Source organism: Rhinolophus hipposideros (assembly GCF_964194185.1).
Source record: "Rhinolophus hipposideros genome assembly, chromosome: 16".
Classification (NCBI taxonomy): domain Eukaryota; kingdom Metazoa; phylum Chordata; class Mammalia; order Chiroptera; family Rhinolophidae; genus Rhinolophus; species Rhinolophus hipposideros.
The window spans coordinates 56,952,990-57,095,034 of NC_138062.1; the positions used below are offsets into that span (position 1 = coordinate 56,952,990).

Below are 142,045 nucleotides of genomic sequence, written 5' to 3' on the forward strand. Positions count from 1 at the left end.
ATGGGAGGCCCCCTATGGACCCACTCCCTCCCTGTGCCAGCCCCTCCACTTATGCCCAGGGCGGCTGCCACCACACTGCCAGGCGGCCCTGGTGCAACTGGGGAGCCGCTCAGCAGGTTTTTCCTCTCAGCGCGCCATGGGGCACTAAGCTGTCCTCTCCCCGCCTCACCTAAGCCCAGCCCTACTAGGCTCGCAAGTTGCTCTCTGCCAGATACAGCCAGCGGGCAGCGGGCACTGCGTCACCATGCCCAGCATCTTCGCCTATCAGAGCTCCGAGGTGGACTGGTGCGAGAGCAACTTCCAGCACTCGGAGCAGGTGGCCGAGTTCTACAACACGGTGAGGGCCGGTGAGGGCCGGCCGGGCAGGAGGGCTGGGTGGTGATGGAGTCTCGCTACACTTGGGTTCAAAGCCAGGCTCTGCCACGTCCTTGCTGGGGAATCCTGTCCGAGTGGTTCGCCTCTCTGAGCCCCAGTTGGCTCATCTGCAGGCAAGGAGTGCTGGCTTTCATTCATTATTTGTCTTTATTTGGCATCAAACTCTGCAGTAGGTTTTGGAAAGGCAGCAGTGACCAGGAAAAGAGTGACTCCAGGCATTCACAACCCAGGGTAATGGTGCTGTAATGGGGGACACACAGGCAGCTTTGGGGGGCCCAGAGGTGGCCCCTGAGCCAGCAGGGACGGATGGGTCAGGGAGGGCTTCCTGGAGGAGATGACTATGTCTGCTTTGTTCTCAGCTGTACCCCCAGCCCAGGGTGACCAACTCATCTCAGTTTGCTGGGGACTGTTCTGGTGTCAGCATTGTAAGTCCCATGTCCCATGTCCCAAGAGACCCCCTCAGTTCTGGCCACACTAGGGCAGTTGGTCATCCTTGCCCCAGCCCCTGCTATGGTGGTGGCCACACTAGCAGGGTCCCCAAATCTTGGACGCCTACATGGCAATGGCATTTAACCAAAGCCTGAAAGATGCAAGCAGCCAAAGATACGGGTGGCTATGGTCCTTGTGCGGGGCTCTGCGGACACCGCGGGGACCAAGGCAGGGTTCTTGCCTTCCTGGAGCTCCTGGGATGGTGGGCAACGCAGGCAGCATGCTTTGCTCTGTGCCCTGCACATAGCAGGTAATCAGTAAATGGTGAGCAATGGAATTTTGCAAAGGATGGCCTTTATTGAGTGCCTACTGTGTGCCGGGCAATGTACTAAACATCTGCTAGGGAAAATCTCATTTAATCTTCGCAATGACATCGGGGATTCGGCACCCTGTGTTGTAGAGTTAATCCCATTTTCCAGGTGAGGAAACAGGCCTTCAGGGAGTTTGAGGAAATGTCAAGGGCCACACCGGCACTTAGACCCGGGGTGTGGAGTTGGAGGGTCCAGGAAAGGCTTTTGGCGAGGGGGGGAGGGGAAGCTCCAAGCCAGGCAGATCAGGTTGCTCTGACCCTGTGAGCTTTGACCTCACTGTTCCCCAGACCGGGAGGCAGGAGTTTGAGATTCTAGGGTAATCTGTGGGCTTCTCCGTTCTTGTTCCTCCTGACCAGACCCTGACCCTTTCTGGCCCTCAGCACCCTCACTTCAAAAGTGGGAGGGGCTGAACCTGCTGATCCTTGGGGGTTGAGAAGAGGGTTTCAAGTTTTGGAACCTTCCTCTCTGGATTCCCTGGCAGCCCCTGTGCTCCAGAACGTTCTCTGTTCATCCCACCTCATAGAAGGCACGGAGAGAGGGCTGGCTCGGGTGTGGGCTCTGCCCAGGTCTAGCCGCACACTCTCCTGCGAAATTCTCCCCGTGCCGTCCTTCAGCCCGTCTCTAAATGCAGTGCACCGAACAACCCGCAGACAGTCTCCGAGGCTGCGGGTCTCAAATGTGTTCTGCTCATGACACATCCGCGATTTCTACACCATCATCACCTAGTACCTGCATTTCCAGATATTTATCAAACAGAAACAAACGTGTCACAAAGCAATACTTACCTTTCTCTGGTGGGACCACACTTGGGTATTTTCCCTTCTCTCAAAAAGGCTCTGGCAGGCAGGTTAGGGCACAAGGAACTGAGTTGTATTATAAAGCCTTTCCCCACGATGTCCTCCTCCCAAACACTTCTAAGTATCCCAAACCCATCACCACAGGGCTTGGCCAGGTGGCTTTTGGACTGTATGATCTCTGTAGAAATGCCTCAGCTCTGCCACTACAGCTGGGAAGCAGCCACAGGTGACATGTAAACAAGTGAGTGTGGCCATGTGCCAATAAAACTTTATTTGTGGACACCAAAATATAAATTTCATGTAATTTTCATGTGTCACAAGATATTTATTGCTGTTTTCATTTTTACTTCCCCCTCCCCGCCCCCCACTGTCTCTCAGTCTAGTTGTGTAGGACACAGCTCCCTGGCCCACGCTGGTGTTATGAGCCTTGCGCTCCCTCAGCTGAGGCAGTCGGTCACCGGTCGTTGGTCGGCCGCTCACGGCAGCTCTCGCTGGGGGCCGGCCGCTCACGCTGGCTGCAGTCTTTTCATTTTTTCAATCTCTTACACATGTCAACATCATTTTTAGTTCATTGGCCACACGAAACAAAACAGTGGGTTGGACTTGACACAGGGCCCATGGTGTCCCAGCCTGTGACACGGCTATGTATCACACACACATGTATATATACATAAATAACTAGTCAAATAGGAAAAAGAAGAAATGTTCTTTCTGGTTTCTCAAATCAGGAATTAAAAATGAGTTTATTTCGTAGTGAATGTGGGCACACTCACATTTTGCAGCTGCCTGTGGGTGATTTGACAACCTTTATTGAGACATGGATTTACAAATAACCCCCCCTCCCTTTTGCTCATTGTGCCTGTAGGAACTCTCACCAAAGAGGTGATCCCAATAGATGGCAAGATTTATACACAAAGTCATTTATGTACTGAGTCATTTGTAACTGCAAGAAAAACAGATAAATAAAAAAGAAGCCATAACATTTTCACCACTTTGTGTAGGGTTGAATATATTCTGCTGAAACACTATGCAGTATTTAAAAGCATGCTTTTGGTCAACTATGTAAATGAAAGGCAAAATATATAGCAGAAATTTAAAATAACCTATTCATGTGGATTTCATCATGGTCCACTTAGGAGTCACAACTCGTAGTTGGAAAGCACTATTCTCTGGAGAATCTTTGGTTTTCTCGCTGCTCAGCTTGCAAGAAACTCTGAGCCTGGGGTGGGGGAGAGCCCATCCCCACAGGGTCAGGGTAAGGAGGAAGAAAGCATGAGAGGACTCAGCACAGGTGATAGGAGACTTCAGAGGAGGGCACCTAAGAGTTGGGTTTTGAAAGATGAATAGGAGCTCGCCAAGTGGGATAGGAGCCAGGAAAAGAGCAGGAGCAGAGAAAAAGAATGTACTAAGTCGTGGAAGTAAAAGAGGGGCTGGCCAGTTTGGGAAAGAGGAAATAATATGTTTGTGGCTAGACTCTGGGTAGAGATGAAGATGAGAAGTTTTGAGTGCTTGGTTGGAGTGTTTGAAATGTATCCCGTAATCATTGATGGACTCATTCATTCAACAAAAATGCTGGGAACCAAGCTGTGCTAGGAGATCCTGGGATCCCAGAGAGGCTCAGCCTCCCAGGATGTGGAAGGTGCTTTAGAATTAGAACTAGGTCCCCCAGTCCCATGATTACTTTGTGGCAAAGGGAGACACAGGAGCCAGAAGTGAGGCAGTGGGGAGCCATGAGGATGGGGCTTGAGGTCTCCGCTTGCTGGAAGAACGAGTACATGTTCTCTAAGGCATATGGGCAATGAGGACGGCGTCTGCAGAGGTGAGGGAGAATGAGCTGGTGGCTTGAGCCCGGGCCCAGGCTGCCTTCGGGGCAGGGACTGAGGGCGACAGAAAAGGCTGACTAGGTTGCCAGGGGCCAAATCAGGTATGCCAAGCAGAGGAGTTTGTGTTCCCTTGTGAGGGCACTGGGGAGCCAGGGGAGAGTCAGTGATGTGGGGGCAGCTGGGGTACCTGGTTGACTTCAGAGACAGTCAGGAGAGCCAAGAAAGGATATCTGACAGGAACAGAGGTCAGGCTGTGGGAGCAGCTGGATCGGGAGGGGCAGGGGGAGAAGGCAAGGTGTGGGCTGTTCCACTTTGCACCTGCTTGCTTTGGCCTGGACTGCTGACATCTTAGGAGAGTTCCAAGCGGTGTGGGAAGGAGTTTCAAGCCTCCTGCCCCCGGCTCCCAGAGGCAGCTGTGCTGCTGAATTTTCCCCTAGGATCCTGCTAAAGCTTCAGAAGGTCCACATCTCATCCTCTCCAGAAAGCCCCCTCTCAGATGTTTGGGCACAGAACACAAGGATGGCGTGCCTAGTGTGGTAACTGCACAGGAAAGGTGGGGAGGAGGGAATGAGTAGGAGGAGTATGTGTGTATGTTCAGCGAGTAGGCAGGGCAGGCTGCAGTGCCCGCCCCTCCAGCGGCCTGCCCACGTCCTCTTCCAAGGGAGCCTTCTCTGCAGCTGGCCGCTGCAGCGTGATGCCTCCTACCCGTCTCCCCTGAACGCTGTGTGACTCAGGTGGGAGACCTGCCCCTCTCTGTGCCCCTGGCTGTGACTGGGAGGCCCAGGGAGCTCTAAGCCACACCTCCGTCCTCTGTCTCTCTCCTCGTCAACATTCACATAAAAGCAATTAATTTCCGGCACTTCCGGTCTGCCAGGCCCAGCAGAAGCAAGGAGGGCATGGTGCCTGCCCTCAGGGAGGACAGATGCCATTAATTGAATAATTATACACACGAAACTGGTGATAATGCCCAAGACACAACCCAGGGCCAGACTCCATAGGTCCCTCTGGACCTCTTTTTTCCTTTGGAAAAACAGGCATTTGGTGATTCCCACTCTGCTGGTCTCCTGGGGTTGACAGAGGGGTCTGATTGGAGGCGAAAATGACCCTCTATTTGGCTTGTCATTCAACAAGAATTGATTGAGCCAGGCAGTGTTTCAGGCTCAGGGAACACCGCGGTGATGGAAGCAGACAATAATGCCTGCCCTTGCAAGGCTGGTGTCCTGGGCAGGGAGGAGACAGACAATAAACAGAAGTGAGGGGTACAGGATGGTGGGAGGTGATAGGGAAGAAACACTAATTCATTCAGCAAATATTTATGGAGCACACATTCAAAAAGGGGGCAACTATGGGGGGCTAATAGTAAGTGATGAAGTAATTCATAGGACCATGGAGAGGATGAAACAGCTATCGGACAACCCAAATGTCCATTGACAAATGAATGGGTAACACAATGTGCCCATCCACATACTGGAATATTACTCGGCCATGAGAAGGAGGGCGGTGCTGATGCTCGTTTCAGTGTGGATGGACCTTGAACACACGGTGCTCGTGACAAAAGCCAGAAACACAAGGCCACACAGTGTGCGATTCCATGTATGTGAAATGTCCAGAACAGGCACATCCACAGAGACAGAGAGTGGATCAGTGGTTGCCAGGGGCTGGGGGTTATACAGTTCCTTTTGGGGGTAATGGAAATGTTCTGGAATTATATAGTGGTGATGTTTGCACAACCTTGTGAATGAATGGAGACCCACTGACTTGTACACTTTAAAAGAGTGATTTGGATAGTATGTGAATTCTATCTCAATTAAAAAAAATAGAGGTATTAAAAAGACTCACAGTTCCTGGCACATCCTAAGCAATGAATAAATCAAAGCTATTATCATTATTAAGTAAACAGCACAGAGAGATGCAAAAGTGTTAATTTGTTTGACATTTATTAATTTTATTTAATCCTCATAACAATTCTATGAAGTAGGTACTCTTATTTTCCCCATTTTGCAGATGGGTAGACGAAGGCTCAGAGAGGTTATGCTTCCTTCCCAGAGTTGCACAGCATGTAAATTGCAAGTGCACAAAAGCTGTACGCGCTGGGAGTTCCAGACTGAGACCCAGGCCACCTGGTCCCAGAGTCTCTCAGTCACCACAGCGTGTGAGACCACTCAGTTACTGAGTGATTAACAATGAGTTGTGTGCCTCTTCGTCCATGCAAGTAGGGCCCCTGCAGGGAGGGGCTGTGGCTGGTGCTGTTGCTCCAGGCCCCCCTCCCGCCCCCCTCGCCCAGTGCAGACTGGGGCCCTGGACGGGTGACAGGGCCAGATGTGGGTGGTGGAGTTCGAGCATCGGCAGTGGGGAGACAGAGCCAGGGGGCTCGGCCATGTTCACTGATTTCTTTGACTCAGCAAAGTCTTCTTGAGTGCCCACTGGCTACCCAGCACCGTAGGTGTTGGGGACACAGCTCAGGATAAAACAAGTTGTTTCTGGTGCTCAGGGAAGTCACAGCCCAGTGGGGAGGGCACAGGCATCGAGAATGAGGCAGTGGGATCCTCCAGGGAACCAGTGGGTCAGCAGGGAGACAGTGGGGGGTGTTGAGGGGTGCAGTTTCAGCCCCGGTGGTTGGAGTACATGAGAAAGGGGTGCCCCCTCTGCCTCTTCCCATTGCTGACGTGGGGTCAGTCAGGTCAATCTCTCTCCCTCTTTCTTTTTCTTCCCTTCTTCTCCAACATCTTTTCCCCCTCCTTCTTCCCTTTCTCTTTCCCTCCTTCTCTCCTTCCATCCTTCCCTCCACCTTTCCTTCCTTTCTTCCAGCCCTAAGGTATTCAGCTACGTCTATTTATCAGATGCCTGCTTGTGATAAAAAAGCAGACATTTTACAGTAACAGCAACGCCATTGTAAACAGATGGTTCAGCACCTGTGCCAGGCACATGCGGGCATTATTCACACGTATCTTGGCATGTGTTATTCTCTACAAAAGCTTGCTGAGCACCTACTGTGTGCCAGGCACCATTCTAGACACTGCAGTGTTCGCAGCAGTAAAACAAAACAGCCAAACTCCTGGCCCCACAGCACTTGGTTCTCTAATCCTCACTGTGGTGCTCAGAGGTAGAGGAGGAACTTGGGGCACAGATTGTCCCACAAACCCTGACTGGACACCCCTTATGAAAGCAGGGACTTTGCTTTCAGGCACTTCTAAGGTCCTTGAGCACATAGCGGGCATTGAAGGATTAGTTGTTGAACAAATGAATGAACACATGAATGAATGGATGAATGAGAAGGGACCCCATGAGTCCAGAGATTGAGGGCCGGGCTGGCTCTGGACATGATCTCAAATGGTGCCTTTCCTGCCTTGCTGAGTCTGGGTGGGGCCAGTGGTTGGGAAACGTGGGGACCCAGCCCTGGAGGCAGGGAGGAGACCCTGGCATCCTTTCTGATGCTATCAGAGGCTCTGGAGCCAGTACAGCCCATTAGTCACAGGCTCCGCCTGTTGCTCTGCCCTCGTTTTGCACATTTGGGCATCATCGAAAATTCCTGTCTCGGTTCTGGCCCCTGAGCTTGGAGCAACTACACACTAATAAGCCTGTTATTATTACTGCTCTCAATAACAACAGCAGCAGCTCTTACTATTTATTGAAGCAGGGGGTCCCCTCTTTATCATCACCGCCTATCGAGTCCTCCTGTCTTTCAAAACAGAAGTAAACCAATCTGAGGAGCTTTGCAACCTCAGAGAAGTTACTCCACCTCTCCGAGATTCAGTTTTCTCATTGACAAACAAGAACTAGAAAGCTGGGGGTTGTGCAGAATTAAAAACAATCTCTGCAAGGGAGTGTGGGCAAAAGTTGAAAGAGGAACACTCATAGCTCCTTCTACCCAGAACTTTCTAGATGTAAGATTCTCTGTCAAATGTTTTCACGCATGTGACGGGTGATCCACCTGAATCTGTTTTGAAGTCTGGTCCACAAGAAACATTGATTGAGCAGCTACTGTATTCTGGTTCCTGAGGTTACAATGGAGAATGGAGAAGACACAGCCCGTGTTCTCAAAGCCAGGTTTAGTGGGAGAGCCAGATAGTTCCAGAGCAGCTGGACAAGTACTGGGAAAATGGGATGGTATTGGGCTCAAAGGAAGGCCACCTGACCCTGCCTTTGGGGATTTGGAAGTCTTTAGGAGAAGGTGATACCCACGTGAGAGATGGAGTCGTAGTTGGCCTGGCAAAGAAGAGTAGTGGAGAGAGAGCGTGTTCCAGGCAGTGGGAACAGCATGTGCAAACTCCTGGAGGTAAGAGGTAAGAGTAAGTATGGCTCATTCAGAAAACCGAGTTATTCTTTCCACCTGGATTATAAAGTCGAGTTGAGAGAGGCGTGTAATGGAAGGAGTTTATAAGCCAAGTTTAAGAGTTTGGATTTTACTTATGGGAGTCATGGGTGTGTGTTTTAAATGGAAACTTTAGAGTTTGGGAGACTGGTTGGTTCAGCATCTTCGGGTGTGTGTTGATATGCCCAAGGGCTGGTGTTTGGTTGAAGGCAGAGGAGATTTTGCCCATTCAGTATCCATGGCTCCATTTTCCCTTAGACAATTGACTGCTCCTCCCCTACTGGCTATGGTCTCGATGGGATGCTCACTCAACGTGTTACCCCACCTCTGGCCAGGGGTGGGATGTGGTCCAGGCTACACTGTCCAGAATTTGAATCTTGGGCTTGAACATGAAGATGGAACATAATTGTTTTCATTTACGTCCAAAGTTTCCCCCTAAAGAGATTGTCCATTTGAGGGCCAGAGCTGTTCTGGTTTCTGGTTTTCCTCGTCTCTGCAGTTCCTTTGATTAATGAACTTCCCTCAATAAATTAACTAATGAATAAATTAATTAACTATACACACATACATACTCACATATATTTATATTTACAGTGTAAGTTTGCCAGAATCATTTTCTGTTGCGTGCTACCAAAGAGCTCTAGCTAATATATGAATAGTGATGGATTTAAGCAGTAGAAAGCCAGCTTAAGCAAAAAACAAAACCAACCTCACAAACCCCCAAAAATGCATTATAAAAATACTGGAATATTTTAGAAAATGGAAAGATGAATTGCTTGGGAAGGTTGGGGCCTCGTGCGGGTCTGGAGGATTCAGTGGAAGGGGAAATACTGCCCTTGTGTGTTGGCTTTTATTCTCAGCTTCATCTCCTTGTGGTGGCAAGATAGCTGCCATATCGTAAACATCACGACAATATCCCAGGTCATCTCTAGAGAGTGGTCCACAATGAGACTCAATTTTGGTGAATCCCAGGCTGCGTCTTCTTCAAGTTTCAAATTCCCAAAAGAGAAAACCTGATTGGTCCTGTTTGGGATAGGTGTGTACTCCTCTGGGTTGGGGGTGGGTCGCGCGACACAGACAGGGCGAGTGTGGGGGGTACATGTCTCTTCTGGGATAGCTATTATGAACTGGTGGCTGTCCAAGAGATGTGTTTGACCTTGTCCATTGGTAGAAACCAGAGACCTTGGCATGGAAAAGAAGGACGTGGGTGAGACCATGGGCTGGGAAACCAGTTTGCCAAGGCTGGGTCCTCCAATTGTTACTTTTGAGCTGTTTCCACCATGAGCCAAGGAGAGCCATGGGCTTCCCTAGAATCAGGAGGACACCTGCCTGGGGAACTTGCACAGGTCCCCAGACTCAGAGATGATGACATTGTATCAGGTGAATGATTTCCCCACACCCACTACTGTGCTCTATATCTTTGAGTCCGTATCCTTAAGACCCAGGTTCCAAGAAATAATAGAGCGACCTAGTTAAGAGAGCCTGGTTCCTTCACCAAGATGGCACACAGGTAGTTGAGGAGACCTTTACAAGGGGAAGATTTTATTGGGGAAGGAAAGGGGTAATTGAGTGAACTAGCTGGCTGACCTCAAGTTGGCAGGTCAACAAGGCCACGAGGACACTTGACAATGAACACATGAGATACTGTGGCCCCGACATACGTGGGGGAACGTGGGAGGGGCCTTGCAGTGCCGCATCAGCAATTAAGGACTCTGAGCCATAGAAATTCTGGTGCAAACGTTCTTGTGACTTTAATTGTACCCATGAGGGCTGGAGACCTTTGAATCAACAGCACGAAGAGGCAGGTGACGTTATGCATATGTCACAAATGCATTAAAAGGGTTAGGACATTGAAATTACCTTCTCAAGGCCCCACAGCCATTAAGGGCGCATGGATCCAATCCCACATTACTCGGATCCCAAAGCCCATTCCTTGGAAAGGTTTGGTTTCAAAGGAAACACCCAACTAAAACCACATTAAATAGGAAGGACAAAATCTTATTTTAAAAAATAGAAATATGGACCTAAGTGGTTTTGGAATAGGTTAACTGAGCAGCTCAACATCCTCAAAATACTTGGCTCTTTCTGTCTTTCTGCTGTGCTATCCCTGGAGAAGTGGCTTGCACAATATTGTCCAGGGACCTCCTGGGGTCCCTGAGGCCTTGTCAGAGGTTCCTCGAGGCCTAACTTATTTTCATAATAATATGAAGATATTATTTGCCTTTTTTCAATCTGATTATCTCATGAGGATACAATGGCATCTTCCAGTGGTTACGTGACATGTGATGAATCCGTCTCTCTGGTGGCCAAGGGAATGTGTGCTGGTGTAGTCATGTGTTCTGAAAATTTCTTGGATACAATTTCTAATACAGCTGATCTTGGTGGATGTAACTCACATAAGCAAAAGGTCTTTGAGGTCCTCGGCAATGTTTAAGAATATAAGAGGGTCTTGAGACCAAAACGTTTGAGAACCACTGTTCTCAAATATTTGTTTTTGCCCTCAGCCTAGTTTCCTCCTGGATGCAAAATGGCTGCCTCATCTTAAACATCACAATACTGTCCAAAGTCCTTTTCACTGGGCCTGATTTCAGAAAAGGGAAAATTTCCCAGAAGTGCCTCATCAGCTCTCCCATCATGTTTCATGACCAGAATTCTACCACACATTTATTCCTCAACCAGTCGTTCGCCATGGCAATGATTCACGCCCTGGGCCTACATCTTGCTTCCCTGAAGGCCGTGTCCTACCGATGCTTGAACACAGTTCAGATTCATTTAGCAAGGAAGACAGGGGGTATATATAATTTAAGATGTAGCTTCAGCTGCATTTTGGTTCACAGGAAGTGAAAGGCAAGCCTTAAGCTGCTTATTAAGAACAGACCTAGAAGTAATAGGTTCATTGACATTCCCATCCCATCGCCCAGACCAGGGCACAGTACATTGCAAGGACGGCTGGGAAATGTAGTCTTTAGCTGAGTAACTGTGTGCCCAGCTAAAACATGGAGGATACTATTTCTCTAAGGGAAAGGGAGAGAATGTATTTCGAAGGCGAGTAGCTAGTCTTTGCCACACTCAGTGAGTGAATGAAACCCTCGGCTAATGGAGTCAGAGGTTGATGACTGCTGATGACTCGTCGACTGTCAAGATCAGCTGAAAGAGGGACAGACTCTGGGGTGATTCATTGCCTGAAAGAGGGCAGGTGACCGATGGGCGAATGACGGGGAGTTCAGACTTAGGGACAGCTCCCCTTTGCCTCCCCTGTCTGACACCCTGTCTCTGTGTCCTCCTCTTCTCCAGTTCAGCAATGTCACCTTCTTCATCTTCGGGCCTCTCATGATGTTCCTGATGCATCCTTATGCCCAGAAACGCTCCCGCTACATTTATGGCGTCTCTGTCCTCTTCATGGTCGTCGGTAGGTGGGCGTCTGCGACCGCGGGGCGGCGGTGGTGGGCAGGGCCGCCCCTTGACCCCCTCCCTTTGTCTCCTGCTGCAGGCCTGTTCTCCATGTACTTCCACATGACACTCAGCTTCCTGGGCCAGCTTCTGGATGAGATCTCCATTCTGTGGCTGCTGGCCAGTGGTTACAGCATATGGATGCCGCGCTGCTACTTTCCCGCCTTCCTAGGGGAGAACAGGTGGGGCGGGGGCGGGGCTGGCCACCTGGTCATCCTCTCGGAGCCCAGCTAAGTTCCTGGGTTGCCTCCCTGAGCACCCTTGGGGTCTTTGGAATCCCTCCCCTGACTAGCCCAGGACTTTCTTCTGACCCTGCCTAACCTAACGGGGCTCCTAGGGACCCCGCCACTGAATGTACTTGGAACTTCTGGAATTCCTCCCCTGCTGCCAGCTGGATAGCCTAGGACCTTCTCCAGACCTTGTCTGAGCCCACCTGGGGGTTCTGGGACCCCATGCCTAAGCTTACCTGGACCCCCAGACCTCTCCCCTGAACCTCTCAACTGAGCTTCTTGGAATCTTTTTATCTGATCCTCCTGGGCCCATCTCGTGCTCAAGACCCATCTGTAACTCTCTCCTGACCCTGCTCAACCCACCCCAGCCTTCAAAAACCCCTCTCCTGACAGCCCCTGGGACTACTGTATTTCCTCTCTTAATCTCACCTGGGCTCCCCCGAATCCCTTGTCTGGCCGCACCTGGGCCCTTGACAACCGTCACTGACTCCTGGGCCTTGAGACTCTGCTGAGCCCACCTGGGAGAATCAAGACCTTTTTCTGAGTCCCTTGGGGTTCCTTGGAACCCCTTCCCTTTTCTCCTCCACCTCTGCCACAAGGTCTCCATGTGACTCTGCCTGGCCCCCCAGAACCCTCTCCACCCCGACCCCCAACCCCCACAGCTGAGCCCTTCTCCTTCCAGGCCCCAGTTCATCTGCCTGGTCGTCGTCACCACCCTGGTCAGTACCTTCCTGTCCTTCCTGAAGCCCACGGTCAACGCGTATGCCCTCAACAGTATCGCCGTGCACATTCTCTACATCGTGTTCCAGGAGTACAAGAAGTGGGTGGTGACTGCAGGCGCTGGGAAGGGGGCTCCCATATCCCCTGTCCCTTCCCCCATGCTGGCCTGCAGGTGGTCAAGATCATCCATGAACGAAGGGCGGGGCCAGGGTCTGAACCTAAGGCTGTCTGACTGCAGAGCTTGTCCTTCTTTGTTATGAACCCTCCACATGTATATTGAGAGTGTTGTACCCCAAACCTCCACGTACCCACTAACCAGTCCCAACAGCCATCCACATTTTACCAACCTGCATTATATATTCCAGATTTCATATCATGACACCCATTAATTTTTCAGGTTATTAGTCTCCCAATAAAGAATTATTTTTTTAACCCATACTAGATCTTAGCAGGAAAAAGAGGAACTCTCAAATGAGGCCATTTGAGGAGAGTTGAATAAAAGGGTTATTTACAAAGGAGAGGGCAGGGTGTAGGAAAATTATTAGGAATCATTTAGAATCTCTGCTAATAAGAATGGGCTTCTGTGACATCAGAGACCTGGGGTGAGGGATGATGGGGGGGAGTGATTACAAGAATGTGGAAGGAGCGAGCCTGCGTAGAGGGAGGGTCTCCTTGCAAGAGCTGTGACCTCCAGTTGTACTGGTTGCAGTCCACCTGAGCCAACTCCACGGAAAGGAAGCACTGGAAATAAATCTAACATCACCTGCTCCCACCCTTTGGTTTCCTGCTGGTGCCCACATTGGGCAACCCAACAGGAAAGCATTGGCCAACCCAACAGGAAAGCATTGGCCAACCCAACTGGAAGCCCAAGATCAAGGGAGCCCTTGGATTTGCTCCCCACAGCTCAGTCCACCTTCCCCCAGAGCAGAGAGCAGAGTGAAGAAGGGTAGGGAAGAATCAAGAGGCACAAATGAAATCTATGGCACACATACTTCTAACGAAGTTAACATACTTCCTTAAAATGGTACCTACTACCCAGGCCTTATGGATGTTTGCTCAGTTTCTCAAAGATGCCTTCTTACACCTGGTCTTATTTGAATCAGGATGCAAACACAGTCTCTTAGGTCTTTATTTCATGACAGTCCCTTCCTCCCCCTTTGCTCATGCCTCTGATTTGGTAACAGACACTCGGTCATTTGTCCTGTAGAACAGCCTGCCTTCTGGATTTGACTTACTGCTTCCTGTGGTGTGTTTCCTTATTTTTGTATTTTCTGCGCATGAATAGTTAGAGCTAGATTTAAGTTTTGATTTCTTTTAGGCCAGAATATTTCATGTGTGGTGCTGGGTGCTTCTTGTTTTATCCCATTAGGACCCCAGAATGAATGGCTGTCCCACGTTTAGTGCTGTTCAGGTGGATCAGGGGATTTGGAAGGTGTCACCCCATACCTTCACTATCAAGTTTTCCACTGACCTTTCACCTAATGACTTCAGCAGCCATGCATGCCCTGCCTCCATCCACGAGCGCATTAGGGATTGCGAGAGGGTGATTTGCAGATTCTGTTATTCCTTCTGCATCGATTAGCTGGAGTTCTTCCATCAAGAAGGACTTTCACTCACCAACCTTGAAACACAGTTTGAACAGGAAAAACAGGTGACATCATTGATTCTTTCTCCTTATTCATCAATTTCCAGAGTAACGAGTTAGTGCCTCAGTCGTCTCTTGTAGGGACCGCTGAAGTTGGTTTTGTTTTTAAGTATTATTATGAACTCGAGAATCTTTACATCTCTAAAGTGTTTTAATCCATTTCAGTCACTGGGCTATATTTTTAACTTTTCGTTTTGAACTAATTACAGACTCATAGCAAGTTGCAAAAACGGGACAGCTTCCTGTGTGCCCTTTCCCCTGGCTCCCCAGTGGCAGTCTCTTTGTTTTTTTTTCCTCTCCAAAATCCAGTTTTTATTTCCTTTGGATATATACCCAGAAGTGGAACTACTAGATCATATAGATCTATTTTAAATTTTTTTTAAAGATTTTATTGGGGAGGAGGAACAGGACTTTATTGGGGAACAGTGTGTACTTCCAGGCCTTTTTTTCCAAGTCAAGTTGTTGTACTTTCAGTCTTAGTTGTGGAGGGCGCAGCTCAGCTCCAGGTCCAGTTGCCGTTTTCTAGTTGCAGGGGGCGCAGCCCACCATCCCTTGCGGGAGTCTAACCGGCAACCTTGTGGTTGAGAGGACGCGCTCCAACCAACTGAGCCATCCGGGAGCTCAGCGGCAGCTCAGCTCAAGGTGCCAGTGTTCAATCTTAGTTGCAGGGGGCGGAGCCCACCATTCCTTGGGGGACTCGAGGAATTGAACTGGCAACCTTGTGGTTAAGAGCCCCCTAGTGGCAGCATCTTATGTGACAATAACACAGCCTCAAAAGGAAGAAATTGACAATGGGACACTATTGTTAACTAGAATGCAGACTTTATTCAGATTTCACCGGTTCTTACTCACTACTCTTAATTTTGGATGTGGAGACTGTCTCATTTTAGGTTAGCGGGCAGGGCCTGTGCTTTTAACCAGAAAGGAGGTAGTGCCTTGTTAATCCCGCATATGCTCTTTTCTAAGGGACACTGGGTAAGCTCTGCTGTCGGGGAAACAGAGTCTGATCCCGAGTCGTCCCAAGACATGGCCATCCGAGAATCACCCTGCCACACACAGAGATGCACATTCTCATAGCACACAGACAGGGATTTTCACACACTGACTCACAGGCACCCTCCCTCCCGCACCACACACACACACACACACAGAAGGACTTGTTGGTTAAAAATTCTGCAACCTGACAACCCTGGTTCAGACCCCAGCTGTGCCCCTTACTAGCTCTGTAAACTTGGGGTAGGGTTGGGGCATGACAATGTCATGGGCCTCAGTTTTCTCATTTACAAAATGGGAATATTAGCGTAGTTGTGAGGACTGAGTTTCTATCTGAAGCACCTTTAGAACTGCACTGGGCAACCTGTACGTGCTCAGTAAATGTTAGCGATTAGCACAGATGAGGCCCCATATCCCTGGCACCCTGGTCCTTCCCTCCTCCCAGCCTCATCTCCATGATGGAGGAATTTCCCATCAGCCCCTGCAGGCTCTACTCTTGGAGTCAGGTTCTCATCTCCCTTCTTCCCTCTGTAGGACCAGCAATAAGGAGCTTCGGCATCTCATTGAGGTCTCTGTGGTTTTGTGGGCTTTCGCATTGACGAGCTGGATCAGCGACCGCTTCCTTTGCAGTTTCTGGCAGCAGATTAATTTCTTCTACCTACACAGCATCTGGTAAGCACCTACCCTATAGTCTGGGGCCCCAGACCAGAATGCCAGAGCTTGGAGCAGCAGCCTGGGGACAGAGAGTGTAGGCACAGATACTGGGTTGTGTGCGTGTGTGTGTGGGGGTGACTGACTGTAATCATGGGGGCAGTTCCAGAAAGTTCCTTCGGATGGTCAGGATCCATGAGAAGTAAGCAGAGGACCCAGGCGGAGCTGGGGCCTCCCGCTGGCTGTAGGGGCCTGCTGGGCCCTCAGCACCCTCTCCTTGAATCCACAGGCATGTGCTTATCAGTATCACGTTCCCTTATGGCATGGTCACCATGGCCTTGGTGGACGCGAGGTATGAGATGCCAGACCAAACCCTCAAAGTCCGCTACTGGCCTCGGGACACTTGGCCTGTGGGGCTGCCCTACGTGGAAATCATTGGTGACCACAAGAACTGTTGAAGTCTGCCTATTTCTTGACTACCCAACCACCTGCCAACTCACCTGTGTCTTGAGGAGAGAGGCCTGGATGAGGAATCTGAAAGATGCTCATAGTTCCTTCCTCCAGCTGCCTTTTCCCATCGTCCATGGACTGCATGGCCTCTCCCCAAGGCAGGGCATAGACCACAGCCTCTCTGTGCAGCAGTCTGATGGCCCTGGGGGGCTGCGAGCATAGCTCCCCTTCATGGCCTGCCCGTTCTCTTCCATTCCTCCTGTGTCCACTGCTTCCTCATTGGCTCATGACCTGGTGGAGCCGAATGACCAGGTGCTGTGACCATGTGGCATCTACTGGGAATGACCTCAGGCTGAGGCTTCGTCCACAGTATCTTCCTAAGAGTGGCGATCACTATCAGACTCTTTGGACCTGTCTTTGGCTGTGCGCTGTCCCTGGTACTTGGGGGCCATCCCAGAGAAGGGACGTGTTTTCCAGTCACCTCGTTCTACCCTCACTCTTGCCTGTAGAGACTCTGCAGGCCCTCACACACACTCACACACGGACTTCTCTGGACATCTCACTGGTTGACAGCTGAGCGAGATGGACACCTGGGTGCTGGAGGTGCAGTCTGGGTGCCATTGGGACATGGGCATCAGAAGGGGAGCTGGGGTGGCCAGCACAGGCTCTCAAAGTGAGGGAAGAGGGGAGGAAGAGAGGAGGGCAGAAGGGGAGGATATTTTTCATGGTGGTTAAAAGCACAGGGCTTGGAGTCAAGAGACTTAAGTTTGAATCCTGCTCCATCATTTCCTAGTTGTATAATCCGGGGGAAGTGATTTTTCCTACCTCTGAAGCTCAAGTATCTTGTCTGTAAAATGGAAATATTCCTTCTTTCATGGGATTTCTATGTGAATAAAACAAGAGGATGTGTATAAAGTGCTTAGCATGGAGTCTGGCAAACATCCATCCGTCCAGTCATTTTTTAATTTATCCATCTGTCCGTCTGTCTGTCCGCCCATCTGTCCATCCATCCATCCATCCATCCATCCATCCATCCATCCATTATTCATCCATCATCTATCACCTAGTATCCTTCCGTCCATCCATTCAACTGACTGTTATTAATCCCTCATCTTCTACTAATCCACCCATCTACATTTAGCTATCCATTTGTACTCATTTATCCATCCAAATCATTTCATCATTCTTCCATTCATTCCACCTATTCATTCATTTATCTCTTCAACAAATATACATTGAGAGACACTATATTGAAGACACTATATGTCTTCCACCAGCCCCTGGGATACAAGACAACAAAGACACGCAAAGTCTCTGCCCTAATGAGGATCATAGGTCAGACAAAGGCCATTCCAGGCGCTGATGAGTGCCTAGTAAAAGATGAAGCATCGTGTTCTGGAGAGCCACGGGGTGTTGGAGCAGCCCCTTTACACGGAAGGTGGGTGGGGATTGCACTTTCCAGCTGAGACCTCAATGAAAGAGGAAACCGGATGTGTCAGAGCTGGGGAAGACCATTCTGGGCAGAGAAATGGCAGATGTGCAACTCCTGGGGTGCGAATGCACTGGAACAACTGAAAAAAAGCTGTCGCTGGAGCTTAGTAACCAAGGGAGAGCGCAGAGTAAGAGGCTCTTAACCTAGGGGTCCCGGATGGGTTTTAGTACCCATGCACCATTTGATATTCTCTGCAAAAGATAGGTGTCGAGGGATGTTATTGGTGTTCCAGGAGTGCCTCACTTCAAAAGGAGTAGAGGCAAGCCCTCTGGCCCACTGGAGAGATGGGGGACATTAAAGGAGAGGGACCACTCATATTTACTGAGTGACTACCGTGTGCTCTATGCCCATGACATGTTATTGAACCTAATACCCCCCCCCATACACACAAACACCCCTTCAGACAGACATGAATATTCTCATTTTATAGAGGCAGCTCAAAGAGGGCAAGCAGTGTGCCCAGGGACACACAGCCTGATATGATCCAGCAATTCCACTCGTAGGTATATACCCCAAAGAATTGAAAACAGACATTCAGACAAACACTTGTACAGAAATGTTCATAGAAGCACTATTGACAAGACCCAAAGGGTGAAAACAACATAAACGTCCAATAATGGATTAATGGAGAGAAAAAAATGTGGTGTATCGTACAATGGAATATTATTCTGCTATAAAAAGGAGGGAGGCGCTGACATTCGCTACAACGTGGATGGACCTTGAAAACAGTGCTCAGTGAGAGAAGCCAGACACACAAGGGCACACAGTGTGGGATTCCATCCACATGAAATGTCTAGGAATAGGCAAATTCATAGAGATAGGAAGCAGATTAGTGATAGGAGCTGAGAGGAGGGGATGGGGAGTGACTGCTAAGAGGTACAGGATTTCCTTTTGTGGTGATGCAAATGTTGTGGAACGAGATACAGGTGGGTGTTGCACAACGTTGTGAACGTTCTAAATGCCACTGAATTGTACACTTTGATGTGGTTAATGGTTAATTTTATGTTATGTGCATTTTACCTCAGTTAAAATTTAATAAAGCTCCCAGAGTTACTCTCTGCTGGTCATGCCCCCTCTCCCTCAACCAATCCCAGTAGCCAGAGGGATGCCATAGTCCTTTGATTGGTCAGGTCCGGTTATGTGTTTCCTGGGGGGGTGGAGGGTGAAGGGGTGAGCCCTCAGGAGCCCCACTCTGACTGTGGTTTGAGAGCGGGTAAGAGTGGGCAGGTGAGAGCTGAAGCCCTCCCTCAAGCCGTGTGCTCCTGTCGTGAGTTGACATGCTCCCAGAAGGGCTGCCATTTTTAAATTCATACAAAGGTGTCTTACAGGCTCATATTGGCCTTGGGAGGAGCCCCCAGATCAGGGACTGTTGCCAGGAAAAAAAAAAAAAGGGAGGGGTGAATTATGCTAAGAGAGAGAAAATTTCAGTGGCCAGTGTACTGCCACTTTCTGGGGAAATACCTTGTTGCACGTACTGTGTTTCCCCGAAAATAAGACCTAGCCAGACCATCAGCTCTAATGCGTCTTTTGGAGCAAAGATTAAAATAAGACCCGGTGTTATATCATATTATACCCTGTCTTATATTAAAATAAGACCGGGTCTTATATTAATTTTTGCTCCAAAAGACTCATTAGAGCTGATGGTCCGGCTAGATCTTATTTTCGGGGAAACACTGTAGTTTTAGTTGGCTCCAAACCCATTCATGGCTCCTCACTGCCTATTGGATAAGGGTCCAAGGCCCCAGTGTAACAGTTAAGGTTATGCTCCTAGTAGAAATTAATCTGGGGTACTTCTCCAACTGGCCCCTGGGCTCTGCTCCTGCTTGGTCACATTCAGTATTGCCATGAGTGGCTGTGTGTACATTTGTAGCTAGCAGGAAACTGTGCTGAGTACATTTGTTGCTGGCAAGAAACTGGGAGGTACAGGAAACATGCTGGAGGCCAGAAAAAGGATTCCAAAAACACATCTTGAAGGGTTGAACTATCTACAGGGTGAAAGGTGAATAAACACTAAGTCCTCCCTTTGGGTGCAAAGAAACCCGACCGCTAGAGAGCGATAGAGAGCTAATGTAGTAGCAGTTCAATTCAGACAGGAAGTTACACTCCCTATGTTCAAAATGTTACTTTCTAGCTGTAGGACTTGGGTCCACTTATAGTCTCTCTATGTATCAATTTCATTGTTTGTAACACCAAGATAACATGTATCCATCATGCACTCTGCCAAACACTCAAAGTATTATTTGCTTTTTTTTTCTTTAACAATATTCCCTTTGCTCACACTGATGTGTTTAAATAGGCAACATTGTGTCACTTCAATAACTCATTTGCCAGAGATCAAAACTAATCATAAAACTAGATACAGTAACAACGAAAAGTGTTATTAACTGCAGGGATTCCTAACCCAGTTTTCCCGTTACAATCCCCAGCTGAACTTTAAGAAAAGGGGCTCTTCGCAACCATTGTAGCTTAAAAGTTCTTCACTGCAAGCTTTCTTGAGACAAATTGCTATTCACCCCCACTTTTGTCCCTTTACCTGGGGCAGTGGTTTTGAAAATTGAGTAAATCATAGAACCATGTGCAGAACTGGTTAAACCAAAACTCTGGGTGCTATCCACGCACCCAGAGTTTCTGATTCCATAAACATAGGGACAAAAGAATTGGCATTTCTAACAAAGTTCCCAGGTGATGCTGAGCCTACTGGTTCAAGGACCACATAGAACCGCTGATCTACTTATATCCAGTTGCAGGATTAAAAAAATACTAAAGTTGTATGGATATTAAAGTTGCGGCTATTTTCTTAGCATGATCTCCATTCCCATCCCCCTACACCCCACTCCCCACGTCTTGACCTAGATTAAAAAGTACAGTGTATGTATGACAGCGATCTGACCTTCTTCAGAGTTTTTGTCTGGACTTACTGACAATCCAAAGTTACTGACTTTCCCGCGTTGTTCTTCGGCGCAAAGTGCCAACCCCACCACCTAATGAATACTTGCCTGACACTTAAATGCGAAGTGGAAGGGAAAAAACCCACCCAAGCAACAAGAACAAAAACTGATTTTTAATTATAAGAAATAATTTTAATAACTGCACAAGGGTCGCCAAATCATAGGCAGAAGTCCTAATGTCCGAGAGACAGGTGGCTTACAAGATCCTGAAAAAGATGGAGGGATGTGTCTATATCCATCTAAATAGTTTATAAGTAACTGTGAAATTATAAGATCATAGGTACATTAAAAAATCGATTTTTGGAGGGCTTCGTGGATAAAATGAGACCCTCTCGATCGTTTAAATGTAGCATGATTTCAAATTTGTATCATTCAAATTACCATCAACTAGCATCACACCCTACTATGACTGTCCCTATTTTACAGATGCACAAACTAAGACTCGGGGAGAATCAGTTGACCAGGCTTGCCATGGAGCAGATCCAGGATTGGAAAATTAACTGCAGTTCCAGAGCCCGTGCTGCTATCACACGGTAGCAGAACGCGGCCAGAAAACAAGTGTCCCTGAGGCTCCCTCTCTAGAGCTCGAACCCGCCACCTCAGCTCCAGCCGGGGAAGGTTCGGCCGGGGAGGCTCCAGTCACCACGCAGCGCCCCCTACGGGCCGCAGGGCACAGGCGCGGCGCGGCGCGCCCGTCCCGCCCCCGCCCCCCTCCACGTGCGGCGCACACCTCGCGCTCCCTGCGCGGGGCTCGCCTCGAGCCTCCCTCCCTCCCTCCTCCCGCCCCTTCGGTCCGAGTGTCCCATTGGCTGAGGACTTCGTCCCTCCGAGAGCAGCCCAGCCGGCCCGCGCCAGGAAGGAAGTCCCGCCCCACAAGCGGCCTTCCGTGCTGTTCATTGGCCCATGTGGCTGTCAGTTGGGGCGGCGGGCCCGACTCGGCGGCGGGGGCCCAGGGTCGGTGCGCGACCCGGGCTGGCGGTGGTTTCCGGTTCCGCGGGGCTGGCGGGCGGGCGGGCAGCCGGGAGCGGCGGCGGCGGCGGCGCCTGACAGACAATGAGGGCGGCGGGGCGGCGCTGAGCGGCGGCGGCGGCGGCGGCGGCGAGCGACGCGGGGCCCGGGGGCGGGGCTGGGCGCCAGCCATGGACAATCAGGTGAGGAGCGGCCGCGCCGTCCCAGCGCAGCCCGCACCGCCCGCCCGGCCCCCTCCCGCCCTCGCTCCCTCCCTCCGCCCGGCCCTCCCGGTCCCGGCCTCCCCGCCCCCGCTCGGCGCCCGCCCGCCCCGCTTTGTGCGCTCCCGCCGCTGCCCGGCCTGTCTGTGGGGCGGGGGCGCCCCTCCCCCACCGCGACCCCCGCGGGCCCGACCCCCGCGGGCCTTCCTGGGGCCCCGGGACGCGCCTCTGCCCGCGGCCCTCTGTGCTCCCGGCGCGGCCCAGTGCCCCCCGGGACACCGCTCGGCAGCCCGGCCCGGCGCCCCCGCCCGCACCCCTGGGGGCCCGCACCCCTTCCCCTGCGGATCCAGGCTGGTCCGTGTCCTCCCCCCGGACCCTTGGCCCTGAGCCCCTGCGACTCCCCGAGTTCCCGGCCTGCTGGTCGCCCCCTTCGGCCTCGGTTGGGGTCTGAGCCCCCCCGCACCCCGAGAGCTCGGCCCGCAGCCCCGTCCCCCCTCGGCCCCCGCGCCTGCTTCCCTCCCGCCCCGCCCCAGGCCGGAGCCCCTCGTGCTGCCCCTGCCTCGGCCCGGGCCGCCTCCCCCTCAAAGCCCGGCCGGTCCCGGGTCTTGCGGCCCCAGGACCCCGGCCTGTGCTGAGCGCCCCCATCTTGGTCCCGGGCCGCTCTCTTCACTGCTTTGAGCCCCGCTGCTGCCTCAGCCTGCCCCGGTTTGAGGCCGAGGCCCCCTCCCTGCCGCCCCGGCCCGGGGCTGTGCCTTGGTCTTCACATCTGGCCCAGGGGCAGTTTGTGCCCTGACCTGGGGCCCGCACCCTCCGGACACCCAACGCTCCCTCCCCGCGGCTCGGGCCCTCTCGGCCCCGGGACCTTGCTGTGCGCACCCCCACGTTTCTTTCCCGCGATCCGAGCCTCCGGTCCGCTCCCTCCAACCTGGGTCGGCCTCCCGGCACAGACCTGTCTCCCCAGAGCTCCAGTGCTCTTCTTCCTTCCAGGGTCTCCCACGTCCCTGCGCTGCCCCCCAGCCTGACTGTGACTTGCAGCCCCTGCCCTCTCCTCCCAGCACACCGTTTTTTTTTGCCTTCCCAGCATCTTAGAGCCTCCACCGGGAGCCTCGCTCCAAACACCTGGTGGTTCCTCAACCTCCATAAACTCTCCACAGCCCCTCTCCTTTCCTCCTGGAAACGGAGCCAGTCCTGTCAGTTCTGGGAAACCCAAGGCCTTTTTGGCCTCCGGTGCCCCTTCGCCAGCCCTGTGCCGTCTCCCCTCCAGTACCCAGGCCCCGTCCCCTTCTCACGCCCAGGACCACTGCAGCCCCCAACAGAGGATGGTTTATTTCTCCATGCTCTCCTGCTGCCCTGGCCTCCAGGGCTGTGAGGCCAGGAAAGGCGTTGTGGGGCTGTGGGGGTGGCAGCTGAAATCTCTGCCATTAGCAGGGCAGGTTGGGGCGTCCCTGGCTGCTGGCGCCGCGGAGACGGCTCTGCCTAGCAAGGCACTGTGTGGCCGTGAGGTTTCAGGGGGTTGGGGCGGGAGACCTCCCCTTACCCACCCCAGCCTCCAGGGTTGGCACAGGATCACTGAGGCTTGTCTTTGTGGCACCCTCTCACCGTGATTTCCCTTGTGGCTTTGGTGTTACTATCTTCTTCGTGAGGGGTAAGGAAGAGTTTATCACAGTTGAATGGTGGATTTCTACAACGTGGTGTGAGTTCACTTCCCTTGAAGGGACAGAGCTTGCTGTCTCCAGTTCATATTGAGCTAGAACAAAACGAAACATACCTTCGGTGTCCCCTTTCAACAAAGCCCACCTCTGGGAGAGGTGGGACACCCTGAAGTGGGAGACCCTGAAAGTAAGGCTTGGTGGGCACCACTCAGTCATAGAATGTCGCTCCTGCCTCTCACCCTGCCCGTTAGTCCCCCGGGAGATGTCTCAGGCCCAACAGTGTCCGCTCCCCTTGTGATGTGCCGAGCCCTGGCTGCCTGGATGGTTGTCATTTATGTAAATGAAATGGTGAGAATAGGTGGCATTCTTGGGCTGTGACAGAGATAGCAGCCTCGCTTGGAAGGATTGGTGAACACACGGGCCACTAGCGCCTGTGGCTCTTTAAATGGAAACAAACCAGGATGAGAAAGCCGCTCCTCAGTCACACCAGCCACACGTTAAGTGCTCAGTACCCACTGCTGCCGAGCTGTTGGGCACCTCATTGGGCAGTGCAGAGAGATGGCAGGAAGCGCCACTGGACAGTGCTGGTCTAGGTCCTTGCAGAAGTAGCAGCAAGTGAAACTGGTCCCAAAGGAAGGTACCTGTCACGCTGACTGCTTCTCCATCCTTGGCTGTGTTTTCATGCAAATTTGGGCGAGGCCCAGGAGCTCTGTCCCTTCCTGACAGGGACAGCAGCGTCCGGGGAGATGGGAGAGAGTAGTGTCTTGTACCCCAATAGGCGGGTTGGCTGTAAGTGTTCCAGAATGAGTTCTGATGCATGGCAAAGGTTTTGAATCCTGCAGAATTTCAGCCTTCCCTTTCTCCCCCAGGCTGCCCTAAACCTGTAAATGCCCCAGTCTGATGGGGAACAACAGGACTTTCCCTTAACATGCTTGCTGACTTTGGGAGGCTTTGCTTCCCTTTAACTTCCTGTTATGTTCTTTAGAACTTTCAGCCCAGCTAAGAAGAGGGATTCTGCATATTGCTCTGGGCTCCCAACTTCTCCGTGTTGAAATCTTACCCCATGGATAGGAAAAATCTTTCTGGTTCCCTCTGCTCTGACCCCCCAAGTCTGTACTTACAAGTCCATTGTCTGTGGGATTTGTATTTTTGGGGTGAGGGGGTGATTACTTTGGGGAACAGATCTTCGTTTACTTTGGGATCATTTCTGGGAGGTGTGTGATGAGTCTCCAGGGACTGGACATAGTTAAAGGCTGAGTAGATGCTGAAAATACCAGGAAAGGAGGATGTAAAGGGGTACCTGGGGAGCTAAAAGTGGTGTCAGCATCTGGGTGGCCATGTTCTCCAAAGGACCAGGGAGTCCTCCCTTCAGAGAAGCACGGGCCTGGCACCTCGGGGTGACCCAGCGAATCACACAGTTGAATTGATGCCAGTTCCTCAAAAGGCTCTTCTGAGTTTGGGAGCAGCTGCTTGTGACTGTACTCTGTGGTTCTGGAAGGGGAGCTTTTTTTCTAACTGTGATGGCCCATTTTACAGACGTGGAAGTGCAGGTCCGGAAGGCCCCAAGAGGAGTCCAGGCCTGGTGGCTTCTTAGGTAGCTCTGCTCTCGAAAAGCCCCAGACCTTGCGGAGCAATGCTCAGAACTGCGCAGAGCACTGATGTAGGGGTGACCACATTCTCCCCACCCAGCTCAGAAAGTATTACTTGGAAAGTCGAGCTGCCAAGTCTTTTTGTCCTGGAGTCAATATGTGGTAAAGTACTTGAGGGCAGGGACCCGAGTCCCTTTGTGTCTTCCGTCATTTGTAGCACAGTGTGGCATGAGTTTCACCAACTGGTGGTGAAATAAAAGTGACTAGGAAGCAGCCCCTTGTGAGCAGGGGCTGGCCACAGATGCCTTCACCGGTGTGGGGCACGTCCCGAAGGCTCCCCAGACTGCTCCCTGGAGAACTTGAGAGACACTCGGCGCGCCGTCTCCCGTCTTCGGGCGTTCTGTACATGGATAATATACTCCCTGTCCCAGGCCTTCCTGGCAGGCTGTGAGGGTCTGCCTTCCCAGGAACCTGAAAATCAAGGATTGTAGGGTTGTTTGCGTAGCCACATGGTCTGCACACTTATCCGTAGAGAGTTTCCAGAGAGTATTCATTGAGTCCCTTCTCATCCCTTTGTCATCAATTTGTGCCCTGGGTGAAAGGGACCAGGCCAGATGGAGCCAGAAGAGGGCAGGTGCCAGCCGCCAGCCCCCTGTGTGCCAGCGGTTAGAAGACCAGGCGTCATTCTGCCGTGACTGAGAGGTTCCTGCCGTGGGTTCTGTCCCCACCTCTGGCCAGGCTGCCCTCCTCTTGAGAGGATTGTCACAGAGGTACATCATTTCCTGTCTTTCTCACATTTTCATTCAGTGGCTGCTCCTGAGAGCCCCCCGCTGAGTCTGGAGGGAGAAAGTTCTTCAAAGTATTTTATTTGGTCTCGTGTTGCTGTTGCTCCATGGGGCCAGTACCTTTTCCCATCTTCCTGTGTGGACCACGGTGCAAGCAGTCTCAATCCCACGTGACAAGGGAAAAGGCTCTTGGGTGCTTTCTTCTCCTGGCAAGGGAGGGAATTGTCACATCTGAGGGAATTAGATGCAGTAGCCAAACTCCAGGCATAATTATGCCACTTGGTAAAGTGTGAATTCCCAGAGGAAAGGTCAATCTGTTGAAGAGAATTCCCACCAGAAAATCAGGAAATCTGAAAGATAAACTCATGGTTGAAGATCTGTCTTCTGGGGACCAGGCTGAGGGCAGGGTTCACGGGGTTCGGAAGGGATCTGATGAAGACAGGGCATTGAAAGGGTGCAACTGTTGGCACCAGGCTGACTCTCTTTGCCAGGTGGGGGCTCTTCGAGTCCACACTGGGGCCCTGTGATTTAGTGAAGAGGTGCCTGGAGAACTGCCCTCCAGGATCTGTTTGTCTGGCTTGCAGGACTCAGGAGTCCGGCCCTTGGGTTCCAGGTGCCCTCTGCCAGTTGGCCTGGAGAGAAGGCAGTGCCCAGCGGAGGCCCTCTGCCCAAGGTTAACTGTCCCCAGATGGCCCTCGGAGGCCTTGTGCTGCTCCATCTCTGTCCGCAGGTCTTTGGGATGATGTCCCAGAAGTAAAATATAAAATAATTAACCCTTTCCAGGGCAGGCCTGGAACGTGCCCCTTTGTTCCAGGCTTTTGTTGAGGGAGTGGGTGGCATAGTAGCCCCAGGGCCACTTCCAGGCACCCACTCTGGAGGTTTCACAAAGGGCCTCCATGCAGCCGGGACGGTCAGAGTCTTCATTCAGAGGCTAAGGCAGCTTGAGCTTCACCACCCCGACATTAGCCCTTTTATCCAGGCACCCTTCCTAGAGATGGAGCTAACTGACTTGCTTCAATTCTTTGCTTCTAATGGACAGAGAAGGAGTCCAGGTAGAGTAAGAAAGGGGGGCTGGGGTGGGAGCCCTGGAGTGGCATTGGCTTAGCTGTGCTAATAAATGGTCAGGACAAGGCAGAGCAGTTGGCTAGAGCTCAGCTCCTTGCTCGCCTCTAGTTCAGTGTAGATTGAACGTCTTTCTGAATCAGTGACTTCTAATACAGTGGTCCAGAGTCTGTTATTCTACCATCTTTATTTCGTAGAAGAGTCCAGCATTCAGGGGAGCAGTCCTCTCCTGAGTGCACCAGTGTATACAGCAGTCATTGGCACCTTGAACCTGGGGTGTGGAGGCTGAATTGATGCCAGCCCCCAGGGCATAGTGCCGCCCAGCGAGCTTTGGGCATGGCCTGCCAGCTGCTGAGATGACCCACCGCTGCTTCCCAACCTTCCTGTTTATTTTGGCCTCTGGAATGTATTTTTGGCACTTCCATTTTCCCCTCTCTGATGGGACTGTGGTCTCCATTCTTACGCAGTACAGTTTGGCCGCTCGTGTGCCTTGGGTAGGAAGCCCACATAATCAGAAATGCTGCAAGGCAGCTGGATTGGTGAATAACAGAATCTGAGGAGGGTCTCATTACGAGGGAGTGAACTCCAAAGAATGAAAAGTCATTTGCCAGTGTATTCTCGTTATGATTATAGGTATTTAGTTGTCCACCTGTAACCGCCCAGCAATCCAGGGATTGTCTCCCGATTTCTCAGTGTGAAAAAGTTGGAGAGAAAGGCAGAGTTTTTAAAATATACATGGACGTGTGTATGGTGATCACGCCTTTTGGGTAACGTAAATATCGCTTGGGTTTGTTTATGTTGAACGTTGTCCATATGCAGTGCTCTGCAGAAAGAGGCTTGTGGTTGATTTGAACATTACATGTTTATCCAGACGTTTAGTGCCTCGTCTCTAGCTTTGGGTGGGGTATGTCCCCTGCAGTGTCCCCAGTCCCCTGCCCACCGTCCCTTGGCATCGCAGCATCTCAGCTACCTGGGGCTCCCCAGCTCTTCTCCTCCATCCACCCTGAGGTCCTGCGAGTTCCCCCATTTCAGACTCGACTCAGTCTCCTCTTCCAGCCGTACCCTCTGGTTGCCTCCGTGCAGCCTTGCTTGCTTGTTTGTCTTTTTCTGCCTTCAGCCCAGACTGCACAGACTGCCTGAGCCCTTTTACTCGTGTACTGTGGCCTCGCGTCCATCCTCTGCTTACAATTGGCTGTCATTTCTGTTGTGTTGAATCTAAACGCTCCCTCCCTGCGGGGCCTGCCCCTCCCTCCAGGGCACCGAGCCCCAGCAAGTCCCTGCTCTTTTCCCAGGAGCCCCAGGGGGACTGTCCTGGGCGGGGGAACTCCTGCCCAGTTTTCACAGTTTCCCAGGTCTCCAGCGCTCCCATCAGCTCTCCATACGTCGGGCCACGCTGTGCTCATTGCCGTCCTTATTGGTTCTTTCTCTTGGAAAACACCACTTAGAACTTGTTGACCTAGCAAAGTCCTCTGGTTTGACTCATCGAGCATTGTTGATACCTCATGTACTCTGGTTCCAAGATAGAGTTTGCAAGGACAATGGAGACACAGCCCCTGGGGAGGCAGCAGAGAACAGTGGCAGGATGAAGTGGGCTCCATGGAGATATTAGTACACAGATTGCTGTGGAGACCGAGAGGCAGGTTGATGTCCAGTGTGGTGACTGGAAAGGGCTCTGGAGAAAGTAGCACTTAAGCTGAGGCTTAAGGGACGGGTGGAATTCGATCAGCAGAGAAAGGAGAGCAGGGCCCCGCAGGCTGGGGCTGGAAGGCACGCAGGCAGACAGCAGTGGGCACTCCCGGTGTGTTTCGGTATGGCTGGTGTCCAGCTGAGCTGGCGTGGAGCTGTGTGCGTTTCCTGTGCTTCCTCAGCTCTGAACCTCTCAGGCCCGCCGTCTGCCTAGGGAAGCTTCTTTGTGCATGCGCACACGTTGGTGGTACCCTCCACACAGGAAACTTACACGTGAACTACAAGATACACTCCCACCTCAAAAGGGTTAAAAAGTGAAAAATAATGAGCATCTCAGACTTGAGGAAACAGAGGTGGGAGACAGGTGGTGTGCTGAGGTGTTTGGACTTTATTCTGAGGGCGTGGCGAGACATGGAAAGCTGTGAAACGGCAAGAGATAAAATCTGTGTGCCCTGCTTTCATCGCAGTGACTGAGCAGCATGAGGGAGGGCAGAGGGAAGGAGGACACTGGTGGCAGGGACCGAGCAGCGTACTGAAGCACAGAGAAGAGGAGGGTCCGGAGGGATGGCCATAGGGACACACGCAGTCAGTGGGTCGGGTGAGAAAGAGGGTGGAAAGCACAGAGTGGGCGAGCTCTGGTCTGGACCTGGGGTGGCGGTTCCGTCGAGGGAGGGCTGGGGAGCCCAGCACGGGGCAGCGACCTTTGGGAAGGGAGGCATCCTCACCACCCACAACTGCTCCCGGTTATCTCAGCACTTAGGAACAAGTGTCCGCTTGGCCTTTCTTTGTATCATTCTTGTAGTTGATACTAGGTGTCAAGCTGGATCTGTTGGAAGTCGGGGGAGGACCTTACCCAGGACAGTGGCTGTTTACAGTAGGTTCCCTGGCCGGCTGTTTTGGCCCCCTGGGTGTTGCCAGTGCTTTGAAGTTTTGGGGCTTTGCGTCCAGTGGAGTGGAACTGGCGCGAGCTGCCTCATTTCAGGGCAGAGCGTCAGACGTGTGTGTGTGATGCGGGGAGCGTGACTCGGGGCTGCAGGTCCCCCTGGGATCGGTCCCCAGCTGGCTTTGTGCTCGCTCCTCTGTTCTCACCTTTCTACTTTTCAAGCAGCCAGTTTTTGTGCGGATGATTAAGGTGACCTTGAGGGTGTCTGTTCTCTAGGAGGCATTCTGTAGGATGAAGGAGAAGGAAAAATGCTTTAATCAAGGAATATGGGTGGCGTGAGCAGGGAGGCAAGCTGGCAGAGTGGCTATGGGAGCAGGCCCTTGGGGGACACACCTGGGTTGGAGTCTGGGCCCTGCTCCCTCCCAGCTTAACCCCCTGTCGTGGGCCATTGACAGCTCACTCTGGAAGCCTTGGGCTCCTCGTCTGTACGAGGGGATAAATGCACTCCAGGTTGCACTGTTGCGTCGTGGATGAGTTTGCTGGGAGTCCAGCTCTGGAAGGAGCCACTCCTGATGAGTCGATGTTAGAACAGAGCAGATGAACCACTAGCAAGATGAGTTCTGATAGTGAAAAATGCTAAGAAGACAGATGATGTGGTGGGGGGCACTTCCATATTGGATGGTTAGAGAAGGCTTCCCTGAGGAGGTGACGGTCCAGCCAAGACCTCAGTGACGGGAAGAAGCCTGCCATGAGAAGGCCTAGGGCAGAGTACCTGAGACAGAAGGAGCCCCAGGTGCTCAGGCTCTGAGGCGGGCCGAGAGGCCGAGGGGGAGGATAGAGAGGAGACTTGGGGCCTGGCCTGGCCCGGGTGAGCTGGGGACAGGAGACACACAAAGCATGGGCACAGGGCCTGCTGCAGGGGAGTTCGGAAGCCACGGTCCTGCTCAACAGGGTCCTCAAGCCACGGTCCTCAGCAACAGGGTTTCAATTTGCCGTGGCCAGTGCTGACCGTGCTGGGAAGGTGACGAGGCTGGACAGCTGGCAGTCCCTCCTTTGGGCTCTGTGCTGACCCTGTGCCTGCCTCTTTCTCCCACCAGTGCACTGTCCAGGTCAAGTTAGAGCTGGGACACCGGGCCCAACTGCGCAAGAAGCCCACCACGGAGGGGTTCACGCACGATTGGATGGTGTTCGTCCGCGGCCCCGAGCAATGTGAAATCCAGCACTTCGTGGAGAAGGTGGTCTTCCGGCTGCACGACAGCTTCCCCAAGCCCAAGCGTGGTGAGTGACCCGTCCTCCCAGTTGGGCAGCCCGGCAGGGCTCAGTACCTTTGACACTACCCATTTGATAATCACTTTCTTCCTGGGGGGCCCACGTTGTGAACTTCTGGCTGGCACCCCTCAGCATGCTGGTGAGAAGTTGTCCGGCCAGGATGCGGCCCTTCTCTGATCCTATGAAGGTCCCGCTCCCTCCCTTCTGCTTCTCCTGCAGCTGTCCGGTTCATCGCAGGGAAAACCCACAGGGGCTGGTGACTGTGTCTCATGTCATTATTTAGACTCAGGCTCTGAGAAGCCTCCAGAGAATGTAGTCAGTGGCCAGGGGGTGGGAAGGGTGATGTACACCTACGTGGTGAGTAATCAGGAAATCGCTTATTGGGCCTACGTTTGATGAGAGATGCCATTTTAAGAACTCATGATATTTGGGGCAAAAAGCTTTTCTAAAAGTCACTCGTTTCACCACTGTCTTGTTTCTTACGTCTTCCCTCTGTGTCACCCCTCAGACTGACGTTTGATAAGCACAAGTGCCTCACTCACATTTTCCACAAAGATCTTGATTTCCTGTGACCTGGCAGTCTGACTGGGTTGAGAGAGAGGAACTCACCCAGTTTATGGGCATTAGAGAACCACTTCCTGGGAAATTGGACGGGGAATTTGGGAACAAAGTTGGTGGCCGTCTTGTGAGCTCTGTGAGGGCCATGTCCTTCTCACCATTGAGTCCCCAATATGAAGCCTGGCACGTCACAGGGATCGTGTGTGTGTGTGTGTGTGTGTGTGTGTGTGTGTGTGTGTGTGTGTGTGTGTGTGTGTTACGCAATGCAATGTACCTTACTGATAACATCAATAGAAAGATGAAACTGGAGTTGCTAGGAGGAGTTAACATTTGAGATGGGTAGTTGACGCCATTAAATATTTCTTGAATGGGTATGTAGATAAAGGCGCGAAGTTCCTGCTGGGCTGCTGACCGCTCTGCCAGCAGTACAGGCTTCAGGGGCACCGGGGGCTGAGCCGTAGCCAGATGGATGGCCTCCGGCACAAGCAGCAGCACCTTGTGGGACCCCCTGGGGCCTGGGCCAGCAAATGGCTTACAGCCTAGTGGGGAAGTGAGTGGGCCATGTTACTGAAGCAGGAACTTTTGGTTCAGAGGGAAGGCAACTTGAGATTCCTAGTGGCATGGCAGTTATTTCTTTTTCTTCTGGTTTCTTCCGTCAGCTTCCAGCTGTTCCTTTCCCTCATTTCTCCTTTGTGAGTCTTCCCCTTCTCTCCTTTTCCTTCCTTCTTTCCTCCCGAGCCTCTTGAAGGAGAGCAGATAGGGTTACTGACAACAGCGGATGTCTATAATAGTGAGTGACAATAGTACACACGCCCCTTACAAGCACTTCCTGCAGTGTCTCTATTCTCCGCACAACCCTTCTTTGCTGATGGGGGAGCAGGCTCAACGGGGCCAGGTAAGCTGCCTGAGCTGTAAAGCAGGGGTCTGCACGTGGGGCCAAGGGGTCTGGTAGCGCTGCCTGTTTTTGTTGGCACTGGACATGCCCGTTCATTCAGGTATTTTTTGATACCTCGCAGAGTAGAAGCTGTGGCTGTCTTTCTCTTGGGCTGGGCCCTCCTTGTTTCTCTGGCAGCTTCCCCTCTGGTTCCTTCACCATCTCCGTCACTTATCCTGTTCCCTTCTTGCTGCATGGGCCCAGCATGATGATTTCCATTCACCTTTACTCTGTTGATTTCGTCTTCGTCCCCACAGGGTCAGTAACCAGGCAGCGACTAGAAGTAACACTCCTAGCAGTCTACATTTGTCCCATACTTGCTGTTCTGTGTGCTGTGCTCATGACAGCCCTGTGACATGGGACCTCGCAGAAGCCCTGCCAGGTAGATACAGAAACAGGTTCCGAGAGACCCAGTAACCTACTTGTGGTCTCGTGGACGCAGCACAGGCACAGTCTCGGAGCTCTAAGGACCTGAGAAATGGGTGGTGAGTGAGGCCTGCTTTCTTCACGTGTCAGTTTGTGGGCGGAGTTTATGTTAGTATATTTGAATGGTACTTGGTGCAAAGTTTGCCCAAGATGTATCAAATAGTAAATGGCAGGTTAGCTATTTGTTGTGTTGAACAAAGCTCAGTTGGGTTACACTTTGTCGTTGTCAATGAAGAATGGATCAGGTTAAAGAATGAATGAGTTTCTTCCAGGACTCCTGCCTCTGAAATTATACATTACGTCCTTGAAAAGAATCTTTAAAATCAAATATATGCACATAACAAATCCAACAGAAATGTACTGGGTGGGAAGTTTCCATGTCCTGTCTCATCATTGGTCAGACTACCCCAGGGGCAATCTTTCTGGCCCTTTCTGGATTATGTCCTTCCTTAACACCTTAAATTAGTGGGAGCGAATTTGCTTCTTAGTTCTTGATTTTTCAAATTAAAAAAAAAAAGATTAACTTGCCAGCATGAAAGGCTAGACATTATACTAAAGCACAACCCCCTTTATCCACTGTCTGTCCTAAACGTTCTATAGTTAAGTGATTCGTCTTTGTGACGATTGTCTTTATGGCTTTGAATGATGAGCAAGCCTCCTTACTTTTTGGATCCCCCACAAAGGCTCCCTGTCACCCTGTTTTTAGGAAGTCCTCCAGCCCCCAGGTCTAGCTCACAGTTCCTTTGCTCAAAACACCTAAACAGCCTCATGCTTCTAAGCCTTTTTTTCTGTTTTATTTTTCTTCTTCGCACCATCTTAACATACACACATATGTATATATACGTGTTATTTACTTATCTTGTTCATCTCCCCACCTCCTTCAAGTGAGAGATTTGGGTCTTGCTATAGTTTGCTGCTATATCATTGGTGCTGAAAGGACATGAGCAACCCTGTCTTTCCTTGAACCTTTCACCCCTCCTTTTGTGAGCTACACTTGACATTGTTAAGGTTGTTGAACTAAAACTGACACTTCCACTCCCCGGTCAGAAATTGACTAAAAGTTGGAAACCAGTAAGTGGTATTGACTTTATTGTCTCTGTTTACTGTCGGGCTGGTTAGGATGCCAGGATTTCATTCATCCTCTCTGTGACCTCAGGGCCACTCAAAGGACACTCAAGGTCACATCAAGGTCAGATGGGTTATTACCATTCTCGGTTAAAATTTAGCCTTGTGTACTTTGCTTCATGTTTGTGCCCTGACTTTGTGAATGTCTTTTGCTTCTCCTTTTCCCCTTATTGCATTGTGTGTTCATCGTACCTTCCCTTTTTTCTCCATCCTCAATGATTTCATTTAGACATTGGATTTCTGCCCCCTGCATATTTCATTCTGGTTCTCTTGTTTTTATCTTTTTCTCTAATCAGGACTGACTCCTCTTGAGGCTACCTCCTTAGCTATCAACCCAGGAGGTGCCTTCTCCTGGGGGGATTTGTTACCCTATGTTTTGGTTTTTTTTTTCTTGTTTTTCTGAAGTAATTTCTCAAGTATTGTCCCAAGAAATTAATTATTTAGGAAATTTCCCAAGAAAGGTGTGTGGTAAATGAACCCTTTTGGTACCTAGTATTTATTTGAAAGTACCATTGTTCTGTTCTCATACTGGAATGATAGTTTGGTTGGGCATAATATTCTAGTTTGAGAATTACGATCACTTAGTGCTGTGAAAGAATTTGCTGCTTTGTTTTCAGAGAAGTCTGAGTTCTCGTTCCATTGCAGATGAGCTTTTTTTTTTCCCCCTCTAGAGACATTTAGGATATTTTTAATGATGTTTTTTTAGGATATTGTTTCTGGGGTCTTTTTTTGACTGTGTTCCTTGTGTTGGGTGCTTGGTGTCCTCCATTTAGCTCTGGAAAGTTTTCTTCTATTTCTTTGACAGGTTCTTTCCATCTGTTTATTATCTCTGTTTTCTCTTTCTCGGATGCTTATTACTTGACTTCTCTATGTCTAAACCTTGCATCTGTAAAGTGGGAACATGCTTATCTGCCTCTGGGTTGGTTCTAAGGATTAAATGAATGAATATGTATCAAGTGCTGACACCAGTGCCTGGCGCATAAATACGAGCCGCTATTAGCATTCGTTTCATCTGCTGAATTGTTTCTTCATGTCTCACCTTTATAAAACAAAAGTCTTTTGGCTCTACATTCTGGGACATTTCGTTGGCTTTATTTTCCAGTCTTTGCACTGAATTAAAAAATTGTTAAGTACTGTATTTGTAATACCGAAGAGTCCTTCCTTATTCTCTCATTTTCCTTTCTGAAAGTATCTTGTTTTTATTTGTTGATCATATCTTGAATTTAAGGACAGTGACTCCAGTTTCCTTTTTGTTTTGTCTTTTTCCCAAGTTCTCTTGTGGTCTTTAATGATTCCTGTTTCCTTGGGCTCTTTCCTGCAGGTGGGAACTCTTATTGAGTGCTGTTTGGGTCAGGATGGGTTTTTAACCAATAGGCTTCTGGCTAGGGCGATGGGCCTCCCAATTTCCTAAATGAGGAGGGTTTTACTCTGGGTCCAGCTTTCATATTGTAGGCTTTAGCTTCCTCCAGACAGTTGCCTCTTCTCCCGAGACATGGAACCACCTGGATTTTCCCAGAGGGAAGCTTGAAAATTCTTGTGCCTGGGGTTGGGGGTGGGAGTGGTGGTTGGTGGCAGCAGGAATCCCAGGGCTGTTGTTCAAATACAGCCTCTCCGTTTGTTTGTTTGTTTGTTTGTTTGTTTAATAACTGTTTTACTGAGATAGAAGTCACACATGATAAAACTCACCCTTTTCATGCGTACAATACAGTATTTTTAGTGTATTCATTAAGTTGTGCAGCCGTCACCACTCTGATTCTAGAACATTTTCATCACCCCACAAATAAGCAAGCTTCTTGCCCAGCATTAGCAGTCACTCCCTCTCTTCTTCCCGATTCTCTTCTGCCCTCCACTGAGCCCGTAGATGCCACACCCCTGGCCTTTCAGGGTTCTGGCACCAGCTGGGCTCTTGCCTGCCTTGCAGCGCCCCATGGCATGTTCTGGGCTGCAGCTTCCTTTTCCTGTTTCCTTGCCCAGCACGCTCTCATTCACTTTTTGCCTTCCAGAAATTTCTCCACTGCTCACATCACCTCCCTCCCCCGTTACTCTCCTGGCTTTATTTCCTATCGTGTTTGCCTCGCTTTGGTTTCTGTGGGCTCTCAGGTGGGATGGCAGGCCAGGGCATCCACTTGGTCTCCTGTGTGGGTTTGGAAGCCTGTACTCTGTGGTCCTTTCTTCCCATCTCTAAACGGATAGACGTTTTTTAGCCTTGGAGTGCCTGTCACGTGATAGGCCTTTGGAGAGAGGTTGAGAAACACACAGCAGATCTCTTCCTTCAAAGGGTTTGTAGTCTGGTAGCGACTTGGAGATCAGGTGTGACCTGTATGTACTCTTGGAAAGATAACTTCCCTCAGTGGGGGAAAAAAGTGACCTGGTGGTCAGAGGCCAAGGGAAGCCAGGTCTGTCACTGCTAGGAGGTTGGCCTTGACTCGGGCCTTGATGGCTCTTGGGATTTAGGCTGGGGGTGGGTGGGGAGGACATGGGCAGGGGAGGCAGAGTTAGGGGCAAGTCCACAGGCCTCTCAGATGGCCCTCCTCTGTGGGGGATTTTGCAGTGAGGACGGGCCACCCTTCCTGTCTGCTCCTCTTCCATGTTCCATCCTGGATTCAGATGAATTCAACAAACTTTCTTGTGTCTGCCAGGTGCCCGGCTCTGTGCTAGACTCGGGCGCAGAGGCCAACTGCAGGGTGGGGGGGGGGCAGAGCACCAGGCAGGCAGCTTTCCTGCAGCTGGAGAGACCCCACTTCCTCCGTGGTCTGTTCAGACAGGAGTGAGGGGCTCCGGGAGAGCTGGGCCATGACCGGCCTCCAAGGCCATGCTACTTCCTGCTCCTGGTCCATCCCCTCACTTGGTGGAGGACCTGAGGGAGGTGTGGCATGTGACCGCTCAGCAGTATTGGACAGATACTCAGTGAATGTTTTTGAAAGGTCTCGTGCTGGGGATGTGACCTTGACTGAGACGGAGCTGATAGAGAGCTGAGAAAGATGGCCCGAGTAAGTACTGGCGTCCTGTGACTGAAGGACACAAGGTGCTGGAGACCTACGGAGGGGGCTGTGACCTGGAAATGGGGATGTTCCGAGCAGGGTCCAGGAGGAGGTGACCTGTGATCTGAGAGGTTCATTGAGCCTGGATCTTAGGACCTGAGCTCAGGCTGGTGAGGGATGAGGCTGGAGGGGGTGCAGCGCCCTGCGGGAGCCCTGGGGGGGCTCGAAGTTGGTCCTGAGGGCAGTCAGGAGCCACCAGGGGACACAGTCAGGTGTGCAGTTCAGAGCTGTCCTTCCTGCTGCCCGTGCAGAAGATGCCCAGGAGTGAGCCTGAGGCAGGACAGCCAGCGAGGCTCTGGGCACACGAGAGCCACGGGGCCGGGCAGTGGGGTGCATTCCAGGGCAGTTTGGAGGTGGACCTGGTAGTGCTTGGGGACAGGTGAGCTGTGGCAGGGAGGAGTTGGTGTCCTTAGTTCTTGGGAGAGTGGTGGGTGGCCTAGGTCCCGAGCTGGGACCCTGGGAGAGGTGCAGGTTTAGGAGGGCTGAGGAGGTGGTTTGGGATGGGCTGCCTCCGAGGGGCCCATCCAGCTCCCGGGAAGGATGTCCGAGGAGCAGGAGATTGGCTGGAATAGAGATTTGGGGCCGAGGTCCCCCATGACAGCTCCTATCTGTGGGGCAAGGGGGTTCCCCAAGCCTGAGCCATGGCCCTCCCCTGCTCCCCTGGGGTTTGTACCCTGGGGCCCACACAATGCTGTCCAGCCAGCGCTGCCCCGCCTGGCAGTTTTGTTTGGATAGATGAGATACGAGATATTTGAGATAGATGATATTTGATGAGATTTTTGAGAGCTGAAAAGGTTATTTTTAAAGAAGAATCTTATAGTGTTTTAATTTTAAAAAGTCACGTTTCATTATGTTCCATGGACTGTTTTTCAGCAATTTCTGACCCCCTTAATTATCTGACTGGGAGAGACATATGTGCATTAAGATTTGAACAATTGGCAGGATTTTTCTTGTCTCAATGGTGGCTGCCTCTGGAGAGGGTGGGGAGGAGGTCAGGGAGGATTCCTGTTCTGATTTTTCCTTCAAAGTGGGCAAACAGTATTTTTACGTTACTGACGTAATGGAAGTGTTGTGTGTCAGAACGTAGACGTTGCGTTTTGGAGGGTGGGATTGCGGAAGGTTATTTCACCTGTACTTTGCTGTTCTTAGTTTCAACTTTTTTTTAATCACTGGGTTAATCATCAGTCTGTTAGTGTCGCTTGGGAACGCTTTCGTTAGGTGCTAAAATGGACCCAGGAGAGAGTTCCAGCTGAGACCAGGCCATCTCCGTCTCCTGGGATTATTAGTCCACGTGTTTGAGGGAGTGGTGGAAGGAGGTGGGCGCTGCAGTGGGAGACCTCCTGGGAGACCGCGCCCACGGGGTCTGGCCCCGCCCACACGCACTGCTCTGAATTGGTTGAACTTGAGCAGCCAGTGGCTGCTCTGCCTTAGCTAGTCTCCTGTCCCTTCCTGATAGCTGTCCCACCATGGCGTGTTGGGGTCTCCTTTCTCCTGCTCTGCTCCTTTGATTCCCTGTGACCCCTTTGCATGGAATTCAGCACAGGATTCAGTGCTCACGTGGGGAGTTGGCGTCCGGGAAAGCTGTGCTCCTGTGAGCTCAGGGAGTCCCAGAGAGCAGGAGCAGAGGGTGGCGGTCTTCCTGCTACTGCTGGCTGGGCTTTTGAACAGGCAGGAAGCTGACGGAGGCATTTTCCCTTTCTTTTTAGTGTGCAAGGAGCCCCCCTACAAAGTGGAGGAGTCGGGTTATGCTGGTTTCATCATGCCCATCGAGGTGTACTTCAAAAACAAGGTAGGATTCTTGAGTAGCAACAGGAAGGACGCACAGTTCACCAAAGAGGAAGTAGAACCGGTGACGCACGGTGATGGAATGCTGGGATCACTGGTGGCAGAGACGTCTGTGCTAGAGCCTTGGTGGGCCAAGTGTTGCGTCTACCTCTCCCATGGAAGGTGGGGGCCAGGAAAATGGGCACGCTACGCTGTGACGGCAGGTGGGAGTGGGAGTGGGTGTGGCCTCTCCGGGGATCACCCGACACACACCCTGGTCGGTGGTCCTGAAAGTATGCAGGGTCCCTGTCAGCGTCGACATGCTGTGACAGGGCCCGATTCCGTGGCTGGTCCTCGAGGGTTAGTCCCTGGGCCATGAGGAGGAGTGCAGATCTGGAAATTCCCGAAATGCCCCACAGTAAGTGATGGGTGAGATAAATTGATGGCGCGTCTTCCGAGTAGAATCTCTGATGACCTGGTGTGGGGCAAAGTTTTTAATAATGAATGAAAAAGCAAGTTATATGTGTACTATTTCTAGGACAAAGGAATTACTGTATATATTAAAAATATTAATGGATGATCTGATGGTAGGATTACAAGTGGTCTTTTATTTTTCCTCCATGTATATTTTCTAAACATTTACAGTGAATATATACGGATTTCTATTGTCTTAGTCCATTCGGGCTGCATAACAAAACACCACAGACTAGGTGGCTCATAAACAACGGAAATGTATTGCTTACAGTTCTGGAGGCTGGAAGGCCAAGGTCAAGGTGCCAGCCCCCCTTCCCGTAACCGAGTCCTTGCTGTGTCCTAGCACGGACGAAGGGGCGAGACATCTCTGGGGTCTCTTACAAGGGCACTGATCCCATTCACGGGGGCCCCACCCTCAGGGCGTAATCACCTCCCAAAGGCCCACCTCCTAACACCGTTGCCTTTGGGACTTAGGATTTCAACATGGGAATTTTGGGGGAACACATTGAGATCATAGCTTTTCTCTTTTTTTTGTTAAGCCTAATTAAAGTAAAAATGCCTTCTTGGTAGCCTGCCTCTGCTCCTTCTCACAGGCGCCACCAACAGGCCATGGTGACCTTTACTGGCTTAGAGGTGGCTTGGCCATGGTGGGTGCTTTTTCACAAGTGCAGTTAGACTGGCTACAGGCAGCTCTGCTGTCTTTCAGGAAGGAGATCTCCCTGGGGCCTGCAGATGCCACCACTCACTTAATGAGTCCCTCGTTTACACCTGACTCCGCCCCAGACCACCTGGTGTCAAGGACCTCTGGGAATAGAGCTCAGGTGTGCTGCCACACTGGGAGCTGAGTGACATTTCAGCAGGTGCCACGCAGCGGGATTTGGCTCTAGGGCCTCCGGGAGCCTAGTTCTCAGAAGCCTGGATCACCTGAGGCTTTCATGGAACTGAGGCCTGAGGGTCCTGGTGACCTTTAGAGCGGAGCCCAGCCTGTGTGCACAGGCAAAGGCTCTGTCCGTCCTTTCAGCAGGGGAGACACTGCCCTGTGGGGGGCAGTCTTCCCACTGCCTGCTTAGGAAGGCCAGGCCAGGGCCACCTCTGCGCCTGGGGAGAGTGGAGAAGGAGGCGGGGAGTGGAGCGGTCCAGGGACCCATGCTGGGGACTGTCCGGGCAGCTGTCCCAGCCTGTCCAGCTCCCTGTGCGGAACCTGTGGAGAGGAGATGGTGAAAGTGGCCCCTTGGGCGGTCGGGGAGACAGCCCCTCTGCAGAAGGCACCAGTCGCCCTGTGCACTGATATTCTAGGGGCTGGGCAGTGGTCACGGAATCCTTGTGGCCAGTGAAGCTCATCTCTGGGTTTCGAATAAATTCTTCTGAGGTTCAGAAGTGGTTTTGGATTCCACGGGTGAGCGAGCTTTTATGTTTCGAGACGTGTCTGGTCCCTGACATGCAGACCTTCCTCTCCCTCCCTGGGGTGGTGCCCACTGAACTTCCCGCTGTCCCCAGGGTCTTCCTGGAGGCTCCAGCTTACCCAGGTGGCGGGAGCACCACGCTGAGGCCGGACAGTAACACAGAGGTGGCCAGTGGGTCTTAGCGCTCTCTCTCCTGGCTCAGGGGATCTGTGCTGGTCTCCAGGTTGGGGAGAAGCAGGGGTGCTTGGTGCCTGGGCCTCAGCTTGGGCCTTTCCCCGTGGTGGCCTCTGCGGCCTCCGTTAGTGCCTCAGACCTCTCAGGGGGATGGTGGTGAGCTGCACAGGTACTTGCTCTAAAGGGCACGTAGGGAAGTGGCGGCTCCTTGGGGCAGCACCTCTCAGCGCTTACCTGAGCATGCTGACCTGGGCCTTGCGCCCAGACTTCAGGGCCGTGCCGGCACGGAGTCCCTGAGGCTCTGCCGGGTCCTGGCCCTGGTAGGGAAGGGAACGGGCGACTCTCTGACCATAGGACTCGTGCCCCTGTGGGGCCTTGAGAGGGCTGACAGGGCCTGTCTCTGCGTGTCCTGAATCCCTGTGTGCGAGTTCAGGACTTCCGGACTTGCCTACTTGGGGTGTGGGGGTTCAGGGTGTGCCTGTGCCTGTGTGTGACTTTCGCAGGCAGTGCAGGACCCTGTGCTCCTTTAATGGCCTAGTTCCTTGGCAAGGCCGTGAGGTGCTTTCCCCAGCTGTCACCACTGCCCCAGGTGCCCCTTTAGAGGGAGCATGAGTGCGCTTCACCCCTGTGAACACCCCGCCGTCATGGCAGCAACTGGTGTTATGTTAAGGGGTTTTATTCTGGTCCTGTTTCTTGAGATATAATTGACTACAGGAAAATTTTCCCACTGTAGGTGTAGTAGGTTTTTCACATTTCAGAACGTGTTTTCATATGAATGCTTTTGGAGGATGGCTGGCTTTTCCGTAACAAAACACGGTCATGTTCCATGGGGTACTTGTGTAACCAGTTCCCACAGAGGCTGTGTGGCAGGGGCCAGAGTGCCGTCGTGAGCCCGTGCTCAGAGCTGCAGCGTGTTCTCTCGCTCAGGACAAACGCGGGGCGCTGTGCTCTTTCCCTGGTCGCTGGAGTCTTCTGCTCCTGGTGCTGGTTTTACTCTCAGAGCTGGAAGGGGGGCCTGCACTGAGCGTCTGTGGGAGGTGAGGCCACCACTGGAAGGGCCTGGGGTACAAGTGCCGTCACAGGTTCTGTGGGTCCTCAGCCTCCAGACAGGCCCCAGAGGAGGGTCATGTCCATGGTGTGTGGGCGAAGGCGCTCCTGGGTGCTCAGTCGTGTGCTCAAGGCCACCCAGTAAGGGTGCTTGCTGGGATTAGAACCAGCAGAGCATGTGCTCCTTCCTGTGTGCACACCCTAGACAGGCTCGAGCTGGAACAACAGCTGCTCACGAGTTCTGGCTTTTGCTGCTGTCTGGGTGACATGGACGGTGATTTTATGTGTTGTGTTCTGCAAATGTTGTCTAAATGTGGGCCCCTGCTTAGAAGTTTTGTAAAGATCAGCCAGTTGTGGAGAAGTGAGTGGCGGTTCATTGAAAGCAGCCGATACGGGTTTGCAATAGGGCGGGAAACAGGGTCACCAGGAATGGACCCGCTGCAGCTTTCCTCCCCGGGCACAGGCAAGGGTTGCATTTGGTTTTCTGCCATGACTTCCCCCTCCGCTGCAGGTAGGCCCAGTGGATTTGTGAGGTAGGAAGCGGAGGGGGAAGTGACTGCTCGGATTACTTCTCCGGGCCTCAGTCGCTCTGTCCATAGATGGACTTCCTTGTTGTGTCTGCTTCTCCGGGCTGTTTGGAGACTCACGGAGAGGTGGACGCTAAAGCCCCGGGCCCAGCACCAGCACAGATGAGGCATTCCATAAGTGTGTGTTGTTCCTGTTGCTGCTGAGGTGGGGATGCCTCTTTCCAGTCAATCTGGGTAAGAGGTGAGGGGCCACGCAGCCTCGGATACTTCAGGCCCAGAGGTCGAGGTTTCACAGGCGAAGAAAGACGATTTTGGCTTCTCTGGTACATGGGGTGGATGTACAACCAGAGCAGAAAAGACACTTTCTTAGACACCGGACGTTTTCTTGTGTGACGAGGGGTGTTTTGAGCTGCGCTTGACCCTAAATATGACATTGTCTTTGAAATGAAGAAATTCTGTTTTATGTGGTGTTTGGCACTAGAACTTATCTGAGGCCGCCTTCTGTTTGACCTGTTGGCAGGATGCTCTTTTACAGATAAACGACTCCTTCCCCCCCCCAGTAAAAAAAATGGGGTGGGGGGGTGGGCTGTGTCTGATTACAAAAGTAGTATTTGTGCATCGTTGAGCTGTTTTTTACTCAGTGTCACTGCTGACGCCAAATGAGAGGGTTTTTTTTTCCTTTCTGAAACCAAACATACCAAATGGCCTTTCCTAATACGACTTCTCCAACTTTCTGATTCTCCAGACGTCGCGGAGTGCCCAGCAGTTCATTCCGTTCTGATACGATCTGCCTGGAGTTATCGCAGATCCCACAGGTGAAGGGCTCAGCGCCACAGGACTGCCCCCACTTCTATAAATGAGGGGTTTCCATGACCCTCTCCTCAGGTTCCCTAATTTGCTAGAACAGCTCACAAAGTTCTGATAAACATTTTACTTATTGTTACTCACTGGTTATAGGGGATACAACTCAGGAACAGCTGGGTGGAAGAGATGCCTGCATGGGGCAAGGTGGGGGGCAGGCGTGTACCGTTTCCTGGTGCTCCCGCCCAGCACCTCCACCTGTTCAACTGCTCGGAAGTTCTCCAAACCGCGTTGTTTGGGGTTTCTGTGGAGGCTTCACTATGTAGGCGAACCCAGTCAGCTCATTGGCCATTAGTGATTGACGCAGTGGCCAGCCCCTCTCCCCTCCCTGGAGGTTGAAAGTGGGGCTGAAAGTTCCAAGCTTCTATTTAAAGCTTGGTCTTTGTGGGACCAGCCCCATGCCAAAGCTATGTGGGGACCCACCAAATTACCTCATTAGAATAAAAGATACTCCTGTCATCCGTCACTCAGGAAATTCCAAGGGTTTTAGGAGATGTGTGGGACCAAATGGGGACAAAGACCAAATATCTTTCTATGAGACCACAATTAATAAAAATGATTGATGAGGTGAAATTGATTCAACATACAATTAACTGTTTTAAGTGCACAATTCATTGGCATTTAGTGCATTCACGATGTGCAGCCGCTGCCTCTCTAGTTCAAATTGTTTATTTCCCCATTCCCCCCACCCCCACCTTCTGCAACCTCTAGCTTGCTTTCTGTTCTATGCATTGGCCTATGCTAGACATTTCCTATAAAAGGAGTAACCCACTGTGTCCTCTCGTGCCTGTTCTTTCACTTAGTGTAGGCTTCCCAGGGCCATCCGTGTGTGTCAGTGCGTCTCTTCTTTCCGTGGCTGAGTAATGCTGTGGTACAAACAGTTCGTTCTCGTTCCTCGTACTGGGGATGTCCTGTCACCGTGGGCATTGCCCCGAGGGGGAAGAGAGGGCTCGGTTCCCGCCAGCCTCGGGCCATGATGCTTTCCGCTGCTGATCAGTACACAACCTGGGCTGTGGCTAACATACGCTGTTGATTCATTAAAATTGGATTCACAAGCCAGCAGTGCTGTAACTCATGCCCGAACCACGCTTATCTGAAAACTGTTTTCTCTGGAAGGCGCCTCACAGGCCCTCTACACAGCACTGCAGCGCTATGCTTGGGGCCATTTCCAACAGCAGAATCTCCAACAAAAAGCACAAAAATGCAAAAAGCAGGCACTCACTATACGAGGAAGACACTGTTTACTGTCTGAGCGGAAATAAGGAGGCAGTGCGTCGCTTTGTTCGACATCAGCTGGCACTGAGCACGTTAGGCAGCTCAGAGTTTTCACCACGATGCGTGTCTGTGAATGAGTGTGAAAACCACGAGTGCTGGTTTGGGTTATAAATAAGTTCTAGTGTAAAGGTGAATTTGTAAGCATGGCTCCCCCGAATAATGGAGATCCACTTACCAGGAGTTGTTCACCTCTCCATCTGTTGGATGCATTTTGGTCATTTCTGTGAACGTGCGTGTACGTGGACATGTTTGAGGACCAGTTTTCATTTCCTTGGATGGCTACCTAGGCGTGGAATTGCTGGGTCTTATGGTGATTCGTGTTTAGCTTTTGGAGGAGCTGCTGAACTGTGTTCCACAGCAGCCGCCCAGTTTGTTTTCCCACCAGCAGCTCACGAGGGGTCCGATTTCTCCACGTCCTCTGCAGTACTTGTCATTGTCCTGTCTTTTGTTACAGCTATCCTTGTGGTATGGAGGCCCATCCATGCTGTAGCGTATGGCAGCGCGTCACTGCTTCCTACGGAGTAATATTCTGCTGTGTGCATGGACCACACGGGTCCCCCGTCCGCACTTGGGTTGCTTCCACATTTTAGATGCTGTGAATAATGCTGCTATGAACATGGGTATTTAAATATCTCTTTGAGACCCTGCTTTCAATTCTTTTGAGTATATACCGAATAGTGCAATTGCTGGATAGTATGGGAAATCTATTTTTAATTTTTTGAGGAACCACCAGGCTGTTTTCCACAGCAGCTGTCCTATTTTTCATTGTTACTGTGCACAAGGAGTCCAGTTTCTCCACATGCTTCAACACGTGTTTTCTCATTTTTTGATGCTATCCATAATAGTGGGTGTGAGATGATATCTCCTGGTTTTGATTTGCATTTCTCCAATGATTGGTTCACGTCTTTTCGTGTGCTCATTGGGCATTTGTGTGTCTTCTTTGGAGAAATACCTGTTTGAGTCCTTTGCCTGGTTTTGAATTGGGTTGTTTGGTTTTTTGGTTGTTGAATTTTAGGCGTTCTCTATATAGTCTAGATATTAATCCCTTATCAGATATATGATTTGTAAATGTTTTTTCCCATTTTGTCAGTTGCTTTTTCACTCTGTTGATCATGTCCTTTGATGCATAAAAGTTTTCCATTTTCATGAAGTCCAATTTGTCTATTTTCATTTTCTTACCTGTGCCTTGCCGGTATCATATCCAGGAAATCATTACCAAATTCAGTGTCGTGAAGCTTTTGCCCTATGTCTCCTTCTAAGAGTTTCAGCTCTTACATTTAGGTATTTGGTCCATTTTGAGTAAATTTTTAGATATGGCGTTAGGTAAGGGTTGAACTTCAGTCTTTTAGATGTGGATGTCCAGTTTCCCAGCACCATTTGTTGAGCTGACTGTTCTTTCCCCATCGAATGGTCTTGGCACCCTTGTTGAGAATCATTTGACCATGTATATGAGGATTTATTTGGGGGCTTTATAGTCTCCATGTCGGGCTTTATGCCAGTACTACAGTGTTTCAATTACCATCGCTTTATAGTAAGTTTTGAAATCAGGAAGTGTGAGTCTTCCAACTTTTTTCAGAATTATTTTGGCTACTTGAGATCCTTGAGATTCCGTATGAATTTTAGGATAGGTTTTTCTATTTCTGCAGAAAATGTCATGGGGATTTTGATAGAGATTGCATTGAGTCTATAGGTCACTTTGCATAGTATTGACATTTAAACAATCTGAAGTTTTCCAATCCATGAACATGGGATATTTTTCCACTTATGTCTTCTTTAATTTCAGCAGCATTTTGTAGTTTTCCTTTTACAAATCTTTTATCTCCTTGGTTTAGTTAATTCCTAAGTATTTTATTTTTTTCAGTGCTATTGTGAAAGAATTGTTTTCTTAATTTTTTCACATTGTTCATTGTTAGTGTATAAAAATGGAACTGACTTTTTGTGTGTGTTAATTCTGTATCCTGCAAGTTTGCTAACTTGTTTATTAGTTCTAACTGTGTGTGTGTACTCTTAGGGTTTTCTACATATAAGAGCATATCATCTGTGGACAGAGATAATTTTATTTCCTCCTTTCCAATTTGCTTGCCTTTTTTATTTTCTTTTTTCTTGCCTAATGTACTAGCGAAGACTTCCAGTATTGTGTTGTGTAGAAGTGGTGAGAGTGGGCATTCTTGCCTTGTTCCTGATCTTCGAGGAAAAGCTTTTAGTTTTTCACCATTGAGTGTAATGTTGCTGTGGGTTTTTCATATGTGGCTTTTATTATGTTGAGGTAGTTTTCTTCTGTTTCTAGTTTGTTGAGTGTTTTTATCATGAAAGGCTGTTGAATTTTGTCAGATGTTTTCTCTGCATTTATTGAGATGATCACGTGATTTTTTTTTTGGATTCTTTTTTAATATTGCGATCCCTCAGATAATTTTAAACTTAGGAAAAAACTGTTTAATTCAACGTAGGCCAGGGGCTGTGTTAGGCATTTTACACAATAGTTCCCATAATCCTCACACAGCTCCACAAAGGGGTGGGAGAAATTGGAACCCATTTTACAGGTGGGAAAATGAAAGATTAGAGAAGTTAACCTGCTCAAGGTTCACGGTCACGACATGGGAGAGCCCAGAGTGATCTGCTCTGATCTTCCATCTGAATTTGGTCTTCTTTTCTATTCTTCCTCCTGGTGAACTTTCTCTCCTTTTCCATAGTACTTAAATGAACATGTGTTTACTCGTCTAATGTCTGCTCTACCACTAGAATGTGAGATCTCCAGGGCAGGGCCTATCAGTTTTGTTCTGTATGTACTGGCCGTTAGCACAAATATGGTACTTGGTAAATATTTGTTGAACGAATGACTAAATGGATGAACCAGATTGAGTCTAGAGGGGGCATCTATTGTCTGTCGGGAAATGTTATGACATAACTAGTGTGTAAGTGTACCCCCACCTTTTAAAAATTGAGGTGAAATAAACATAACATAAAATTAATCATTTTTTTCTTTTTTTTTTAGTGAAATTAAAAGTAATCATTTTTAAGTGAACGATTCAGTGGCATTTAATGCATCCACAATGTTGCACCTCTGACCACCTCTGTCTGGGTCAAACATTTTCTTCACCCCAAAAGGAAATCTTGTACCCATTAAGCAATTGTTCCTCATGTGACCTTTTTTGTCTGGCTTCTTTCACTTAGTTTAACTGTTTATGAGTTCATCTATGTTGTGGCATGTATCAAAACTTCATTCTTTTTCATGGCTGAATAATATTCCGCTGTGCCTATATCAGTTTGCCTTTCCATTCATCTACTGATGGACACTTGGGCTGTTTCCACATTTGGCCGTTGTGAATCACCTGCCGCTGTGAACACACATATACATGTTTGAGAGCCACTTTCAGTTCCTTTGGGTATATATACATATATATACCTAGGAGTGGAACTGCTGTGTCATATGGTAATTCTATGCTTAACTATTTGAGGGACCGCCAGACTGTTTTGCACAATGGCAGAACCGTTTTACATTCCTACCAGCAGTGTTATGAAGGTTCCATTTTTCCACATCTTTGCCAACACATGTTATTTCCTATTTATACTCATTTTTTAAATTATAGCCATCTTACTGGGCGTATGAAATGGTATCTCACTGTGGTTTTGATTTGCATTTCCTAGTGACTAATGGTGCCGAGCATCTTTTCATGCCTGTTGGTCACGTGTATGTCTTCTTTGAAGACATGTCTGTTCCAGTCCTTCGCCCATGTTTGAGTTGCATAGTTTCTCTTTCTGTTGTTGAGTGGTAAGAGTTCCTTATGAGTTCTAGATAGGTGCCCGTTTTTCAGTTCTGACAGTAAAGCACGTTGCTGGGCAGGATGAACGTGTGACGTGCACTTCTTTGAGTTGGGAGCTCGAGCTCATCGAGGGAGAGCCAGGTTGTTGTCCTCTGAGCACTTGTCGACCCAGAAGCTTCTGTATGTTGTGGCTGAGTTGTTCCTTTGGAAAGTGAACTGGGCGTGGGCTGTGGCCTGGGAGAGCATGCTGTTGTTGCCCTAGGACAGGCCATGTGTCCTGGACGCGTAAATTGGTTCCTAGGTGTCCTAGGACTGATCAAGTGAATGGAGTCTTGCTGACATGCTCCCTTTATACCTGCTCACTGTCCTGGAATTGGCCAGTGGTATTTGAAGCCTGTCTTGTTCCAATCAGTGAATTACCTGTTGCACCTGGGCTGCCCACTAGAAATATGCAAGCCACCCATGCAATTTAAAATTTTTTAGTAGCCACATTAAAAAAGGCCAAAAGAAACAGGGAAACTAATTTTAATAATGTAACTTATTTAACCCAAAATATCAAAATATTATCATTTCAATATGTGATCAGTATTTTAAAATTACCCAGCTATTTTACATTCTTTTTTTCATACTAAGTCTTTGTAATGGTATTGCACATCTCAGTTTCGCCACTAGGTTTTATCAGAAAGACTCGATGTGTGCTTAGGTTCCACAAAATTCAGAGTCAAAGAGAGATGTAGATTCACAGACCCAAGTTGCTCCAAATGTGTATAAAGATCTTCTAGTAACTCAACTGAGTGTGGGCTTTTTAACTTTGAATTTTGCAATAATTTTACAAACAGAGAAGAGTTGCATAGATCGTACAGAGTTCCCTTATACTTCACACCCTGCTTCCCCAAACCTAACACCTTACCTGACCACAGCACGTGATCAAAATGAAGAAATCAGCATACGCTTGCTGCCAACACATGTTCCTTGGATTTCCCCGTTTCCTGCTAATGTTGGTTTTCTGTTCTAGAATCCACTCCAGGACCCTCCGTTGCTACTGGCTCTCATGGCTCTTTCACCTCCCTTGTCTTTCTTTCATGGCCGTGGAGTTTTTGAAATGTGCCAGTCAGGCATTTTATAGAATGCCCCCCACTTTGGGTTTGTCTGTATTTTCTCACGATTAGACTGGGGTTGTAAATTTTGGAACGACAACCACAGAGATTAAAAGTCCCCCTTGTCATATCACGGTAGGGCGGACTTGATATTCCTGGGGACGTTAACCTTGACCCCAGGCTGAGGTGCTGTCTGCCAGGTCGCTCCTCTGTAAAGTTACTGTCTGACCCTTTCTATACTCGGAAGTGAGTCACTCAAGGGCAGCCCACTCTCAAGGGGGGGAGAAAGTAAGTTCCACATCTCAGGGGACATACTTAAAGTCACCATTGTAGCTAATGTCCTTTTGGGGGCAGATGCTTTGAAACTATACAGATCTCTTGTTTCTTTTTCATGTTTTATCCACTAGTTTTAGCATTCATCCATCAGCGGTGTTTGGTGGTGATTTCTATTTCCTTCATTCCTTCTACATTTACTAATTGGGATTTTCCTGGAAGGAAGGATTGTCCCTTCTACCCCATTTATTTAACTGGTGTTCAGTCATTTATTTATATCAATATGCATTCATGGACATTTGGTTTTTTTTTTTTCCTTTGGGTTATAATCCAGTCCTGCTGTTATTTATTTTGTTCAAATTGTGCTCCTGTGGTGGGCGGGAACTTCCACAGGTTGGCCCCTGTGCCTTTTCATCGTGTTCCCATGGGTTTTTGGGCACCCAAAGTACTCCAGGCTCATCTTGGTTTTCCTCTGCCCCAGCCCTAGAAACAGCCATTTCTCCAAGGAGCACTGGTCCCTTTTATTGGAGAATGGTATTTAAAAGCCAAGATCTGGTAGCGAAGTGTGTTCATTGCTCCTGGGATGGCATTGCGGTTAGCCCCTCATTTGACAGAGCTGGGAAATGTGTGCATGCATACTGACCCCCACTCCCATGTTTATTTCTGTATTTATCTGTCTGTATATTAAAATAAACATCAGTTCATACTCATGCCTCCAACTGCCATCCAGCACCACTCAGTTCATTCGAGCTCTGTTGCTTGTTTTAAGTTCTTTCTCTGAAGGAAGAAACCTGGCTCTCATTATTTACAATATATTTGCTTATTGGTTTAACCCTAGTCTACCTGGAAGGTAGTTTCAGGACTGCTACCAGTACTCCTGTGAGAAGTAAGTTTGCCAGCCAGAGTACAGTGTCTGGATGTCATTCTTCTTGTCTTTGGCCTACCAGTGTCCAGTTAGAACCTTGCTTGACTAAGCTATTGTGACACTCTCTTCATCCATCTGTGTCAGCGTGGTCATGTCATACATTTGTAGTATCATTAGATGCATTAGTCACAGTCTGCACCCCATCTCGGGTCCCCTGCCCCAGCCCATCTGGTTATTATTATTGTTCTTATTTTCATTTGTGTTCAGTGAAATTCACTCTGGGTTTTGACGTGTGTGGAGTCACGCTCGCACCATGACGGTTCCACACAGAACTGTCCCATGCCCCATGCCCCTTTCTGCTGTCCCTTTGAAGCCAGCTCTAACCGCCACCCTCGGGCTCTAGAAACCACTCAGCTGTTTTCCATCGCTGTAGTTGTGCCTTTTCCAGAATGTCATATAAATAGACTCACACAGCATGCGGCCTTTGTGTCTGGTTTCTCTTCCTTAGCAAGACGTACTTAAGACGCATCCGTGTCATTGGCGTGAATGAAGAATTCGTTCCTCATGATTGTGTAGTGCTGCTGTTTGTCCATTCACTGGTGCAGGGACACCTGGGTGCGTTCCAGGGTACGAGGAAAGTTGCCCTAAACGTTTGCACACAGGTTTTTGTGTGTACGTACGTTTTCAGTTCACCTGGGTAAACACCAGGTGTGGGACTGCTGGGTCTTTGGGACAGGCTCGCATGTTTACCTTCACAAGAAACTGCGTGACACTTGTCTAAAGTGGCTGTACCCCTTTGACCATTCCCAGCAGCAGATGAGGGTTCCTGTGGCTCTGCGTTCTCGCCAGCACTTGAGAAGGTCGGTTGTTTTCTGTCTGTCTTGCTGATGGGTGTGTAGTGATCACTCTCTTTTAAAAAATAGCTTTATTGGGATATAATTTATACGCCATGTAATTCATCCATTTAAAGTGTACATTTCGTTAGTTTTTAGTATGCTCAGAGTTGTACAACTATCACTACTAATTCTAGAACATTTTCGTCACCCTGAAAAGAGACCCTGTCCCCATTAGCAGTCACTCCCCACCCCCTCCCCCAGCCCTGGGCAAGCACTAATCTACTTCCTGTCTCCGTGGACTTGCCTGTTCTCAACATTTTGTATGAACGGAGTCACATCCTATGTGACCTTTTGGGACTGGCTTGTTTTATTCAGTGTGATGTGTTCAAGGTCCATCCACACTGTAGCGAGTGTCAGTGCTTCACTTCTTTTTATGGCTGAGTAATATTCCTTTGTGTGGATGGACCATATTGTGTCTGTTCAGTTGATGGGTATTTGGGTTGTTTTCTGCTATTAGCTATTTTGCGTACACGTTTTTTTCTGTGGATATGTGTTTTCATTTCTCTTTGGCATACACCTAGGAGTGGAATTGCTGGGTCTTTTGGTAATGCTGTGATTAACTTTTTAAAGAACCTCCAGACTGTTTTCCACAGCGTTGGCACCGTTTTCCATTCCCACCAGCTGTGCAGGAGGGTTCCGATTTCTCAACGTGCTCGCCAACACCACTTTCTGTCTGACTATAGCCATGCTGGTGGGCGTGAAGTCGTGTCATGAGGTGTTGATGTGCGTTTCCCTGACGGCTGATGGCACTGAGCATCTTTTCGTGTTTTTTGCAATTCATGTATTTTCTTTGGTGAAGTATCTTTTCAGAATTTTTGCCTTTTTTTAAAAAATTGGGGTAATTGTTTTCTTACTGTTAAGTTTAAATAATTCTGTATATAATTTGGATACAAGTGGTTTATCCCGTATATGATTTGCAAATATTCTGCCCAGGTCTGTGGCTTGTCTTTTTGTTTTCTCAACTGTATCTTTTGCCCAGCAAAAGTTTTGAATTTTGGTAACCCAGTTTATCACTGTTTATTCTTTTATGGATTGTGCTTTTGGTGTTGTATCTAAAAACTCTTTCTCGCACCCCAGACCCATGAGTTTCCTCTTGCCACCCACTGGCAGTTGGCACCAAACCCGTTTGAAGAGGCAGAAGGAAATTGCCGATAGGGGAGTAGGGGATCCCACCGTCACTGAGTCTTTGCAGTTGAGGGTTTGTTGTTTTTAGAAAGATGTGTGTATTTCCAACGAGGAGGAGGAATTGCTTTTCCTCTGTTTTTTGTTGCAGTTTCATTGATTGATTCACGAAGCAGGGATTTACTGAGTCTAGGACACACTGGGACCCAAGTGGACACGGTCTCACGTCCTGTGGAGCGGCCAGAGCGACAGGGGCGAGAGATGCGAATCACACGGCAGTGAAGTGGCTGCATCAGAAGAAGGCATCGTGCGCGGAAGCGCCGTGGGGGCGGCCAGTGTAGCACTGCCACCCAGTTACAGAGGGCTGGGGGTGCTGTCTGGCAGGTTTCCCTTAGGAAGCGAGCTTTACTCAGAGACTTGTGGGTGGGGAAGAGGCAGCTGGGCAGAGAGGACGGGAGACCCCCCCTTCCCAGCGAAAGCTGCGGAGTGTCAGGACATCTGGGTTTAGAAGGGAGGCTGGGGTAGCCAGGTGAGGTGGGCAGGGCCACTCATCCCAGCATGTTGGGGAGCCCTCGGAGGGTTATGCTGGGGAAGAATGATGTGATCACACTTGCTTTATAAAAGGGCCTCCTGGCCTGTGTGTGGCGCAGGGACGTGCTGCTAGACCCTCCACGAAGGGGCGATCCCTCTGACCTCTGTGGGCTCCTCTACCTCTTTGGGCCTAAGGTCTCTGGCCGCTCCTTCAGAATCCCCAGCGAGTCGCCGTCTTCTGCCCGTCCTAGATTGTTTTGTGGTAGCACGGTCACGGTCACGGTGCGAAGCAGCCTTTCCAGGAAGTAATTCAGTGGCTGCCAAACAGGAAATACTTGTCTGAGTTCTGTTAGGAAGCAGGGTCGGTACCTGAGGAGGAGGGCTGCGGGGGGGGGCGGGGGGGGGAGGGCTTGGTCTTGGGGTGAGCAGGTGCAGGGAGCTGATCTAATTCTTTATTTTTCAGATTAAAGCTGCATGCCCCTTAGTTCTGAGTTTCTGGCTTGTTGTGGTTGGTGACACTGAGAGGAGAGGAGAGAATCAGGTGTAGGATGGAGACGCGAGTTTAAAGAAACCTGCTCTCTCGTTTCTCATATCTGCCTGTGCTCTGTGGGTGTTTGTTAGGGTATGAACGCTGGCCTGGGCACATTTTGGTATCAGACCGGCAGCTCCGTCATTTGGGGCACAAAAACATACCCTGCAACTGACCTTGACCCAGTTTCCTCTAGTCTGTACTTCATTTAGAGAGGCACTGTCAATTTAATAACACACTTTATTGGGAGGAGAAAGAAACACATCAAGTATGCACTCTGACTTTAAGAGACAGCCCAATTTTCACAAAAGATAAAATACGAAGTTTACTTTGGTTATTTGCCGCCAATATTAGACATCCCTCCTGGTCCCACAACAAGCTGTTATTGGGCAGGGAGCCCCAACCATCACTGACTTCCCATGGCTTTACTCAAAGGCTGCTATCTGAAAGTTCCAGAAAGGGCATTTTGGTAAATTTTATTAGGAAGTTCACGTGAATTTTTTTTATGGACAGGGTTTTTTAAAACGGTGGTTTCCGAACCTTAAGCCCTCAGAGGAATCTTCTTGGACACATCCTGGCAGACTTGTGTTTGGCTCGGGGGAGACAGCCGTGTAGGGTATGGAAGGCCCAGTGACATGCTGTCGAGGTCCCAGGGCCACTGAATCTTCCGCCCCTGCCCACACTTAGAGTGGAAGTGGCCTGGGCTGCGAAAACTGGCTTATGTGGGGCCTGGGTGGGCTTTTCCCACCCGTCCTTAGTTTAAAATGAAACTCGCTTGTCTTGAGTGATTAAGCAGGGAACCCAGATTTCCACTCTCCCCCCCCATTCAGCACACCTCTTCTTGGGTTGCCATTGTTTCCTCCCTTTGCCCTCACCCCCGTTGGCGTTGGCGGGTGGAGGAGCTGCCCATGCTGCACCCCCCCTGTGGCTCCCAGGCTCTCTGGGGCTTCCCAGAGTTCAAGAGGCGGGCAGCTGGGTGCCCTGCGCAGGGACAATTGGCTGGTTCATGTGGCTGAGGGGGCCGCCCTCACTGGTGGATTACCTCCGAGCCAGAACAGAAGGGACATTGTACGAGGAGACCCAGGGAAAGGTCAGGGGGCTGCTGAGTTGTGACAAGCCGCATGAATGCAGCCAGCTGTGCGGCTCGGTTTGTCTTTCCCTGGGGCATCGTTCTGTCCCTGGACGTGGGACCCCAGAAGCATCTGTATTTCCTCGAGGGCAGTCAGTGTCTGGAGTTGCCTAGAGAAGTGCCTCGAAAGAGCGAATGTGTGCCAGAAGAGCTGAGGCTGATCACTGTCACCCCGGGATCCGGGAGGGGTGGTCTGCCTTCTCCATAAAGGGGCGGGAAGCATGGGCGTGGCGTCAGCTTCCTGACTGACCTCTGTGTTTTCCTATACAAATAGCAATCGGGTAACTGAGTCATTTACGCTGTCACCACCCAAAGTGAGGCAGGGTGCAGTTGAGTAGGGGTGGGGCAGGGTGTAACGTGGGGCTGCTTGGCAGCAGCAGCTCAGCCCCTCGCTCTGCGGAGGTGGGGGCTGCAACGTCGGGTCGCCTCAGCTCACCGTTTGAGAGAGGTTGTCCCATGTCTTGCATGACTGGCTCTTGTGTCTTTGTTTTACAGCCTCTGTGGGTGTGGGAGCAGTGATCTCCTTTGGACAGGGGAGCAGTGAGATTCAGGAGACCGATGATTTGGGGGCCCCCCGGGCTCCAAGTTTTCATGGGCTCACCCTGGGGACGCCACATCCTTTCCTCCGTTTTGTTTGTTTTGGTCCAGGTTTCTTTGTCAGATTGTCATTTCATGTGTGTGTTTATATTGCAGGCTATTTTCTCACTCTTTCTGGTGTTATATTGGGGACGAATCATTAAGTTAGGGATCCAGATAGTAGAAGCTTACTTTAGGCATAAAAGCATTGAACTGTTTACATGGCAAGGTCTTTAAAATGTAGTCTGTGCCTTTCTGCTTTCTTGTTTTAATTTGTAATTCTTACCAATATGAGAATGAGGTCTGACAATTAAGTTTGCAAACTCCTCCTAAAAAATGTCTTACATACCTCGTTGCTGAATATTATTACTGTCACCTTCGAAGTACTCCCTTGGAAAGCTACTGTGTTTCCCCGAAAATAAGACCGAGCGGGACCATCAGCTCTAATGCGTCTTGTGGAGCAAAAATTATTATAAGACCTGGTCTAATTTTACTATAAGACCAGGTAATATAATATAATACAATTAATATAGTTAATATAATTAATATAATCAATATAATATTTATTATATTATATTATATTATATTATATTATATTATATTATATTATATTATATTATATAATACCTGGTCTTATTTTCCTATAAGAGTGGGTCTTATAGAATAGGATAGTATAGGATAGAATAGAATAGAATAGAATACCAGGTCTTATATTAATTTTTGCTCCAAAAGACGCATTAGAGCTGTTTGTCTGGCTAGGCCGTCAGAACTGTCGTCGTATTACCCTTGATGTCCTGAATGTCATCAAAATGTCTTCCTTTCAATATTTCCTTTATCTTCAGGTAAAGAAAGAGTCATTGGGGGCCAGATCAGGTGAGTAGGGAGAGTGTTCCAATACAGTTATCTGTTTACTGGCAAAAAACTCCCTCACAGACAGTGCCCTGTGAGCTGGTGCATTGTTGTGATGCAAGAGCTAGGAATTGTTGGTGAAAAGTTCAGGTCATCTAACTTTTTCACGCAGACTTTTCAGCACTTCCAAATAGTAAACTTGGTTAACTGTCTGTCTAGTTGGTACAAATTCATAATGAATAATCCCTCTGATATCAAAAAAGGTTAGCAACATTGTTTTGACTCTTGATTTGGACTGACGGAACTTTTTTGTGGAGAATTGGCTGACTTCCATTGTGCACTTTGACGCTTTGTTTCGGGGTTGTATTGGTAAGCCCATGTTCCATCACCAGTGATGACATGGCCCAAAAGGTCTTGGCAAACTTCGACTCTCCTTTGCTTTTGTTCATCGTTGAGCTCCTTCGGGACCATTTTTGCTCACACCTTTCTCATGCCAAGATTTTCAGTTAAGATTTCCCTGTATCCATGTCGATGTTTACTTGGTCTGCTGTGCTTCTCACAGGCAGCCGGCAATTTTAACACACAATTTGACAATGTTTTGCAATGTTTTTGTCGGTTCTGCTCGTTACTGGCCGCCCTGACCTCTCTTCATCAGTGACACGTTCTCTCCCCTCAGAAAAACTTTTAATCCATTTGTGCACTGCCGTTTTCTTCATGGACTAATATGAAGAACATAAACTTGGACTAACATGTCCCCGATTCCATTTCCACTCTTGCCAAGTTTAACAAGAAAGCTAATGTTTGTTCGTTGCTCTAATTCAAGTTCAGACATTCTCGCGATGGCACACAAAAACATGCATAATAATGAATGCCACTCAGCAAGACACCATCACATGAAGACACGAACACAGCTCTGAGACACTGATATGCCAAGGTTATGAAACCTCACCGAGCTGTTTGTACGGGGCTGCCAACGTAAGCGCATGGCGGCAAGTTCGCGAACTTAATTGTCAGACCACATACATTCAAGTTACCATAAATTCAGGTAATACTGAATCATGCAGATTAGAAAAGTGGGGCTCTTTCCTTTATATATCTTTACATTCCCCCCCCCCCATCGTTTTGCTCTCTCAAGAGGTGACGAGTTGAATGTCCGTCATTCAGAACGTTTCCCTGTGTTTTACAGTCATGTATTAGTAAAGTCTCTAATCTGAAAGTGGTGGGATTCCGTTATACTCACAGTTGTGCAGCTGCTTTCCCATGAGCAGTCTGTCTTGGAGCTCTTTGCACATCTGTGTGTAATACGATCAGCAATTTTGAGTGCTCGTATACTGGTGGGTTCTGTTATTTCCATTTCACAGGTGAGGAAGCCGAGGCACAAACAAGTGACATAACCTGCTCTAGGCAACAGTAAGTGCAGGAGGCAGCTTAGCTCCAGAGTCGGCCCCCTTGGTCTCTTTGCAATGAGGGTACCCTCGGTGGGCGTGCACAGTTTTGTTCAGAATTCAACGTTCCTTGCGCCCCTGGCCTTCAGGGGCAGCTCCTTCTTGACAAGCGTTGCAGTGGCCTGCCTCGTGCTCTGGCCCGCAGTGGGTGACTGCCCTTCCTGCAGCTGCAGGCCCCCAGCACGTCTGCAGGAGGACCCCCTGGCCTCAGCAGAGCAGTCAGTTGGATGTAGGGCGGGCCTGACTGATGCTGCCCACGCTGGCCCGCCAGCCAGCATTTTCTCCCTCCTTCCACTTTGCACCCAGAACTGTGCGATTTTATTTCCTCCTTTCACTGAGGCTCAGAGAGTGGGGCTGGCTTGTCCAGAGTCACACACAAGACGGTGGCAGAGCTGCTTTGGTATCTAGGAGGTCCGGATCCCCAAACCCCACGGTTTCTAGCCCACATTGCACTGTTTTCCTTACACTCTTTAAAAGCCTTTCTTGTGCTTGTAGCTATCAAAGTAATACACTCCTGTGTCGGTTACAAGGAATTGAAGTCCTTTCTAGCTTACTTCCGTGTAACCATTATCAGCATTAGTTGTAAGTCCTTCCAGAAACATTGGTTCTGTGGCATATGTGGGCGTATGTGCACATTTTAAAACTAAATCGCTGTGGCCCCTCCCGTGCCAGCACACGTAACTCTGCCTCGTTCTTTGTGATGTCTGCATACTGCCCCCCCTTAGCTTAGACCAGCTGTAATCCCCCACTGTCCCCGTGAACTTCTGTTCCATCTCTAGGCCTCTCAGCATTGCAGCGCTGCCTCGGTGACCCTCCAACATTTGTTCCCAAGCTCTGTCCGTAGGATCCTGAAAGTGGAATTTCAGGTTTGGTAGTGTTTGCTTCCCTTGCTCTCTCCATCAGGCGGTCAGCAGTTACCTCCTGCTGCCCTGGAGCGGTCAGGTTCTAGCAGTTCAGCGTGGGCTGGGGAACCGGAGGGCTGGGCGGGTTCGAGCTGCGTCTGCCAGAGACTGCAGTGCACGGGTCCCAGGACCTGGCCCCTATTGGTTCCCTGTGGCCTTGGCAAATGATTAAATGCCACTAAGCCTCAGTTTCCTCTGCTGACAGATGGTGAGAACAGTGACTCACTGAGCACGTGTGAGGATGAAATAAGGTGCTAGGTACCCTGTAGCGCAGCTCCTGCCCTGGGAGGGCTGGCTAAGTGGTGTTGGCTGCGGACAGCCACTAGAAGCCAAGGGGGGCAGTCTCCGGGTAGCCTAGGAGGACCCAGACCCCTGGGGATGGAGGGTCCTGTCGGGCCTCGCCTGGGCTCTGTGCTGTGTCTGCTCCCTCGTCCCCAGTTCCAGGCTAGAGCTGGCTCACAGTAGATCGGCGGAAGGTGCTCAGATGCAGCACCGTGAGGAAGGCTGGGGTGAATTTGTTTAATGTAGAAAGCCTGAAAATACATAAAATACGTACAGAGAAAAGCAGAGCAAACCGTCGCCCTGGCAGCGCCCCAGAAGCTTCAGCAGGTGCTTGGCAAAGTGTCGCTCTCGTCTTCACCCCAGGATATTTGGAATCAGGTCCTAGACTTCCTGTCTTGTAATCTAAATATTTCAAACTGTGTCTGTAAAAGATAAGTCTCTCAAAAAACAAACAAACAAAACAACTTAACGACAATATCTTATCTAGAAATCAATAAATGAATAGTTCTTTAATAATTCTCCCATAACATCCAAGTTTCCCTAATTGTCGTATGTATATAATTTGTTTAAATCAGGATTCATGTAAGATCAGTGCATTGCTATTAATTGCTGTATCTCTTAAGTTTCTTTGAATCTTTTTTTCTCCCTCCACCTCTCTTTCCCTTTCTCTTTTTTCCCTTCTTGCAAAGCATTTTAAGGAGCTGTATCATTTGTCCCGTGGGGGTGTTGTTGGCAGCAGCCTGTGAGCTGGCACTGCACTGTAGGGCCACGGTCAGACTCAGGTTTGACCTTTTTTTCAGCCCAGCGTATGTGAACCCCATGGCGTCTGATAGGGGTGAGTCAGACAGGCCCCAGGTACGCGTGCGCAGAGCAGAGATGGCAAGGTGACAGCTGGGCTGCTGAGGAGCCAGGTGTCCTCCCGGACTGCTGGGAGCCTGAGAATTGGTCACTCTTCCATTTGTACGAGGTGGGCAGTAAACCTGGGAGGTCCTCCATGCCTAGCCCTGCCAGCTGCACGAGAGGGCAGGGCCCTGGAGATGGCCGGGGGGCTCGGGGGGGGGGGGCTGAGGTGGTGGAGGGGCAGCATCAGAAGCTCCCAGCGTGGCCACCTCGCCCCATTTGCCTTGGTGTGCCCGTACCAGGCCCACTTGGGCTCCTGTGCCTCGGTCTCCCCACACCTGAAGATGTGTACACACGCTGCTGGCTTTGGGCGCTGGCACCAGTTTAACCAGTTCCTCTGCATATTAGTTTGCTGAGGCTGAAGGGAGATGCTGGCCTGTGGCCAGTGGCCTGGGGGATCTGCCCATAGCCTGGCCTGAGAATACTTGAGGCTGGTCTCAGCTGCCTTTACGGAGAGCGGCGCACGTGTGGGGTCCGGCTGGACGCTGTGGATGTTGCTCTTGGGAATGCTGGCCCTGCACACCTTGCACGTGGTGTGGCCACTCCTCACCGACGGTGCTGCTGGCTGCTCCTGGGGCGTGGGCTGTGCCTCCGCGGTGTTTGGAGGCTGGTTTCCCCGGGGGCTGAGCAGGAAGTGGTCTGTTGCCCTCCTGAAAGTTCCAAAGTTTCTCAGGCCCGAGGTCTTGTCCAGAAGGAGTTCCCATCTCAGGGTTCTCTGACGCACACGTCAGCTGCAGGGCACACGGTGGTCCCTCAGGGAGGCCTCTGCCTGGCCCTGATGCTGCCCCCTGCTTTGCCCTGCACCACCCATCTCTGGGGAGTTGTCCAGAACTCTTCCTGGTCTGTTTGTGGGCTGTTGCCTTGCACTGTTGGGTTTCTGTGGGCATGAGAACCTCCCCGGGGCTTCCAGAGAACACCACCTGCTAAGAGGGATTCTTAGTTCCCTCTGACCAGCTGCGTGGCACCAGGCAGGTCATTGCCTCTGTCAGTTTCTTCATCTGTGAAATGGGAACAGTAAGAGCACCTGGCTCTGTGCTGTGAAGCGTTCGTACGTGTCCAGTGCTTGGACAAGTGCATGGCCACAGTACATGCTCCACGAATGTGACATTGCTAGTAATGTCAGTATTGCTGCTGCGGCGACCGCCTCACCTGCAGAAACCCCGAGGATCCATGAGGTTAGAGACCCCTCCTCAATCTCAGTCCCTGTGGGAACACATGGCAGGCACCCATTACGTTTCTGTAGGATAAGCAAGTATGTGGGCACGTTCAACAGACACAGGTGCTTAGTCAGTGTCAGGCTCATCGGGAACCAAAAAGGGTCCCTTTCTCATAATGCTCATAAAATCTGGTGGGGTGGGTGGACAGAAAACACATCTGTCCTGTGGACCTTGATGAGTCCTACTTACGAGAGTGAATCGCACATTGCTTGGGGACGGTGGCCCAAAATGGTCCACCAAGGGATGAGTGCCAGCCAGGGAGGGCTGGGCTGGGGAGTGGAAGATGGCGGAGGACAGGAGGGCATGGACCTGCCGTGGCCACATCTCTCTGGCCATGGTGACGGTTTGGCCTTTGCTCCAGGCTCACGGAGGCCATTGGCAGATTTTGAAGGAGGGGGTTGGGGGTGAGCAGGAGCTGCTTTAAACTCTGTGGATTGAAAAGGGGACCGTAGTGGAAGCAGCTGGACGTTTAGGAGGTGATGAGTGGTTCATGGAGGCGAGGGGGGTGCTGGTGAGGGGCCAGGGAGGAGCGGCTGGACCTGAGTGGGGGGCAGCAGGACGGGTGCAGAGGAGAGGCTCTGTATTTGCGGAGCTGGGGAGCATCCTCTCAGTGTCCTTGTGAAGCCCCTCCGCCCCCGGGGGAATCCTGTGGCTTCAGGTACCGTCTGTGTGTGGCATCGCCCAGGTGCCCTCCTCCAGCCCAGGTCTTTCTAAAAACAGTCCTTTCCATTTATTGATGGCACCGAGTTGAGCTGCGTTATCTCATCGAATCTTCCCCAATTGACAGGTGACAAGACCGAGGCTCAGGACAGGCCTGTGACCAAGGCCAGGCCCCAGCCTCTCAACTCTGTCCAGCTGCCAGCTGACCTCCCACCATGTCCCTGAGGCCCCAGGGCACCCTGCCCTCCCTGACACATTCCCTGAGCCGAGCTCCTCCTCCAGCATGCAGCCTAGCAGCCCTCGACCACTCCAGAGGTTACCAGGGAAAGTGTGAAACATCTGCAGAAGGAGGCGGAGTAACAGAACGATTCCAGTGTCGTCACACGGGGCCACGTCTGGTCTGTCCCTGGCCCACCACTGCCCACAAGTCATTTTGGAGCAAATCCCAGACGTCAACATTTCATGTGACAGTATTCTAGAATATTCTCCAAAAGATAAGGGCTGCTTTTTAATAGTAATAATACTGTAATAATACCAGTATCATACCTACAAATTACTAGTCCCTTAATCAGCGTTTAAAGTTTTTTTTCTGTTTGAATCAAGGTCTAGGTAAAATCCACATATTATGATTCATGGGTTTGAATCTTAAATCCCTTTTAATCTGTAGATTCTCCCTCTACCATTTTTTTCTTTGTAGTTTGTTGAAGAAACTGGGTCATTTGTCCTGTAGAGTTTGGTGCCGCCTGGCTTTTTGCTGCTTCAGTCCGTGAGGTGTTTATTTAGCACAGCCCTCTGGTTTGTGTATTGCCCGTCAATTTGAACTTGATTCTGGAGGGGAGGTCTGCCTGGGAAGGTGGTGCTTGCGCCCGTCTGCTGGGCTGTGTGTGCCGTGCGCGGCGCCTGAGAGTGGCAGCGCTGAGGATGTCCTCGCGCCGCGCGTAGTCCTGTGTGCTCACCTGTGGGAAGGCAGGACACGTGCTTGTTTCTCCTTCCTTTATTTGCCAGCTTCAGACCCTGCTCCCGGTCACCATGTCCTGCAGGCCTCCTGCAGAGGGTGTTCGTTTCCCAGGACACGGGTCTGGGTTGTTTCTTCCTGAGCCCATGTCCCTCTGCCCCAGGAAGCAGCTCACCCTCCCAGTGGTGGCCAAGGCCCTTCTCTCCGGGCCGCCTGCTGCCACCACCCTCTATCCCCCCTTCCAGCTGCCGCCATGGGCCCTCGGGGCTCCCAGAGAGGATCCGCTTCTCCCTGACCCTTCTTGAGTTGACTGACTCACAGACATTCTCCAAACCTGTCACACTGGCCAGGAGGCCTTCTTGGCCCCTTCCCTGCCCCTCATCCATCCTCGTATTTTATTCTTTTGGCAAATACGGAGTGCTTCCCCTGTGCCAGCACCTGGGGGCGTGCGGGGCAGGGGTCCCCAGAGCCCTGCCTTCACGAGCTTTCCATGTGGTGGGGAGACACTCCCACTGACTGTGCCTCCGTCAGGGTGGGCACGGGGCAGTGCAGGCACGGAGGGGCACTTGGCTGTGTTTAGGGGCATAACAGGGGAGTCTCACTACAGGAGTCTTCTTGACAAGACAGGGAGGCAGCTGAGGGCCTTGGGGCAGCGGCTCCGTGGTGCCAGGGCTGCCTCCTGGCTTTCTCCACGGTCCTCCTGTGGTTGCACTGCCAGGCATTGTGCCACATGGTTAGGCAGGAAGAAGAGGTGCTGAGACGTTCTCCTTGCATGTATGTTTTCGATTTGGCAAGGAAGCCCTCTCTAGGCTGACTGCCTCCATCTTTATGTTTCATCACCCCAAACTGGATCACATGTCCACCTCGGACGGGAATGTTTCCAAGTCTGGTTTAATTAGACTGGGTTATAAACCCACGCTACTTGAGACGAGGCGCTGTGGGGAGGGGCAAGATCATTGTCACCTCACTACCTGGCAGTGGCTCGACAAGGCCTGTTTACTTGTCTCCTCACCGGACTCGGGGCTCCCAGGGGGCAGGGTCTGTGGCTCTTTCATGTTACAGGTGCACCTGCTACCTTTGTGGCCTGGACAGGGTGGGGGTGGGGGGGACAGTGTCATTCACGTGGATTTCAGGACCCTGCTCCTGTCCCCTTTGTTCAGAAGTGGGCACATGGCCAGCTGGTTCCTGTTTTCTGAATGGGCGTCGCCCATTCAGCAGGGTTCAAAAAGTCTGGCGTTGCTCATATATACCACAGGGGCCTTGCTGGGGAGACTGAGGAGGAGTGGCTAAGCTGCCAAGCCCGTCTCTGCTGCCGCTCTCCCGCAGGATTGGGAACCTGCAGGCCTGGGCTACAGGAGGCAGGGGTGAAGAGAAGAGGGTGTCTGAATGCCAATGTGAGCGCTCCTGCTGCTTTGCTCTCCCTTCCTTCCCCTGACTGACCTGTTGTAAAGTCTCCTTTAATTGCTGGGAAATCTTCCCTGGCTCCCATGCTCCCAATTTTTTTTCTCCCAATGGAGAACATTTAAAAAAATTGGGGTGTAATTCACATTCCAGAAAATTCACCCTTTTAAAGTGTACAAATTTGGTGGGTTTTAGTATATTCACAGTGTTGTGCAATCTTCACAGTTTTCTAATTCCAGAATATTTTCATCACCCCAGAAAGAAACCCAGTGCCCACAGCTGTCACTCTCCACCCAACCCCCTGCCCAGCCCCTGACAGCCACGAGCTCACCTCTTGTCTCTGTGCACATGCCTGTTCTGGACATTTCCCATAAATGGAATCACACACTGTGTGGCCTTGTGTATCTGGCTTCTCTCATGAGCACCGTGTGTTCAAGGTCCGTCCATGCTGTGGCGAGTGTCAGCGCTTCACTTTTTCTAACAGAATGATATTCCATTGTCTGGATGGGCCACACGTGTGTATCCATTTGTCAGTTGATGGGCACTTAGGGTGTTTCCACTTTTGACGATTGTAAATCATGGAGCTGTGGACGTAGATGTACACCGTTTTGTGTGCATGTATGTTTTCATTTCTCTTGGGTATATAGGTATCTAGGAGAGGCATATGGGTCATATAGGCATTCAATTTTTGACATTTTGAGGAACTCTCAGACAGCTTTCCAAAGTGACTGCACCATTTCCCATTCCCACTAGCTATGCACAAGGGCTCCATTTTCTCCACATCCTTACCAACAATTGTTATTTTCCGGTTTTTTAGTAATTGCCATCCCTAGTGGGTGTGAGGCAGTATGTCCTGGTTTTGATTTTCACTTCCCCAATGATTAGTGATGTTGAACATTTTTTCATGTGCTTATTGGCCATGTGTAAATCTGTGGAGACATATTCCTAGGAAAGGGGAAAGGGGAGGGGGCTCTAGGATCGTGGGCCTTGGAGCCTGGGGTCGGGCCTCAGCACTGGCACTTAGCAGCCGTGTGTCTTTGAGCCTTGGTTTCTCCATTTGCTGGCTGTTCCTGGGAGGATTCCAGGGAGAATGTGTGCACAGGGCTGTCCACCCCATCAGGAGGGATGTTGCCATTTACCATCCGAGAATGACAATCTTCATGTTCTTTGCTCCTGTCGTGCAGCCTGCTTTGCCAGGCCCTCTGCACATAGCAAGTTACCGTGTTTCCCCAAAAATAAGACCTAGCCGGACCATCAGCTCTAATGAGTCTTCTGGAGCAAAAATTACTGTAAGACCCGGTCTTACATTATGTTATATGATATGATATTTATTATATTACATTATGTTACATTATATTATATTACAAAGACCCTGTCTAATATTATAGTAAAATAAGACCGGGTCTTATATTAATTTTTACTCCAAAAGACACATTAGAGCTGATTGTCCGGCTAGGTCTTCTTTTCAGGGAAACGCGGTCATTCATTTTGGGTAACCGGATGGACGAGGAGGTGACGTACAGAGAGAAGCGAATAAGGGTCTGAGGGGGAGAGAAGTGGAGGCCAAGCAGAGGGGAAGGAAGGAAGGGCAGGGGCTGGCAGTGGGGCGTGCACGTCCACCTCTACCCAGTGACTGTCCCTGCAGCCTCCCACCTGCCCCTCTGAAACCGACTTCCTTGTTTTCTTTGTTTAAGGAGGAGCCAAGGAAGGTTTGCTTCACCTATGACCTGTTCCTGAACCTGGAGGGCAACCCACCTGTCAACCACCTGCGCTGCGAGAAGCTCACCTTCAACAACCCCACCATTGAGTTCCGGTACAAGCTCCTTATGGCTGGCGGGGTGAGTGTGCCCCGAGCGGGCGCCCTGCCTGGCGCCGACGCACATGGCTGCTCCATCTGCTCAATCGTGGCTCCTCTCCCTGTGCTGGGAGCCTTGGTGCTGGGGGTGCCTTGGGATCTTGCAGGCGCGTCTCTGCAGCTTATGATTGGGTGCTGGATACCCGAGGGGCAGGTTGCACAGGTAGCACGTGGCAGCGCTGGATGGCACCCAGGTGTCCCGAGTCTGTGCTGGGGTGTTGTCAGCTTGGAATGACTGACTAGTTGCTAGTTGTCCCCGTCGCTTCCTGGTTGGCTGTGGTTAATTAGCGTCTTCCTCCATAAGGGCAGGCAGCGGGAGGACCGGGCATGAGGCAGTGTGTCCGCGTGGCGAGGCGCTGGAGCCAGCTCTTAACTGGATTGGCAAGGCTGCACTGGGGCCGCGTCATCTGGGGAGAGCGCACCAGCTCTGCGGGGTTCCCCGAGGGTGCACGCCGCCTGGCACTTCTGTCCTCATGAGGCCAGATGAAGGCGTCTGCTCCCTCAACCTGGGTCTCTGCCCCGAGCCAGTGATCCTAGTGTGGTGGCAGAGTGCCAGGAGCACGCGTCAGGGCTCATGGAAGATGTGTTTGGGGTGCTTGGTGCTGATGGATGGCTGGTTGGTTGTGGAGGAGGCTGTACTGTGTGTGCCAAGGGAGGTGCCGCTGAGGACGGCACATTCCAAAGCCACCTTAGTGACCCAAAGTCACTGAGCGTTTGCCTAGCTGCCAAAAGTGCCTGCGATGGTGGATTTGGTCAGGATCACGAGTGGGGTGGGGAGGTGAGGGGGGTGGGCCCACCTCCCCAGTGAATACAGGGAGTTTGGGTTGAGTTTCTTTGGGCTTAGGGAGCTGTCCTTAACTCTTCATTTAATTTAGTTGGGTCTTTAATTAACTTTTTTTAAAAAAGAAAAGCAGTCATTTATTCATTGCAGATAATTTGAGTGAGTTCTGCTGTGTCCCTAATAAAAGATTAGTCTGGGACTCCGACCTTGCACGTGGTGGCTGATGGAGTCTGTGGACAGAACAGGGAGGCCTTGGAATTGGCTGACAGACGTTTATTCTGAAGTTCGCCCGCGAGTTGTTGAAGAACCGAGGAAGGGAGAGAGGTGGGGGGTTGCCAGGTCGACAGTCTTGCCCAGCTCTGCTTTTCCACCTTACTTTCCGAAATACTTTCCCGAGGTGTCATCTAGAGGCTCCACCGTCACATCTCGGGGACAGATAGCCAGCATTTCACGGGCCTCTCGGAGCTCCAGGAGCAGGGCAACGTCCCCGTGCTCCTTGTTGTCAGATTTTTTTGTCTCTGAAGAGATGAAGGCTCAGTGTGCGTCATGTAAACATATAGAGCCAGAGGAATGGGAGAGAGGGTGGCAGGGCAGGTCAACCTTGCTGTTTGGAAGGGCCAGCCTGGGAGGGAGGAAGGTAGAGTGAGGCCTGACAGCTGTGGCGGGTGGTCTCTGCTGGGCTCTTCACCCTCAGTGAGGGCTGCCCAGAGAGCTGGTTGGCTCATCAGGAACTTTCTCGCCCTTTGGGGTTATGGGCCTTCAGGGCTTGCCCTGGGCTGATGGCAAAGCATTGCTCTCTGGTCTAGGAGCAACCTGGGGCCTTTATGGGACAGTGTCACCCAAGACTTGAGTTGTGGCCCTTGTGTTAGCCAGTTTCTGGAGCTGTGAGCATCCCCAGTGGGGCTGGCATTGGCCATCTAGTGGCAGATGACTGCAGAGCCCACCGTGCTGATGGTGGTGCTAGAACTGGAGGAGCTCAGCGTCTGTAAGGGCTGAGAAGTGCTTTCTGCACCGCCCCTGGCTGCTGGGCACTTGGGTTCTGTAATTCCTCGTGTGAGGTTCAGACACCTCCTCAGCGGCGAGCAGAGTGGCTGGGCTGGTTTTTGGACCGTCAGAGGCCAGCCCTTGGGGCAGGCGGCTGCCTGTTCCCTCACAGCGTTGTGTCTTGTCCTTTGCCCCTTCTGCGGCTGAAGGTCAGTATTTCCATCTGGTGAGGCGCGTCCTTAGGCAGCCCTGTGCTGGAGGTGGAAGTGGGTCCATTTATTTACTTTACCTTTTCTTAAAGGGCTGTTAGAAGGAGAGAAGAGAGACACAAGGCACGCTGCATTGTTCCAAATAGTGTCAGTCTAGGACATTCCTGTGAAGGAGAGAAGAGAAAGGGCAACGAAGGAAATGAATGGATGAGCGCAGGCCTCTGAGAGGACCTGTCTGCTCTCCTGGGGTGTCAGTGGCTTCTCTATCCCTGTGCTTGTCCTTGCTGGCCTGAGTGCGTGCTGATTTCCTGAGGCCTAGGGAACCTCGGCCACACCGGCCAGGGGCAGCTGGGTTTTAGGTGAAGAGTTGTGGTCAGACAGGCTGCTGAGCAACTCGGCTTCCGGCTTCAGTGCCTCGGAGTCGGGGTGGGGGTGGCACAAAGGGCTCCACTGCTCTTCTTTCAACCTGGTGTCCCCGTGACCATGACCGGGCATTACATCAGCCTCCTCAGATGAAAGGTGCAGCTCCTGAAGGACCCAGGAGCTGGAGGTTATTAATGATGTGTGTTCTACCAAGCTAAGGGCTTTTTTCTTTCTTTTTTTAATGTGCACTTTATTCTTTTGTTCTGTCTCATTGTCCTCTGAAAGGCCCCCTCTGAGTGGCTGCCCGCTAATAGTGTGAACTTCCAGTGTCGGTATTTCGGGAACTTGCCGCCGAGTCTTCTCTCCCTTCAGCAGGTGCCACGGGAGCCTTGCTGGACCTGAGCAGGTGTTTCTGGGAGCACCTCCTGGCAGGAGCCCAGGTCCTCCCTCCTAGTAGTTAACAAGGGGCAGCGCGCACTTCCTCCCCTGCAGGCTCCAGCGCGGTGGCTTTTGCAGAGAGCTGGGCCCGCCCCTGTGCAGTTCCCTGCTGCTCGGCCTCGCTGCTGGCGCCCTGTTTCAGTCAGCTTGGCGCACCTGAGAGTGGAGGAGGCCTGGTCCTCCAGGAGATGCGGGACCCGGCGAAGTCACACACGCGCACGTCCAGCAGAAGTTGCTTCCTCCGTGTCTGCCTGGCTTCTCACCTTTCTGCTTCTGGTCTTTCGTAACCGCAGCGCTCAGGTCAGCTTTGGCCACAGCTGCCGCCTTGTGCTTCTCGCACCCTCCGCCAGTCTTCTTGGCGCAGAGCTCTCCTCCCCGAGGTCGCACCAGCTGCACCCGGGCCCAGCCATCCTGGGACTCCGCTTCTCTTCCCTCTCTACCGCGAGCCTGCTTCTCTCCAAGCACTCAGCACCCAGCCCCTCATGGAGGAGATGCCTTTGACTCTCGTGGGAAAGTGATGCCCAGCTCTCCGTGGCCCCTCACCCAGAAGGAAGCTCCTACACCTCTAGCCACACTCCCACAAGCCGAATTCCTCTTGCCCGTCGGATTTCCAGCCTGCCTCCTTGCTCGTTGATAACGTCTGTCTCTTCTTTATCACTAGGTGATGGTAATGCCCGAAGGAGCAGAAACGGTGTCCAGGCCCAGTCCTGACTACCCCATGTTACCCACAATTCCACTCTCTGCCTTCTCTGACCCCAAGAAGACCAAACCATCCCACGGCTCCAAGGTTAGTGAGGTGGAAGGCCCAGTTACGAGCGGAGGGTCCTGGGCGCAGGGCACCCCTCTGCTTAGCTGGGCCTTCTGTCCCTGGATTCCTTCCCTTGGCATCTTCCTCTTGGAGCAATCCGTGCTCCCCCGGCTGCTTTCCACCACTTAGTCAGAAGGGCCAGCCCTTCCTGGATGGCACAGAGCAGCCTGGTAATCGCAGGCTCTTCGCCCTGTTCCTCTTGAGGCCAGACAGCCCGCCCTGATGTCCTTCCTCCCGCCGACCACTTAGGCACACCCCCGAGACAGTGTCACGTGGTTGGGAGCCATGGACGGAGTGTGTCCACTGCAGCCGCCACTGCCCCCTCCTCCCGCTCAGGCCCCCCAGCTCAGCCAGGACACCCTGTCTACCAGGGCTGGGTGCTTCCTGCCCGGGCTGTTCCAGGCTTGGCTTTTTTCTCTGGTAGCAGCTCCCGGCAGAGAAAGCTTACTTGGGGGAAGGGCCAGGTGGAAGCATGTGGTGAGCAAGCTGATTGCCCCCAAGAAGAAACGTTTTATCGTCTTCTCAGACCCGTCAGGCAGGTGGCTCTCTGCCTTCTTGAGAGCATTCTCTCTGACCCACCCTGCAGTGGCCACCAAGGCCCTTCTGACAGTGTCCCCATGTGCACATAGGCTCCTAAGTGTGCATGTCGTTCCGCTGCCACCGCCTACGTAGCTCTGTGGCCCGGAGGCCGGCCTCCATCTGGCTCTCAGGACAGCTGCTTGTCTTCGCGTCACCGACCTCACAAGTTTATCCGCTTCTCATCTTTGCATTTTCCTTGCTTCACTCACCTGCTGCATATTGTGGGCCTGGGGCGCCCCAGGTAGGACAGGCTGAGCTCTCAGGCCATCTTACAGCCTTACTCATGAGCAATGCTGCAGGAGAGCCATATCACCCAGGCAAGCTCTTTCTGGCACTTTCCACAAGGCCAGTCAGTCTCGGAAATCCTCAGATTCATCTGACTTAAACCCTCAGGACACATGAGGCCAGAGTCTTAAGTCCGGAATACAGTTCTGGGGGGTCTTCCCCACGCCAGCCTCCCGGGCCCATCTATTCCTGAGGTCAAATGGAAGAGACATTCTTGCTAGAGATCTTGGCAGCTTCTCTTTCAGCCACTCACAGTTTTCCAGAAGTCTGTGCAAAATAGGAAGGGTAGGATTTGTCATTTCTTCTGTACATGTCACTTGCAAGTCACCCAAAACCCTGTGAAGAGGTGCCCTCCAGGTGGCAAGGACACTCCAGTGGCCGGTGGGGGTGCTCCTGGCATCTCTCACCAGAGTGTTCTTGCGACCCCCCCAGGGGAGTCCCTGGGCCAGATGGGTGTATCTGTGAGGCCCAGAGGCCTGTAGGCAGGGTCCTTGGTCTCCACCCCACGCTGTCCCAGCGTCTCTCTGCAGCCACCTGGCCAGTGTGGCTTAGAAGGTGCCTGCGTAGGTTTCTCAGGCAGTGCACGGCAGGTTCTTCTCTACTGGTGGCTTTCCAGGAACCCCCCTCTGTCTGTTACGTCGTCCTGGCTTCTAGGCTGCCAGCCTCACTCTGCTCTTCTAGCAAGTCGGGGCCTGCACGCCAGCCTCTTCCTCCAGCTGAGGACCTTCCTTTGGGCGCTGGCTGTATCCCCATCCCTCCCCCGCCCCAGATTGGTTCTCCACTGCCTGGACCCGAAGAGTGATAGCCAGACCACGTGGCTCCAGGCAGAGAGGGCTGGGAGGGCTGGGGTGGGTCGTACAGGATCCCCAGCTTGGGGGCCACTGGACGGTCTGGCTCTTGTTGCCCTAGGAGGGGTTGGTCCCTGGTGGTCTGTCTCTACCTCAGGGCTCCTCAGAGGGTAGCATGGCAGACAGGGGTTGGAGGCTCCTGAAAGAGGAGCCTGACCTCCGAAGGCTCATACTTTGCGGATGCTGTTTCCTTCGGTTCATGCCCCAGGACACCCCTGGACGTGTACTGGTAGCTTCTCCCTGTCTGACGTCAGCCAGTTGTCCTAGGTGACCTTTCTCCAGCCAGTTGTCCTGAGTGACCTTTCTCAAGAACTTGGTTCTTAGCCATTTTCGGGTCATTGACAGCTTTGAGAATATGACTGCGAGGGGTCCTCGCCCCTGGGAACATACACATTACACTCAGAACTTAGTGTGGGATTGCAGAGAGCCACGTGCAGACTCCCGGGGTGAAGAACTGCTGCTCGGAAGGCCCCTGTTTTCCAGGTGGCCCTGGGCGGCAGTGGGGCTCCACTGACCCCAGGGCTGGGGGGCGCGGCAGGAGCTGCGCCGAGGCCTTTGGTGGGCATGTCCGTCAGGTGTGCTCTCGCCCTGCCCCTTGGGGCTGGGACCAGCTCTTTCAGCCCAGGCGGGTTCCCTGACACTGTGAGAAGAGGCTGGAATTGCATGTGGGGTCTCTGCATCCTGCTTCCCTCGGGGGAGCAGCTTGCTGGGGAGCAGAGACCCCCGAGACTGGCCCCATTCCGGGTGCCAGCCCTGAAGGGGATGCCCCTTTAGATGGTCAGCTGGGGGCTTGTGATGTGAGTATCCCTTCCCACTGCCCTGATGACGGAGAGTCATTTCTCCAGGGAGGTGGCAGGAGCCTAAGGCCATGCAGGCTGTCCCTGACCCTTTGGCCCTTCTGTGGGTTGTGGATTTGCAAGATGGCGACCGAGTAGATCCGAGGTTGTCGAGGCTGTGCCGTCTGTCCCTGCGGCTCTTTAGTGGGGCGTTCTGTCATTGGGTCCTCAGCTGGGCTGGGACGGGAGGAAACAGAGGCCTCTCCTTTGGGCATTTAGCTGGCTCACCCATCCCCTCGGCACTTGGTGAGCTGGCAAAGTGTGGCTGCCTCAGGTAGTGCGGGCCACCCTCGGGGTCTGGCCGCTGTGGGTGTTCTGGTGAGCTTTGAGCTGAGGGCCTCTGGGCCCAGCCGGGCACCTGGCTGACCGAATCGGGAAGGAGCCCTAAGCAGCTGACAGCAGCGGGCACCTGTCGAGCTCCTGGATGTGTGGGGTAATGAAGGGGTATTGATAGGGAGAAGGCAAACAGGGTGCCAGACGGGGCTCCCCCCTCAGGGTGCGCTGGCTGTGCGGGGGTGGCTGCAGCCCCCTTGATTGAGCGCTCGCTGTCGGCCAGGCCCTGCACCGTCACCGGTGAGGTAGGTGGTCTTGCCCTTGTTGAGTGGAAGCACAGGCACACGGGGTTGGTGGCACCCGGCCTGGCCTTCCTGGCAGCCCGGAGCAGGGTCGCTCGCTGCCGCTGACCCCAGCTGGACCTGCACAACCTGCCTGACCCTCCCTCATGCCTCTGCATTTCCCAGGAACCGTACGTGTTGTAGAAGAGCTGCCCGGGCAGCTTGGATTCCGAGAGGTCTAGGAGCCGTTGGTCCTGCACAGCACTTGGGAACCCAGCGGGCACTCGGTCCTAGCCCTGGGGTCACAGGATGCTGTGCCTGGCTGTGCACTGAAGCCAGAGCTGGGCCAGGCAGGCGGGGTGGGGGTGCCAGGCAGGAGGCACGCAGGCTCTGTGGTGGGGACAGAGAGGGGGGCCCGCTAGCACCCCCAGCGGGGAGCTGCGAGGTGTCGGAGTGGGAGCGGGTCTGTGTGGCTGCCTTTCTCTGTCTGACTCACCGTGTGCTCTTCTTGAATCCCTCAGGGAATGTCAGTTCAATTCAGAGGGGAGTCTTAGCCTGCAGTCGCCTGGGACCTGCTGACACTTCCTAGTAGTTTAAAGGGACAGCTCCATTTAAAACTCTCACCTGCTGCCTTACTTTTTCGCTTTTTGGAAGATTTTCTCTAGCTGAGTCTGAATCAGGTGGATTATACTTTGTAGGGGTCGGGGGAGGCGGAGCAGGGCGACCCCGAGATGCCGTTTGATTGTGTCTGTCTCCCTTCCTTCCCGGCACTTCAGGACGCCAGCAGGGAGAGCGGCAAGGCCTGCAAGGCCCACAAGGCAGCCAAGGAGCACCGGGAGCGGCCGCGTAAGGACTCGGAGAGCAAGGGGGCCTCCAAGGAGCCGGAGCGTGAGCAAGCCCGGAGTGCCAAGGATGCTGCCCGGAAGCTGGGCGAGGGCCGGCCACCCAAGGAGGAGAAGGCCCCGCCACCCAAGGCTGCGTTCAAAGAGCCCAAGATGGCCTTGAAGGAGACCAAACTGGAGAGCCTGTCCCCCAAAGGTGGCCCCCCGCCGCCGCCCCCGCCCAAGTCTTCCAGCAAGCGGCCGGCCGCCGCCGACTCACCGAAGCCCAGCGCCAAAAAGCAGAAGAAGAGCAGCTCCAAGGGGTCCAGGAGCGCCCCCAGCACCTCGCCCCGCACCTCGTCTTCCTCATTCTCGGACAAAAAGCCGGCCAAGGACAAGGGCAGCACCAAAGGGGAGAAGATCAAGGCCGAGAGCGAGCCCCGGGAGATCAGAAAGCCCCTGGAGGTGGAGGAGTCCAACTCAGAGGATGAGGCCTCCTTCAAGACTGAGGTGAGGTGCCTGCCCCACCCATCTATCCGCCACCCCTGTCCTCATCCTGTGTCCCGGCTCTGAGCCGTGGGAAACCTGTAGGGGAGGCTGGGACCTGGGCCCTGCTCTCCCACTGGATCCTGGAAGCGTTAGGCATGCCCACGTACCTCGCCAAGCCTCAGTTTCCCCTTCTGTCGGGTGTGATAAAAACTGCCTTGCGAGCACCCTGGAAGTGGTGCTTAGGGAAGGCTGGTTCTGATAAAGCACGATAGTCTGGTGCCTGGGTGCCAAGCACTTCTCCTTGGGAGCCCCTTGTAAGGGCCATGGTCTCGGTGGCCGGGGTGGGCGATCATGTCTTACCTTGCCTGGCTCCCTCCACCAGTGGGGCACGCCTGCGTGTCCTCATCCAGCTGTCCTGGTCTGGAAGATTCATCCTGGCCACTGAGCCTTGCTCGGCTCCGTTCCCCAAGGGCTGGTGGGGTCTGTGACCTCACCATGCCGTCCAGCCATTCCCTCCTGCACACACAGCCCATACACGGGGTTCCGTCATCGGCAAGGCTTATTTTCTAAGCATGGGTCAGAGCCCCTGTCCGGGAGCAGTGTGCTGTCACTGGGAGAGGCTGCTCCTGCGGTGGCATTTCTAGGTGGCACTCTGAAGATCACCATCAGAGACAGCCTGAACCACAAAGGAGCCAGTAGCCTGGGTGGCCACACTCGCTGGGGCCGCGGGTGGTGCTGTCGTCTCTCAGGCCTTGTTTGGCATTGGTGGTCAGAGACCAGGTGCCTGGGTGGAGGGATGGATGGACGGACGGACGGACGAGTGATGGAGTGAGCGATCCCCTCGCCTGGAGCACCGCCTTGGCACTCAGTGGCCTTTTGCTCTTTCTGAACCCTCATTTGCTCTCAAAGGCGGAATTGCTGCTCAGGCTCTCTTGGGACTTTGAAAGTGGTCCCCAGAGACAAAGCCAGAGCTGTTGTGTTAGCAAAACGGATGTCATGAGTGTGTCGCTTCCCAGGGTGCCCATTGGAGGCGACACCACTGGGAGCGATGATTCAGCCCAGAGGTAACTGCGCCCACCAGCTTAGGGGCACACGGAGTTGGTGGTGCTGTGTGCCCAGGCTTCTCACGGATTGGAGACACTGTCTGCCAGGGAACCCATGGGGGCAGGACCCTAGAATGCCTCTTATTTGGAAGGCTCCTAGCCGTCAGGGCCATCTCAGTAGCCCACTGGGCTGTTGCAGGTTCTTTGGGCACTAAACAGTGCCCCAGTCGATCTGTCGTCTGTCTCATGTCTGCTCAGCACCCAGAGCTCTGGGTAGGTGCCTTTTCTTTTGTCGACCCCAGAGGCTTCCAGGTGAGGCCTTGCGGCTCCCGAGGCTGGTGCACCTACATGGGGAAGAGATGGAGGCCTCCACCGGGGCCCTGGGTGTCCATGCTGACATCTGCCTGTGATTGTCCTGAGCACTTGGGACCCTGGGAAGGCTCTTCCCCAGGCCCTGCTGCTCAGAGTGGGCTGCGTGTCTGGCATCTGTGCCCTTGGCGCCTCGGACCTCTCGTGGAAGCCGGGGGGGGGGGGGGGGGGGCGGGGTGCAGGGCAATTTCCCGGCAGAGCCTCACGGCCCAGCCTTTGAGACTGCTGAATGACAGGACTTAGCCACTTGAGGTCCATGCAGGTGTGAGACACAGGCCACCAACAGGATGCCCGGGGCTCTCTAGGTCTACAGGACGGTGACTCAGTGACATTTCCCAACCCTGGGACCTGGGCAAGGCACAGATGCCTGTGGCGGAGGAGGTGAGACAGCCTTCCAGAGCCAGGCCTCCCAGCCTCTTCTGACTGTGTCAGGCCATCCCACCCTGGAGGCCGGTGGATCGCCACCACTGGACCGCTGTGGCCTTGGCGTGGAACCTGAGTCACCTCCTCCTGCTTGCTCCTGAGATGTGGTCGCATGGCTCCTCATCTGAGTCCGTGGGTCGAGCCCCCAGCTCCTCCAGCTGCTTGTCTGTGGTCTCTCTGGCCCGTGGGGTCTGGTTCAGTCATGGGCCCAGGAAGGCTGGGAGCATTAGGCCCCTCTTCTCTGTCCTCCTTCTGGACACTGTGTGTGGCCGAGCACCGAGATGCTTTGGCAGCAGTCTCAGCGACCCCTTGTGGGCATTCGGATCCACACCTCTAGGCTGTTTGGCTGAAACCAATTCCACCCCTTGGATTTGTATTGAAGGAAAAGGGGCAAGTGCATCTGAAAAGCTTGACTGACTTGCTCTCCTCCGCCACCCCCATCAACACACACAGCACAAGGTCCAGAGTGGCCTCTTATGGCTCCTGCTTTCCGAGCCTGCTGCCTGCACACTGGGCGGCCACCACCCTGGGTCCAGCTCCTGGCCTGGCCCTGCTATTTTCTGTCAGCTTCACGGACCCTGCCACCCATGACCCCGGCCCAGGAGGTCTGAATTCTCTGCCCCAGATGTCAGAGGCACTATGGGCCTCAATCTGCATGTGCTGATGGCTGACACAGTCATGCTCAGCAGAGGCCCCGGGGCAGCTTTCACAGATGGGAAACTGAGGCTTAAAACCGGGGATGGCTTTGGCCAGTTGGTGTGAAAGCCAGAACCAGAACCCCTGAACCAGAATAAGAACTCAAGGGTCTGCATACAAGAGGGGCCACCTGGCTCAAGGCCTGTTGTTAAGGGTTGTGGGGGTCACACTGGTCTCTCTAGCAGCCCCACAGTGGGCAGTAGTTGATGTCCAGGTTTCCGGGGTCGGTTCCCAAGGGAACACGTTTGCCATCCTGAAGGTATGTGAGTAGGGGGCGTTAGCAGTGGTCTGTTGGGAGGGCCTGGAGCAGGTGGGTTAGGCCGTGGCAAATCCTAGAGAAGAGGCCCCTTAGCTATGTGACGAGTTTGTTTTCCGGTGTCCGGGTCAGTCTCTGGGTCTATTGAGTGAGCAGACTTGTGCCTTCCTGGGTCCCCTCTGTGTGCTGGGGGCTGCCCTTGGCCCACAAACCATTGGGAGGGTCAGGGTCTCCTCTCACATGGCATGTGCCGTGACTGGGCAGACGCTGCTGGGTAACCCTGGCCCGCCTCCCGGTCCCCTCTTTCCTCTCAACACGGGGAGGTGGCTGGTCCCAAGTGCTCACGCTGCTCCATTCCTTCAGATGGCTCCCTGAGGCAGCCTCCCGGGGGCCTGGGCTGCTCCAGGCCAGGCAGACTTTCTAAGCTGTGGGCTTTGGCCTTCTGCCCTTCAGAGCCGGTGCTTGTGCCACAAGCCTGTTGCCCACTCAGCCACACGCACCTCCCAAACAGCCTGTTGGCAGACACCACAGCCCCATTCTGGCTCAGTGCTCTCTTCAGCCAGGCCAGAGGCCCCTTTTTCACAAAGGAGTCAGAAGTGACCGGTTCCTGTCCACTGGGGAGGTGCAACCCCCAGTCGTCTTGCCCCGGGTAGCCTACCTTCCAGGGGTTAGTTTTGGCTTTTACTGCCCCCTGGTGGCTGTGTCGGGGGGGGGGACCTGCTCTGGGTACTGTGGGGCCAGGCTGGAGTCCACTGTGTACTCAGCTGCTTGTCACATGTGTACACTCATCGTCACCTCAGGGCAACCTGGTGGGTGGCAGCAGCAGGTGGCAGGGAGATGGCTTTTTTCATCACTCAGCCTCGGGACAGGCTGTGAGGAAACAAGGAGCAGAAGGCGAAGCTGGGTCTCTGTGCCTGCCTTTCCTGTTCCAGACCTTTCCACTGTTCCCGAGGCACCACAGCCAGCTCTCAGCAGAAGAAGGCAGGGCCCACAGACGAGCAGTCACAGATGTGCTGCCCTCCCTTTCATGGAGAGCCCAGTTCTCTGTCCTCCTGCCCAGGGGCAGAGGAAATGGAGATGTGATCTGAGCTCCTGGAATGGCTAGAAAGCTAAAGTTCCTCAGTGGAAGAAGAAAGGCCATTGCATTTCCAGTGAAAACTGGTGGCGTCGTGGGGCTGGGTGCCGTGGACTGAGGGTATGTGTGCACGGTCCTCCTGTCGGCCTTGGGCCACGGGTGCTCGGGACCTGGAGGCTCTGGGAGCTTTTGAGTGAGTTTCTGGGGGGAGACCCAGCTGTGTGTTGCCTCTGCCAGAGTACCTTTGTTGCCTGCTCCTTTTTCTTGGACTGAGATTGTTCTTGTCTTCTCTGCGTGCTGTCCTGTCCACCCCATTGTGGGGTGAAGTCTGCCCAGTCGAGCCCGTCCAACTCCAGCTCCAGCTCTGACTCAAGTTCAGATTCGGATTTCGAGCCATCTCAGAACCACAGTCAAGGTGGGTGATGAAAAAGGAAAGAGACGGAAGGTTTTCTATGGCTTACTGCTATGGGAGCAGCCCCTGGCTCTCCCCAGAGGTCAGAGGTCGGTGGGATACTGAGTTTGCTATCGAATTTGAAAGGTTCACGAGCAGTTTCCTGAAGTGATTGACTTTTGCTTGGGGGCTCACTCCATGCCTCAGTTTCAGCCGCTGACACTGCCAGAAAAACCCACTGACACCTTCTCCTAGGGCGGGGAGTGATGGAGGAAGGCTTAGAGTGATGGGGGGACGGGGAGATGCCGGAGGTTCCTGTCCGGGCCCAATTACCCTCGGCATTTCTTTAGCAAACAACTGCTTGTCCACTCTGGGCTCTCAGAGATCCATGTCCATAGGTTTGGGAAGCGCAGGCAGTCTGTCCTAAAAAGAAGAGCAGAAATGGGTCACCTTACCACCAGGTGTGGGGAGTCTGCTCCTTCTGCTGTCCATGCCTGGGCCGTCCCCGCTTGTATGACCAGGACTTCAGGCTGTGCTGAGGAGGTGCCGGCATGGGGCTGGCAGAGAAAGACCCCTGTCTGATTTGGGCCCTACCCGTGGCCAGGTACCCTCCTTATCAGCTCCTCCCAGACCGAGGCGGCATCAGCTCCTGTGCCCGCACTCCCACCCTGTGCCACCCCAGCCCTGCTGTCCTGGATCAGGGCACAGTGGGGCTGGCTGCCACTCCAGCCTAGACCCCCAGCAGTCTGCATTTCTGCCTTTTCCCTGCAGAATCCGGGGGGTGGGGGCTGGGAGGAGAGAGCATAAGGGCTGCCCCAGAGTGAGAAGGGCCTTCCTCGGGTGCAGGGTGGGCCTGGGTGCTCCCAGCCTGAAGGCTGTAGGTGTGAGAAGCTGATGTACCCATCAGCTCAGCCGACACCACCACCTGCCCTCAAACCGGAAGCAGTTCTTCTGGGGCATTGGACCAACAGTCTCCTCCCTCCGTCGCCTGAAATCCTTGTTTCAGGATTCTGGAGAGCTGGGGGAGGGGAGTGTATGGGGGGTGGTATCTGACCTGGAACTCAGACACTCAGTCACTGAGGGGGCCTGGGGGATGGGGTGCTCAAAGCCCACACTCTCTCCAAGGGTTCTTATCTACAGGGAAGGGAGGGGGAACCTGCTGAAGCGGGATCATGTGACCAAGGTAATTGAGGGCTTTGTGTCCCTCTGTTGCCTTGGTAACAGGAATATAAACCAAGATGCCGTCTGTAGGGGCCTGGAACCGGGTGCCTCTGGAGAAAGGGGAGGACGGTGGGCTGGGAGCAGCAGAGAGGGTTGCTGAGGGTCTGGGCAGGCCTGAGTAGGGGCACAGGCCGGTCAGCGGATCCTGTCGCCTCACCCTCCTGGCAAGGCTGGCTGGTCCTGGCTCCAGGCAGAGGCTCTGATCTCAGCATCCGCAGCAGAGGAGGGCTGCTCCTTTGGCTTTGGCAATGGAAGGGCCCTGTGGTCCTGCCTCGGGCCAGGGGCCAGAGGCCTGCGAGCAGCACCCAGAAGGTAGGGGATGTGGGGAGCCAGAGGATCCCTTAGGCAGGGGCAGCCTTGGGGGCAGTTCTTGGAGAGATGGGAGGCAGGCCCCACCTGGCAGAGGGACTTCCTCGGAGGGTTTGCGTGGGTGGTTTTGGGAGTCATGGTGTCAAGCTCCATGTGGCCCTGGGGGTGGGGGAGATGGCCCACTGCAGGGCCCTGGCAGAGCCCTGACCCCCCCCCCCCTCCTTGCCGCCCTCCCAGGACCCCTGCGCTCCATGGTGGAGGACCTGCAGTCGGAGGAGTCCGATGAGGACGACTCTTCATCAGGCGAGGAGGCCGCCGGCAAGGCGAACGCAGGGAGGGATTCCAGGTGCCCGGGCCGGTGAGGGGCGAGTGGGGTGGGGGATCCGGGTGGCTCTTCTGAGGTTGAGGGGCTTCAAGGAGGCAGGGCCAGGACAAAGGTGTCCCTGGGCTTGGGGTAAGGGGAACATCCGAGCCTGCTAGAGGGCGCTCCTCCTGGGGGCCACGGCGTCTCTCCTGTTTCATGAAGTGGGGGGCGGGGGGTTCCTTAGGTGGCATCCTTCCTCCTGACACTGGAAGGTGTGGGCTGCCTGGTAGGAAGGGGTGAGATGTTGAGGGACAGAAGTCCAGTCACCATCTCAGAAGTGGAGAGCGGCAGTGCGCGGCAGACCGAGAGCCAGTCCTGGTCTGAGGCGGCGCAGGGGCGGGCGGCTGGCTCTTCTGCTCTCGGGCCTGGGGACCTTTTCCCCCTTCCCCGCGTGTGTGGCATGGGGTGAGGACAGACTCTGAGAACTGTCCTGGGTTCAGCTCACTCGGGATGGCTGGCGTTCTCAGCCTCCAGCTCAGAGCAAACGCCAGCCTTGGCCCCTGTCCTGCAGAAGGGGCAGACTCAGGGGTCACAGCAGCCCAGCTGCAGCCCCTTCTCCCCAGGAGGCTGAGGCCTCTGGGCCTCAGTGGCTCTTTAAGCCTGGCTGGTCCCCGGGTCTGACCCCCCAGGCACAGGGATGCCTGCTAGAGCTTGTCGGTGGTAGTCTGCCAGTACAGCGGCTCGAACCCACTCACCGTCCTGAGAGTGGATGTGGGAGGCTCTGGGACGGCCACTTGGCGGGGAGGGGCCCCGGGCGGCCCTGCAGTCTCCTCGGGTGGGGTTACCAGCACCGGCTCCTGCCCGCTTGGGGCTGGATGCAAGGAACAGGGAGCAGAGAGGGCTCATAGTCGTGGTCCCCTTCTTGAGGGGCTCCCACAGTGGTACAGGGACCAAATGTGCAGAAGCACCTGGAGTGTCTTCTAGGGGCAGACGTGGAAGGCCCGGGGCTTTCCTGGGCACCGGTGGAGGCCGCGTCCATTGTCAGGCAAGGGGCCAATAAGACCCTGATGTTGGCTCTGCAGCTGCTTGGGAGGAGCTGGCAAAGCCCCGTCTCATCCTGGTCTGCTCCCTGGGGCAGCCCGCAGTCTTACCATGGCCTCCAGCCGCTTCCTGGTGGGCCCGGCGAAGAGGGGGAAGCGAGGGGTGCACAGGGCAGTGAGGCCATGCCGGGGTGTGGCTGACTTGCTAGTGTTGCCTGGGCAACAAGGAGACCCCGCTTGCCTTTTCCCCTGGAGTGATCTGTAGCTTGTTAGGCGGAGAGAGCTCTGAGCCTCCAGGGGGGCAGGGGCTCCGGCTGGATGCTCACCATGGGAGAAGTTTGCCTGAGGAAATGAACCACCTTGACCTTGCGGGGAGAAAGACAGGACGCCCAAGGCTCAAGGCTCCCAACCGCACTCCCTCGTGTTTCCTGGCGCTGCATTCATAGGCCTGTTTAGGCCGAGGGGCAGGAGGCAGGCAGGGTTTACCGCGTTGCAATGTGTTGTGGAGGAGTGGTTGTCAGGCGCCCCCTCACTGGATCAATCCCAAATGTCCCTGAGGGACTGGAGACCCCAGACAGAGCGTCTCACAAGGGCAGCCCCCAGAGGAAGAGGGAGGAGTGCAGGGCCATTCTCGGCCTGGGGGGCTAGAGGGGAATTGCTCTCTACATCCCTCGTGCTTCGAGAGATTCTGGACAAAGCTAAAAGGACCGGACTAGCCCATGCTATCCAGACTGAGATCCAGACTGAGGTCTTGAGAGAGAAACATGGTCCTGAGGGGAGGTGTTCCGATTCAGGCCAGCAAGGAAGCTTGCGTAGTGAGTAAACACGCCGTGTGTCACTGTGCACTCCTCGGAGACCTTTTACTGGTGAGGAAATCGAGGCAGAGGTCGAGGACCCTTTCACGGCCCTGCCCGTCAGGAGCTTCGAGGTTGAGCCACCACCAGGCACACCGTGTTCAGGGCCCCGCGCAGACAGGGACGCCGATGTCACTGAGGAAGCCTGCCGGCCAGAGGGAAGCTTCCTGGCAGCCCCACCTGCAGGACCTCGTGAAGGGAGCAGAACTCAGCAGACCCCCGGCCATCAGGCTGGCTGGGGCATCCTGCCGGGTGCGCTGGCCCCGGGAGACCCGCGCCAGGGAGACGCAGCCTCTTAGAGTGCGTGCCTTCACCTCTGGGTGCTTTGCTCTTTGAAGGCAGCTCAGGCACGTTCATTTTTTAAGTCGGCAGTGGCCGCCCAGAGCCAAATGAGGTTGGTTTTCTGAAGTGTAGGGGGAGCAGGGAGCCTAGCCTGTTGGGCGCAGGCTTGGCCCACAGGGAGGGGCCGCCCACTGTTGAGCGAGTCTGGGTCAGGTATTGCTGGTGGAGGCTGACAGGGCTCCTTGTCCTTGTTCAGGTTGAGCTTCAGTGACAGTGACAGTGACAACAGTGCCGACTCCTGCCTGCCCAGCCGTGAGCCCCCTCCCCCGAAGAAGCCACCCCCACCCAACAGCAAGGTGAGCACAGCGGAGGAGGTCGTCCTGGGGGTCAGGTCTCTGTCACGTGCTGGAGGCAGGGCTGACGGCTGGGCCTTTGCTGGGCCTAGGCCTGGGGTTCTCCAGGGGTCCCAGGCTGAGGGGGGAGGGTGCAGAGGTCAGCTTGCACCCCCAGATCCCAGGGGTATATCTTCTCCTCACAATAGGCTTCCCTTCGATTTGGGGGCCAGGGGAGGGAGGACTGGCAGGTCCTGGGGTCCCAAGCTGGCTCTGAACAGTCAACTGTGGCCAGGGGTTGGGGTCAGAGAGCCTGTGGGGGGTTAGGGAGGGGCACAGGTAAGAGCTGATAGCAGACCCGGATTCACCCTGCAGGCGTCAGGCCGGAGGAGCCCCGAGTCCTGCAGCAAGCCTGAGAAGATCCTGAAGAGGGGTACCTATGACAAGGTGGGGGGCTCAGGTGTGGTGGGAGTGGGGGGAAACCCTGGGACCCCAGGACTGGACGGCCCAGCCCAGGCGTGCCAGAGTGCTGGTCCCAGAGGCATCAGGCCCTTCTCTATCCCGAGCCCCATAGCTGACATGGCAGGACCGCGGGTGGGGTCCCACAGGGCTGAGGCCACCCACTGAGTGCCCATCTGTCACCCTCAGGCCTACACGGACGAACTTGTGGAGCTGCACCGGAGGCTGATGGCCCTGCGCGAGCGCAACGTGCTGCAGCAGGTACTGGGACGCAGCCCGCCCTGCCCCTCGCGGTCCTGGCTGGGAACAGATTGTCTCGGGAGTCCCTGGGACAGGCTGCCTGTACGGCCTGCGGGCTGCTGGCCCCCTAACTGCAGCCCTAGGAGCTGCCACCTTCTCTTCGGGTCCCTGTGGGGGGTGGGGCCACCCCGGCTCAACCTCCTGTCCCCTGAAGTGGTCCTGCCACCACCTTCCAGATCGTGAACCTGATCGAGGAGACTGGCCACTTCAATGTCACCAATACCACCTTCGACTTTGACCTCTTTTCCCTGGATGAGACCACCGTGCGTAAGCTGCAGAGCTACCTGGAGGCCGTGGCCACATGACCCTGGGCCGGGTGGCCGGCCCCTGTCGCCGGGGTCCTGGGAGGCCACGTCCGGGCCCCGCCTGCCTTCCTCTCTCTCGACTCGCCCGCCTGCAGCACTGCCTTAGTGACCGCCCTGTCCTCGGCCCACACGGCCAGCTGCACTTTCCTCATTGGCTCCCGGCCTGTCCTCCCCACCAGCTCACCGGGAGCCCTGGGGCCGAGGGGGGTCAGGCTGGTGCCACTGCTGCTCCCCGACACTTAGGGGCTGTCACCTGGGCCCCCCTTGGAAAGCGGCTTGTGTTGAAGGCAGCACTGGGCCTCATTCCCAGAGGGGAAGAGACGTGCCCAGCGGTGGGAGCCTTGCTCCGTGGTGGAGCTCATGGCACAGTGTCACTGCCCAGGCCTTTCTGAGCGGCCGGGAGACCACCTCCAGCCCCCCCAAACGGTTCCGACACACCTACCGCACCCCAGGACCTCAGGGTCCAGCTGCGCCAGGCCGGGCCTTGGCTTGTCCTCCGTGTGAGCCGGACGCAGCCCCTCTGTCGGCTCTCGCTGTGCTGGGACTCCGTGCTGTATAGTTCTCTCTCTATTATATATGTATGTATGCACTGTAGGTACCTGAGCGGTTTCCGGGTGTGCATTTCCGTGGCAGCGGTGCACGTGGGGGGGTGGGGGGTGAGTAAGGCGGGACTTTTAGGTTAAGATGTCTCCACTGGTCTTGTCGTTGGGCTGGAGGCCGAGCCGGAGCGCCCGCTGGCCCTCTCCAGGTGCAGGGAGGAATCCTCCCTCAGTGGTACGAGGACGCCTCGTCCTCCTCCCAGGACGTGGAAGGCATAGCCCAGGTCCCGTGAACACTACGATGGAGCAGGAGGTCTTCCGGCACCTGGTCAGTGTGGCGGCCGTCTCCAGGAGCAGACCTCCCGGGCTCCAGCCAGCTGCAGGCCGCCACTCAGAATGGCAGCCCGGGGCTCGGCCTCTCCCTCCTTCCATAGGATCCTCTTCCTTCTGTTGATCGAGTCTTCGAACTTTGAAAAAAAAATGAGCTTTTGCCAAATAAGACGGGATAGTTTGTGTAGTTTTGCGAGGAGTGAGGAGTGCCAGGACTCAGCCAGCCCCTCGTGCCTGGCCCCCTGCCAGCAGCAGGCCCTCCCAGGCATGCCTGCCTCTCTGGTTTGGGCCCGGCCCTCACCTCTGCCATTCACACTGGTCCAGAGCCCGGAGACTCAATTCCTCGCATGCCCGAGATTCTCCAAGGGCCAGACCGTTTCTCCTCCCTTCCGGCCCACCTTTCAGGGCCAGAATGCCCTCGTGGAGTCAGCCCCCTTTGGGTGGGGCTCCTGGGGGCTGGAGGCCTGTTTACTCAGCCTCTGTTCCCCCCAGACCTCGACTCAAGGTTCCTCTAGTCGTCTGCCCCCACCCCCCGACTTTTGCCCTGAATGACATGTGGGAAAAAAGGAGTGGGAGCCCCAGAGGGGGCTCACCTCCTCTCTCTAACCCACTGTCAGTCAGCCCCTTCTCCCCCCAGTTACAGAGTTCCAACATGGGGAGCGCCATGCTTCCCTTCCCTGTGGTCCTCGACTCTCATGTCCGTGTTCTCATTCTGTCTGTCACTCTCTGGGGAGCCCCTCCTCCAACGCTTCCCTGAACTCCAGCCTCCCTGCAGCTCTCGGGGAAGGCCCGAGATTTTTCAGAGGAAACCACCATGTCTCCTTGCCACCATTGGGATTCTCTCCTTACCCCGCTGCCTTGAGATATTAGGAAAAGGTCAGGCCTGTGTGACAGGCCCTGTGCTGTCACCAGTACTCCAGGCCAGCAATACTCCAAAATGGGCACCTTTCTTTGGAAAATCTCCAAGACATTGGATGGAAGGAACTGGCCTGACACAGGCTGCTCCAGAAGGCAGCAGTTGCCCGGCCCTCTCCGCACAGAGGCTGCCGGGCGTCACAGGCGGAGCCCCAGCCAGTCAACAGCACAGGCCTTTCTCCTTCAGGAAGATCTCCTGGAAGGGGCATCAGGCTCCACACAGCGACACAGGCATCCGCCTGCTCTGGAGCCGGGCTCTCCCTGGAGGCAGCTGGAGAAAGGCTCCTGGGCCCACCTTTTATGCTGTTTCCAGGGCCTTAGGAAATACCGGCCCGTTTTTCAGTTACCTCCTCTGGCCAGAAGGCCTCCAGTGCTGTCCTCTGGAGCTGCTCTGGGCCCAGTGCTGGCCTGTGACCACCTGATGGACGTGCCAGGCAGCCAGGGCCCCGATGGCAGCATTCCCAGCTGCTCCCCTTCCCCACCCCCAGCTGCCCGGCAGCTGGGCCCACTAGGGCTCCGGGGACGCTTCCATAGGAAGGGGCCAGCACTTTGTGATTGCCGCGTGTTTAGTGTTAAGCCCCCTGCCCCCAGTGCAAATCCCTGTGTTTCGCTATCTCCTGAACAAAATGTAAACCAACGCCTGAAAGCAAAAGGTATCGAATACCTTTCTTACCCATAAGGGTTTTTACAAAGAATGTGTCTCACTAGGAACTAGGACACTCATCAGCCCGAGACCAACTCCTGGATAAAAGGAATAAGGAGAACCGTGTTTGTAATAAGTTACAGGATTGTTTCTGTCCTGGATTTTAAACTTTTTGTTAAATTGTGAAATTATGGATGAATTTTATAGAAAAAAAAGTGAAATAAAGTCAGACGGGAAAGCAGACCGATGTGCAAGGCCTCGTGCATCCGCTTGGAGTTATGTTATGGAGTCGGGGGGGGGGCGACACACAGTACCGTGGGCCCCCTGCCCTCTCTCCCTGTCGCAGTGATTCCAGATCAGTGATCAGGAAGAGAGGAGCGGGTTAGGCCAAGCCTGGGGGGCAGCAGTGGGGACAGGGAGTGTGAGCAAGGTTGTTCCCCTGGAAGAATAGAGATAGTGCCACTGGAGATGGGAGAGAGGCAATATGGTGGAGAACTTGGTCTCAGCTCTTGCTTTTGATGATATGTTCTTTCCTTGGTGGCTGGTGGCAAGGTTTGGGTTGAAAAGCAAGCCTGATGTTCAGAAGATGGTTAGATGGTTGGGTGAAAGAATGGAGGGGTCCATGGGAGGGTGGGAGGATTGGTGGGTGGATTGTAGAAAGCTAGATTTAAAAATGTGGGCAAAGGCATCTTTTGTGGAGGCTGGGGTGCCAATCTGCCAGTTTGTCCATGGTGTGTGATGCTCTGGACTCAAGTATGGCAGAGCTGAGTGACCCCACGGGGACAAAGCTCTTGCAGGCCCATTGGAGCAGCTCTGTGCACTGTGTGGGCTCCACTCTCACCAGAGGAGCCAGAAAGTCTATTCTTAAGTGGTTAGCATTGCAGGCCAGTACCCCCGGCCACCTGCGGACAGCAGCTGGGGAGACAGGAGTGGTTCCTCTCCCTTCTAGTTGGCAGCCCAAAATTCCATTTTCAGCATCAGGGCTGTGGCCTCCCCTGCTGATGTCTTTCCTACCAGAGAAAGACCCTGCAGGCCTTTTGGGAGTGTCTGATCTGAGCTCCTGCAGTAGGGATACATAATGAAAGAGAGTCCAGAGTGGTTCTCATGGTTCCCAGACCCCCAAGACACAGTGGAAGGACTACGTAGAAATACAGTAGGGCTCGCTGCAGGCCAGTGCTAAGAATTACGTCACGGATGCTTCACAACCACTCGAGGTTGGTACTGCCCTCAGGATCCCCATCAGCAGATGGAACAGCATCTAAGAGCTGACTTGCCTACATACAATATACAATATTACCTATGACAATATACAGCTAGTAGGTGCATTTCTAATTTTAGTATATGTGCTGCCGAAGCGAGCACTGTAGGTGCATTTCTGAGACTCAAGCCCAGGTGTGTGTTGTTGCTTATGACAGTCCATACTTTTTTTTGTATTTACTCACATAATTGCCCCTTGTGTCACTCTTCTTTCAGTGGTTCCCTCTGCTCTCTCATCCCTTAAGCCTGAAGAATTCTTAGTAGCATTTCGTTTAGTGCAGCAATGAATTCTCTCAGCTGTTTATCCAAAAACATTTTCATCTCACCTTTATTTTATGAGGATATTTTTGCTAGCTATATAATTCAAGGTTGGCAGATGTTTACCTTCAAAACGTCACCCCCTTTTGGCTTCCATTGTTCTTGTTGAGGAATGAGTAGTTAAGTTTCATTGTTGCCCCTTTGAGGATAATGTGTCTTTTGTCTCTGGTGCTTTTTTGTTTGTTTACAGCATCGATTTATTCTCACAGTTCTGGGGTTCAGAAGTCTGAAATCAGTTTCATGGGGCTAAAATCAAGGTGTTGGCAGGCCTGCGTTCCTTCTGGAAGGTGTAGGGGACAGTTCATTTCTTTGCCTTTCACAGATTGCAAAGGCTGCTACAGTCCTTGGCTTGTGGCCGTTTCCTCCATCTTCAAATCTCTCTGTGACCCCTACTTCTGTTATCACTTCCTTCATGCTGGTACTCTTAAGATTTTCTTTTTGTGTTTTAGTCAGAAACAGTTTTGTACATTTTGGTGACTTGTTTCTTTTATCAGTATGACACCTCTGTCCCTTTTAAATATTGTTTAGAATTTTTATCAAATCTTACATTTTGAATTTATATTTTGCTGATGCAGGCACAAGTCTGAAAGTTCCAAGGGCATGTGCACAGTGAGCGACGATCCTCATCCTGCTTCTTTCCCTTTTTCAGTTTCTTATGCTTCCTTTGAGAGGCATCTGCATGAATTCTGCTAATTCTTAGCAGGTACTGGCCTGCTGTGTAAAAGACATGCTGCCTTTTACAAATGGTAGCACACTTTTTTCTTAATATATCTTAGAGTTCATTCCAAAGTAGCATGTTCAGTAAATGCACTGTAACTTACATAACTAGTCCTGCTGGTCGTCATTTAGACTTTTTTCTCATGTACTTCCATGACTACCCATAAATACACACGTGGAGGTGTGTGACCTGATCTGTAAGCAATGGCTTTGGCAGTGGACTTCCTATTTTTTCTGCTGGGTTTCTTGGCATTTGTGTGTATGTGTGTTTGTATACTTGTGTGTATTTTTATGAGCTTATAGATGGAATGTAGCGCTTTGCAATGTATTATATTCTCGCAGTTTGCTTTAATTTTTGCTTATGGCATTTCCCCTCATGCTGAAGTCTTATATTTTTATGAGTAAGCTATTTTTTAATTAAAAACTTTTTTCAATTACAGTGGACGTTCAATAGTATATTAGTTTCAGGTGTACAGCATAGTACTTAGACATTTATATAACTTATGAAGTTATCCGCCCAATAAGTCTAGTACCCACCTGGCACCATACATAGATTGTGATATTGACTATACTCCTTGGGCTGTACTTTACATCCCCGTGACTGTTTTGTAACTACCGATTTGTACTTCTTAATCCCTCCACCTTTTTTAACCGTTCCCCAAACCCCCTCCCATCTGGCAACCATCAGTTTGTTCTCCATATCTATGAGTTTGTTTTGTTTGGTGGTTTATTTTGTTTAGATTTCACATGTAAGTGAGATTACATGGTATTTGTTTTTCTCTCACTTATTTCACTTAGCATAATACCCTCCAGGTCCATCCATATTGTTACAAATGATAAGTTTTCATTCTTTTTATGGCTGAGTAATATTCCATTTTATATATGTACCACAATTTCTTTATCCAGTCGTCTATTGATGGGCATCTCAGTTGCTTCCATATCTTATCTATTGTAAATAGCGCTGCTGTGACCATAGGGCTGCATATATCTTTTGAAATGAGTGTTTTGTATTTCTTCATCTGAATACTCAGAAATGGAATTGCTGGATCATAAGATAGTTCTATTTTTAAGTCTTGTGGAACCTTCATACGGTTTTCCATAGCGGCTGCACCAGTCTGCAATCCCACCAACAGTGCGCGAGGGTTCCCTTTTCTCCACTGCCTCGCCAATACTTGTTTGTTGATTTATCGATGATGGCCATTCTGACAGGTGGGAGGTGAGATCTCATTGTGGTTTTTATTTGCATTTCTCTGATGATTAGTGATTTGAGCATCTTTTCATATGTCTGAGGGCCATCTGTACGTCATCTTTAGAGAAATATTCAGATCCTCTGCCCATTTTTTAATCGGATTGTTTGTCTTTTTAGTGTTAAGTTGTATGAGTTCTTTATGTATTTTGGATACTAACCCCTTATTGGATGTATCATTGTTGAATATTTTCTCCCATTCAGTAGGTTGTCTTTTCATTTTGTTGATGGTTTCCTTTGCTGTGCAAAAACTTTTTCATTTGATGTAGTCCCATTTGTTTATATTTTTCTTTGGTTTCCCTTGTCCAAAGAGACGTATCCATATCAAGCTTTCCTTAAATGGTTTTTGGGTTGTTATTCCTTGTCTAGGATAAGGTAAAAAAATAAAACAAAACAGTTCTCTCATGGTTTCTCCCCAGAATTTGATTATTTCTCCCTCCCTCCTTCTTTTCCTCCCTCCCTCCCTCCCATCATTCTTTCTCTCCTCTCAGTTTGTTCCACCTGGAATTAATTTTGCTGTGAAGTAGGGCCCCAATTTTATTTCTGCAATAGCAACACAAGGTGATCCACCCCATGTATTGAATAATCTCTTCCCTCCACTTATTTGAAATGCCATCTTCATTGTATCACTCAATTCCTGCATATATTTGTGTCTGTTCTTGGTTTCTATTTTCTGCATGTCTAATAATGCCCTATCCCCGAGCTTTTAATTACTGATGCTTTATACCTTCTTTAGTATCTGGTAGGGCTAGTCCCCCCTTCATTCTTCTTTTAGAATTTTCCCAGATATTCTTGCATGTTTGTTTTTCCATATAACCTAATCAGCATAAGTTTAAGATATTTTTGTCTTATTTTGAAACTCATATTTATATGCTGTTTTTAATTCTAATTTTTAAAAAGATCCTCGCTGGCATTTGCTGGGCCTTTGGATAATTCCCAGCCATCATCTCTTCAGATGCTGCCTCCCCTCTTTTTCCCTCCTCCTATGATACAGGTTGGAACCTTCAGGATTCACCTGTCAGACCTCTAACCATCTCCCATTGTGTGTACGTTATACCTGTTGGAATTATACCACAGTTTTTGGATATTCTGGTTCTTCCCCCTCCCCTTCTTTCGTTCTTTTTTCTCTGACTTCATGTTTGGGAAGTTTCTACTGACATAGCTTTCAGCTCCCCAGCAGTTATTTCCTTGGCTGGGTCCAGTCTACTGATGAGACCATCCAAGGCCTCTTGGTTTCTGTTACAGTGTTCTTAATTTCTAGCGTTTCCTTTTGATTCTTTCTTGGAGCTTCCAGCTAACAGATGCGTAATTACTCATCGGTTCTTGCACATTGGCCAGAATTCATAGCATCTTAATTGTGGTTGTTTCAAATTCACAGTCTGATAATTCCAAAATCCCTGCCACATCTGAGTCTAGTTCTGATCCTTGCCCCGTCTCTTGTGTTTTTTGCTGTTTAGCATGTGTGGTAGTCTTTTGTTGGAAGTTGGACATGATTTACAGGGGTGAAAGGAATGGAGGTAAATCGGCTTTTAGGGTGTAGTTTCGTGCTTCTCTGTCTAGGAGTTAGGCTGTGTTCACTGTGGGCTGTAGCTGTAGGTGTCGTAAGCTGAAGTTTCTTCAGGCGTCCTTGTTTTTATCTCCTCTGCCCTCATGGGTTTCCCTAGATATTCCTTTGAAAATCAGATCTGAGCCTTGTAGTTCTTTTCGTCTGAAATCCTGTTATTATATAGGAGCCCTATTGATGTGATGGTAAAATACGGAATGTGGGGAAACGTTCTGTCATCTCAGTCTGATAAACTTGTGCCCTGGGACTGTGACCTTCACAGATTCTTCTCAGATTTTTTCTTTTTTCCCATCCTTAGCTGAGAGGTAGGGTAGACAATGCTGGAGTTAGGTGTTTCCCTTCTCCCAGTTCGGGTAGCCTCTGGTAAAAATCCACATTTGTCAGACTTTCGTAAAACAGTTTCTGTGTGAAGGAGAACAGAATGCTCTGAATATGCTTCAAAATGGCTGCTTTCCCCTCCTGCAGGGAGCACCAGATCCTGGAGGGAATACTCATGGATGTGCAGCTACCCCTTCCCCACCCAAGGCTGGGTCTCCGGGAGCTTTTATCTCTCCTGCTCGTTCAGGCTTAGTCTCCCGCAATTAGTCAAGTCCCCTCAGTGTTCCCATCAGATGCTGACTCCAGCAGTGGCTTCTGCTCAGGGTGAGCTGGGAATCTCCATATCTACCTCTCCTGTTCCTGGGGTCGGGGTTTGCCCTGGGACCTCCATTCACTGCTGGATCTAAGAAGAATTGTCAATTTTCAGTTACTCAGTTGAGAAAACAGGGATGACAACTTCCAAGCTCCTTTCCTGTCGGACTGCACACCACTCAGACCACCTGCCTGTGTTTATTTCTCAGGTGCGATTTCCTAGTATTTCTCCAAGGAAATAGCTCTACTTCCTTGGGTGGAAGTCCTGTGTGCAGCCTCTTCCGATGTTGGCCTTCCCCCGATGTTTCGGGTTCTTATTTGTGTACATGACCTTGAAGGAGGGTTCCCTTGAGCATGTCCTGGGCCATGGCGGCCTCTTCAGGCCCCGTCTGAGCCTTGCGTATGGCCGTGCTCCCTATTGGAGCCAGAGGCCCTGCGGTGCAGCTCGATTGTGTCTACGAGTTGATTCTCATCTTTCCTCTGGGCTGGGTGCAGGGTGCTGCAATAGGGACCATTTGAACCACCAGCCCCCCAGGTGGTTCTGAGCAGCCCGCTGTGTGAATCCCGGAACCTGGCCCCAGATGTATAAACCGGGGCTGGTCGCAGCCCTTCCCTCCTCAGGGTGACAGCTGACAGCCAGGAGCTGTTCCTGCACGGCTCCCGGAGGAAGCCACGCCTGCAGCCACAACTTCGCACTTAAAGACTGTGCACGTGTCTCAGAGTAAAAGCAGCTCGTGAATTTCACCCTGTCAGTTTTTGACTCTTCCAGAGCCCTCAGTACAAAACTCCTCACCCACTCGGCACCACTGACACTTCGGGGCCCAGCGATTCATGCTGTGGAAGGTCGTCCTGGCACTGTGGGGTTTGAGCAGCATCCCTGGCCCCCCCCCCCACCAAATGCCAGGAGCACCCCCAGTCATGACAACCACAGCTGTCTCCAGACATCACCCAGTGTCCCCTGGGGGATAGAGCGACCACACATAAGAAACTGCTTTAGTGAAACCAATTTTATGCTTTTACATTTAAATTTAAAATGCTTCCCCAGAGAGCGGCTTCTTAGTTAAAACCAGGCCTCTCGCTGGGAGCAATTTCCCTCCTCTAGAAGGTGGCTCTTGGATGATGGCTAACAGGAGAGGCGAAAGTGGGACCTCAGACACACAAGAAGAAAGGAGCCCACGGGCTCTCCCAGCTGCTAGTATTCGCCCTCGTACAAACGTTCAGTTTCAGCGTTGTATGTCTTGGCCACTGTGGTCCTCGTCCGCTTTGTGGTTGCTCGTGTAACAGTCAAGTCCAAGGTGGGGCCTTCCCTCTACCCCTAACAGGAGTCCCCAGCACGACCAGACAAGGTGTTAGCGGCCGTCTGTTCTAAGGATGCAGAGGGGTGAGTGGTGTTGGAACACTAAGGCTTTGATTGAGGAGCCCGCAAATGAGAGGGGTAGGGGGCCTGTCCCAGAGTGCCCTGAGAATTTCCCAGTGGTCTCAGGAAGGGGGACGGGCCTCCGCTGGACTGGTGGGTTCCTGCTTCTGCATATCCCCAGGAGAGACCAGGTACCTCTGACCCAGCCATGATGGCACCAGTGCTGGCAATGACCCCCTCCTCCGAGTTGCACCCTACAATCCCCATGCTGTGGAGGTGCTCCAGGCCCAGCTGGGGGAGGAGGCCCTTGTGAGGCACAGAGAGGCCCACGCCCACCTGCCCAGGGGCCTCAGGCTGAGAAGCTGGGGCTCCCTTTGCTCTGACATTTGGCAACATCTGGAGACATTTCGGGGGAGGTGATGCCGCTGACATCAGTGCAAGGGCACCCGAGATGCTCAGAAGTCGTTTCCAATGCACAGAACAGACCCCTCTACAAAAAATGACCAACCCCAAATGTCAATATCTACTAGATTGAGATAATCTGAGAAAATCCAAGCGAAATGCCCCTTGACATTTTTACGTATAAATATTTGACAAAATCAAGGCAGCACTATGCATTTGTGATCATAACTTGCTGTTCACAAAACCATCCAGCTTGACTATTTTCCCCAGTCTTTATTTCTCTGTGGTATCAAATATAACACCTCTACGATATTGTGTAGTATAGAGATGGGAGAATTTAATGGTCCCCTTACTGATTGATATTTAGGTGGGTTCTGTTTTTCCCCTCCATTTTTATTAGATAAAATGTTGGGGTGAACATCCATCTCCACAGCTCAGGCTCTGCCTACGTGCATGATTATTTGTGCTACATCTGGATTGACTTGAAAAGTCAAGGTGGTGGACCACTCATTTGTCCTGGTAGAACCAGGTGATTCCATCTGATTCAGGTGCGACCTTTCTCCCCTCCACTCCAGACTCTTGGATACAAGTGTCCACTCCTTGTGTCCTCATCTAACAGGCATCTCAAACTCGACCTGGCCCAGAGAGAATTGCTGATGTTGTCCCCACGCCAGCCTTCCACAATCTCAGTTAACAGTAGCTCCATCCTTCAAGTTGCACAGGCCTGACATACTGGTCATCCTCGGCACCCTTCATTCTCTCAGGCACCCAGTCCAGCAAGTAATTGTGTGTGTTCTGCCTTCAGAATATGATCACTTCTTACTCTCTCTCCTGTTACTATTCAGATCCAAACCAGCTTCATTCCACCTCAACTTGTTTCCAATGAATCTGTTCTTCCTACAGCAGCCAGAGGGCACCTGTGAGTACCTGAGTCAGATTCCACTGCTCTCTGCCCACAGACCTCCAGGGCTCTCATCTTTCTCAAGGTAAAAGCCCAAATCCTCCCGTCAGCCCACAAGACCCTGTACAAGCTGCTCCACCCCCACCCTGTCCTGTCTCTGCCCTCAATTCCTCCATTTTTCCCCCCTCACTCATTCTGCTCCAGCCATCTGGGCCTTCTCCCTGTTCCTCCACGTGCCAAGTATGATTCTGCCCCAGGACTTTTGCACAGGCTGACACCTCTGCCGGGAACATCTTTCCCCAGATATTCACATAGCTCCCTCCCCTCCTCATTTGAGCCTTTGTTGCAATATCACTCAGAGAGACTGTCCTTGGCCATGATATGTTAAAATTTTGCCTCCCACCCCGACTTGTCTACCCTCTTCCCTGATTTAGTTGTCTCCAAATCACCGAATCGCTGTACACCTACTGCATGATTTACTTGTGTATAACGTTGGCTGGACAAGTCCCTTCTGGTCTCTTATCCCCTTTCCTAATCTGAAAAGGAGGAGCCATTGCCGTTTTAGATCTTGGGGACCCACAGTAAACAAGCGGTCTGGCCCCTTGCTGTCATGGAACTGACCAACTAAACAAACAAACGACACAACCACGATACCAGGTGGCCGCGAGAACTGGGCAGGACATTTTAAAAGGGGCTGTGATAGAGAAAGGGTGGTGGGTGGTGAGCCTTCATAGCCAGGGTGATCAGGAGCACCTGGCTAAGGAGATGAAACACGTTGGAGAAGAGACACAATGGTAACCATAAGAATAATAACTAATGCTGATGCAATGCTCACTGAGTATCAGGAGCTAGTGGATATGTGAAAACTCACTGGATCCTTGTAGCAAAACTGTGTGCTAAGTGCTATTATAGTCTATTTTATATATTTATATATGAAATGCTAATATAAGTGAATATGAACTTTGATATAAAATAAAGTATAAATAGATATGTTCCCATATAAATTTCACATTTTTAATATTGTACATGTAAACATATAAATTAATATATACAATGTTCCATTTTACAGATTGGGACACTGAGGCACAGTGAGGCTAGGTAATTTTTTTAACAAAAACACACGGGTCATGGCGGGGCTGGGACTTGAACTCAGGAACTCAGGCAATTTCAAAGAAACCAGTCAAGCGGGGACGTGTAGGGAGCGCGGGCCTGAGCCTGAGAAAACAGGTGCACAGGTGCAGCACGGAAGGAGCCCAGCGGAAGGGCGGGGGCAGAGCAATGCGCAGGCGCAGGCGAGCGCACAGTCCCTTGAGGAGGGCCTTGCTGGCTTGCCGACACTCATCATAGTACTCGCTGTAGGTGAGTAGTGCCACCCTTCCTTGTGCTTGGAGCTGAGTGCGATGTAGCCGGCATACCCCATAGCTGTGCCCATGATCATGTCGTGCACGGTGAGGGGCGTTTTGCTAGGGAAGGAGGCCTCTTGCCGTCGCGCTGTGTCGTCCAGCAGTGGTGGCCTGTGGTCAGGCGGGACTCATGGGCGGCCGAGACTTCAGATCGATGAGAGAGGGAAAGAAGGAAGGGGGCGACGGGGGAGCGGGGCACAGAGGCAGAGGTGTGGTGCTGACGGGGCTACAGGCGGGCTGAGGAAGAGGCACAAGGGTGAGAAAAACGGGCTCGCCAAAGGAGAAAGGGCGAGATGGACGGAGACGCAGAAGAGGATTCAGGGACAGGTGCTGTGGGGACAGAGTCCCACAGAGCAGTTTCCAGGCTTTCGGCCTCACGTGGAAAGGTGCTGGCTCGGTCATTAGGTGGCCGTCAGCTGTAATCAGATGGCCATCCGCTGTGGCTGGGTGCCCGTCAGCTGTAACCAGTTAGACATTAGCCACTAATATAACTGCCGTGGCTACGCAGGCAAGCGCGATTGCAGTTAGCAAGGGGTTGGTGGGTTGGCTGGCAGAGAAGTGGTCGGTGGATTGCGGCTAGCAAGTGCGGTTAGCAAGCGGATTGTGGATTGCGGATCGTGTTGATCCTACTTCCCGTGTCTCACCCGGCCACCAGCGAGACGGGGGTGCAGGAAGACCCCTCGTTAGGGTACTGGTGGATGTTTGCTTTTGTGTCTCGACCAGCCGCCATGAGGCGATAGTGGTATGAACCCCCTATCCATGGCTCCGTTGGTGTTCCTTGTTGGCCTCACCATATCCTGCGTTCTGGTGAAGGCAGTGGGAACAGAGTTCCTGCATGACAGGTGTCCAGACAGGTGCCCTGGCCCAGAGGGAATAGTGCAAACCCACCTGCGAGCAGACGGCTCGGCAGCAGCCCCACAGGCCCTTGTGTGGACCCGCCAAGGGACAGGCGCCTCTGACAACTGCTGACCACCGTCACACGGGGGCTCCCAGTCCAGCATCCAGGCAGAAGGACAGTCCCTCCCCGCCCTCATCCCCCAACCTCCACCCCTGTCTATACACAGTCCTGGCGAGACCTCAAGGATCCCAACGCTGGCTCAGCCCCTGCCTTGACCATCCTTGAGGGACAAGACCCCAAACTGGCCTCTCTGGGAACCCCACCAGCCACACCTAGGGCCCAATGTGGCCCCGACCTCTAGCTTTCATTTCTGGTGGGTGAGCTCTCTCCTTGGCTGGCCTCAGTGTCTTGTTTGAAGACATGGTGTCCAGAGTACCTTTGCCTCCATTTTCACTGTCGGGGGAATGTCGGGCCTCTTGGGACTGGGCAGACAGATATTCATGCCAACACACAACTGAGTGGAGGGATGCGAGTGTCCAGTGGTGGGGAGGTACGGGGGTCCCAACTAGTCAAGGAGGCGGCCAGGAAAGGCTTCTGAACGATGGGTAGGAGTTGACCAGGCAAAGAAAGGAGGGAAAAGCGTTTGAAAAGAGAGTAATGTGATAAAGGCCATTGGGGCTGGAGCATAAAGCAAAGTGGGGGGCATAGAAGGAAATAAAACAAGACTGGTGATGAGAGACATATCCCGTAGGGTCTTGCGTATTAGTAAAAAATTGCTTTCTGTTCCTTTCTGCTAACCCAGTGTGCCAACTGGTTTCCCTCTGGTAGGAGCTGAAATATCTGGGTGCCCAGCCCCCCCTTCTACCCACAGCATATTTTTACCCCTCTCGGTTGTCAGGAAGCAGTGCCTACTCCTGTCTCCAGCTGCTTTTTATCAGCTTTCATCACCCCCCTGCTCTAGCCACGGGGGCAGCAGTCTCCAGACTGCTTGTCCGGGACATTCCTGCCTGTGGCCGGCTCTTCGGACATCACTGTGGTTCTGTAGCCTGGAGCCATGATGGCAACATGGCCTGCTGCCCCTTTGCAGAGGCCAGTCTTGGGGGCAGGGTTCCAGTTAAAGCCCTTCACTATCTGTCCCCACATCCAGTGGTTCCCAAAGTGACAGTCCCCAGGAAGGAGCCAGCAGTAACGTCTTGGGTTCAAATCTGGCAGCTGGAGGGATTCATAGTTACTACTCAGCACCGCTGGCTTTGAGTGAAAAGAGTCCAAAAGGGAGCCCGACAAAATAGTGAGATGGAAGGGCAGACTCAGAAGCTGTGACGGCGTGGAGGCCGGGGGAGCACAGTGTTTCAAAAAGCAAGGCCAGGCCAGCAGAACTGGCGAAGATCTTTGAGTTGGTGTGCCTGGGGGTCACGAACTTATTTGCCCACCAGGCATGTTCTATAGATAGAAGTCTTCCAGATGTATGCACAGCTGCATTTTCAAATATTGTTGGATGTTGCTGAGATGGATAAACAAATCATTTGAAAGCCTCTCTTGTTCCTCAAAAAATTAAACATAAAATGACTGTGTGACCAGCAACCCCGTTTCTGGGTACATACCCAAGAGAATTGAAAGCAGGCACCAGAAGAGATATTCACACACTCATGTTCAGAGCAGCATGATTGACAGTGGCCAAAAGGAAGCAACCCATTGTCCATCGACAGATGACGGGGTTAACAAAATGTGGTCCAGCCACACAGTGGAATGTCCTTCAGCCTTAAAAAGGACATTCTGACACCTGCTACTACAATGTGGATGGCCCTGGAGGACATCACGCTCATTGAAACAAGCGAGTTACAAAAGACAAACATTTTTATGATTCCCTCATATGAGGTACGTAAAGTAGTTGGATCCACAGAGACACCGTACAATGGTCAGCCAGGGGCTGTGGGGAGTTGTTTAATGTATAGGGTTTCAGTTTTGCAACATGCCCGACAATGTAATGTACATAATGCTACTGCACTATATATTTAAAAATAGTGAAAGTGGTCAATTAACATAAAATGATAAATTTTGTGTTTACTGCGATTTAAAAAAGTAAATGTTAAAAAAGTCTTTCTGAATTTAATAGTTTCTTGTCTTTGCTTGAGGAACAGCTATGAAGAGAACGAGGGTGAGAATCACTGAGGAAATAGATGTATTTCTCTACAGTTTGAGCATTTAAAAAATCTAATCAACTATTTCTGTTTCCTTAATGCTGAATAAATATTGAAAAGGAACTGAAAAATATTTGCCAGAGGTATGCTCATCTATGTAAAAAGCCTAAACATTTTGAGAAATAGTTTGGCTGGGAAGTGTCTAGATAGAGTATTAACACACAGAAATCGACAGTGTTCCCCCATTTCATCATTAATACCTAGAAAAAGGGGAAAATCACATCCACAAAGAAAACAAATTATAAACTAGAATTCACCAAAAATTATACAAGATAGCTATGGATAAAATTATCAAGGTTTACTAAAGAAAATACATGAATACATTGAAAAAGACACCATCTTAACTAATGGGAAGGCTAAATATTGTAAAAGTTATTTTTCCCCAGATTAATCAGTAAAAATGCAATTTCAGTCCAAATCCCAACAGGAATTTTTATGGAATTTGAGAAGTTGTTTTTCACGTTTATGTAGATAAAATGAAAGATAAAAATTATATAAAGGGAGGCTTTGTCCGGCCCAATCAACACATAGTGTACAGCTATAGTAATTAAGACTGCGTAAAGGACTTGTAACCAGAATATATAAAGAACTCTCATGACTCACCAATAAAAAGACCGATAACTCAGTTCAAAATTGGCAAAGAATTTGAATAGACATTTCTTCAAAGAAGATACACATGTGGATATATGTGGTACATCCAAAGAGTGGAATACTACCATGAAATACAATATAACCATGAAAATGAATGAACGATTGTGGATGGACTTACGCTAAGTGGAAGAAGCCAGACACAGAAGAGTAAGTACGAGGTCTGCAATTCAGTTTGCGAACTCATCCTAGAAAAAGCGGTACAGACCTCATTGCTGAATATCACCATGGTCACCTTCGAAGTAATCACCTTGGGAACCTATGCACCGATGCCAGGGCCTAGTCCACCCTTCAAAGCAATTTTGGAACTCTTTTTCTGGAATAGCCATCAGAGCTGTTGTTGTATTACCCTTGATGTTCTGAATGTCACCAAAATGTCTTCCTTTCAATATTTCCTTTATCTTCAGGTAAAGAAAGAATTCATTGGGGGCCAGATCAGGTGAGTAGAGAGGGTGTTCCAACACAGCTATTGGAACTCCCTCATAGGCAGTGCCCTGTGAGCTGGTGCATTGTCGTGATGCAAGAGCCATGAATTGTTGGTGAAAAGTTCAGGTCATCTAACTTTTTCCTGCAGCCTTTTCAGCACTTCCAAATAGTAAACTTGGTTAACTGTCCAGTTGGTACAAATTCATAATGAATAATTCCTCTGATATCAGAAAAAGTTAGCAACATCGTTTTGACTCTGGATTTGGAGTGATCTAACTTTTTTTGGTCGTGGAGAATTGGCTGACTTCCATTGTGCACTTTGAGGCTTTGTTTCAGGGTCATATTGGTACACCCACGTTTCATCACCAGTGATAACATGGCCCAAAACATCATCTTGCCTCTCCAAAAGGTCTTGGCAAACTTTGACTCTCCTTTGCTTTTGTTCATCGTTGAGCTCCTTTCAGACCATTTTTGCTCACACATTTCTCATGCCAAACTTTTCAGTTAAGATTTTCCTGTTTCTCTGTAGATGTTTACTTGGTCTGCTGTGCTTCTCACAGTCAGCTGATGATCTTGATTCACCACTTGATGAAGTTTTGCAATGTTTTCATCAGTTCTGCTCGTTACTGGCCACCCTGACCTCTCTTCATCAGTGATGCATTCTCTCCCCTCAGAGAAACATTTAATCCATTTGTGCACTGCCGTTTTCTTCATGGCCTTATCCCCATAAACTTGGACTAACATGTCCCCAATTCCATTTCCATTCTTGCCAAGTTTAACAAGAAAGCAATGTTTATTCGTTGCTCTAATTCAAGCCCCAAATTAATTTTCAAAAAAACCCTGAGGCCATCTTGTGGTTACCAGCTGCTTCCAAATCCCTTCACCTTTCCCCTTATCCCCAAGCCCCCCCCACATCCATCTAACAACTCTCGGTTTTTTCTTTGTGTCCCCAAAACTATTTCTGATTAGTTCATTCACATAGTCTTTTCTTTAGATTCCATATATAAGTGAGATCATATGGTACTTGTCTTTCTCTTTCTGACTTATTTCACTTAACATAATGTTCTCTAGATCCATCCATGTTGCTGCAAATGATAAGATTTCTTTCTTCTTTATGGCTGCGTAATACTCCATTGTATAAATGTACCACAGCTTCTTAATCCAGTCATCTACCGATGGGCATTTCGGTTGTTTCCATATCTTGGCTATTGTGTAAAGTGCTACAATAAACATAGGAGTGCATACAGATTTTTGAATTGGAGTTTTGGATTTCTCCGGGTAGATGCCTAGGAGTGGAATTACTGGATCATAGGGTAGTTCCATTTTCAGATTCCTGAGATACCTCCATACTGTTTTCCATAGTGGCTGCACTAATCTGCAATCCCACCAACAGTGCACTAGCGTTCCCTTTTCTCCACATCCACGCCAGCATTTGTTGTTTGTTGATTTATTGATGATAGCCATTTTGACTGGAGTGAGGTGGTATCTCATTGTGGTTTTTATTTGCATTTCTCTGATGGTTAGTGAGGTTGAGCATTTCTTCATATGTCTTCTTGCCTTCTGTATGTCCTTTTTAGAAAAATGTCTCCTCAAGTCCTCTGCCCATTTTTTAATTGGGTTGTTTGTTTTTTTGGAGTTGAGTTGAGTAAGTTTTTTATAGATTTGTGATATTAATCCCTTATCAGATATATCATTGGCAAATATCTTTTCCCATAGAGTAGGATCCCTTTTTGTTTTATTGATGGTTTCCTTTGCTGTGAAAAAACTTTTTAGTTTGATGTAATCCCACATGTTTATTTTTTCTCTTACTTCCCTTGCGCAAGGGGATATATCAGTGAAAATCTTACTCCGGGTAATGTCCATGAAGTTTCTTCCTATATTTTCTTCTAGATATTTTATGGTTTCAGATCTTACATTTAAGTCTTTAAGCCATTTTGAATTTGTTTTTGTATATGGTGTAAGGAGGTGGTCCAGCTTCATTTTCTTGCATGTGTCTGTCCAGGTTTCCCAACACCACTTATTGAACAGACTGTCTTTACCCCATCGTACATTCTTGCTTCCATTGTCGTAGATTAGATGGGCATATAGGCATGGATTTACATCTGGACTCTCTATTCTGTTCCATTGATATATGTGTCTATTTTTATGCCAGTACCATGCTGGAGAAGGTGTGTTTTAAAGTGTGCCATAAATCATGGGTCACCAACAATGCATTAACATGAAATGGGCAAACAGTTTTATCCTCCATCATGACAATGCTCTGTGTCTCACATCTCTTCTGGTACAGCAGTTTCTCTCAAATAAAAACATGACGGTGTGTCCTCATCCACCTTATTCACCAGATCTGGCACCGTGAGACTTCTGGCTCTTCCCCAAAGTCAAAATGATTTAGGACATCAAGGCAGTCACGACAGTGCAAGTAAAGACACTCATGAAAGAGGACTTCCGCACTGCTTCAGAAAGTGGCTAGAACAATGGGATAAGTGTATTCAAAGTGAGGGGGAGTATTTTGAGGGGGACTAATGGCAGTGTGTCTTTTACTGTAATAACTCGTTTTTAATTTAAACATTCACCGCATTTTTTTCTCACACCTCATATATATGTGCACATACATGCACGTGTGTGGGAGTGTACGCACACAAATATATAGACACATCTACGTGTCACACATCTCTATTACTGTATCTGTATTATAAAACTGTGAATTTGTACCAGTACCTTCCATTCCAATCTGATTTTCTTAGACTTCTTCTTGGCTTCTACTGTCTTCAGTATATTTACTTATTTGCTCAGTGTATCCACTCTCGCAGCCACACTGTCCATCCGAGCCTGCCACCTCTGTGCTCGTGTTCTGCACACTGCTCCACGCCCGTGGCCTCCAAGCCGGCTGCCTGCTGCTTCCTGCAACTGCCCTCCCCATCCGCACCCCACATTCCCAACCATTGTGCTAAGTCCCGCCTGCCTGGAAGGGAAGATATGTCTTTTACATATTTTATATGTAAAAATAAATTCTCCCCTCCCTATCGCGCGCGCATGTATATTTTTTTCCTATAGTGACACGTGTATTTGTATACAGTCAGTTCTTGTTCTTTGCGGAAGTGATTTTCTATAAAGTCGCTCTGAACACTCAGCCAGCAAACACTGAACCATTGCTCTCCGGAGAGACCCAGGGTTGGGTTCCTGGCAGACTCTGGTCACACATTTTTATCAACTGATCGATACACAGCCTGTGTTACATGTGTTTCTCTTCAAGGATCCCTTATGTAACATACAGTGTTGATTCCTTACCATTGAATTCATGGCCAACAGCATTATAACTATAATGCGTGCTTGAACGAAACTTACCTGACATGTACTTTTCCCATAAGGCACATCACAGCCTTCTTTCACTCAGGAACACTGGACAGCGCTTTAGCACTACTCTGGGGCCATTTCAACAGCAAAATCACCAACAAAAATGCAGGGACATAAAAGCACGAATTAGGTCCCCTCCCCCCAGAGGACATGCATTTACGGTATGAGCTGAAGGAAGAGGACAGAGCGTTGCCTTCTTTTAGCTCAGCTGGGAATGTGTATGTCGGGCCATTCAGATGTTTTAGAAGCCAACACAGTGTGCGCATGTCCACAAATGACCACAAAAGTGCCTGGAGCATTGATTTGGGGGTTACAGATAAATTTTCATAAGCAGGCAAGTTTGCAAATACGGATTTGGCAAACAAAGAGGATTAACTGTACTTACATATTTAAAGAAATGAAAATCAGCCAGGTTGATAAGGAGGGCCATTAAATATGACTTAAGCCTGGGTCGAATTAATTTTTTTCTGCAAGGAAAATGGCTTAATACATTCCTCATCTATTTACAATTTTATATTTTAAAAAGAAAAGGGGTTCCGGGTTGCGTCTGGGTATCTAGAACCTTAAGGGCCTAGAAGTTTTCTGTCTCCTGTCATGATGGGCTGTCCTTCTCTGGCCTGGGAGATGTCCCCTCCCCTGCTCCCTCCACTGATATTCTTTCAGAGACGAAGACCATGGATATGCCCTACCAGCTTTGGTCTGCCTATACGTGGACTTTGGAGGAGAGAGGCATAAACTTCTGTCTTATTTAAGTTGCTATTATTTTGGACCTTATGACAACAGCAAAAACTCATCCAAAAGATGGAATTCATCAAGAATCACAGCTGTTAACCAAAACTGCTTGGGTGCTTTGATGATAATGCGTTCCATGTATCAAGGGCTTTGGGGCGTCAGATGCCACATTCCGTTTGTCATCCCAATGAACCTTCATAGCCACCCTGCGAGATGGGGGTCTATGTATTCAGATTAAAAAACCCCCAAGATTCAAAGGTTGAACTCACACACAGCTAGCCAGAATTTCAACCCAGAGGTGATTTCAGAGTCTGATCTTCTCAACAAAGGACAAAATGTTTGTGTCTGGCCAAAACTCAGAGCACGGAATGCTAATGTGCTTTATTATCAGAACTTATTGGAAGGGTTTTCAAATTGCTTCCCAGAAGGTGAGTCGGTCTGGGGCCCAGTTCTTCAAACTTGTGAATGCCTTTCTTTCTGATGTCTCATTCAGTCCTCTGGGGAGAAAAAAATATCCAATTGGAACCCACAAGGTCTCATCTTCTAAATCAGGCAGTTCTTCAGGGATGTCTCCGGAAGCTTTCCCTGGAGGGGTACCACACCTTGAAGGTTCATAGGAATTCAAAGATCTATGCTGATTCTATTGCTTTGAAAGGCATCGCAGGTCCCAATGGGGTCACCACTTTAAAGGGTGAATAATTGAGAGACGGATCCACAGGGAATCTGGCTTCTTAAAAATAGGAGCAAAAGTCCCTGCCCAGAGCAGTAAATCGTATGTCAGGATGCGGTCTTCTGGTTGGAGGCTGGAGAGAGGAGAAAGACAAACTGTCACACGGGGATTCTTAAAATATGTGTATTTATTCTCTGGGACCCTGCAATTACCATAAAATGAAAATATTCCAGAATGGACAGATCCATCTATAAATTAGAAAAATTTGAATTCCTCTAAAGTGAACTTTAGACAGTGTTGTCCAAGAAAAATATCACGTGAACCACCTATATACTTAAACACTATCTAGTAGTCACAAAAAAGGAACTGGTGAAATTGATTTAAATGAAATATTTTGTGTGACCCAGGATATACAAAATATGATCATTTCGACATGTAATGAACATTTTAAAATATTAATGAGACATTTTTATTCTGTTTGGTACCAAGCCTTCAAAACCCCGTGTGTGTTTTACACGTACAGCACATCTCAGTTCGGACGTGCCACATTGTAGCCAGTGGCTGCCACATGACAACAGGGGCATAGAGGTTCCATCTCCTACCCCCTCACCACTGTCAGTGGTCTCTCACCCATCGGCAAAGTGAAACTGGAAATCTTTCAAAAGATGTGGAATGATGAATGTATTTAACTGCTGGGCTCACCACAGGACTTTGAAAATGAAGGTGTGGAGAAGTTAAACCAGTTAATGATAAAGAAAAAGAAAATGAATGTGGTGATCTTATGGCTGCATTATATCCCCCGCCCTCCAATTCATATGGTGAAGTCCAACCCCCAGGACCTCTGAATGTGGCTTTATTTGGAGATAGGGTCTTCACAGAGGTCATCAGGGTGAGACCCAATCCATGTGACTGGTGTCCTTATCAAAAGGGCAAATTTGGACACAGAGACACAGGGAGAAGATGGCATCTACAAGCCAAGGAGAGAGGCCTCAGAAGGAACCGGCTCAGCTGACACCTTGATTTCAGATGTCCAGTCTCAGAACTGGGAGGAAAAACATTCTTGTTGAAGTCCCCAGCCTGTGGTGCTTGGGTACAGCAGCCCTAGTAAATGAACATCGGTGTGTTGTCTGGGGGCGTCAGGAGAGAAAGACTTGACATCAAGGGGTTACAGGTAGCCCTTAGGACAACTGACCGTGCCTTCTCTCTGTGTGCACCTTGCGTTTAGTGACTCGCGGTGTCGTGGGGGCTCCCTGTGGACAAGACTTGGGGGGAAGGAGAGGAAAGGGATGGTAGGAGCAGTTCAGGTCTCCACCCCTTAACATCTGTGATGGGTCAATACACCTCATTCCTTGGCTTCTTGGCAAGTAGAACTTTCCCCACCAAAGTTTCTGACAAAAGGCCTTCTCCAGATAAGCCACAATGAAACATTTGGGTGTTTCATGAAAAACTCTGGTCCTGGATGGGGAGATTACGCTGCTCCCTCTTTGAGACAAGTGGGAAAGGCCAGAAGAACAGCTAACAACTTGGATGGCCACCCATGAAGGAGTTTGTATGCCCTACCATGACCCTGGTAGGGAGAGCATGAGTTGAGGCTGGACACATAGCCACCCATGTCAGATGAACATGTGTGTGTGTGTATGTGTGTTGCTTCTGCAGTTCTGCTCACAGACATGCCTGCCACATGAGAAACCACCTCTGTTGGAATCATTTGAGGCACAGTCCAGCAAAGCCCGTTCTCACCATTGGGACGGCCAATAGCAGCTCCACCAGTGACGTCAGTGGTAGAAGTTTTCAATTTGCTGTTTGTATTTCTGGGTTATGAAATGTCTTTTAATCTTTGCCGATGGACCTTTCGAGAAAGAAGAAACCAGTTCACTGGTGGGGAAAAGTCCACATGCCCTGGGCATGAGCAGGCAACAGGGTCCTGTGGCTGGGGCTGGCTGGGGCCCATTTCCTGGGTGCACCACCTTTCCCATCAGTGGGATGGAATAACTGACAAGCAGAAGTCAGAGGGGAGAGATCACACCAAGCCATAGTAAAGAGTTTGGCTTCTATTGCCAGAGTGGGGGATGTGGCTGCCCTGGGGTTCTGTGTGTGTGTCAGGGTGTGTGTGTGTGGTCAGGAGGAGCTGGGCACCAGTCAGCTGGAGGTGGCAGTATCCCTCTCCTGCTCCCCGGCTGGTCCCACGGACCCTCTGACCCCCAGAAAGAGGCATGTCTCCTCAGAGCCACATGGCCCTGGACACTAGCAAGAGACCAGCCTCCAAGTGCCAAAGCCACCGGCTATCCAGGCCACTCACTCAGCTCTCCGCCATTGAAGGAAAAATCCTTCTCCAAGATGACCCACTTCTGAATCTTCTGCGCTTTGGAGGTGGCTTCCTGATTCACGGCATCAATACCTTTCTGGATGGCCGCGTAGACCAGGGGGTCCTGGAGCTCCACGATCTCAGTCACGGTGGACGCATGGCTGCCCAGGTTCCGGCAGAACTTGATGGCCTCCAAGCTCAGTCTGTTCAGTGGCTCTCCAGTCATCTTGTCCATCTCGCACTGCCCCAGGACACCCATGTCACCACACCCAACACCCACACACACTGCCTGGCCGGCCCGAGGGCCACGAAACAGGCCTTGACCCCTTGCACACACCCTCCGGACCCTGGGGCACAGACCCCGCAGGACAGCCATGTCACCTTCAGCGTCAGCAGGACGCTCAGAAACTTGGCCTTATCTCCCACGAGCACGGCATTACTGATGATGGGGATCTTCTCCTTAACCATGTTTTCGATGGGAATGGCGGGCACGTTCTCGCCGCTAGCCATGATGAGGATTTCTGAAACAAAGCAGGGCTCTATGGGTTCGAGCACAACAATTCAAAACCTCCGCCCTCTCGAGGATCAGAGGGGACAGATGTTGGCACGGATAGCCACTCACCTAGGAAACCCCAGAAGCAGAGGAGCACCCCAGCCCGTGGCCAGGACTCCCACCATGCTCTTCTCCAAACCATACCCCCAAAGTCACTCTGCCGCCCTCACCCCGAATTGATAGAATTGATAGAAATTTGAAGAATTTCTATCAAGTGTGCAAGTCTTGTGCATTCCATTTGGACAATGTCTTATTAATTCATTGCCTGTTTCTCAGTTTCCCATACCCTGGTCCACTCCCTCCAATATGTCTTGCTTGGAAGATAGTGAAATGCTCTGGCCACATCATGTCTGTCTGTCCCCTGATTTTTCCATCACTTGGCAACCCCAAAAGAACCTAAGTCCAGCCTTACCCCGAGGTGCTGTGTCTCATCCCTCATTTCAGCAAAGTCCAAAGAATTGTGTCACTTTCTCCCCTGAGCCTCTAAAATTCTTCTCGAACTCCTCCTGCCCCAGACATATTCTTTACTTCTTCTTTCATCCTGGGATGCTTGCCACTTTCTTTCCCATCCACCCAAACTCTCTCCATCTCATCCCAGGATGGTGCAGTCACCTTTACTGAGGTCGTTATAACGGTAGTAATAATATGATCATATAATGGACATTTGTGGTGTTGTCAGCCCAGTGACTCCTTAGGATAAATGCACCCTGAAATTTCCTTAGGGAATTCCTTTACATCTTTATGTGGTTTGGGCAGGTGAACGGCAGGGTGAGCATGTGGGCCAATGAGATTCAAAACTGAAACTTTTGCTGAAACGATTGGGAAGAACACACTCTTGTCCTTTGGGGGTTAGGGCAAGCCTAGACCATTGGCAGCTGTCTTGTCATCAAATGGGAAAAGTCTCTTCAAGAATGGCTCCAACAGGGGGCGGCTGGTTAGCTCAGTTGGTTAGAGCGTGGTGCTCTTAACAACAAGGTTGCTGGTTTGATCCCCACATGGGCCACTGTGAGTTGCGCCCTCCACAACTAGATTGAAATAACTACTTGACTTGGAACTAATGGGTCCTAGAAAAAAACACTTAAAATAAATAAAAGTTTAAAAAAATGCTCTTTAAAAAAAAAAAAAAAAAAAAAAGAGAATGGCTCCAACACAAAAGAAAGCTCAGTATAAGAAGGTTAGAGAGACTTCTGTGACATTGTTTGGCACCTGGATCCAGCCAAGCCTGAAGCAAGACCATTTGAACTTTTCAGTTTTTGAAACGGTTCTCTTTTTCACGCAAACCTTTTTACGAAGGGTTTTCTGTTGCTTATCATGGAAATAATGCTAAGAGAGCTCACTTAGTGCGTAGTTACTCCCTATGTAAGGCCCAGTGCCAGATGCTCTGTTTACATCAGAGGTTGGTAAAGTGCAGTGTGAGCCAAATTCAGCCTTCTGCCTGTTTGCGTATGGCCACAAGCCAAATGGGTTTTACATTTTAAATGACTGGAAGGCAATCCAGAGAAGAAGAATATTTGTGACACGTGAAAATTATATTGTCACGCGGTCACATCTACTCATCTACATATTGTCTGTAGCCGCTTTTATACCACAACTGCCAAGCTGAGTAGCTGTGACAGAGACCTTCTGTCCTGCAAATCCAAAAATATTTACGATCGGGGCCATTACAGGAAAAGTTGGCTGATCCCCGTTTTACATCATTTCATTTAATCCTTATTTAATCATTATAATTATTATCCTCATTTACAGGGTAGGAAGGAGGGTCCAGGGCTGGGGTGGGAGTCTTTCCCAGGTCCATCCTGCCGAGGGCCAAATGCTAAGCACAAGGACCGAGCTGGGATGTGTGGACCAGGGTGACCCTGCACGTTCGTGTGAAGCCTCCCGTGGGAGGGGGCGCTGAGGGTCTGTGTCCACAAGTGTTCAGGGTGGGCGTGCTTGCAGGAGGTCCCTGCAGAGCCCAGTCCCCTTACCTTTGATATGCCCGGTGATGTAGAGGAAATCCTCCTTGTCCATGCGGCCCAGGTCCCCGGTGTGTAGCCAGCCTTCCTTGTCAATGACGTCCTTGGTCTCTTCCTCCCTTTCCAGGTAGCCCATGAAGACGTGCCGGCCCCATAGGCAGACCTCCCCAATGCCATCACTTGTCGGCTGGTACAGCATGTTTTTACACCCACTTAGGATTTTTCCACAGCTGCCAGGGAATGGGAGGGGGAAAGTGAGGCTCAGAGAGACAAGGTCAGCCACACAGGTCAGCCTGGGTCTGCAGCCCAGGCTCCTCACACTAGCCAGCTGGCCCCAGGCTGGATCTGCTTCTTTCAGCCTCTCCAGGACCTGGGGGTGGGTGGTAGGGGGTGGGGTGGGTGGGTGGTGGGAATAGGAGGTGTTTGCCGAATGGAGGGGAGAGGGAGTGTTCAATCCAGTGAGGCAAATTCCCAAACACTTTGTGAACTGGGACACCCGGCAGAGTTGTAGGTTTTAATCTCCACACAAATGGGAGAAGAATAGAGTGCTTCTGGCTTAAGAACAGCAAAACCCCTCATCTTTTAGAAAGCCGATATATAGACCTGCATGCGATGATAGGAAAAGCTGCTATTAAGTAAGACAATCAGCTGGAATCTCCTTAGAGGTTAAAGTTACTTCCATGAGACAGAACAGCAGTGTCTGAAACTGGATTCTTATAAGACTTCTTTTTCTAGAGATAACATTTGGGAGGATGATTTCAGCACGCAGAAAAGAAAGTTATTTTCTGTTGCTTTGCTGAGATCTCTTTCATTGGTAGTTAGAAGGGTCACTGGTTTTAGGGCTAATTGTAGGGTTTCCACTAGATAGCAAGAGAAAAAAGAAGGCACATCCAAGAAGCTCAAAATTTACAAAAAGTCTCCTTATGTCTTCCCCATTGAAGGCCTTTCTAGGAATGTGGAGAAACACCTGGCAAAGCCATAAAGAAAAGATTGGTGAATCCAACCAAGTAAAGAGAAAAAAAGATTTCTGCACAGCAACAACACCTTAACTAAAACTAAATACCAGTGATAAACGTAGGGGCAAAATAGTTGCAACTCATATTAAAAACAAAGGGCTGATTTTCCTAATATGTAAAGAGTGCCAGCAAACCAATAATAAAGGGACTGATAGTCTGGTTTTAAAAACTGGCAGATATATGGACCCATAGTTCAGAGAAAAGAAAATAAAAATGGCCTTTAAATATATGAAAGGATTTCTTTCAACTTAAAAGGAATGTAAATGAAAGTTATGATAAGCTATCACTTTCCACCAATTGGTTTAGCAAAATACATGGTGTATATAGAAAACATTCATGTTATCATTGTTTGTGGTGACAAATGATGGAGAAAAAAGCACTAAATATCCAACAAAAAAGCGACCACTTAAATTATGGTATATCCACCCGGTGGAATACTATGCAGATGTTAAAAATGTGGCAGCTCTGTGACCGACAGGGAACATTTTCTAGAAGAATCTCTTACTAACCAAATCTGGATCCTGATCTTGGATGGTGTGAGCCCAAGACTGAGCGCAAGTGTGGATTACGAATCCAGGTAGTGAGGGATAGCATGTTATTTGAACTTTTTTGGTGCCTGAGCTCCAGGTGGCAGGCAATAGTTCAAAGAGATGAGTTTCACATCCATTTTTACATGGAAATGCTTCCATTTGGGATAAAAATATGTGTCAATGCACTGCTTATGCCGGTTAATTTAAAGGAACATGATGTGGTTGTTTTGCCTCTGGGAGGGTGTTATGGGATGAATTTTGTCCCCCCTCCCACCGCCAATTCATATTTTGCAGCCCTTACCCCTAAGACCACAGAATGTAGGTTTATTTGGAAATAGGGTTATTGCAGATGTAGTTGGTTAAATTGATGAGATCACCCTGGAGTGGGATGACCCCTAATCCAATATGACTGGTGTCTTTATAAAGAGGGACATTTGGACGCAGACACACACATAGGGAGAACAGCATGTGAAGATAAGGCAGAGATGGAGGTGACGCTTCTACAAGCCAGGGAACACCAGAGATGGCCAGCGAGCGCCAGAAGCTGGGAGAGACCGGAACACATTCTCCCTCATGGCCTCAGAAGGAACCAGCCCTGCCGGCACCTTGATTTTGGACTTGTAGTGTCCAGAATTCTGAGGAAATAGATTTCTGTTGTTTAATTGTATGGAACTTTGTATGGAACTGTGTCCTAGCAAACACCCGCAGTGAGATGAAGGTTGGGAGTGGGACGGAGGAAGCTTTCCACTCTGTCATTTCACACCTTCTGATTGTTTTTGATATGTGCATATATACCCCATTGGAAAAAAAAAATAAAGATAGAGGCTGGAATTTGTCCCAACCCTTTCCTCCAGGTTCATTTTAGGAAAGGACCACCCTTTGGTTTTGGAAAAACTCGAGTGGGCATTTGTATTCTGCAGAAAACAGACCTGATAGGATTATGTGTGAGGGGGAGATATTGCGGTGGAAATCTCCCCTGAAAGGTCAAGTAAGAGGCAAGAGATGGTTTTGCCAGGCTAGGAAGATTGAACTTAATTTTTGCTAAGTTCAAAGGCCGTCGGAACCTGGCCAAGCTTGAGAGACAAGCTGAACTTGTAGGAACAGGGCTCTCAGATTCCGTGTGGAACTTGCCTGTGGCATTGGCCTGTTTCAGTATTATTGAGTTCAGTGCTGCAGCCTGGAGTGAAGTGAACTTGGGAGGAAGCCAGAGGGGGCCCATGGACGTGTTTGGGATAGAGCATCATGGAGGTGAAGGGTCCTGAGGTCCCAGGAGGTGCACCTGGGATGGGTGGGCCTGGGCTAGGCTGCCTGGAGGCAAGCTCACTAGTGACAATCGGCAGGAGACCATAGAACGTTCTGAGAGCCCTTCCCCTTGTTGGTGGACTCCCAACAAATTGGGCTTCCCACAGTCGTGCAGATTTGGGGCTTGGGAGATGGAGAAGAGGGATTATTCTGGAGACACCAAGTCAGGATTCATCTTAGCCTGGAGCCCCACCCACCTTCCCATCTCTCTCCCCTTGACCCCGTGTTGCTGGAGGACTGGGGGGTTTAGGGGGAATCTGTCTAGGAGACCGGTACCTTAGAATCCTGTAGTTATCCTTGTTGGATACAGTGTGAGGTCCTGAGCTTTCACTCATACCATACATCTCGCCTACAGGTATGTCCAGGCTTAGAAAGAACTCAGAGGTCTCTGGCCTGAGGGGCCCGGCCCCACTGATACAAGAATGGCAGTAATCAAGGCCAAGGGCACTCCTGATTTTGTTGAACACGAGTTTCTTCGCTATGTGGTAGCTCATGGAAGTGTCATTTGTCCTGTGAACAATGCCAAGGAGAGCTCTCTGGCCATGGACCCAAAAGAGGGCTGATGGGTCCCAGGTGGAGAAAGCTGAGCCCGTCACCCACCACCCTCCCTGCCCGCACCGCTGGACCCGCCACCTACCCCAATCCCAACATCTTTTTTGTATGGATCTTTAAGCCAATAGTTCTTGACCATAAAAACACCTTCTTCCTCAAGTTTGGGGCTTTGGCATTACTTTCCCTTATCTTCTCCTGCAACTTCTCCCAAATTCGGGGCACCCCCAGGAAGATGGTAGGCTTTGTCTCCTGCAGTGTGTTGATCAACGTGCCCTGCATGGGACAGAGCTCAGTTAGACACACCTGTACCTTCCATGCACCCGAGATGTCCATCTCTCCCCAGCCACCCAACTCAGCCCAGGAGAAATTTCTCCTTGGCTGACTGGATGGACCAGGGTGAGCTCCCCATGCAAGAGAACCAAGCCATTGACCGGTTGGCAGCCAATCGGATCTTCTTACTCTAGGGTGGAGAGCAGCAGGCTGGTCAAAAAAACCCTGTGGCCCAAGCATGCGGTAGAATATTATGCAACTGTTAAAAAGGATGCAAGATTCCCCGCCAGAATCGATCTATAGGTTAAACATGATCCCTATCAAAGTTCAGGCAGGCTTCTTCATACCAATTGACAGCTGGTCTTAAATTAAAATGTATGTGAAAATGCAGAGAATAGCTACAGCCATTTTGGAAAAGAATAAAATCAGAAGAACTACTATGTGATTTTGAAACATATTATTAAGTAGGGTGATCAACTGTCCCAGTTTGCCCAGAAGTGAAGGAGTTCCTGGAATGTGGGGTTTCAGTTATAAAACTGGGCACGTCCCAGGCAGACCGGGACCAGGTAGTCATCTTACCATAAAGCCAGTACAACCTAGTCAGTGCAGTTTAGGTGTAAGGATGGACATAGAGATCAGTGGGACAGAACAGAAAGCCGAGAGATGGACCTTTGCATTTGCAACCAGCTGACATTCAATAAAGTGCTGAGGCAATTGAAGGGTGTAAAGGATATCCATCCCCCAAAAGTTAAAAAGAAGAGCTGAGCTTAGAGCCTTACGTCTTGCCAAACACAAAAATCAACTCAAAATGGATCACAGACCTAAATGTAAGAGCTGAGATTAAAAGCCTTCTAGAAGAACACATAGAAGAAATCGCCGTGACCTTGGCGTAGGCAAAGGTTTCTCATGTAGGACACCAAAGGCATGCAAGAAAACAAGAAAGAAATTGGACTTCAGCAGAGTCAAAATGAAAAGCCACAGAGCTGAGAGAAAGGATTTGTGAATCATATATTTGATAAAGGATTTATATCCAGAATGTATAAAGAACCCTTAAAACTCAATAAAAAGAAGATATGCAACCACATTTTTAAATGGACAGATTTGAACAGACACTTCTCCAGAGAAGATACACAAATGAGCAAAAAGCACATGAAAAAAACTAAACATAATTAGTCATTAGGGAAATGCCAATTAAAATGACAAGATATGACTTCGAATCCCTTGGGATGGCGATGATGATATATAATGAAGAAGGAGAAATCAGAACCTCATACACTTCTGGTGGGAATATAAAATGGTGCAGCTACTTTGGAAAACAGGCTGGCAGCTCCTTAAACTGTGAAAGACAACTTTATCACCTTTCAGGCTAATTATTTTAAATGTTTTGACAATATTATGGGCTTAATAAGAATGTGGGAGGATGGGAACTTCTCGGTCCTGTAGGTGAGAGTATGTATATATATTCAGCCAAAAAATATTTATTGATATTTATAGCTACTACATCTCATACACTGAGCTTAGGAGATGTGAGAAGGGCCAAGGAGAAATGTAAACAGAGAACTAAATGACAAGGAGTCCTCTGACATACATAGAACAAGAGAGTGAACCTTCTAGAAGGAATTACAAAGGCCCCCAGACAGCCTGCATGATAGAGCCCCCGAACCTGTGACTATATTATCATTTATCGCTAAAGAGACCTTGTGGGTGTGACTAAGTTAAGGATCTGGAGATAGGTTTGGTTTTTGGAGCTTTGTGGAGTTGGGAATACTGACTTAAAAAACAAAAAAGAAAAAAACCACTGACACACACACATTCTGCTTTCAATACCACTCATATCTTAGTCTTGGGTTGTTCAGTGTACAGTCTACACAACCGTATGTAGATGCCCTGACTTGGGTAGAGATGAAAACCAAAAGGATGTGGTCAACTGTTTCTAATGCTGCTAAATGGAGCATAAGGTGAGGACAAAGAAGGAACCCCTGGGACTGAGGCTTCACGAAACCATCCACTCACCCCGGGCTGCCCTCAGCCTTACCTTGAGCGCGTCTGGCTGAGCAAAGTAGATGAACGCTCCGATCTTCATGGGCACCCAGATGTCCATCATCTGAGCTGTAATGTGGCTGAGGGGAAGGTAGCTGACCACCACCTCCTGCTTTTCTCCGGCTTGGGACAGGCCACAGTCCCTTGCCACCGCTCCGGCAGTCCACGTGATCTGGAACACAAGTGGGGTTATGATCCAGCACCTCGTCCTTGCTGGAACAATTCTTTAACAAACACAGAGTTCCTAATAGGTGCTAGGCACTATTCTCGGCCTTTACAAACATTAAGTTGTTTAATTCTCATCATAACATGCTGGGGTTATTTCCCTCTTTTATGGATGGGAAATAGTTGCACAGAGTGTTAACTAACTTGCCTGAGGCTGAAAGGAGATGTAAAATTCAGCGGCAGCTTTGGGAGGTTAAACAGACCCTCGTGGGTTCAACAACAGACCCTAGGGTCAGAATGTCAACTTGGAAAGTCAGAAATCTGAAGGATGCTATAAGTGTCCCCGAATCAAATCCCGACTCTACTATTTGGTAGCTGGGTGTCCCTGGGCTATTTGCTTAAAATCCCTTGCCATCGCCTCTATTTCCCTATCTTTTAAATGGGCAGAGGTGTCTCTTGTCCAGTCTAAAACTATGGAACCAACATTGTCCAACAAACAAAAAGGCTGCCCATAGTCCCATCCCATAAACACCAACAATTAGCATATGAATGTTTTTCTTTCACTTTGATGTAAAGTTTCCACACGTCTATAATTTTGCAATCTGTATTTCTCATTGGTGTCAGAAATCTCTGGCGAGCAGTTACCGCGTTAAACCAGCTACACAGGCCTCTGCATCAGGCAGGGTCCAGCCTCAGGGCCATTGCACTGGCTTTTCCCTCTGCCTGGAATGCTGTTCCTCCACCTTTCCACGTGACTGACACCTTCTTGTGTGTTAAATTTCCACTTAAATGTCATGCCACCTAACTGAAGTTTCCGTTTAATTCTCTGGGTGTCACTCACCACAACTCAAATGGTTTTATTTTATTTCATTAATTTTTTTTTCTTTATTCCTATTCCATGCCCACCTTCCCTTTGGCAACCATCAGCTTATTCTCTATATCTGTGGGTCTGTTTCTGTTTTATTTTGTTGATTCACTTGTGTTTTTTGTTTGTTTGGTTGGTTTATTTTAGATTCCACATACAAGTGAGATCATATGGTATTTGTCTTTCTCTGTCTGACTTATTTTACTCAGCATAATGCTCTCTAGGTCCATCCATGTTGTCGCAAATGGCAAGATTTCATTCATTTTTATGGCCAAGTAGTATTATATGTGTATTTCACATCTTCTTTATCCATTCCTCTATCGATGGGCACTTAGGTTGCTTCCATATCTTGGCTATTGTACATAATACTGCAATGAACATAGGGGTGTATACACATTTCTGAATTAGTGTTTTTGTTTGCTTTAGATAAATACCAGAAGTGGAATTGCTGGGTCATAAGGTAGTTCCATTTTTTATTTTTTGAGGACCCTCCATACTTTTTTCCATAGTGGCTGCACCGATTTGCAATTCCACCCGCAGTGTAGGAGGGTTCCCTTTTCTCCACATTCTCATCAGCCCTTGTCTGTTGATTTATTGATGACGGCCATTGTGACAGGTGTGAGGTGAGGTCTCGTTGTGGTTCTGATTTGCGTTTCTCTGACTGTGACATTGAACATCTTTTCATGTGTCTGTTGGCCATCTGTATGTCCTCTTTGGAGAAGGAATGGTTTTATTTGTTCACTCCCTCTCTGTCTTGCCGAGGCCATGATTGGATCTATGTTATTCAATGCTGTATCTCCAGCACGCAGTACGTGCTCAATCAACCTTTGTTGACTGAATGAGGAGATAGAAGGAATGAAGTGCAGTGACGGATGCAAAGCACGTGGCTCATAGTAAGCCCACAAGATGGGTCCCACTTCCCTCTCTGAGCCTTGGGATGGAGGGATTTTACTTCTGTCCCATAAGGACTGTCTCTCACGCCGGTGCTCCAAGGCACCCTGCACCCTTTGTTAGGGAAGGGGCTTGGTGTGTGTGGATCGTGATGTACAGTGATGTAGGCACTCCTGGGTTCAGATCCTGGCTCAGACCTTTCTTTGTTCTGTGACCTTGAGCAAGTCATTTCCCCTTTCCGAGCCCCACTTTCCCCACCTGTGAAGGGTGTTAATGACATATCTTACCTCATGGGGTTTTTGTGAGGGGTTAACGTGTTTATCTCAGCGTGGTACATAGTACCCTATAAGTGGGAGAAACTGAGCTGTTCACATATGTCAAGAATATTGGGTTAGCTTTAACTTCTTGCTATAAAGAGGATGATGGTGATATAAAAAAATAACAGTAGCTAAACTAACACTGCTAGGGCTCACCATGTGCCAGGCATAGTTCAAAGCACTTTACAGATGTGTGGTAGATTAAATACAGCAGCAAATTCTCTGCCACCCTTCCATCCACAGCTGGAGTCTGTTTTCCTTTCTTCTCCCAGTGACTTGTTGACCAACGGAATGGAGCAGAGTCACTGTAACTTCTGACATTGAGCCTTCAAAGATACATCTTCTGCCTTTGAATCAGGGAATGTGCTCTGAAGGGCAGCCAGTTGCCATGTTAAGAAGTTTGCCAACCTGGAGCCACCGTGCTATGAGGAAGCTGAAGCCACGCGAGACATGTGAGTGAAGTCTTTCTTGGACCTTCCTGCCTAGCCCGGGGAACCAGCTGAATATAACCCACCCCGAAGGTACCACCCCTCTGACATCTTATATGGATGTTACAATACCATCGACTATCTTCCCTATGTTGTGCTCCACATCCTGTGACTACATATACCTGTATATTTAGTTATAGTTGACATTCAATATTATTCTACTTGAGCTTCAGGTGCATAGCACATTGGTCAGGCATCTACAGAGTCTGTGACGTGGTCCCCCTGATAAGTCCAGTGCCCATCTGGCACCTTACGTGGTCTTTACAACATTGTTGATTATATTCCCCATACTGTATTAGCTATCAATTTGTGTTTCTTAATGCCTTCACCTTTTTCACCTGCCCCCAACCCCATTCCCATCCATCACCCTGACTGATCTAGTACCTATCTGGCACCATACCTAGTTATTACAATATTATTGACTATATACCTTATGCTATGCCCTACATCCCCATGACTACTATATCATAAGCAATTTATATTTCTTAATCCCTTCCCCTTTCACCCATCCTTAACCCCCCTCCTATCTTAACGAAATCCCTCTAAGATTCCTTGTAACACTGGTTTGGTGGTGATGAACTCCTTCAGTTTTTTCTTGTCTGGGAAGCTCCTTATCTGTCCTTCAATTCTAAATGACAGCCTTGCTGGGTAGAGCAATCTTGGTTGTACGTCATTGCTTTTCATCACTTGGAATGTTTATTGCCACTCCCTTCTTGCCTGCAACGTTTCTATTGAGAAATCAGCTGCCAGTCTTATGGGGGCTCCCTTGTAGGTAACTAATTGCTTTTCTCTTGCTGCTTTTAAGATTCTCTCTTTGTTTTTGGCATTTTAATTATGATGTGTCTTGGTGTTGGCCTCTTTGGGTTTGTCTTGTTTGGGACGCTCTGTGTTTCGTGGGCTTGTATGTCCATTTCCTTCACCAGGTCAGGGAAGTTTTCTGTCATTATTTCTGTAGATTTTCAATTCCTTGCTCTCTCTCTTCTCCTTCTGGTACCCCTATAATGCAAATGTTGGTACGCTTGATATTGTCCCGGAGGCCCCTTAAATTCTCCTCAATTTTTTGGATTCTTTTTTCTTTTTGCTATTCTGGTTGGGTGTTTTCTGCTACCTTATCTTCTACATTGCTGGTTGGATCCTCTGCTTCATCTAATCTACTGTTGATTCCCTGTAATATATTCTTTGTTTCCATTATTGTATCCTTTATTTCTGACTGGTTCTTTTCTATGGTTTCCATTTCCATTTTTATGCTTTCTTTCTCTCTGTTGAAATTCTCCCTCAGATCATTGAGCATTCTTATAACCAGTGTTTGGAACTCTGCATCTGATAGGTTGCTTATCTCCGTTTCGCTTAGTTCTTTTTCTGGATCTATGTTCTGTTCTTTTATTTGAGACATTTCTTTGTCTCCCCATTTTGGCTGCCTCCCTGTGTTTGTTTCTATGTATTAGGTGGGGCTCCTATGTCTTCTGATCTTAGCAGAGTGGCCTTATGTAGTAGGTGTGCTGTGGCGTTCAGTGGAGCAGACTTTCTGGTCACCTGAGACACGCACTCCAGGTGTGTCCCCTGTATGGGTGATGTGTGCCCTCCTCCTCCTCTTATAGTTGAGCCTTGGTTGATAATTGCACATCAGTGGGAGGGACTGACCCTTGGACTCACTGGTTGTGAGTTGTTGTGCAGGGCTGATCCTATGGAGCAGGATCTGCCTCAGCAGGGCTCTGGTGCCTGCCCAGTGCACCCTTTGGGTGTGTCATACTTGGAGGTGGCTGGGTGATGCTCCAGCTCATTTTGAAGCTGGTCACTGGGGGCGCCAGCCCCAGGACCGCCTTGGAGGGGATCCGCTGCAGGTCAAGTTCAGCCACAGCCCATGCCCCACCCGGGGCCACCCAGTGGGAGCCAGAAAGAAATCCGCAGATGGCTGCTGCCCATGCTGTGCTTGGAAGCGCTGTGAGAGGTCAAGCTGCAAACCAAGGCCGGCTGCCACTAGTGCTGGCTTAGAGCTGCTCAGCCAGAGGAACAGGACACACTCAAGCCAGATACTGCTTGTCTAGTTCTGCGAACCTGTGAGAGACCCTAGGAAAGTCTGCAGCTTGAACCAAAGCAGGCGGTCTGCACAAAAAAAAAAGCCACTGAAAGCAGCCTGGGTGTGCCTGAAAGTTGGTCAGGGCCAGGTCTCAAATCGCCAATGTGGGGGAAACGACCAGCGGAGACTCAGAAATGGTGGCTGCCTGTGTTCACACGCTGGGAAGGGGGCGGGCTCAGCAAAGAAACAACGTCCTCCACTAGGTCCCCCATCCAAGAGAAAGCTGCCCCTCTCACCCTCGTCCCAAGCCAGATAACTAAATTCCCCACCCTTTGTCTCTGCTGCCTTTCCAGCTGCTGTCCCAGAGCTGGAGCTCAGAGCGAGTGAGTCTGTTGGTGGGTGAATCCGCACACAGTCCCCTTAAGAGGAGCGCCTGGGAGTGCAGCCGCCCTCAGTCTCATTCAGTCAAAATGTCCACTGGTTTTCACAACCAGAAATTATGGGGACTTCTCTCCCTGGTACTGGAACCTTGAGCTGGGGTGGGGCTGGGACTTCTCACTCCTCTGGTGGATGGGGGGCCCCCACAGCCAAAATAACCCTCCCGATCTTTAATGGTCACACACGGGAGTGGGGCCAGCCCATGCCACGTCTCTGACCTTCCTACCAGTCTGGAGGTGGTTTCTTCTGCAAGTCCTTAGTTGAAAGGTTTCAGTTCAGCTTGATTTTAGGCAATTCTCAATAATGGTTGTTTCATAGATTAGTTGAAATTTTGATGTGGTTGTAAGAGAAGGTAAGCCCAGCGTTTACCTACTGTGTCATCTTGGTTGTGCGAAACTCATTTTTCTGTTTTTAAGACTTATACAGGTGCATATTGCTTGGTGCCTTTTTAAGGTTTTTAACAGAAATCGTACTGTGTTCTGAATAGTGTTCTGCTTTGTTTACATTAAATGTTGACATTGCATCTTTGGACATCTTTACACATTAGCCACATAGATCTTATAGTGTAGTTAAAAATGTGGACTGTGAAGCCAACCTCCCTGGGGTTCAAATCCCAGCTCTGCCATGTTGCTGCTGTGTGACCTGGGCCAAGTAACGTAACCTCTCTGGGCTTCAGTTTTCTCATCTGTAAAAATAGCATCTGATAGAATCAATAGAATCGCTGTGACAATTTACTAAGTGTAAATCTCTTGGACTGTTAAATTACCCCCATTTTAAGATGAGGCAGCTGAGGCTTGGAGATCTCAGATGTCCTGCCCAATACCACAGAGCCAGAATTTCAACCCAGGTCTGCTCCAGAATCCTTCATCTCAACCCCTGCTGTGCCCTTGGAAGAGCCCGCATGACTCTATACCCACCACTGGTTAAGGGCTGCATTCTAGACCCCTAAACACCACCCCACCGCTGTGGGTCAAGACCAAAAACATCCACTGCCCCAGAGTGAAGGGACTCTGGATGCTGCCGAGCTGGTCACTGTCGGTGGAGAAAGCACTTACGTTGTCGTGGCTGAGCATTACTCCCTTGGGGCTGCCCTGGGTCCCGGAAGTGTAGATGACCACAGCGCACTGATTGGCCTTCTGGCTTGCAATGATCTGGTCCAGCTGGCAGTCAAGGGTGCTATTGCCGAGTTTCATGAAATCATCCCACTGTGGAAAGAAGAGACCAGCAGAGGGTGGGGACTTGGGGGGTGAGAAGTGGCCTCAAAGCGCCAGGGGTTCCCTTCCCCAGTCAGATCTTGTCCCATCAGCTTCTCCTAAAGCGTGATTTTCACCAAGAGGAAAGGCTTAGGATTGCCAATCCTGGTTCCTCTTCCAAAAGTTGTTGTTTCAACTGGGAGGGTATTACTGGCATCTAGTAGGTGGACACCACGGGTGCTGTTCAATGTCCTACAACGCACGACTGTTTGCTTCTGGCTTCTCCACTCCTGGGCAAGCCAGTGAAGCTCCCTGTACCTCGGTTTCCTCATTTGCAAGATGGGAATGATATCAGGACCCAGCTCCTTGGGTTGTTCTAAGCAGTAAGTGAACTAATATATGTAAAATGCTTAGAACAGTAGAGTTCGATATTATTTGATCTCTCCCTTCCCATATTTCACTCTGCACCCCAAACTTCTTGGTGACCAGATTGATGGGGCTGACTCCACCCCCAACTCCAGAAGTCAACCCTGATTGGTTTAAGGAAGAGGGTTCTATCTGGGCCACAGTGATTGGATTGGGTCTGGACATGTGACCTCAAGTGGTCCAATCACAGTGAAGGCCAGGGCTTTTGCTGGAAGTGCTGTCTGGACATGAATGAATCAAAATGATTCATTTTGAATGAATCAAAATGTAGAGCTGCTGGACCATCTCAGAACTATGGGGGAAAGCAAGGCTAGAGTGGAGTCAAGAAACCAGGAGGACAAAATGGAGCTTGGGTAACATTTGAGCCCATAGTTCTCGCCATGCCTGAAATCCACACGCTAGGTAGTAGTTACATGAGCCAATAAATTATCTGTTTCACTTAAATCATACCCTTCATGCCAAAAAAAAGCCTCTCAAAGGCCTGCCGACTTCCCTTGCGAATCCCTGTCTTCTCTCTTGCTCACCTCCCACTTCCCCTTTTAGGCTCCACCCTCCCCTTTGCTCACCTCCCACCTCCTTTGAGAAGCCCACCCACTTCCCTTTAGAGACTCCACCCTCCCTTTTGCTCAGCCTCCTCCTGTACTTACAGAGTACACGTGTTTTATATTGCTCTCAGTCATTGGCAGCTTGTACTGGATGATTGCTTTTAGGGTCTCCACTCTATTCTGTGGAATCTGAAAGAAAGTTCAGCCTGGGCCTCATGGCAACCCAGCCCTGGGAAAGACAGAAGCCGGACACAAGGCCTAAGCTCGCTCCTACTGCAACCCCAGCCTCTTTTTATTCCCTTCTTTTCCTTGTCTTGATTGACACGAAACAACCTGGTTTTAGAACTCCTTGGTCCTTTGTGGCAAGTATGAGTAGCCTCCAATAATTAGAGGTGGATGAAGATAACAGTCTCCCTGGGACAACATGTCTCAGCCCAAATTCTGCTGCACACAGTTGTTGAGCTGGCATCTTGCACTATGCAGCCACTAGACTCCTTCTAGTTAGAGTCAGGCCACAAAAGTCCTCTGTGAAGGTAGCTGGATCCTGGGCAGGTCTAGTACTCTCTACTTATACCTAGAACTTGAAGGTTCAGGTGACCAGGGCTGCGGGATGCTTGTACCCTGTTCATGAAAAGCAAGGAGTGGACCTCTACGACATTGCTAGTCAATCCCATGAGAAAGTCACTTCCCACATCCATTATTATGATTATAACCAAGTTATAATATCTGGTGTAGATTGGAGAGAAAAGATGGCAAATGTGCTTGTAACGGCAGGTAAGAGTTTTCCAGAGAGAGGGAACACACATCCCAAGAGCCTGGAGCTGGCAGTAGCTGGGGATGTTTGAGGAACAGGAAAAGTCCAGAATGGAAGGGAGAGGGATAGTGATAGTGCAGGAGGCAGAAGAGGATGGTAAGGGCCTGGTTGGCTACCTTGGAGGCAACGGTGAGGACTGTGAGGTTTATTCTAAAGGAGACAAGAAGCATTGGAGAGTTGGAAGATAATAAGCCACGAATATCGCCCAGAATCAGCTTTGCAAGTGGAGCTGAATATCTGGTTTGGGAGGAGCGTATCAGGAGGCTGGCTTTGCATCTTCCATACAGAGCCACCAGAACCACACGTCCCCCAGAAAAAGTACTTTCGGTGACACTAGGAGAGAAATAATTCAGATATTGCTTTATACATGTGAGGTCAAATATACAGGAAGCAGGACAGGAAGCCATAGCAGTGAGGTTGGTGCAGGGGGAAGGATGGGGTACACGACTTTTTCTAACATTGGAAAAACCCAAATCATAGGCCAGTATTTATGACAAAAAGAAGCACCACCCCACTCATCACCCATCACCCTCCCCCCTCAGTGTGTTCTGCTATGAACAGAGGTAACAGGGCATGACATGAACACCAGTGACCACAGAGCCATCATGGAAGAAAGCAGTTTCAAAAAAGCTCAGAGCTACATAGAGGTAGATATCTGGCCTTCCTGAACCAGGTCAGGAATTAGGTGTGGAAGGAAGCCTGATGGCACAATGTGTTCTATTTCACTGAGTCTGGCTAGGACTTCACTGAGTCTGGAAAATGGACCCTAATTTCAGAGGTGTGAAAATGTGGGAAGACGTGTGGGCAATGGTGGTCTCAGAATACTGCCAATGGCTAGGCCCATCTCAACTCCAGAGATGGGAAAAAGTGGAGAAATACTCAGAAGTCACGAAATAGTACAGAAACAGCCACAGTGGCCCTTAGGCTGGGGATGATTCTGGTCATCTAGCCTCACCCCTCCCCAGGCCTCCCCTCCCCTTAAGATCTTCCTGCTGAAAGCTTGTTCAGGCAACTGCAGCTCATTCAAACATAATTGGGAAAGTTCCTACAATATCTATACAAAGATACTATAAGGAAAACAAAGAGACAGAAATAAGAGAGGAGCCAAATTTCATTGTACACAAAGAAAGTCACCGCAAAGAAAGGAAAATTGCCACCCAACATTCCGGCATAAAAATTTGAAATGTTATGAAGTAAATGCAGCTGATAAGGAACAACACAAAGCAAACATACAAGCACTGAGGGAAGAGAGGGCCAGACACCAGAAAGAAGTGAAACAGGAGGCAGTAGAACTCAGGAAAGAACTAGAAGAGGAAGGCAAAAGCGTTGCAGACATGCAGACAGTTATAAGAAGTAAAGAAAATCCAAGGCTTAAAATAATCACACTTCTAAAAGAAAAAAATAACAGTGGACTGTATATAAAGTAATACGTAACACATTTTTAAAATGGAAGCTGAGTAGGAAATGAAGTTAATATGGATTGGAAATTAAGCTCTGCCACCCCACCTTGCTGCCCCCAAAAGTAGCTTTGCTGGTTACACCAAAGTCCTTACTGAACCCGCGCCTGAGGCAAGCCCACACCCCACCTGATCATTAGCATCTATCTGGGAGCAAAAAGACACCTGGGCAGAGCCCTGAGGTCCCCCTGGGTGACCGGTTTTTACCGAAAGGATTTTCTGTAACTGTAGGTCGTTTTCAACCAGCAGGATGTTTACTTTGGCCCGAGTAATGACGTACTGACAAGCCTCCGCAGAGTTGGTGGCATAAATACCAACACAAAAGCCCCTGGGAAAAGAAAACACATGTGCATGTGATATGTGCGCATGCGCGCGTGCACAAACACACCTTACGGGGACGATGCCCTGGAAGGTGGTGGGGAGGGGCAAGGTCTGCAGGCAGTTTCTGAGTTTGCAGCCTTGGCTGGACCTTCCCTCTTTCCACAATGTAACAATGACAAAACCAAAAATGATCATGATGAAAGTGGCAACTCCTACGGTGTCATTAAGACATCGGATCATGGAACCCTTGCAAGCACCCCTTTTTATAGATGAGGAAACTGAGGCACAGGGCAGTGAAGTCACTTGTTCAGGGTGCCATGGCAAATAAATGCCAGAGGTGGGGTTTGGACCCCCACTCAGCCCACCCGTTCCCCTCCTCAGTCTTGGTTCTTGCTTTTAACCATTCTGCCGTGGTTTTCATTTGCATTTCCCCAATGGCTAATGACATTGAGCATCTTTTCAAATCCTTATTGCCTACTTTGCCTTGAGAGCTTTCGTATTCCTTTAAAATCTTTTTGTCTTCTTATTACTGAGTTCTGGAAGTACCTTATATATTCAACATACCGGTACTTTGTCAGGTTGATTGGTTTGTGTGCCTCACTCCTGCCAATCTGGGGCTGTCTGAACTCGGCATTCACATCGCAGTGGGAAGTAGCCCAGGGCAGCCGGGCCCGGAATAGCAGCTCACCCACCTTGACAAGAACTAGCTCATAGTCTTACCCTGCTAAGATGGTGCCAAGAGAAGCAATAAACCACTCAGCGGAGTTAAATCCCAAGATGCCAACTCCGTGGAACCGCTGCAAGCCCAGCTGGGGAGGCAAAGAGACAAACAGAAAATGGAAACACAGGGATGTTTTGCTTCTGGTGGGATCTTCTTGGGATGTGGGAGAGTACCTGTCCAAGCCCACCGAGTCACATGGGGGAAAGCCAGTGTGGAGGCTAATATCTGGGGGATGATATTTTTGTGACTATTGGGAGACTGGTTTGCCCCCTCTATATTCTTTCTTTAAAAAAAATAAAAAGTTTTATTGGGGAATATTGGGGAACAGTGTGTTTCTCCAGGGCCCATCAGCTCCAAGTCATTGTCCTTCAATCTAGCTGTGGAGGGCGCAGCTCAGCTCCAAGTCCAGTCGCCGTTTTCAATCTTTAGTTGCAGGGGCGCAGCCCACCATCCCATGTGGGAATCGAACTAGCAACCTTGTTAAGAGCTCGCGCTCTAAGCGACTGAGCCATCGGCCAACCCCTCTATATTCTTATTTTTATCGTGATAAACTATTTGCAGCATAAATGTACCATTTTAGCCAATTTTAAGTGTAAACTTTCGTGGCATTAAGTGCACTCACAGTGTTGTGTGACCATCCCCACCATCCATCTCAGAACTTCCCATCTTCCCAAACTGACACTCTGTCCCCATTAAACACTCAGTGCCCTCCCCTCCCCCAGCCCCTGGCACCACCATCTACTTCCTGTCTCTGTGAATCTGACTCCTCTGGGGACCTCCTGTGAGTGTAGTCACACAGTATTTGTCCCTCTGTGTCTGGCTTATCTCACTGAGCATCATGTCCTCAGGGGTCATCCATGCTGTAGCAGGTGTCAGGATGTCCTTCCTTTGTAAGGCTGAATAATCTTCCATTGTCTGGATGGACCACATTTTGTTTACCCATCATCTGCCAATGGAACTTGGGTTGTTTCCACCTTTCGGCTTTGGCTATTATGAATAATGCTGCTGTGAACGTGGACATGCACATATCTGTTCGAGTCCTTGCTTTGAAATCTTTGGGGTATGTACCCAGAGGTGGAATGGCTGGGTCAGGTGGTCATTCTGTTTGTTTTGAGGAACCTGCCCACTGTTTTCCACAGTGGCTACGCCATTCTCCATTCCCGGCAGCAATGCATGAGGGTTCCAATTTCTTTACATCCTCACCAACACTTGTTATTTTCTGTTCCCTTTCAAAATAATAACCATCCTAATGGGTGTGAATTTATTTTTATTTTTAATAACCAAAGTACTCAAAGAGGGCTATCCTATAGTGGTGATAAATTGTACTTTTAAAAGTGTGAGCTTGATTTGAACGTGGTTGTGGATGAACCAGAAATCCTGGATTTGAAGGTGACTTGACTATCTTTGGGAGAGACCCCTTTGCGTTGGGCTAACTCCAACGGTGTTGGCTTTTTTAGTCACATGAAGCAAGGCTGGCAGTGACACCCTGGTCTTGGAGAAAAGTAAGCATTTGGCAGCCATCTGCCTGCTGAGGCCGCCGAACGTGATGCCAAGTGTTGGTGCTTACTGACAAATGGGATATCTTCATGGTACACGTGTGTCTCTCTTAGTGTGTAGATAAACTGACATGTTTCTGATTGGACCCCGCCGGGGTGGAGAGCGGTGGGTCCGTGAGTTCCAGAACTAAGGGCATAGCTAAAGAGGGGTGAATAACCACAGCACTGAGGCGTTGGATGGGGCAGCCAAGAGGAAAGCCACCCCAAGCCCATGGTCTGAATTGTGACATCAGTGTCTCGATGAAGACACATAGGCATCAGAGGAGGTGAGCGAGGCCCTGGGGTCTAGGTCAAAACGAGATCGGATTTCCTGTGGGTCGAAACCAGCAGCAGATGCACTTTCACAGTAGTAAATACCTGTCATATTCACTGTCTGTTGCTGCGTCATACAGCAGCACAAACTTAGCAGCTTAAGACAACACACATTTATTATCTCAGTGCCCACAGGTTGGGAGTTCGGGGCAGCCTAACTGGATCCTCTGCTTACGATATCCCGAAACTGCAAGGAAGGCATCAGTCGGGACTGTGCCCTCTGGGAAGCATGGAATCCTCTCCTGCACTCACACATTGATGGCAGAATTTGTTTCCTGGTGGTTGAATGACTGAGGTCCTATTTTCTTGGTAGCTGTCAGCTGGGGATGGCTCTCAACCTCTAGAGGCTGCCTGCCATCTGCTGCCCGGTGGCCCTCTCCACAGCATGGCAGTTTGCTTCTGCAAGACCCGCAGGAGAATCGCTCGTTTATTGCCTCTCCTGATTAGGTCAGGCCCACCCAGAGCGTTTGCCCTTTTGAGGAGCTCAAAGTCAACCGATTAGGGCTTTTAACAACATCTACTAAATCTCTTTCTTCACCTTTGCCACCACAGGAAGGAAATTCCTTTGTAGTCACGAGTCCTGCCCATCATCAATGGGAGGAGACTACACAGCCTGACTGTCCAGGGGCTGGGATTTGCAGGGTCATCTTAGAATTCTGCCTCACATGCCCATCAGACTGACCAAGATGAACATTTTTGACAATATGACGTTGGTAAGCAGATTGGCTCATACGTTGTGAGTGGGCATATAGAGGCACTTCATTCATTATACAAAGGCGGTTCACTGTGGCACCATGTATGTTAGCAAAAGGCTAGAAACAACTTAAATGCCCACAAGTTGGGGACTGGTTACGTCAATGCTGTCACATACACAGTTGCAGTTGTTGAAAAGAATGTGGATTTGTTTCCATGAATCAATATGGAAGGGTCTCAGAGTGTGGGAGCCAGCCTCCAAGCGGACCCCCTGTGACTCTCCTGTATTCTTGCATAATCCCCCCCGCTATTGTATCGAGGTCGGTCTGTGTGTGGAAGAAGTGATAGCATGTCATTGCTGAGATTAGGTTATAAAAGGTATCACGGTTCCCATCCTGTGCACACTCTCTTTTTGGATCACTCATTCTCAGGGAAGCAGAGGCCTCCTGCCAATAGCCGGACATGTAAATAGCTCAGAAGTGAAGCTTTCAATTCTAGTTAAGCCTTCAGATGATGCATCTCAGGCTGACAACTTGACTACAGCCTCATAAGAGACCCTGAGCCAGAAATAGCCCACTAAGCCACTCTTGGATTTGTGACCCACAGGAACTGTGAGGCAATAAATGTTTGCCGTTTTAAGTCACTACATTTGGATTGATTTGTTATGCAGCAGTAGCTAACTAATATTATACACAGAGAAACGATGCTGAGGGAAAAAGGCAAGATACAGAATCTCGGGTATGGTATATTATGGGGGTGAAAATTTGTGTAGAGAGAAATTATATAATATATACACATAAGTTATCCCCAGAAAAGATGTACAAAAAACTGACAATAGTGGCTGCCTCCATAAGGGAGGGGTCAAGGGCTGGAGGGAAATTTTTCACCAGTTAACCTTTGTATCTTGTGGTGCCTTGTGCCTCACCCGTGTGTATCATATGTATGTATATGTATTTCCTGTTATGAATGAATGATTGAATGGTAATGAATGAATGAAGAAAGGAAGAAGGAATGAATGACTCATTTACCTTGATCAAGGATCTCGCAGCCCTCCGACAAGCCTCATAGTACTGGATGAAATTCAGAACTTTCCATTCTCCTCTGTTCTTTGATGCAAGGGCTGGATAAGTCCCAAATCGGTTAACTGACTCCCGAAAAAATTCGGGGATGGTTATTGGGGTCTCATGGCCTGGCCCATGTTTTGATAGCCTCAGAAGGACTTCTCCATGTGGGTGAATGGTCCACAGCCCGCAAGTAAATGGTTTTATGTCTAAAAATAACAATGCACATATCTTAGTTTAAAAACTCTTTATTGCTAAAAAAAAAAAAAAAATGCTAACTATCATCTGAGCCTATTGGAAAAATGGTACTGGTAGACTTGTTCGAAGCAGGTTTGCCACAAACTTTCAATTTGTAAAAATCGCAGTATCTGCGAAGCCCACTAAAGCAAGGCACAGTAAAATGAGGTGTGTCTGTACCCTAGAGTGGGGGGCTAAACCAACAGAAATTTACTCTCTCCCAGGGCTAGAGACGAAAAGTCCAGGATCAAGGTGTCAGCCAGTTGGTTCCTTCTGAGGCTGTCATGGAGAATCTATGCCAGGCGTCTCCCCACCTTCTGGTGATTTTCTGGCAATCTGTGGTGTGCCTTGACTTGTAGAAGTATCACTGCCTTTTCTTCACGATATTCTCCCCATGTGTGTGTCTGTCCAAATTTCCCCTTTTCATAAGGACACCAGTCATACTGGATTAAGACCCATCTTATCAGCAATGACCCTATTTACAAGTTAGGTCACATTCTGAGGTACTGGGCAACTGTTAGGACTGCAACATATGAATTTGAGGGGATGTCTTAGTCTATTCGGGCTGCTGTAGCAAAATACCATAGACTGGGTGGCTTAGAAACAATAGACATTTGTTTCTCAGAGTTCTGGAGGATGGGAAGTCAAAGATCAAATTGCCAACAGATCTGGTGTCCTCGCCTCCTGGTTCATAAACATCTTCTCACTGTGTCCTCACATGACAGAACGGGTGAGGGAGCTCTCTGGGTCCCTTTTGTAAGGGTACTAATCCCATTCATGGGGGCTCCACCCTCATGACCTAATCACCTCCCAAGGTTCCACCTCCAAATGCCATCACATTGAGGGGGATATATTTCAACCTATGAATGGGGGCGGGACACAAATATTGACACCGTAGCAAAGGAACATAATTCAACTCATAACGATCTACATCCAGAGAAAGCTATTTCATAGAGGCCCCCCCACGCAAGAAGAATCAGCAGTGGGAGTCACACCAGCTTACAACGAAATCACGTAGTAGAGATGGGGGCACCATGAGGAGAGCACCATCGAGGAAATCGAAGAGCAGCTCATCACGCCTCCCTTGCCCCCATGGCTCCAGGCGTCCAACCTGAAGCTGGTGGGATGGGAGGAGCCTTAAATTGGACAAAAATGTGGAGGGGTGTCACCTGGATACTGGTGAGGATATTTTAATGACTGCGGTGGGTTGAACAGTTTCCCCTCAAATTCATGTACAGAATCTCAGAATGTGACCTTACTTGGAAATTTTTGGTCTTTGCAGGTGAACTCGGTAGAGGATTTCAAGATGAAATCATGCTAGATTGAGGGTGGGCCCTAAGTCCAATGACTGGTGTCCTTAGAAGAGGAGAGGACACAGAAATGCACAGAGTGGAAGGCCATACGAGGACAGAGGCAGAGACTGGAGTGATGAGGGTACAGACCTACGAAGGCCAAGGATCACCAGCAGCCACCCGGAGCATGGAAGAGATTCTCCATCACAGCCTCCAGGAGGAACCAACTGGCTGACACCTCGATCTCAAATCTCTGGCCTCCAGAACTGGGAGGCAATAAGTGTCTGTTGTTCCATCCACACAGTCTGGGGTGCTTTGTTATGGCGGCCCCAGGAAATTACCTTTTTTTTTATTCATGTCTACTTTAAGGTCCTCAGCCTCTTCTTGAGTTGTCAGGGTTTCAGCCCTTCCAGGTCTGCAGAGACCATTCTTCACAGTGCTGCAAGATACAAAGCAGGAAACTTAGTAGGACTGGCAAAGGGGCTACAGGGCTGAGGCCAACTCCCATACATTGGTCATGTCTGCCTAGAATCCCAGGATTGATTAGTCATGCATTTTTAGGGCCCAGGAGGAAAAGAGTGTGATCCATATGCCAGATCGTGGAGCACTGATAAAGTTCAGAGAGTATTCATCTGTGAGTTTCCAGAAGAGTCTCTTAAATGGTTAGAATATAGAGGCCAAGTCTATATATGATACTGTAGGTGAGAAAACATTTTTGAGTCTCCTGAGGAAAAGCAACTCACCTCCTCCCCGCTTACCCACCTGCAGTACGTCCATACACTGGAACTCAGCGACAAAGAGGAATGAATTGTTGATACAATAATTTGAGCAAGTCTCAAAGGCATTACGCTGAGTGAAAGAAGCCAGACTCAAAAGACTACCTGCTTTATAATTTCTGGAAAAGGCATATCTGTCGTGATGGACAACAGATCTGAGGTTCCCAGGGGCTGTGGCAGGAAGTGGGGTTGACTATGAAGGGAAAACATGAGGGAATTTGAGGGGAGATGGAAACGAACTGTATCTGACCATGTTGGTGGTTACATGACTCTGCATTCACCAAAACTTGGTAGAACTATAAAGTGAACTCTAATGTATGTGGGAAAAGTGTACTATACTTCTTAAAATGGACATTTTAAAAATATTCTGTGGCTAAATCATTAAGTTTTCAGGTATAACTAAAGATAAAATATAAGGAGGAAATAACTTATTGCAAATAGCTTCCCAATGTCATATTATGTCCATTATTCTCGTATATTAGTTGTTAAAATGTCTTTATCAGTTTCCCAAATATGTGTTACATGTTGGTAGAATTCTATCAGCATAAAGAGTAAAATTTGCTGCAGTCAATTAAAGTTTTATAAGTGAAGGTTTATTTTGGCAAACTAAAAAAAAAATAAAGTGGGTAAACAGTCTATTCAATAAATGGTTCTAGGAAAACCAGACAGATATATGCAAAAAAACGAACCAGGACCATTTTCTTACGCCACATACAACAATAAACTCAAAATGCAGTTGGCCGGATGGCTCAGTTGGTTAGAGCATGAGCTCTCAACAACAAGGTTGCTGGTTCAATTCCCGCATGGGATGGTGGGTGGTACTCCCTGTAACTAAGATTGAAAACGGCAACTCGACATGGAGCTGAGCTGCGCCCTCCACTACTAGATTGAACGACTTGGAGCTGATGGGCCCTGGAGAAACACACTGTTCCCCAATATTCCCCAACAACAACAACAAAAATTTTAAAAAGAAAAAAACTTAAAAAAAAGAATAAACTCAAAATGAATTAAAGACTGAAATGTAAGACCTGAAACAATAAACCTCCTAGAAAAAAAATAGGAAGTAAACTGGCAGACATTACCCTTAGTAATATTTTTACTGATATATCCCTTCAGTCAAGGGAAGCAAAAAATAAAAAATAAACAAATGGCACCACATCAAACTACAAAGCTTTTTCACAGCAAAGGAAACCATTAACAAAACAAAAGACATCCTATTGAACAGGAGAAGATGTTTGCCATTGATACATCTAATAAGCGGTTAATATCCAAAATTTATAAAAAACTCATACAACTCAACACCAAAAAAAAAAAAAAACAACCCAATTGAAAAATGGGCAGAGGACATGAAGACACATTTCTCCAAAGAGGAAATACAGATGGCCAATAGACATATATAAAGATGCTCAACGTCACTAATCATCAGGGAAATGCAAATTAAAACCACCATGAGATATCATTGTGCAAAAATACACCAAATGCTGGAGAGGCTAAAGAATGGGAGCTGTCCTCCACTGCTGGTGGGAGCTGAAGACTGCACACCCAATTGGGAAGACTCTGTGGCATTAAGCGTTAAAAGTGAACTTGTGGGGGCAGCCGGTTGGCTCAGTTGGTTAGAGCGCAGAGCTCATAACACCTAGGTTGCCGGTTCGATCCCCGAAAGGGCGAGTGAGCTGCACCCTCCATAACTAGAGTGAAAACGACTTGACTTGGAGCTGATGGGTCCTGGAAAAACACAGTGTTCCCCAATATTCCCCAATAAAAATTGGGGGGGAAAGTGAACTTGTGTATCCCTGACTTGGTATTTTCACCCCCAGGTATTTACCCAAGGAAGATTCTTGCACATCTGCCCCAGGAGACATGAGCAAAAATTTTCACAGCAGCAGCGTTCACGAGAGCCCCACCCTGGAAACAGCCCAAATGTCCATCAACAGGAGAATCGATACATCCATTATGGAATACTATGCCATGATGAAAATGTAGGAACATACGCAGAAAATCCTGGATGCATCTCCCAGCCGTGATGCTGATAAAGAAGCAGGTTGCTGTATCATTCTATTTACATAAAGTTCATAAGCAAGCAACATTAACTAGTACTTGTTTAGGTGATAAAACTATAAGAGAAAGTTCTGCAGGAAATTCAGGATAATGGTTACCTCTTTCAGATGAGAGAGGAACATGAGAAAAAGGTAGGACACACAGAGGACTTAGTTACTAGTAATACTCTATTTCATAAAGTGAAGTTGGTACATAGACATTTATTGCTATTCATAAATTGTACAGATATGTTTTACATGTTATTAATATTTCATTTGCAAGATATGTTTCACAACTTTAAAAGGCCATCTTGGTTAATTGTAACAGTGCAAAAATTATTCAACATTACAAATCTGTCAACGTGAGTTACTGCATTTAAGTGGCAAAGGGTGAAAAACCACATGATCATCACAAGATAGAATTTGATGAACTATCCATTTTTTATGAAAATCCCTTAGCAAATAAGAAATGGAAGACATTTTCTTAACTTGATAAAAGATTATCTACCAGAAATATACAATAAATATTATACTTAATAGCAACAAAAGCACTGGAAGAATTTCCATGAAGTCAGTAATAAGACAAAGACATCGACTGTCACCTGATACTGTCCAGTGTTGACCTGGAGGTTCTGAGCCAATGCAATAGGATAAGAAAAAAATGAGAGGAATAAAGTTGTCAACCAGGCAACATTGTCAGTTTGCAAATGATATGATTGACTAGACTATCCAATGAACTGAAATGCTATTAGAAATAAAAGTTCTGTAAGACACTTTTTAGGCAAAAGATCAATATTCAAAACTCAATAGCTTTCTTGTGTGTCAGCAGCAACTGATGAAAAAATGCAATAGAAAAGGTACTGTGGGTCTGACTCAAGGCCAAAATGTGTGTCTGTGGTGAGACCAAGTCCTAGTGAAATATGTTGCTGAATGACAGTCAGATGCTGAATCCCAAAGGACCCCCACGTGCCCCTCTCCCACAGCACTGTCACCTGCCACTCTTCACAAGATGTGGTTCTGGGCATCACAGCAAGGCATTGGTTCTTGAGACATCTGGGCACTCAAGTTGTTTTCTTCTTCCACAAAGGTGATAAACTAGGTGCCCCTCCTAGAAACCTGAACATATGTTCTCTCTTCCCAGCCTTCGTCGCTGTCTGGGTCCAGCCAGGATAGTGGTGGTGACAAGAGGCAGGAAGGTAGGCAGTTTCCCTCCCTGACAGCCTCTACCCTATTCAACCTTCCAGAATCTTCTGTCCCAGCCACCTCTTGTGACATCATTGGCTGTCCCTGACTTTTCACCCTATCCCCACCCCTGGAGGAAACTGCTTCCTGGACAGAAGGATTGCGGTTCTCGTTTCACTCATTCATTCATCCACACATTCGTTCATTGCACTCCTGCATGTGTTCATGACATTTATACCGTGTTTCCCCCAAAATAAGACCTAGCTGGACAATCAGCTCTAATGTGTCTTTTAGAGCAAAAATTAATATAAGACCCAGTCTTATATAAGATCCGATGTTATGTTATGTTATATTATATTTATTATATGTTATGTTATATAAGACCCGGTCTTATAGTAAAATAAGACCGGGTCTTATACTAATTTTTGCTCCAAAAGATGCATTAGAGCTGATTGTCCAGCGAGGTCTTATTTTCGGGGAAACACGGTATGGACCCACAGCCTCTATGTTGTGCATTGTGCTACATGCTGTGGGGGGGGCACAAAAATGAGCAATATCAGATGAGGTTTGTTTAGGGAGACAGCAGGGAAACCTAGAATTGTACAAACAAATGCAAACTTACACTTGTGCAGAGAGTCCCAACGTGTGTTGAAAGGGTTTGATGGGCGATCTGACGTAGGGAGGGAGGTTAGGAGAGGTTCCTTGAGCCGAGACGTAGAGGACTCTGATCTCACCGCCTCCCGTCACACTGCCCTGCTTTATGTGCCTTCAGTCAGCCTCCCCCACCTGGTGAGAACGATGAGCCCATGTTTCACAATGCTTTGGTTATGTTTTCTTTTAGATTCACTCAAATGCTCACAACTACAATCTTTGAAATGACACTTCTGGGCTGATTTTAGAAGTTAATAGTTTGTGATGGGCATATGTTATCTAAGTGATTAACGCCAAATTCCTCCGGATAAAAGTCTTAAAACCCACTCATGATGCTCATATATTGTAGCTAGGAGTGCTTTAGTACAGCTCCATTGAAGAACAACTTGACTGTATTCGTCAAAAACTTAATATATATATATATATATATATATATATTTATATTTATATATATATATATCCTTTTTTCCCCTTCCCCTATATTGTGTCAATTCAGTATTCTATAGGGCTAACCCATTATTTTTTCATATTTTAACTAATTTCTTTTTTAGAAATTTAAATTAAAAACAACATATACATGTATACTTTGTGATACATGTATAAAGTTTATAAAAATTTGAAAGAAACGGGGCCGGTGGCTCAAGCGGTTAGAGCTCCATGCTCCTAACTTCGAAGGCTGTCGGTTCGATTCCCACATGGGCCAGTGGGCTCTCAATCACAAGGTTGCCAGTTTAATTCCTCGACTCCCGCAAGGGATGGTGGGCTCCGTCCCCTGCAACTAGCATCGTAAACTGGACCTGGAGCTGAGCTGCGCCCTCCACAACTAAGACTGAAAGGACAATAATTTGACTTGGAAAAAAGTCCTGAAAGTACACACTGTTCCCCAATAAAGTCCTGTTCCCCTTCCCCAATAAAAAAAAATTGAAAGAAACAACCCAATTAAAAAGAGCAGAGGACCTGAACAGACATTTTTCTAAAGAAGACATCCAAATAGCCAACAGGCAACTGAAAATGTGCTCAATATCACTAATCATCAGGGAAATGCAAATCAAAACCACGATGAGATACCACCTCACACATGTCAGGATTTCTATTACCAACAAGACAAGAGATAAGTGTTGGTGAGGATGTGGAGAAAAGGGAACCCGTGTGCACTGTTGGTGGGATTGCAAATCAGTGCAGCCACTATGGAAAACAGTATGGGGTGCCTCAGAAAATTAAAAATAGAATTACCTTATGACCCAGCAATTCCACTTCTATTTACCTGAAGAAACCCAAAATACTAATTCAAAAAGACATCTGCACCCTTATGTTCATTACAGCATTATTCACACTGCCAAGACATAGAAACAACCTAGGTATTCAATGATAGATAAATGGATAAAGAAAATGTGCAATAGAATTTTATTCAGCCATGAAAAAGAATGAAATATTACCACTTTTGGTAACATGGATGGACCTAGAGGGCATTATGCTAAGTGAAATAAGTCAGACAGAGAAAGACAAGTATGATCTCACTTGTACGTAGACTCTAAAAACAAAAACGAACAAATAAATTTTAAAAAATGAACTCATGGATACAGAGAACATATTGGCAGTTGCCAGAGGCAGGGGTGGAGATGGGAAAAATGAGTGAAAGTGGTCAAAAGATACAAACTTCCAGTTATAAAATAAATTAGTCCTGGGGATGTAATGTACAGCATAGTGATATAGTTAACAATACTGTATTATATATTTGAAAGTTGGTAAGAGAGTAGATCTTAAAATTGCTCATAAGAAAAAATTCTGTAACTGTGTGGTGACACATGGTAACTAGACTTGTGCTGAGCATTTCACAATATATGCAAATATTGAATCATCATGTTGTACACCTGAAATTAATATGTCAATTATACCTCAAGAAAAATAAAATAAAATAGCAAAGAAGAAAACAAATTCAGGCAGAAGACTGGATTTGGCCCACGGAAGGGTAGATTGGTGAGGTTTACTGTATAGATTAAGCAGGGTGATTCTCTTTTTTATTTTCCCAGAGAAAAACTGTAACTTTTCTCACAGCTCCCCCTGGTGGGAGCTTCCACCTCCCGGACACAAGCCTGGAGAGAATATACCATAGAATCTGGTACAATACAGGCAGCAAAGATGACGGGCCTTGACCCTGACGTTAGCCAGCTGTTTTTTCAAGTTTTTTTTATTAAGGTAATACATTGTGTAGTCGCCTTTGTTGTTTGAGTATCAGAAAAGGTTTATAACAAAGACCAGAAAGATTTATAACAAAGTAACAATCCTCTGTTCCACCTCTGCCCCCTCAAATCCCACAAATACCCTACCCCCAGTAGCCAACCATGATCAACTTTTTCTTCTAGTGTTCACCTCAGCATTAGACATCCTTTGACTTCCTGTTGTGGATTTGCTCACTGACAGTTTCCTATGCGTTCTGATATATATGTATATATATATATATATATATATATATATATATATATATATATATATTTTATAAATAAAGTTTTATTGGCACACAGCCACACCCATTCATGTATGTATTGTCTCTGGCTGCTTTTGCGCTCTATCAACAGAGCTATGTAGCTGCAACAGAGACCATATGATCCACAAAGCTAAATATGTTTATTACCTGGCACTTTACAGAAAAAGTTTGCCAACTCCTGATGTAGGATAATCTATCATTTCCCTTTTTTTCCATCTGGGAATCTTGCTCTCTAAGCCCTCTGTCCCCCCAAGTTCCAGTCTTCCAGTCTGGCTGTTCATGCTCTAACCATGAGAATCATCATGTTCTGTGTCCTGCTTTGGCCTCCTAATATTGTATAGCACTCTACAATTTGCAAAGATGCTGCACTGGGTTGAATAGTGCTCCCCCCAATTCATGCCCACTTGGAACCTCAGAGTGTCACCTCATTTGGAAATAGGTGACACCCCTTTGCAGATGGAATGAGATAAGTTAAAACGAGGTCATACTGGAATAGGGCAGGTTCTAAATTCACTGTCTGGTGTCCTTATAAGAGAGAGACACACAGGGAGCCAGAAAGAAGTGAGATCCCGGTGGAGACAGGTCCAGGCAAAAGCCCCCAGTTTCCATGTTCACATGTATCAGTTTGCAGCCTGCGTGTCCTTTTAGTGGGGACTAAGCTTGCAGCTGGGTGGTGACTACTTCAACAACGCAAGCACGTCCCAAAAATGAGAGCGTCATCATCATTTGAAATTCCTGGTAGAAAAACATTCAACTGGATTTAAAATCCATTCACATCATTACAAGAAATTGTCAGTAAACAAAGAGGAAGAGCAGCTGGGGTCTTCCAGTATAATTTCACTTGCTGTCATTTGTGAATGACTTGTAAAAAGCATTTGCAAATTTCCTATCACCTGTCAAGTATAATTGTACCTGTTGTGATTTTTGAAAGATTTGTAAAACTTGCTTGTTTTTAGTTTCTTATCACCTGTTTATACACCCACATTTTCTTGCCAACTGTGCCTGTCAAGAATTTGAGGAAATTGGAAACAAACCAAATGTCCATCAACAGGAGAATGAATAGATAAATAGTGGAATATTCATATAATAGAATACAACTAACAATTTTTTAAAAAGAATGAACAAGTCATCCACTTAACAATAGGGATGAATCTCACAGGCATAATATTATGCAAAAGGAACCAGACATGTAAGAATACATGTATAATTTCAGCAATGTGAAGTTCAAGAACAAGTAAACTAACGAGGGTGATAGAAGTCAGAATAAATGGGTGGAGGTATTATCTGAAAAAGGATATCAAGGAGCACTTTGTGGGGCTGGAAATGTTCTGTGCCATGATCTAAGTGCTGCTGACAAAGGTCCACACATGTGTAAAAAGTCACACATATGTAAAAACTTAAAAAATGTTCACTTTGACGTATGTCAGTTATAACGCAGTAAAAAAGAAAAATGTCATAAAACGGTTAAACACATTTCATAACATTAAAAAGAATTTCAAGAGACCAGTAGCAAAATTTTTCAATCAGTAATTGTATATAGTGATTATAAGTATAGAGGTTAATGTAAAAAGTTACATTCGTGCAAGGAAGTTCAGCTTTTTAATTAAAAGCTTGAAAAAGATTTCATGAGGAAATTGTATACAAATACATAAATATCATTTTATACATGCACTTTGTAGCAAGAACAAATGAAAAGCACCAGACGATGAGGTAACAGAAGGAAGGATTTTTACAATTTAGAATTTTCAGAACTCAGAGTTGCACATTTTAATCCGTATTTTTACATTTATTAATCTCTTTATTGCCTGTCCTCATAACAGGATAAAATAAATACATCCCGATATGAATTGAAAAATCAGCTTCTTTCCCCTCTATTTGACCACTCCATAAACCAAAAGTGAGGGATGAAACCAGAATCACCATAACTTAAACACCTAATTTTATTCCATCTGTGTTTAAAGCCCAGTGCACATGTTCAAGGTCCCTAATATGGCTCTGTTAGACGCCTGGTGGCCAGGGAAGGAACTCGTGTTTCTCAACTTCCCCTATGCAGGCTGGACTTCTCTTAGGGGAAAAAAAAGTAAATATTCTGAAACAGCAGTGGTCTGAAAAACACACACACACACACACACAAGATTGTCTACCAGAAAATGCAGAAGATTGCCAAACCCACACATTTAACTCCTTCCAGAAACCCGTTCTCGTTTGTGATATTCTGTATTCTTTTTCCTATTTGCGATTTCCTCCAATTAATAATGAACAGGGCAGAATTCACATGGAGACATCCCCCAAAATAACATGGATAACCAGTGTCCTTTATGCAGATGTGAGTAAGCTTCAAAGAGTCCCCCACCCATTAGACTGTTGTGTCAAAATGTTAGGCAGGTCCTTGTATAATTTTTTAAAAGTCACACTTTTCATGGACTCCTGACTAGTCAGCTGTTCCCATTACAACTGGAACTGTTGCAATTAAGAATCAAACATTCTTAGCTTCATTTTTGTGAAGTGGGCTATAAAAATTCTTGACCGCTTTTGTCACTGAATTGTTTCTGTTCCTGTTTTTTTTTTTTTAAACCTCTTGCCGTCTCATTCCTCTCTGCTTTTATTTGTCTCCAATTCTCCCGTTTCTCTTTTTCCCCTTTCCTTTCCTTTTTCCTTTCATTCGCAGTCAACAGGGAACACAGGCAGGGTCATTGTATTCCCCTGCTCCCTGGTTGCCTGGAAGTGGTTAATACAGTTGGCTGAAAACATGGGATTTAGGGGAAAAATGTGTTTGACGTGTATTCAGTCTGCTCCTTCAGGGGCTGTTCGAGGTCAGGGCAGTTTGCTGTGGAAATGATTCTGTGTTGCGGAGAAATGTGGCTGCAGATAGTGACAAAGCCAGGCGAGACATAAAGGACTTGATGGCACACAGGTGCTTTCCTCACAAAATCCACTATTCAGAAGCCCCATCATTATGGAAATTGTCCTTTTATGCCACCCTAGAAAGGATCAGATGCTCATACTCAGGTCTGCGCCAAGTAAGTGGCTCTTAAAACCACCCACCAATGCATAAATGGCCTTTAAAGTCTTCGTAGCACTGGTTAATTAACAGTCATTAGTTGAATAAAAAAGAGTCAATTAGGAAGGAGCCCATCTGAGTGAGAGAAAAAAAGTTTTAACCTCTGAGGGCAAGTCCTCAAGGAGATTTGAAAAGGTCCCAGGCGGATGCATTTTCCTACTGTTCTTGTATTCAGACTCATTTTTAGTGGCCCTGTGGTTTTACTGGCTAATTCTTTTCTCATAAACATGTGGTTTAAATTTTCTTGTTCAATTTTTATTTTATATTTTAGCAGAAGATATCTTTTCATTTTATCATGCCTTTGGGGCTTTTTGACACCCTCAAAATTGACTGAAAAATTAAGGTTTGCGCTTGGCAAATACACTCAAAGACATATAGATGGCCTCAACCGTGTGAAAGGGTCTACAATGAAACACCAAGCCCCCCTACTACTATTAGGTATATTCCTGGTTTATATTTCTTATTTTTCCAGGAGTAGCCTCTGCATGTTCAAGAATGCTGTAAAAGAGCAGGGAGGAGATGGAGTACTGGGTAGAGGTCAAGCATAGGGGTGTCAGAGCCAGACTGCCTGGCTTCCAATCCCAGCTCTGCAATCTGTGAGCTTGGGCAAGTGGTAGGACCCTTGTGTACCCCCAAAGCATCATCAGCCTCTAAGATGTCCCCCCACATAAGATGATCCCCAAGGATGGTCCTTCAAATTTACTGACAGGTTTCTAACAAATATGTCAGAATTGATAGGTTATAAAAAGATGGTGGCTTCTGTCTTCAGTGCATGGGGGGAGCCAGCTGCCAGGTCCCCGCTGCCATGTCATAAGGATACTCAAGCCGCTTGTTGAAAAGCCCATGTGGTGAGAAATGAAACTCTCCAGCCAGCAGACAGAGAAGAACAGATTTTTCCAACAACCACATGAGTGAGCTTAGAGGTGAATTCTCCCTTATGGGGAATTGCTGTCCGGAGGATATGAAGTTTCAGGTATTTAAGACCAGTAAGTTCTAGAGCTCTACTGTACAACGTTGTGCTCTAGTTAACAACACTGCATTGTATACTTACAATTTTGTTAAAAGGGTACATCTCATGTTAGATGTTCTTACCACAATTTAAAAAAGAGAAGAAGGGCTGGCCTGGTGGCTCAGGCGGTTGGAGC

The 142,045-nt window shown here is 49.6% G+C and overlaps 3 protein-coding genes across 5 annotated transcripts in view; 2 read left to right on the forward strand and 1 right to left on the reverse strand.

Moving 5' to 3' along the window:
- Window positions 1–244: 244 nt before the first annotated feature.
- On the forward strand, window positions 245–17,158 carry ACER1 (alkaline ceramidase 1; the record flags this gene model as incomplete). Its single annotated transcript, XM_081076274.1, has 6 exons — window positions 245–337; window positions 11,402–11,516; window positions 11,598–11,739; window positions 12,470–12,607; window positions 15,680–15,817; window positions 16,086–17,158. 6 exons carry the CDS (start codon window positions 245–247, stop codon window positions 16,252–16,254), a joined length of 795 nt encoding a protein of 264 aa, XP_080932400.1. The 3' UTR covers window positions 16,255–17,158.
- A 4,536-nt stretch (window positions 17,159–21,694) lies between these two features.
- Window positions 21,695–85,959, forward strand: MLLT1 (MLLT1 super elongation complex subunit). Of its 3 annotated transcripts, none has more exons than XM_081076147.1 (12): window positions 21,695–21,837; window positions 30,610–30,790; window positions 38,572–38,654; window positions 65,475–65,618; window positions 69,072–69,197; window positions 73,097–73,651; window positions 77,820–77,907; window positions 79,651–79,771; window positions 82,150–82,249; window positions 82,601–82,672; window positions 82,874–82,945; window positions 83,161–85,959. In XM_081076147.1, exons 1-12 carry the CDS (start codon window positions 21,826–21,828, stop codon window positions 83,287–83,289), a joined length of 1,683 nt encoding a protein of 560 aa, XP_080932273.1. In that variant the 5' UTR covers window positions 21,695–21,825; the 3' UTR covers window positions 83,290–85,959. The 3 variants fall into 3 exon arrangements, with proteins under 3 accessions (XP_080932273.1, XP_080932274.1, XP_080932275.1); XM_081076148.1 differs by having other exon boundaries at window positions 79,651–79,759; XM_081076149.1 differs by lacking the exon at window positions 69,072–69,197 and having other exon boundaries at window positions 79,651–79,759.
- Window positions 85,960–104,069: 18,110 nt separating this feature from the next.
- ACSBG2 (acyl-CoA synthetase bubblegum family member 2) overlaps window positions 104,070–142,045 on the reverse strand; it is a gene marked incomplete at its 5' end in the record, with an annotated part of 48,687 nt that continues 10,711 nt past the window's right edge. The window contains 13 exons of the mRNA XM_081077400.1: window positions 104,070–104,510; window positions 106,118–106,226; window positions 106,677–106,923; window positions 107,064–107,203; window positions 109,203–109,420; window positions 112,315–112,548; window positions 112,676–112,863; window positions 114,896–115,072; window positions 121,137–121,286; window positions 122,348–122,434; window positions 124,724–124,844; window positions 125,558–125,646; window positions 129,148–129,389. Of these exons, the coding sequence (XP_080933526.1) occupies window positions 106,153–106,226; window positions 106,677–106,923; window positions 107,064–107,203; window positions 109,203–109,420; window positions 112,315–112,548; window positions 112,676–112,863; window positions 114,896–115,072; window positions 121,137–121,286; window positions 122,348–122,434; window positions 124,724–124,844; window positions 125,558–125,646; window positions 129,148–129,389 (1,967 nt within the window). The 3' untranslated portion in view covers window positions 104,070–104,510; window positions 106,118–106,152. The remainder of the gene's footprint in view (window positions 104,511–106,117; window positions 106,227–106,676; window positions 106,924–107,063; window positions 107,204–109,202; window positions 109,421–112,314; window positions 112,549–112,675; window positions 112,864–114,895; window positions 115,073–121,136; window positions 121,287–122,347; window positions 122,435–124,723; window positions 124,845–125,557; window positions 125,647–129,147; window positions 129,390–142,045) is intronic.

Coding starts and splice junctions, on each gene's coding strand:
- MLLT1 (XM_081076147.1), top strand. Junction 38,655..65,474: donor AGGTGTACTTCAAAAACAAG/GTAGGATTCTTG, acceptor TCTTTGTTTAAG/GAGGAGCCAAGGAAGGTTTG. Junction 69,198..73,096: donor AACCATCCCACGGCTCCAAG/GTTAGTGAGGTG, acceptor CCGGCACTTCAG/GACGCCAGCAGGGAGAGCGG.